Source organism: Xenopus laevis, chromosome 8L, assembly GCF_017654675.1.
Source record: "Xenopus laevis strain J_2021 chromosome 8L, Xenopus_laevis_v10.1, whole genome shotgun sequence".
NCBI classification, from domain to species: Eukaryota; Metazoa; Chordata; class Amphibia; order Anura; family Pipidae; genus Xenopus; species Xenopus laevis.
Window position 1 is genome coordinate 118,049,438 of NC_054385.1, and position 130,815 is coordinate 118,180,252.

Below are 130,815 nucleotides of genomic sequence, written 5' to 3' on the forward strand. Positions count from 1 at the left end.
ATGTCTCAATGTCTTAAATATGTTGATAATGGGTTGAGTGCAGAGGACTCTTGTATTTGTCTATATGTATTTTGTGGTCACACCCTCATTGCACCCCCGCCTAAAGGTTTTAAAAATTAGTGGTGAGCACAACTTTCCCTTGTTTGTTATAGAATATACTGTACATATCTCTTATCTGGTTTTCCCTGATATGTATTATACACAGCATAACAAACCGACTATTATCACAACTTAATATAAAATTATTCATACGTTGAAGCAAGGAGAATTTTGTATAATGATGTTCAATGTATTCTCTTAAGTCTAACAATTTCTTCCACTTGCTCTTGTCACTCACACACTCCAACTGGCCTGGCTTAAACCTGAAACCCAGGGGCACACGGGCAGATTCGGGGAGATTTAGTCGTCTGGCGACCTGACTCCCCCCTGCCTTCCACCTGCTATAACACTGGTGTTTTCTCATTATAGCAGGCAAAAGACAGGGGGAAAGCAGTTCAGGGAGATTGTTGCACCGTAGAAGAGGCGATTAGTCTGCCAGGCGACTAAATCTCCCTGAATCTACCCGTGTGCCCCTGCCCTTAGCTGGCAGATGAGCTATATTTACTCCTGGGAACAGTTCAGATATATAAGTATAGAAACATTAACCCTTCCTGAGATATAACCAAGCTTATTAAAAATCTCCAAACTAAGATGTTACACTTTTCCAGAGAGAGAAAAACACTTTTTGTTTCCTTTATAACTTTGCAGCTCGGATTCCCATTGGCCTGCCCATATGTTTCTGTCGTATTAATTGAATTGCGGTTCCATTGGTTTTATTTAACTCATAACACATAAATCGATGCCACTGCCAGTGCCACCTTTCCTGCACACAAACCATCCAGCAAAAATGAATCATTTCATATTTAAAAATATGAAATGAATTATTTCATATTTTTAAATTATTTATGTCAGGCAGTTTTAGGGAAGCTGAGACTTAATTCAAATCCACCCATGCACATACTGACTTCTGCACTCTCTCTGGAATCAATGGCAGCACAACACGAGTAACATGAGGTTTTATAGATCAGAGGGATTGTGCACCAAATCCGGCACAAAGTGCAGAGCACAGCCAGACCCAGGACGTTAGTCTGCTGTTAAATGATTGAGTTTATGCTTCAACTTGCATTTGTGTTGCAGCAGTGACACTTAGTGGGCAAGTATGATATTTAAGTGTCCTGAGATTTTATTTCTGAAGAGACAGCAACAACTAATTCACATTTTAATCCACAAAAAAGAAACTCACAGACAGGTTTTCACAGACAGTTTTTGAGGAATGTATATCTCCCCAACCCTTGTTCTTTTTTCATGCGAGACAATCACTTCACATTTAAACCAAGGGTTTTCTGAAAATAAATTAGTTATAAATTATTAAGGATACTATTGGGAAATTTAAGAGCAAATAAATTCAAAGGTAAGCATTCTCATCTGTGAAGATTGCTCAAGCAATGTGAGAGTGGATAGACTTGAGACTGCTATACCCTATTATTATTATTATTCTTTTATGTTGTGCCGACATACAGTATGTAGCTCTGTAGTTACTCTATGAAACATAAGAACCATGTTAACTCATAAATGAGCACTGCAACCCTTCAGACCCATTTCTTAGCAGTGTTCTGGCCATATTTGTTATATTCTGATCATGTCCTTTTATGCCCGTCTATGGGGCAGATTCATTAACAGGCAAATTGTCTCCAGCGTCAGCTTCGCACTCACCGCATGACTTCACCAGGCGCAAATATGCTACGAATATGCTAATTCACTAGGTTGCAAAGTTTTGTCCCGGGTTTGCGAACGCTGGTGTTACTTTGGTTGTGCGAGCATTTCATAGCGATGATGCGCTAGCGTTCATTTGTACCTAGCCTAACTTCGCTAGTGATCTTGCGATTAGGTAAATTTGCATAGGAAGATCTAGCTGTTTTATAACACTTTGTCTGGTCTGAGGTGGTGAAAGCAACTCTGGCCAAAGAGCTAACACTCAGTGAAATCCGCATTTTTGTGAATTTGCGGAGTAACGTCCGTTGCCAGAGCGAAAAATCGCCTGCCGATAGAGTGCGAATGAACACTAGTGATGGTCCCGTTCATTTGCAAATTGGCGCCTGTGCCTGTTAGTGAATTAGCGACGTCCCTGCGGGTGGCAACACTGGCGAAAAGTCACTAGCGTTGGCCACTTCACTCTTTATTAAATCTGCCCTTATGAATCTGATTTTGCTCCCAGGTCAGCCCAATACTGTAATTAAAGCAGTGTCAGTCTGCCTTAAGACCATTCAATAATCGAAGTACTGTCTCTTTAAAAAAAACTTCGACTTCAATACTTCACCAAATTAAACCGGCCAAAGTGCTATGTTAGCCTATGGGGACCTTCTAGAGCAGTTTTCTAAGTTTTTTGAAGTCGAAGGAAAATCGTTCGATCGAATGCTGAAATCCGTCAAATCGTTTGAACCAAAGGATTTAATCGTTCGATCAAACGATTTTACTTTGACCGCAGATGGCCAAATTCGATGGAAAAAAACTTTGACTTCGATATTCGAAGTAATTTAATTTGATGGCCGAATTTTGAAGTATTTTCAACTTCGAAATTCGACCCTTGATAAATCTGCCCCCAAAAGTTAATTCAATGGTGAACACCCCCTTTAAAATATCACTCTACCTTGGGACTGTAAAATGCAACCTAGATAAACAGAAATTATCATTTCTTATTTTACACGATGTTGGGGTGTTATGGTGAATTACAGAAAAATATGTAAGTATTTGGATGTGCAATTCATACAAATGGATCACTATCATACAAAATCTGCAAGTAGTCAACAATCATTTGCCCATCTTGCTCAAATTGTCATCTACAGGTATTGGATCCGTTATCTGAAAACCCATTATCCAGACAGCTCCGAATTACAGGAAGGCCATAGACTCCATTTTAATCAAATAATTCCATTTTTTTTAAAAATGATTTCCCTTTTCTCTATAATAATAGAACAGTACAATGTACTTGACCCAACTAAAATATATAACCCATATGTAATAAAAGGACTAAGTCTGCCTAGGAGCAGTAACCCATAGCAACCAATAAAATGTTTGCTTTTAAACAGTAAGTGCTACCTGCTGATTGGTTGCTATGGGTTACTGGTTCTGGTCAAACTCAGTACTTTTTATTACAAAACCCCCCATGAATCCTTATTGGAGGCAAAACAATCCTAGTGAGTTTAATTCATGTCTAAAATATTTTTCAGTAGACATAATGTATGGAAATACAAATTACGGAAGGATCCCTTTTCCGGAAAACCCCATTTCCCATACATGTATTCTCATTTACCAAAGAAAGTAGTGTAATTACAGTAGTGGTTTATGGGGGAACTGTATTTCCTGGTATTCATCTGATTATTTATACTTTCTTTCTGGCAAAAAAAACAGTAGAGCTGTCTTGCTTTATGGCAGTGATTTGTCAGGGGGACCAAGGAGGAAGCTTAGGGGTTAAAGTCCAAGTTTGCAGTACAAATAGGATCAGGCGTAAACGTAGTGAATATCCAGGCAGAAGTCCAAAAGGCAGGCAGATTAATAGCAAGGCCGAGGTTCAAGAAGGGTCAGAAGTCCAGGAATCAATATAAGAAGAATTATAAAGCACACAGGAATGCACCAAACAAATCCTATAATCGGGCATTGAACCTGTGACCTGGAAGAGCTTTTATCTCTGAATTTCGCGCGTGACGTCATTGCACCGGCATCAGGGTGCCGGCGTCAAACCACGTGGGTCCGAAGCCGACGGAGACAGGAGCACCTCAATGTAAGAGGCAGATATAGGGGGTTGATTTATCAGAGAAGAAGCTGGGGAATTTAGAATGATAGAAGCAGATAAAGGAGTCAATCCATTACACTGCTCAAAGCAGTTGAACATGGTCTGGTGAATAGGAATTTTGCCAGATGCGTTTTTATTTACCACCAAAAAAGCTTTCTGCTTCCCCTCATAGAGTCAAATGACAATTGCCTGAAGGTGTCAGCATTTATACAGGCAGAATCATAACTTCATTGTTTACATACTCTTAAAGGAAAACTATACCCCCGAAATAAATTCTTAAACAACAGATGGTTTACATCAAATTAAGTGGCATATTAAAGAATCTTACCAAACTGGTCTATATATTTAAGTAAATATTGGCCTTTTACATCTCTTGCCTTTAACCACCATTTTGTGATGGTCTGTGTGCTGCCTCAGAGATCACCTGACCAGAAATACTACAACTCTAAGGCTAGGGCCACACGGGAAGATTCAGGGAGATTGGCCGCCTGGTGACTAATCGCCGCGTCTTTCAGGCGACTAATCTCCCTGAATGGCTTGCTGGTATCTCGCACCCGCTAGCGCTAAAGTCGCCTGCGCCTATTCACACGCGGCGATACGTTTTTCAAAGTCGCTCGAAATTGCCTCACCGAGAAGTGTGGAAGCAAAAGACACAACTCTGTCTGTTAATTGGCTCATGTGACCTAATATGTATGGTTGGTTTGGTTTGTTTGTGTGCACCGTGAATTGCAAGATCCCAGGGGCGGCCCTTATTTTTTAAAACGGCAGTTTCCTATTTAGGATTACCCAAATGGCACATACAGGTATGGGATCCGTTATCTAGAAACCTGTTATATCAGAAAGCTCCGAATTACGGAAAGGCTGTCTCCCATAGACTCCATTATAATCAAATAAACGAAAGTTTAAAAAATGATTTCCTTTTTCTCTGTAATAATAAAACAGTAGCTTGTACTTGATCCCAACTAAGATATAATTAATCCTTATTGGAAGCAAAACCAGCCTATTGGGTTTATTTAATGTTTACATGATTTTCTAGTTGACTTAAAGACCCAATATCTGGAAAGCTCCAAGCATTCTGGATAACAGGTCCCATACCTGTACTACTAAAAAAAGAAGTATATTATTATGAAAACAGTTTATTTACATGAAGCAGGGTTTTACATATGAACTTTTTTATTCAATATAATTTTATAGACACCTACATTGTTTGGGGGGTATAGTTTTCCTTTAAGAAACTAGCTTTTTTCATTACTAATTAGCCTTTTTCCTTAGTAATTAGTAAAATTATCATCAATTTATGGTGAAGTCAAAGGCCCGGGTTAATGTTAGGGACCCATACATTTTAATACAAAATTGATTTGCCTAAAACTGAACAAATGAATATTTACATTGATTTTGCTATGGGACCTTATAGCGATTAATTCTGCCTGGGATCTGTTAAATGCTTACATTCTTACATTCTTACACCTTTGGTTTGGTTTCGGCCATTATTTGTTAAAAAGTGAAAGATGTTTGTTAATGTTTTGGAATTTAAGACCTATCCATTGTCTCCCTAAAATAGTTTGTTTTATTTCACAGAATATATCTGTTTTCTTTTACAGACCTTTACTGATCTAGCTCAAAGATTTTGTGTTCAGCCTATTCGGAATTGAAACCTCATGAAACATTTAGAGACCATAGTCAATTTATTGACATTTTGAAATAAAGTTATTGAAGTGCGTGGCTATCTGCCCCCAGGAATAAATAATAATATATTTGATGTATTATTGAAATATTTTGAGTGTGCATACATCTCATAGCATTTGAAATTGTTATAGTTATAGTCTACCCATGAATATTAACCCTGGCAAAGAAATGTTATATGCAGATATTTTATATAAGCTTACATTTAGGCAGTTTTAGGTTTCATACCTGTATATTTGGTGGTAACATGCAATTCATATATTTATAGATCCGTTACTTGGAGACCCGTTATCCAGAAAACTCCAAATTACAGAAAGGCCGTCTCCCATCCAAATAATCCACATTTTTAGAAATTATTATTTTTTCTCTGTAATAATAAAACAGTAACTTGTACTTGATCACAACTAAGATATAATTAATCCTTATTGGAAGCAAAACCAGCTGATTGGGTTTAATTAATGTTTACATGATTTTCTAGTAAAATTAAAGTAAGAAGATCCAAATTACAGAAAGGTCTGTTATGCAGAAAACTCCAGGTCCTGGATAACAGGTCCCATACCTGTATTCCCAGCATGCTTGAATCACTTTATTTACTGGCAAAGCAAACATATCTGTACTATATGTAATAAGTTATTTAAATTCTTCTTCTTTTTCAATAGCTCAGGATGGTTATGTTAGTGGTAAGTATTTTCTGCTTCAGTCTTTTACTGTTATATTTTACCTGATATATGTTATAGTATTTAGTTATATTTAGAACTATATATATATATATATATATATATATATATATATATATATATATATATATATAAATATATATATGTATTAGTCCTTAGTTCAACTTAATATTTCATTACAGATTTATACAGATCCAGGACACCATGTAAGGGTGTTAAAATTAATATTATTTCTGCGTATATATATATAGATATGTGTGTATATGTAATTATTTATATATGATTTGTCATGTAAGCAGTTCTGCACATTCCTTGCAATATATTGATAAAATAAGAGAACATCAGGGATTGTGAATAGATCAATATACTGTGTATATATATATATATATATATATATATATATATATATATATATATATATCAACCAAAAAAGTCCAGACAACTTGCTTGTTCATCAAGAAAAAACTTTTATCAAGCAAGTAATAAGTACAACGTTTCGAAGCTCCCGCTTCTTTATCAAGCAATAAAGTATTGCTTGATAAATATAAGATGGCCGGTGGACCCCGGGACGCCCTAACGTGACGACAACTTACTTCCAGGGACGCAGGACGCAGACGCAAGCAAGCACCACGTGGTGCAGTATAACCCCCAACCGGAGTGCAGGCTCTATTAGCCCGCACCTTTGGTTGGGGATAATATTTTTGCCCAAGGATAATATTTTTGCCCAACAGGTGCCCTTTAAGTGCTCAAACAGAGGGAAAGCTATGAGACTGGATGAAGAATATTTTGTATTATAAAAATGTATTTTATATCACCTTGCCGTGCTACAAAGTGCATCTTTCTTTTAAAAGGGTTTAAAAAATGTTGTTGTACTTTTAAAGTTAAGACCATTTATGCATGACACAAAATTAGAAAATAATTATTTTTAAGTCTATTGTTGACTTATTGCATATAGATACTTAATTATTTTTTAGCCTCCCCAAAAAAAAAAATCACCATCCGCCTATGACAGGAACCTATCTTGGCAGTTTGGGTACAGACACCCCACCCCCATTCCCTACTCCCCGGGTGGGGGAATAATATGTTAAAGGTTTAAAAAGTTTGTTAGACAAACGGTTGTTAAATGGTTAAAAATGTTATACATGAATATTACTTTATTATTGTGTTTAAATTGTGTTTAAATAAACAACTGCGGCCATCTCTTTCCAAACCAGTGGTGTGTATGTATTATTTGGGGTAGGAGGATCGTGGTATGGGGGAGGTAGAGGGATAGGTGCGGAATCGACGCTGCACCCGTCAGAACTCTTACACCTGCTTTGTGTATCTTAAGCATATGTGGAGCCCGGAGATTTTTGTTTTTGCTTCTGCACCCCTCTTACTGCGGTGTAAGTTGTAGGTGGAATGAGTTTTAGCCCTTCCCTCTACTGAGAAGTTGCTGACTTCTGCCCCTTGTGTCCCTCTAATCCAGAAAACAAACCAAAATAACTCCTCTTTTCACAAGCTTCATGGAGAAGTTAAAACCTTTTTAGGCAATGTGATTTGTAACATTTCTGTGCAATTATTGTAGATTTACCTGTATGGAGTATATTAAATAATACGGCATACTATTTACTTTCAACCAATTTCATTCTTTTAATTATTTAATGATACAAACCTTTTTGGGGGACTGTTGTATGTAGGATTAGCGCAAAAATATGGTCGCAAAGATGCTTGCAAACGTTAGCACCATTTTTGATGGATTAAAGACCTTACCGATTTACTCACAAAGTTTGCGACCAAATTGCTTTTGGAAACGTTCGCAGTCTATGTAATAACATTTCTCAATCGCAAACCGTTTTTTGCAACAAAGTATTTAACGAAACTCCAGAGCAAGTGTTAAAGGTTCACAATGTGCAACTAAGATTCCAAATTCTTTGCGAATTTAATTACATTCCCCTTTTTGTGGTAAATGCTTTTATAAAGCATAATATGCTGAATAATGACTTCCTGTAACAATTTCATAAAGCTAAAAGCAGCGAGCAGTTACCCTCAGATGTGCAACCTTACACTTTCTTGGTTTGTTTATTGTTCATGTAGGGGCCGATTCACTAACTTCGAGTGAAGGATTCAAAGTAAAAAAACTTTGAAATTCCAAGTGTTTTTTGGGTTACTTCGACCATCGAATGGGCTACTTCGACCTTCGACTACGACTTCGAATCGAAGGATTCGTACTAAAAATCGTTCGACTATTCGATAGTCGAAGTACTGTCTCTTTAAAAAAAACTTCGACCCCCTAGTTCGCCATCTAAAAGCTACCGAACGCAATGTTAGCCTATGGGGAAGGTCCCCATAGGCTTGCCTAACTTTTTTTGATCGAAGGATATTCCTTCGATCGTTGGATTAAAATCCTTTGAATCGTTCGATTCGAAGGATTTTATCGTTCGATCGAAGGAATTATCCTTTGATCGTTCGATCGAACTATCTGCGCTAAACCCTTCGACTTTGATATTCGTAGTCGAAGGATTTTAATTCCTAGTCGAATATCAAGGGTTAATAAACCTTCGATATTCGACCCTTAGTGAATCGGCCCCTTCGTATTGTAGTTACTGGTGCGGACTAGTGATGGTCAAATTTATTCGCCAGGCGCGAATTCGTGGCATTAAAAAAAATGTCGCCGGCATCAAAAACGAAACCCTGCGCAGTTTCACAAATTTTTCGACATTTCGCTGGAAATTCGCTAATTTTTCGGCAAAGTGAAACGGCACAAATTCGCCCATCACTACTGCAGACTACCAGCCTCCTGGTTTCAAGGAAGGGAGCTGTGAGGGGTTGATGTTTGAGGGGGAACCTGTGTATCTCAATGTGGGCGAAGTTGCAACTCCTTTTCATGTCTTGAAAGTAAAGGTCACCACAGAAAAAGATGGAAGACATTGAAAAGTCAGTGCTTAAGAAACAAGCAAGCAAACCACCACCACAGACAGATATGCTCAGAAAAGAACAAACAATAAGGCCAAAACTTACTTCCACTGTCTATATTTAGCCTTAGGGGCAGATTTACTAAGGTTTGACTGGTTAATTCGAATTTCTGAATTTTATTTTTGGTCAAAACTCACAAATTCGAAATTAAAACCACCAACCTTAAATTTAAATTTGAATGTGAGAATGATCACACCTCGACCCTGGAAACAGTTCTAATTCTTCAGCTACAGAATAGAGAGAGAAGGCGCACACCCTTAAGTCGAACTACGGGGTGCTAATCCATAGGTGACTCCCCATAAAGGTCTCCATAGAATTGCAAATATTAAAAGTAATGGATAGCACACCCGATTTGAAAAGCAAAATTAATTTATTACAAAAAGAAGAAAAAAATAAGCAAAAATGATATCCAAGACATAATTAAAAATAAAAAGGTGGGCTCACCTTTTTATTTTTAATTATGTTTTGTATATCATTTTTGCTTATTTTTTTCTTCTTTTTGTAATAAACTAATTCTTCAACTATTCTCTGCCTAAACTGCTGAGTTCATGTAGAAGTCAATGGCAGAAGACCGTTGAACTATTTGAAGATGTTAATAGTAACGATGAGCCACATTTTTGCCAAGTTTTGCTTCAAAAATAACACCCCATAGACACCAATGGGGGGGGGGGAAATGTTGCACGTCAAAAAAAAAATTTGACACACAATGTTGAGGGTTTTTTTTGGAAGAAAACTCGATTTGAATTCAAGTTTTTGGGTCGAGACTATTCCATTGAATTTTAGACTTTTGAATTTTTTCAAAAATGACATCATTATAAATAAAATCATATTTATTACAGTTTTAAAAAATTGCATTACTCTAAGGGGGTTATTTACTAAACTCTGAATACAAAAATCACAAAAAATTTGTGATTTTTTATTTATAAAATCGAACTTTTAAAAAATCACAAATTTTTGGAAATTTATTAAACCCCGAGGATGGAAAAGTCCTAAGACCTGTCGAGGTTGCATATAAGGCAATGGGAGAAGTCCCAATGATTTTTTTGCTGTGCACTGGGTTTCGGGCAATACCGTGAAGTATTCAGAGTTTTCGGGTGAAAATAACAAAAAAAATCGTGAAAATCTTAAAAATTAGGTTAGATTTTTTCCCCCAAAGCAAATTTTCCGGAAAATGTAATAAATAAGTGTAAAAAAAACAAGTGGATTTGATCAGAGTTTGTAGCGTAAAATATTGAGATAAATAACTCCCTAAGATTCGAATTTGATAAATAACCCCCTTAATTTAGCATTTGTATTTTCCTTAAGGCGGTTTAGGATGTATGCCATTGCCATGGTATCCTATGGGATCACCTTAATTTGAATAATGTTTGATAATCCATCTTAAAAAAAGAAGAAAATGTAATTTTACTTGTTTTTGTTTCCCTTTTCCTTTAATTTAATCTGCTCTACGTTGCCTCCCTGCACTTAGTAATAGACTCTGTTTCAACAATTGTATTTTAACCAAGCTACACATTTATTAAATGTTGCAGCTCTGTGATTTGAATGGTGAAACCTAGTTATTATCTTCCTGGACCTGGCTGGAAATTAAATTTCCAGAGTTCGTTCTGTTCTACAAAAAACAAAATCAATGGACAGAAATGAAATTCATTGCAGGAAGACTCAACTGCCTTTTTTTTTTTCTAACTTTGAGTCGGCTCAAGATAATGAAGGGAACCGAGAGAGATTGAGACCCTGAAAGTGGAAGGTATGATGTATTATGGATCTGTATAGAATTTGTACTGAGCTGCGTTTACAAAGCAATGATAACAAGACGGTTTCACAAAATTAGAATGAACTACAAAGCTTTTCTAGCCAATTGGGAAAACACCTAAAAACAGAGTTTGGGGGGGTACAGTGAATTTCCATGGCAGAAAGGTAAAATGATACTCTCTGGTTGCTGCTCCTTTGTCGATACTCTTTGTGATATATCTTGTATGTGATCAAAATAGTCACAATTGTGTTTCGCCTCCCAATTAATTTGAACTCCGTGGAACTCTAAATTCATACGATATGGTCATCCCTTCACCTTCAACAACTTCAACATGTGAGGGCAGATTTATTAAGGGTCGAAGTGAAAATAAATTTTTTGTTCAAAACTCTCAAATTTGAATTGTGAATTATCAACACTTGATTTGAGTTTTAATTTGAATTTGAATTTTGAGATTTATCATACTCTAGCCCTTTAAGAACTCAAATCCGACTTTTCGCCTGCTGAATTACTGTATAAATCAATGGGAGAGGTCGAGGGATCAATTTGGTGATGTTTGCAGCCTTCCTGACAATCAAGTTTTTTTAATTTTAATCTATGATTCAATTCTTCCTAGGAAGACGTGAAGCATAAGATGCTCTACCTATAATCTAGTCTTTGTGATACTCTCGTCTTTGTGATACTCTAATCTTTGTGATACATGTTAAGAAGTTCTAAATGAATGAATTACTAGATTGTATGAACTGAGAATTAATCTGTATGCAAATTCATTGGTGAGTCACAATAATTCACTTCTGGACAAGTGTGCTAAAATGGACACAAACAGTCTGATTATTGATTCCATTCATTAAAGGTACTTTTGTCCAAACATCCTCCATTTCACTTCCATGTAGTTGCCCCAAAGAGCATTTTATCTATCCAGTCTCTTCTGTTGAATCACGTTCAAGGGCCTCTATTGACAACAGGGAATTGTGAAGATACCCCTGCCCGGAATTAATTTTTGGATTCCCACAGCTGTAATTGTTTACTCCCTGCGCTGGAAATAACACAATCCCAACTTGGAACTGTAAGACTAAACTTGCATCCATTTTACTTAGGGATGCACCGAATCCACTTTTTCGGATTCGGTTGAACCCCCGAATCCTTCGAGAAAGATTCGGCCACATACCGAACCGAATCCGAACCCTAATTTGCATATGCAAATCAGTGAGGGGAGGGGAAAAATAGAGCCGTGCATGGCCAAAAATGTTTTACTCCTTGTTTTGTGATGATTCGCACGATTTTAAGGATTCGGTTCGGCCAGGCACAAGGATTCGGCCGAATCCTGCTGAAAATGGCCAAATACCGCACCGAATCCTGGATTTGGTGCATCCCTAGTTTTACTATCACAAGCACACAGAATAGCGTTTGTTTTGATGCATCAGACACAATTACGGTGGACTTTACTCTGTGCATGCCCACAATTATGCTAGCAGTATGGGGAAAACACTGAATTTTGTTTAATAGACATGACAATTTGTACTTTACACTGTACACTGCTTTACACTTGCAGTCAGAAATGATCCTCTGATGCACAACAACACACAATACAATATGTTTGTTTATTAAATGTTAATTTAAAGGAACAGTTGAGTGTAAGACTAAAAACTGGATACATAGAAAGGCTGTGCAAAAAAAAAATGTTTCTAATATAGTTAGTTAGCCAAAAATGTAATGTATAAAGGCTGAAGTCACTGGATGTGGAACAGAACAGAACACTACTTCCTGGGACCCAATGAGGCGTATAGGGGAAGCAGGGCCTGACAGTGATAGGAGAGGGCCACTCCCCGCTCCCCTCCCCCCTTTTTTGTATGGGGTGCTCCGATTGGCTGTTAGGTTCCCGAGGAGGCAGAGCGCACAACATACTCACCAGTCGGCGCCGGGTCGCGAGAGCAGCAGGACGCAGCATGGAGGCGAGCGTGGACCGCGTGGTAAGAGACTTCAGGGAGGCGGCGAAACGTCACGGATCTTCGTGGCTCCAGGACCAGCTCCGGGATCTTCTTCACGGCGTCAAGGAACAGACGGTGAGGAGTCGTCCATCGAGAAGAACTCGTCCGCCGCAGAGGTTGAGTCCAGGATTCCAGCGGGATTCTTCATCGGCTGCTGGTCGTCGCAGAGAACAGTCGCAGGAAAGGAGCGCCACGTCGGGTCCGGTCGGCAGAGGACGAAGACGGCTGTCGATTCAGCAGGAAGAAGAGGAGCAGGCAGACCAGTGCAGGGAAGTATTGCCGGTAAGTCCTGACCACGGGGCCAGCACCACCTCTCCCTTGGGGCCTACCAGCAGCACACCACGGGCGGAAGGGGACCCTCCCGCCCACGCACCTTCCCCCGGGCCCTACATTGCCTCGGGGGGGGGATCAGACGGCACCATGATTTTGCCTGGGGCCGTTACACCCCCCGGGGGCCCACGGAGCAGCAGCATAAGGGGAGGCAGGGAGCCCACGAGCCCCTCCCCTCCCCCAACGTCCCGCGCCATTACCCGCTCCGCTACTGGGGGCACCAATAAGCACGGGCCTCGTTCGCCTGGGCCCAGCGGGTCCCAGGGTCGGCCCCGGAGCATCAGTCCACGGGGGGCGCAAGCAGACAAGGGTTCTGCGCCTCCCCCCACTCCCACCACCATGGCAGTTAGGGCCACTACACGTGGGCCTCATTCACCAGGGGCCATCAGGACACAGGGGCCCAACATTTCTACTTCACGGGGGGGTAGGGGGGCCACAGCCCCCTCACCGCTTCCTACCCAGCATTTGGCCAGCACTAAGGGCCGCAAAGGGCCATCCTCTAATTACAGTCCACGGGTGGGCAAGGGAATGGATGGATCCGTCCCTCCTTCCAGGCGCAATACTAACAAGGCCCCCAATGCCTCCGCAAAGGGTAAGCAGACTGCTTCACGGGTCTCCAAGAAGGGTACCCAGGATCAAATCGGGGGGGTCCATGCCAATTTAGTCACGGCCACGGCGCAGGTGTCGGGCCAGGAGACCCTTAGGCAAGATACGGCCCAAGATGTCAGGCCAGGTACTTCGGCCACCTCTTACACCCAAACCGGCCATCCCCCGAGACGGGCGGCCACCTCCGCTCGGGATACTGGTGGGGATCACAGCAGGAGGGCAGAAGTTGCTAGGCCACGGGATTATGGGAATACCAGACGGCGTAGCAGATCCCCTAGCAGGAGGTCAGGTAGAAGTAGGTGTCAATCCTCAAGGTCTAGGAGTAGGTCTTGCACCCACGACAGATCTCAACAAAGTTACACGGCCCACCATGGGGCCAGATTGGATGAGGGCAGGGCTATCGTGAGCAGAACCCCCCCCAGGGAGAGGGACAGGGGGGGGGGAACACTCTCGCTCTTGCATGTCTTACAGGTATGGTTCCAGTGAATCCGACGGGGACCGGGACATGTCTGGCATGGCAAGGGGCAGACAGCCCACTAGAAGCATTTCCACGGATCGGGGTACGAGATCTCATAGGTGCCGTTCATCTATCAGCCGCAGACGGGTCAGCAGAAGTCGATCCTCGTCTAGGAGATCGATGATATCTAGGAGCCGTTCTACGAGCAGGATCCGAAAGGTTGACAGGAGTCGGCCATCAGGCACCGTTAGGAGAGACGACGCTCGCAAGTCACCCAGCAGACAACATACAGTGGGCAGAAAAACGGCTTCCCACGGGCCAGGAACCGCACAAGGAGTATCCACACCACTGGCAAGTCTGGTGACGGTCCCCGAGGTTTCTACTGCCGCAGGACCAGGAGGTGAGCTACAGGGTTTAATGCAAGGGCAGAATTCTATTTCACTTCTCAATGGTTTGAAGCAGTTCTTAGCAGGCTGGGAGGGCCAGAGGCCCGGCGCAGCGGGGGGGCCATCTCGGGTTTGGGTTGGGGGATCAGGTGCAACATCAGCGGTTACCGAATCGGTGGTGCCACAGATAGTGGCGGAGGTAGGTGACACAGCAGTGGTAAGTCTGGGTAAGGATCAGGCCCCGAGTGAGAAAAGTGAAATCGAAAAGCGGGAATCCGAGAGGGCGGCTTTAAGTGGAGTAACGGAAGCAGCCAGGCAGAATGCCTATGTGTCATTCGCTGGCCCGTTGGGAGTTCATGTGAAGCAGGACGTGAAAGATAAGATTTGGAAGGGCGAGTTTGTGGAATTGTTTTCCCTCCTCCCCCTGGATGAGACAATAGATTTAAAGGAGGATGATAAAAAAGATAGCAAAAAAGAGGAGGAAGAAAAGAAAAAAAAATACTCCAAATTGCCAAAAACCTTTGGTAACTGGTTACGGTCTTTTTGCATTTTGGCCAGTATTATAGGGGAAAAACACCCTGAAAAATGTTCCTCACTTTTTTGCTATGTTGACGGTATTTGGGATGCTTTTAAGGTGTATGGAGGGCTCGCGTGGTGGCGTTACGACGAACAGTTCCGGCAGCGTCTGGCAGCTAACCCTTCCATGCGGTGGGACCAGATGGACATTACCCTCTGGCTCAAACTCATGATGGCTCAGAAAGCTTCCCCCTTTCAACGGGGGGCCGGGGGGACGCAACATTCCGCCTCCTCGGCCCCTATTAAGCCAGGCTACTGCTGGCTGTTTAACGACAGCCACTGTAAGTTCGGCAACTCATGTAAGTACAAACACGAGTGTTCGGGTTGCGGTGGGGCACACTCTTATGTCCGCTGCTTTAAGAAGGGAAAGGGAAACCCCAAAACAAGTGATGCTTCCAAAGGGGAAAACACCGGTGAGGCTAGACGCGATGCGGCCGTGGCTCGCCCGCTACGGTAAACGCAAGGAGGCCACCTTATTGGAACGGGGATTTCGGGACGGGTTTAGGATCCCATTCCGAGAGAAAAGGGGTGAGCTTGTTTTAAGGAATTTGAAGTCAGCACAAGAATTCCCCTCAGTTGTACGGACTAAGTTGTATAAAGAAGTTCAGTTGGGCCGAGTGGCTGGCCCGTTTCCTGACCCCCCCTTTACTAATTTGAGAGTTTCTCCGCTTGGAGTAGTTCCCAAAAAAGACCCCGGCAAATTCAGGTTGATCCACCACTTATCATATCCCAAAGGCGGGTCAGTGAATGATGATATCGACAGGGACTTGTGTTCAGTGTCGTACACTTCCTTTGATCACGCCATTGCGTTAGTTCGGGGGGCAGGACGTGGGGCCCTTATGGCCAGAGCTGACATCGAGGCGGCCTTCCGCCTATTACCCATACACCCTGATTGCCACCACTTATTAGGTTGTTGGTTCGAAGGAGCCTTTTTTGTTGATTTGTGTTTGCCAATGGGGTGCTCTATTTCCTGCGCCTATTTTGAGGCGTTTAGCACGTTTTTAGAATGGGTTGTCCGGAAGCAATCAGGGCTAAACACAGTCGTCCATTATTTAGATGATTTTTTGTGTGTGGGCCCAGCCATGTCTGATAACTGCTTCCACATCCTAAAGACGTTGCAGGAGGTTGCGGAACTTTTTGGGGTACCTTTGGCCCCTGAGAAAACTGAGGGTCCGGCAACCACCATGCAGTTCCTGGGCCTGGAGGTGGATTCGGTGGCTGGGGAATGCCGCCTCCCATTCAGCAAGGTTCAGGACCTCAGAGTCGAGGTCAGTAAGATTAGACTGATTGTTAAGCCCACTTTGCGCCAAATACAGTCGTTGCTCGGGAAGTTAAATTTTGCCTGTCGGGTTATCCCAGTGGGCAGGGTTTTCAGTAGAAGGTTGGCGCAAGCTACGTCAGGCGCTACTGCACCACACCATCACGTGCGGCTTAATAAAGATATACGGGCGGATTTGGAGGTTTGGGACACTTTTTTGAGAGACTTCAATGGTACAGTATTGTTCCAGGCGCTAGGGATGTAGCGAACGTCGGAAAAAAAGTTCGCGAACATATTCGCGAACTTGCGCAAAAATGCGAGCGGTTCGCGAACGGTTCGCGAACCCCATAGACTTCAATGGGAAGGCGAACTTTAACATCTAGAAAAGACATTTCTGGCCAGAAAAATGATTTTAAAGTTGTTTAAAGGGTGCAACGACCTGGACAGTGGCATGCCAGAGGGGGATCAAGGGCAAAAATGTATCTGAAAAATCTGCCTGTGTGTGCTTGGAAGAGATAGTGTAGGGGGAGAGCTGTTAGTGATTTCAGGGACAGATGATAGTAAGTTTGCTGGCTAGTAATCTGCTTGATACTGCTCTGTATTGGAGGGACAGAAGTCTGCAGGGATTTGAGGGACATTTTAGCTTAGGTAGCTTTGCTGGCTAGTAATCTACTGTTCTCTTTAAACAACTGCCATACGTTGACCTTGTAGGCATTGTTTGCCCAGTTTTTTTGGACGCAGCCACTGAAGCACAGTTGCCAGAAAAAATATGCCATATAAATGCTGAAAATAGTAATTTTTCGCCATACGTTGACCTTGTAGACATTGTTTGCCCAGTTTTTTTGGACGCAGCCACTGAAGCACAGTTGCCAGAAAAAATATGCCATATAAATGCTGAAAATAGTCATTTTTTGCCATACGTTGACCTTGTAGGCATTGTTTGCCCAGTTTTTTTGGTCGCAGCCACTGAAGCACAGTTGCCAGAAAAAATATGCCATATAAATGCTGAAAATAGTCATTTTTTGCCATATACGTTGAGTCAACGTATGGCAAAAAATGACTATTTTCAGCATTTATATGGCATATTTTTTCTGGCCTCTGTGCTTCAGTGGCTGCGGCCAAAAAAACTGGGCAAACAATGCCTACAAGGTCAACGTATACACTACTACAGCGGTGGATACGGATTACGTAAAATATATTATGGCTGCTTGAAAAAAGTCACTCCAGTGTTTTTTCTGGAGACGGTAATATTATGGATATTTAGACAGAATGTGAACAAGGTCACACAGCTAGATGGCGGGTTGAAGAAAACAGTGTGCAAATAATGCCTACAAGGTCAACGTATACACTACTACAGCGGTGGATACGGATTACGTAAAATATATGAATGCTGCTTGAAAAAAAGTAACTCAAGTGGTTTTTCTAGAGACGATAATATTATCAATATTTAGACAGAATGTGAACAAGGTCACACAGCTAGATGGAGGGTTGAAGAAAACAGTGTGCAAATAATGCCTACAAGGTCAACGTATACACTACTACAGCGGTGGATACGGATTACGTAAAATATATTATGGCTGCTTGAAAAAAGTCACTCCGGTGTTTTTTCTGGAGACGGTAATATTATGGATATTTAGACAGAATGTGAACAAGGTCACACAGCTAGATGGAGGGTTGAAGAAAACAGTGTGCAAATAATGCCTACAAGGTCAACGTATACACTACTACAGCGGTAGTAAAATAAAAAAAAGTAAAATAAAAAAAAATGAATATTAAAAAAAAAAAATTAAAGTTGGTGCTGCTGAACTACTAGGAGCAGCAGATTAGCACACCAGTCCCACTCCCCAACACTGCTAGACTAATAGCACTGGGCTCTTATAGTAGTAGTAGTAGTAGTAGTAGTAAAACAACAAAAAAATAAATAAAAGCAGTCCTTACAAGGACTACTGTTATTGCAGCAGTCAGCAGATGAGATCAGAAGCAGGACAGCTGCCCACAGCAGCTACATACAGAGCACTGCAGTAGAAGGTAGATTACTAGCCAGCAAAGCTACCTAAGCTTAAATGTCCCTCAAACCCCTGCAGACTTCTGTCCCTCCAATAACAGAGCAGTATCAAAACGATTACTAGCCAGCAAACTTTCAACTGTCCCTGAAATCACTAACAGGCAGCAGCTCTCTCCCTACACTATCTCTTCAGCACACACAGGCAGAGTGAAAAAACGCTGCAGGGCTTCGGTTTTTATAGGGAAGGGGAGTGGTCCAGGGGAGAGCTTCCTGATTGGCTGCCATGTACCTGCTGGTCTGGGGTGAGAGGGCAAAAAAAAGCGCCAACAATGGCGAACCCAAAATGGCGAACGTCGTGCGACGTTCGCGAACTTCCGGCGAGCGCGAACACCCGATGTTCGCGCGAACAAGTTCGCCGGCGAACAGTTCGCAACATCTCTACCAGGCGCCTGAAACCACGGCGCAGGAGCTGCAACTTTTTACCGACGCGGCCGCTAGCGTCGGTTTTGGAGCGTATCTAGCCGGGCAGTGGTGCGCGAGAAGATGGCCCACGGCGTGGTGCGATTCGGACTTGATCCGGAACTTGGCGTTCCTCGAGTTATTCCCGATAGTAGTAGCTTTGTTTGTTTGGGAAGCTGAGTTGCGGGACCGGAGTATTGTTTTCTTTTCGGATAACATGAGTGTCGTTCACGGGATCAACAGTTGGTCAGCATCCTCACCACCGGTCCTTAAGCTGCTTCGGGTTCTGGTGTTGCGTTGTTTGCAGCTGAATATTCGTTGCAGAGCTCATCATGTAGCAGGGGAAAGAAACGTCATTGCTGACGCACTTTCTCGCTTTCAGTGGGAGCGGTTTTGGCAGGCGGCGCCGGACGCGGAAAAGGTGGGCTCACATTTCCCGGATCATCTTTGGGACCTCGGGAACGTAAATTGATGGAGTTGGTTGAGAAGTCGGTGGCACCAACTACTTGGGCAGCGTATAGTAAAGTGTGGGCTGAATGGCAACAGTTGGAAGAATGGTCGGGTGGCTTCAAAGACATTGAGGATAGGAAGGCTGCTCTGATTTGGTACGTGACTTGGTTGGCCGAGACGGGCAAATCTGTGTCAGTAATTGAGAAACGTATGGCGGCTTTGGCATTCCTTTTTAAATTGACAGGATCAGGGGATCCCACCAAAGACTTTCTGATTAGGCAGGCTCTTCGGGGCCTTAAAAAGAATCAGGCTTCCAGGGACTCTAGGCGACCAATTTCCTTTGATTTGCTAGTCCGGCTTCAAGGGGCGTTATCACATTGCTGCACTTCGGTTTTTGAGACATTGCTATTCCAAGCAGCATTTGTACTTGCCTTTTTTGGGGCATTTCGAGTAGGTGAATTGGTCAGCCGCAGCAAGACCTTGCCAGGAGGACTAGGGATAACGGACCTTAGCGTCAGCGATACTTCGGTCCAGGTTCGGCTTCGGAAATCAAAAACGGATGTGTGGGGGAAAGGAGTGGACGTGGTCCTGCATAGAATGGATGGTGGTTTAGCTTGTCCTGTGGGGGGCGTGGCACGGTACCTTAAGGTGCGGCCCAGCATTGGCTCATCTTTGCTCATTCACGAGGATGGATCCCCGCTCACACGATTTCAATTTTTGAGCATTCTACGTAAAGGTTTACAACACATTGGGGTGCAGCCGACCGACTTTGGTACGCATTCCTTCCGTATAGGAGCGGCGACCGAAGCGGCGCGGTTAGGTTTGGGTGATACCATTGTGAAAAGGATCGGGAGATGGGAGTCTAAACGGTTTCGGGGTTATATCCGGCCAGGTTTAGTAGTTAGCTTTAAGACTTAAGTTTCATATTCTATTCTGTAACCGGACAATGCTGACACTACATCCACAATTTCAAAAAAAAAAAAAGTTATGTTGCAGTTATTCACTAATCATCTCACTACGCTCCTATGCATGCCTTGTCGTGTAACGAGGTTAATAAATGTTCTTTGCACTGCGCTCATGTTTTCGTGTGTCTGTTTGGGTTATGTGCATGTATGCTTATTGTGTTTTGTTTTAACAGGTGGTGCAATTTCGGTGTGGTTACTGGGCCATTCCTACATCTCCTGGGCCAGAAGGCGAGCCGCAGTTAAGAAATCTGGTCCGCAGCTGGGCTTTCCCGAAGGCCAGGTGAACGTACACTGGTTTGGTGTTCCAGGTTTGAGGTGGCCAGGAGTCTGGCCCACATTGTTGCGTAATGTACGGTCCGGTCGGCGTCCGGATGTGTTACTGATTCACGCTGGTGGTAATGACATGGGGCTTCGGTCTCAACGGGAGTTGGTTTTGATTATGAAACAGGATTTGGACAAAATTCGACACTTGTTCCCTGATTTGATTCTGGTTTGGTCTGAGATGGTACCGCGTTTAGTTTGGAGATATGCCAGGAATGGGGAACAAATGGACAGGAGTAGGGTCAAGATGAACAAGCTGATGGCCTCATTTGTGCGAAAATTTGGTGGAATTGTCATACGTCATTCCGATCTGGATGATAAAATGCCGGATTGCTACGGTCAGGACGGTGTTCACCTGTCTGAGTTGGGGAATTCCTTTTTCACCTTGGCCCTCATGGAGGGTATTGAACGGGCCCTCGCCCTCTTGAGTGGCGGGTCGTGCCGCGCTTAAGGTGTCAAGCGGCCACGCCAGTGGCGGAGGGTACCTTTACAAGGACCCCCAAGGGGAGTTAAAATGGGGTATCTCACAGTGATTGGATATAGCCTGGTAGGCCTGGGTCCTCATGGGAAAGTTAGGCAGCCCGGTTTAGGGCCCCAGAAATGGAGGAGGAACCAATCTTACCAGTTGAGGCAAAATGGTTTGTTATACAAACTGCTTGTTAAGTTGAATATGTTATACATGTTAATTATGGTATTACTTTGTTAAATAAACAACTGCGGCCATCTCTTTCCAAACCAGTGGTGTGTGTGTTTCATTGGGCAGTGGTTATGGGGTTTTGATCAGAAGGGGAGGGGTACAGACTCGACGCTGCACCTGTCATGGGACCCAATGAGGCGTATAGGGGAAGCAGGGCCTGACAGTGATAGGAGAGGGCCACTCCCCGCTCCCCTCCCCCCTTTTTTGTATGGGGTGCTCCGATTGGCTGTTAGGTTCCCGAGGAGGCAGAGCGCACAAGATACTCACCAGTCGGCGCCAGGTCGCGAGAGCAGCAGGACGCAGCATCCCGCCCCCCCTCCCTGTTGTTACGGGTGTCTGCTGTCGCAGTTGGCGGAGGGTACCTTTACAAGGACCCCCAAGGGGAGTTAAAATGGGGTATCTCACAGCGATTGGATATAGCCTGGTAGGCCTGGGTCCTCATGGGAAAGTTAGGCAGCCCGGTTTAGGGCCCCAGAAATGGAGAATGAACCAATCTTACCAGTTGAGGCAAAATGGTTTGTTATACAAACTGCTTGTTAAGTTGAATATGTTATACATGTTAATTATGGTATTACTTTGTTAAATAAACAACTGCGGCCATCTCTTTCCAAACCAGTGGTGTGTGTGTTTCATTGGGCAGTGGTTATGGGGTTTTGATCAGAAGGGGAGGGGTACAGACTCGACGCTGCACCTGTCATGTTTTTCAGCTCTCTAACTCTGAGTTAGTCAGCGACTTTAAGGGAGGGTCACAATGGACATAACTGTTCAGTGAGTTTGCAATCGATCTTCAGCATTCAGCTCAGATTCAAAAACAACTGTTATGATCCATGCCCCCCCCTCAAGTCACTGATTGGTTACTGCCTGGTAACCAATCGGTGGAAACCAAGAGAGCTGCAAAGCAAGAAGTAGTGTTCTGACTATTATGTTACACACCCAGTCACTCCAGCCTTTATACATACTAACATGGCTAACTAACTTTATTAGAAACATTTTTTTATTTTGCATAGCCTATCTATTTACCCAGTTTTTATTTTTATACTGAACAATTCTTTTAAGGTTTGCTTTCACTGGAACCATAGGCCTTAGCCTAAACCAGGGGTCCCCAACCTTTTTTATTCGTGAGCCACATTTAAATGTAAAAAGAGTTGGAGAGCAACACAAGCATGAGAAAGTCCACGGGGATGTCAAATAAGGCCTTTGATTGGCTGTTTGGTAGCCCCTATATGGACTGACAGCCTACAGGAGAGTCTGTTTGGCAGTACATCTGGTTTTTATACAACCAAAACTTGCCTCCAAGCCTGGAATTCAAAAATAAGCTCCTGCTTTGAGGCCACTGGGAGCAACATCCAAGGGGTTGGAGAGCAACATGTTACTCACGAGCTACTGGTTGGGGACCACTGGCCTAAACCATGGAAACATCAACAGTCCATGACAGTAATCTTTACAGTCCTCCAGCCAATGCTTTTCATCACACGTGGTGATATTAGGCTTGTTTCCTCCATACAATTAGTTCTTGTGCTGATGCAGCTTCCAGAAACAGTTTGGAACTCAGCAGCGAGTCAGCGGAGGACATGTCACTGTAGATGGATTGTTAGGATCTATTTACCCAGTTTTTATTTTTATACTGAACTGTTCCTTTAAAATATATACAGGTATGGGATCTATTATCTTTAAACCTGTTACCCAGAAAGCACCAAATTACGTTGTGAAGGCTATCTTTCATAGAGTTAATCTTAAGATAGTCAATTTCATTAAATAAACCCAAGGTGCCTCATCCTTGGGTTTATTTAATGATTTTTAGCAGACTTGGTGGTCTAAATAATGGAAAGAATGTTTTTTTTCCAGAATGGTGCCAAGCATTCTGGATAATGTATCCTGTATGTTTTCTTTTCGTTTGGCTTTCTCCTTGAGACCTGTGTTGTTAGTCTAAACAGAAGAGGGCACTCCAACACTGACATATAGATTTGGTTACTGCACTGGGTTAGCAGTGGGTATACATAAAAAAACACAGGTTTATACACTGTTTATATCATGATTTGTTCACATTATAGTGACATTTGTAGAGGTAGTATGTTTTTCTCTCAGTGGTCAACCCAAAAATATAAAACACTTTGTGGCAAATTTAGTAAGCGGCGCAAATTCACTAGAGTCCGATTCGCCCACATCGCAACACTTCGCCAGGCCCAAATTTGTCAGGACAACGCTAATTCACTAAAATGCAAAGTTCCGTCTAAGGCGACGAATGCTGGCGAAGTTGCGCTAGCGTTATTTCAGCAAGCAAAGCGAAGTTGGGCTAGCATTGGGTAATTTGCATACGGCGGGAAGTGATAGTACAAAGCACGTATATGTTGCAGCAAATACATTACACTACACAAGCCCAGGGAACCTTAAAAAAATAAAATAAAGTTGTTATAATGCCCTACATATGTGCCCAGTGTATAGTTTATATGCCATATGGTAGGAAATGTAGGGAGTAACCCGGGTACCCGAAAAAAATTTTATGGACTTTTGCAGCCTATAACCCTGAAAAAGGTAAAAGACGCCAGCGTCCTATACACTCCATTGCACTTCACCTGGTCTGAGCTGGTGAAGGCAGGTCTGGCGGAACTGGTAACATTCAGTAAAATTCGCATCTTAGTGAATTTGCGAAGTAACGCTCTTTCGCCAGAGCGAAATTTCATCTGGTGTAAGAGTGCGAAGTAGTGCTAGAGTCTATCTCCTTTGCTAGCGATGTTACGCCAGCGACCATTAGTAAATCGGCGAATTTTCACTAGCGTTAGTCACTTCACCCTTTAGTAAATTTGCCCCTTTGTTTGAGCCATATTGCTCCATATTTATTACGAAAAACAGAAGTATTGCTTTCAAAGGCTAAGGAAGTAAACTAGAAAACAAAAATTTGTTCATCGTTAAATAATGCTACTTGTAATCCTGACTCTGAACTCCAAACAGGACTTCACTTAGTGCATCCTCAACAACCTGTAGGGGGTTATTTACTAAACTCTGAATTTATGTCATTATTTTATTCAAAAAACCATGACCAAACTCCCATGCCAGATTTGACCGTATTTATTAATAAAAAACCTCAAATTAGTCGGAAAAAAACCTATAAAAAGAGCAAAACCCCGAATTGTCCGATTTTTTTCTGACTTTTACCCAGAATTTTCCCCAAAAGGGATTCTGTCATGATTTTTATGATGTCGTTTTTATTTCTAACTTACACTGTTTACACTGCAAATATGTAATAAAAATACCTGGTGGTCTAGTGGTACGGCGGCGTGGACGGCCGCCACGCCGCTGCGCTCCTTCCTCCTCCCGGCGCCATTAGAGTTCTTAGGGCGCGTGCCTCTCAAAGGCGCAGGCGCGATGGCGTGATTGCGCGAAAACGCACGTTCTTGGGCGTGGAACTCTTCCCCAATAAAAAGCCCATTCTGACTGCTGACTGATGCCCGTGATAGAACTTGTTTCTAGTGGTTCCTGAGCCTTGTGCATTCGATCTGTTCTGTATCTTCTCTGTTTGATTACCCGTGTTTGACCCAGCCTGTTCCTGACTATTCTGCATTCTGTATCCTGACCCTTGCCTGCCTACGACAACTCTTCCTGCTTAACCCCTTGATTGACAACCCGGTTTGACCCTTGCCTGCCTGACGATTCTTGATATCTGCCTGCCTCGACTCTGCCTGTCTGACGATTCTCTTGCCTGCTCCATTTGTACCGTGACCTTCAGCCCAATAGACTCTGCTAACAGCCGTGCCCCTTTGCCAGCCAGAACATCTCGCCTTGCACCTCTCGTTAAGTCCAGGTGGCACCCAAGTAAGCTGAGGGCTCCTCCCGAAGCCCAATGGTGGTCACACTACTGGTGAAGCCGAGCCGAGACCAGGGTGCTTGGCACTTGTTCTGGTATTGGGTGCCGGTCGTGACAAAATAATTCACTCTACAATATAAAATGTAATTCCTGAACCAGCAAGTGTATTTTTGTTAGTTGTAATATTGGTGTGTAGGCGCCATCTCAGGTCATTTTTCCTGGCCATGTGCTTTCAGAAAGAGCCAGCACTTTAGGATGGAACTGCTTTCTGGCAGGCTGTTGATTCTCCTGCTAAATGTAACTAAATGTGTCGCAGTGGGACCTGGATTTTACTATTGAGTGCTGTTCTTATTTCTACAAGCCAGCTGTTATCTTGTGTTAGGGAGCTGCTATCTGGTTACCTTCCCATTGTTCTGCTGTTAGGCTGCTAGAGGGGGGAGGGCGAGGGTGATATCACTCCAACTTGCAGTACAGCAGTAAAGAGTGACTGAAGTTTATCAGAACACAAGTCACATGACAGGGGCAGCTGGGAAACTGAGAATATGTCTAGCCCCATGTCAGATTTCAAAATTAAATATAAAAAATCTGTTTGCTCTTTTGAGAAATAGATTTTAGTGCAGAATTATGCTGGAGCAGCACTATTAACTGATGCGTTTTGAAATATAACATTTTTCCCATGACAGTTTAGCTTTAATTTTTAATATTTCGGATTTTCAGGCTAAAAGCGCAAACCATGATAACTTCAAATTGAGATTGGTGCCTCTCCCACTGACTTATACAGGACCTCAACAGGTCTGAGATGGTGGATTTTTGGATTCTGGCTTTTTGCAGAATAATTTGTTTTTTTTCCACTACAAATTCCAGTTTTTGCCTCAAAAAGCCCAACCAGAAAGTTTGGTAAATAACCCCAGTAGTGTTGAGCAATGTGACTAGGAAGGAATTTGAGGAGAGTAACTGCAGTTTTAGAACCATTAAAAATATTGGGTGTGCCATAGTTCTCAATGTCACATTTTCAGGTCTTTAGCAGGTAGAAAATGTGTTCCCTTTATTTTCAAGTTGTGTTACATAGTAAAGTGGAACACAGGTAATCATCTAATGGAATACATATTAGCCAAAGTAAACTTCTAAATACAAACAAATGAGAGAAAATGAAAAGAAGTGAGTGAAGAGTGAATAGCGGACATTCATTGAAAAGGAGGAAGCAATTGAAACATTGAAAAAGAGAATACTTTAAATATCATGGGACTGAAGGACTCATTTATTAAAGGGGTTGTTCACCTTTACATTAACTTTTAGTATGATGTATAGGATGATATGCCGAGACAATTTGCAATTGGTTTTCATTTTTTATTATTTGTGGTTTTTGAGTTGTTTAGTTTTATTCAGCAGCTCTTCAGTTTGCAGTTTCAGCAGTCTGGTTACTCAGGTTCAAATTACCCTAGCAACCATGCATTGATTTGAATAAGAGACTGGAATATGAATATATGATATCCCTGCAGTGAGCACCAACCATTTGGTTTTTTGGTGTGCTACCACCATTAATGTTGGTATGGTCTTAAAGGCGAACTAAACCCCCTTTCTAATAAAAACCCCTACCCCCTACCCTCCATAGTCCCCCTGCCTGCTCCCCCCTGCACAAGTGTTCACACAAGTAAATGCCCCCTAAGCTGGTAATTACCCCTAATTTCAGAGTCAGTGCAGCGGAGCTCACGGGCACCATCTTGCGGCGCTTCGGGACTCTAAAAACCTAACTGCAGCCTTGTAGTACTCTACAGCACCAGCCCCACACTTTGTGATACATTTTGGTTCAAAATTGTTCAAATATAAAGTCATCTGTGTGTGTCATCCAAGAAGATGACAGTTTTGCCTGTCAGCATTTACCTTCCATAGCTCCAACGTCACTTGACAAAATTAAAGGAGAACTAAAGCCTAAAAGAAACATGGCTAGAAATACTGTAATTTACATACTGAACTTGCTCCTCCAAAGGAGGCGCTCAACAGCCCTATAAAAGTAATGATCCAGGTATTTGAAACTGTCCAAACTGGAAGCTCTCCATCTTGGATCTTGTAGGGCCAGCTTCTGACTGTCAGCGAATGCAAAGTGTGATCTGGGCAGCTGTTGAAAAACGAATTTCAGTGGTCGTGGGAAATTAATAAACAGAAAATAATGGTTCATGTGTCCAAAAATCGAATGCTACAGGTCTAATTACAGGTATGGGACCTGTTATCCAGAATGGTCAGGACCTGGGGTTTTCTGGATAAGTGATCTTTCTGTAATTTGGATCTTCATACCTTATTAAATAATGGTACCAGTATGGTTGTAACAGATACAGAAAAGGCAAATGTGTTAAATCAGTTCTTTTCTTCAGTGTATACAATAGAGGAGTCTGGGTTCACAGGCTCACTTTATAACTGCACGAATGGTTCAGCTCAATCTAGTCAGTGGCTGACTCAGGATATGATTCAAAAAGCTTTAATACAAATTAATGTAAACAAGGCTCCAGGGCCTGATGGCATACACCCCCGGGTTCTAAGAGAGCTTAGTTCAGTTTTAGACCAGCCCTTATTTCTGATTTTCTCAGATTCACTGTCATCTGGTATGGTGCCTATGGATTGGAGAAAAGATGATGTTATTCCAATATTTAAAAAGGGATTAAGATCTCAGCCTGGCAGTTATCGGCCAGTAAGCTTGACATCTGTGGTGGGCAAATTATTTGAAGGCTTGTTAAGGGATTACATTCAAAATTTAGTCCTAATGAATGGCATTATGAGCAACAATCAGCATGGCTTTATGAAGGATAGGTCATGTCAGACGAATTTGATTGCTTTTTATGATGTGGTAAGTAAGATTCTGGACAGTGGGGGGGGCAGTAGATGTGATCTATTTGGTATTTGCCAAAGCGTTTGATACTGTGCCCCACAAATGGCTACTTTCTAAACTAAGGTCTGTTGGGCTTAATGAAGTCGTTTGCACGTGGATAGGAAACTGGCTACAGGATCAGGTACAGAGGGTGGTTGTTAATGGGACATTCTCTACTTGGAGTAAGGTTCTTAGTGGTGTCCCCCAGGGCTCAGTATTGGGTCCACTTTTATTTAACTTGTTCATTAATGACTTAGGGGAGGGTGTTGTAAGTAATGTATCAGTGTTTGCAGATGACACAAAATTATCCAGCCCAATTAATTCCATCCAGGATGTGGCACCTGCAACAGGATCTTGACAAACTGGCAATCTGGGCAGCTAAGTGGCAAATGAGATTCAATGTTGATAAATGTAAATCATGCACCTGGGATGTAAAAATATCCACTTATACCCTTAATGGGACTGCACTAGGCAAATCCATTATGGAAAAGGACCTTGGAGTCCTTGTAGATGATAAACTTGGCTGTAGCAAGCAATGCCAGTCAGCAGCATCAAGGGCAAATAAGGTCTTGAGCTGTATTAAAAGGGGCATAGAGTCACGGGAGGAGGGGGTCATTCTTCCACTGTATAGAGCACTTGTAAGGCCCCATCTAGAATATGCCGTACAGTTTTGGTCTCCATCACTCAAACAGGACATTATTGTATTAGAGAGGGTCCAGAGAAGGGCAACTAAGCTGGTAAAAGGTATGAAAAATCTCAGCTATGAGGAAAGACTGGCCAAATTGGGGATGTTCACGCTGGAGAAGAGGCGCTTAAGGGGTGATATGATAACTATGTATAAATATATAAGGGGATCATATAATAATCTCTCTAATGCTTTATTTACCAGTAGGTCTTTCCAGCTGACACAAGGTCACCCATTCCGATTAGAAAGAAAAGAGGTTCCGCCTAAATATTCGGAAGGGGTTTTTTACAGTGAGATCTGTGAAGATGTGGAATTCTCTCCCTGAATCAGTGGTACAGGCTGATACATTAGATAGCTTTAAGAAGGGGTTGGATGGTGTTTAGCAAGTGAGGGAATACAGGGTTATGGAATATAGCTCATAGTACAAGTTGATCCAGGGACTGGTCCGATTTTAGAGTCAGGAAGGAATTTTTCCCCCTCTGAGGCAAATTGGAGAGGCTTCAGATGGGTTTTTTTTTTTTTGCCTTCCTCTGGATCAACTGGCAGATAGATACCGTATATACTCGCGTATAAGCCGAGTTTTTCAGCACCCAAAATGTGCTGAAAAACTCGACCTCGGCTTATACGCGGGTCATACCGTAGCCAATCCCTCACCGGCCGCAGATACGCTCCTTCCGCGGCCCCAACACACCTCCCTCTCCCATAGCGCAGGACTGTCTGTGTGATCGCCGCCCGGAGCAGGTCCAGGAGCTCCGGGCGGCGCGTCCTTCCCTGCCGGCGTTCGCTCTCAAAATGGCGGCGGCCATGACCGCCACGTGGGTAGCGGCCGGCGCCGCTACCCACGTGGCGGCCATGGGCGCCGCCATTTTGAGAGCGAACACCGGCAGGGAAGGACGCGCCGCCCGGAGCTCCTGGACCTGCTCCGGGCGGCGATCGTTACAGTGTTAGAGTTTACAAGGTAATGAATGGAGCCTGTGACATCAGCAATACAGTCACTCTTGTTAAGGCTGCAGAAGATTCTGCATTGTGTCAGTTGTGCGTTGCATGGTGTCGGGCCATCCATTCTTTAATAGCTTAATGAAAAACTCAACATCAGAAAATGTTTATGGATCAGCATGGAACTGATGGAAGGAGCGTATCTGCTCCTGGACCTGCACTGGACCTGCACAGACAGTCCTGCGCTATGGGAGAGGCACAGACAGTCCTGCGCTATGGGAGAGGGAGGTGTGTTGGGGCCGCGGAAGGAGCGTACGGTACGGTACCTTTTTTCTGCTTTCCTAGGTGCAGCACCTCATTGATCTTCTGAGCAGCCATGACAGGTGGGAGGTCACAGGGAAAACAAGTGGCAATTGTCCAGCTAATAGTTCTGACTCTTTTAAATCGTTTTAGATAGATTTCTATGCCATAAAACATGATTACACATTTACACATTCACATTTTGAAATCTGACATGGGGCCCCTAGGCTTATACACGAGTCAATAAATTTTTCCAGTTTTCTTAGGTAAATTAGGTACCTCGGCTTATACACGGGTCGGCTTATACACGAGTATATACGGTAGTTAATAAAAAGAAAAAAAAAGGTTGAACTCGATGGACATGTGTCTTTTTTCAAAGAAAATCATGTAAACATTAAATAAACCCAATAGGCTGGTTTTGCTTCCAATAAGGATTAATTATATCTTAGTTGGGATCAAGTACAATGTACTGTTTTATTATTACAGAGAAAAAGGAAATTGTTTTTTAGAAATTTTGATTATTTGGATAAAATTTAATCCATGAGGAATCAATGGAATTCTGTAATTCAGAGTTTTCTGGATAACGGGTTTCCGGATAATGAATCCCATACCTGTACTAAATTCTTAGCTGCTTGTAATGTGAATCTGAATTAATTAGTAATTAGCCTTGTATTGCGATATTTCTTTTGTAACTTACCACCATCTCATGTACATGAGGTCTGAATATACCGTATGTGATCATAGTGAAAGGTGAAAATTTGTAACAGTTGTAGGAAGGGCTTAATATTCTGCGAATAGCTCAATCAGGCTGGTTGGAAAATGAACCTGATAAACCCATTTATGGCTATTTTATCTGAAACTTCAGCACCCAGGAGAAACCTGCCTCCATTTCTACCTGTTCTTCTTGTATACCTTTGACTCAGGATTTTAATTTGTGCTAATTGATTTTAATTCTACGGTGTTTTACGGTCTGTCATCAAAACGGTTAGCAGGTTTATATGGCAGCTAAGCACAACAATTCAAATTGACGTTTTGTGAAGACAGTCCTGCATGATTCAAGCAATGGGAATGTGTTGTATGTTCTGTATGTAAGGGCGGCGCTGAAGCTGTTTTTTCTTTGCTGCAAATGATATTTACTGACAATACTTTGTTTTTAGTTGTTCTATAACCAGGGTAACATGAAGAAGGTTTTGAGAACATCTATCAGAGCACCCCCTACCTGCCTTTTGCCATTATATTATTGAATGAAAGCTTCCTTTTTAATAGGGATGCACCAAATCTAAGAATTCAGTTCGGGATTGGCCAGGATTCTCCATTTTTCAGCAGGATTCGGATTCAGTCGAATCCTTGTGCCTGGCCGACCCGAATTTGAATCCTTATGCAAATTAGGGGCAAGTAGTGAAATCATGTGACTTTTCGTCACAAAACAAGAAAGTAAAATCTTTTTTCCCATTTTTTTACATTCCTTCCCCTAATATGTAAATTAGGACTCGGTTCGGGATTCGGCCAGGATTCTACCTATTTCAGCAGGATTCGGATTTGGCCCGATCCTTTGGTTAGGGGCAAGAAGTGAAATCATGTGACTTTTTGTCACAAAACAAGAAAGTAAAATCTTTTTCCCCACTTTTTCCGCTAATTTGCATATGCAAATTAGGACAGTTTGGTATTCAGCGCCGGATTTCATTTCTGGGCGCCCCTAGGCCGCGCGGTCCGACCAGACGGCCGCGCGGTCCTAGCGCCCGCCTTCTCAGCGCGCCGGCGCAGCTGGTGTAGTTGAACGGCGGCTGGGCGGCATGCCGCCCCTATTTTTTTAGGCAAATCCAGGCCTGTTGGTATTCGCCCGAATCTTTCACAAAGGATTCAGGGATTCGGCCGAATGCCAAATAATGAATTGTGTGCACTTTAATGCCCACAGATCAAATGCCAGTGGTCTTGCACTTGACAATATGGGGAGGCTCATTTATCAACAGTCTCATTTTAGTGGTTTTAGAGGTTTTTGAAAAAAGAAATTAATTAATTTTCTCTAAAACCACAAATGCCATGTAATGGATAAAAAGATCCAAATATAAAAAGCACAAATGAAAAGAAAAACTGAACCATACACTGAAAAATAGGAAAACCTCAAAAAATTTGGACAATCATTAGCTAAAAGAATTGGAAAAACCTCTAAAAGCCTGAAAGATTATAAAAGGTCCAACAGGATCAAAGCAGTTCCCATTGGCTTCTATGGGGTTGCAACTACTTTTTTACACTTAAAAAATCTTTTTGGAGTTACGAAGAATTTTAAAAAAACACACATTTAGGGGGTTATTTATCAAAGGTCCAGTTTGTGAGGTTTTTTTATATCTCAAATGAACTCACAACTCGAATGTTTTCTGATTTACTGTATGAAAAATCTCGAACGGGAAAAATCCGAATCAGTGAATCCCGGGTAAAAAAACTTGAATCACTTGAATTAATCACATTTTCAAGCAAAACCCACCCGAAAAAAAACCCCGAACATCATGAAGGCTACAAATATCTTCAAATGGATAAAGGGACCTCTACCGTTGACTTCTACATGACCTTGACAGGTTTTAAATGAAGTGTTTTCAGATTCGGGATGTTTCCAGCTTCTGAGAATAATAAATCTTGAAAAATTCTATTTTTTTTTAAATAAAAAACCTTAAAGATACCTTCGAAAACTCGAATTTTTCGGGTAAAATAATACTTGACCTTTATTAAATAACCCCCTTAGAGTAAAAAATACAATTTATGAAAAAAATATAAATTTGAATGTTAGTAAATAAGTCCCTTAGTTTCCATGGATTTTTACAATGCACTACCTTAGGTGGGGTTTATGCCTATGGCCTGAGAATATCATTCATAAAAATCCAGCACCAATGCACCATCTGTCCAGAGAGGTTTTCTGAATAAATGTTTATTCTAGTTAATAAATAACGTATCTGTTTAATAGTATTGTTTTTGCTTTCATCCTCACCGCCTGTTACAGCAGTGCCTTTTAGATAAAATGAACAGAGGTGCACAATATAACACACCTAGTTTTATAATACGCTGACAATACCCTGAAAGTTGGGATGCACCGAATCCAGGAATCTGTTTGGGATTTTTACCAGGATTCGGCCTTTCCCAGCAGGCTTCGGATTCGGCCGAATCCTTGTGTGTGGCCAAACCGAATCGGAATCCTAATTTGCATATGTAAATTAGCTGTGGGAAGGGAAATCACGTGACTTAAGTCTCAAAACAAGGTAAAACATTCTTTTTCCAATTTTTCCAGCCTCTAATATGCATATGCAAATTAGAATTCAGTTCGGTATTCGGCTGAATCTTTCACAAAGGATTCAGGGATTCGGCAGAATCCCAAATAGTGGGTTCGGTGCATCCCTACCTGAAAGCAACAGTTTCAACATTAGGTCCAACAATTTTGTTGACCTTTAAAATGGCATGCTCCCTCTCGCCTAATACGTATGCACATTAAAGGGGTTATTTATCAAAGGTGGAGTTTATGAGGTTTTATATACTTCGAATAAACTCACAACTCGAATGTTTTCTTATTTATGAAAAAACTTGAATGCAAAAAACTTGAATCAGTGCGTTCAGGAGAAACACATGTATGGGACCTGTTATCCAGAATGCTCAGGACCTAGAAAATCTTATAAACAATAAATAGACTAGGCTTTGCTTCAAATAAGGATGAATTCAAATTGTTTCCAGGTCGACATCATATAGCTGGCGATTTCCTTCCTACCTGTCTGAGAACTCTGATTTCCGAACCTACCTCAAGCAACATTGGGCGAATTATCTAGATGATAACATACAACACTGGGACGACCAAAACTTATTATGGGCGGCTTCCAAGCCTGTACTAAGGGGCCACATCACGGCATATATAATAAAACAAAAGAAATGCTTTAAAGACAAATACATGCTTCTGCAAAAGGAGCTTACGCAACACTACACGGCTTTTAAACGTACAAATTCCGAGGCAGATAAAATAAAATACACGGACACAAAGGCTTTGTTTAATACTTTATTACACGATAGTGCACATTACAAAATTTCTCATACGAGGAACAGGTTTTATAGATGGGGAAACAAACCGGGTAGGCTCTTAGCCAGATTGACCAAGCTCAACACTACATCACATTTCATCAAAAAACTAAAAACAGAAAAGGGTTGGGCTCGGGATACTGAAGCCATTATCACAGAACTAGAATCTTATTTTAAACTTTTTTATGAAGAACCCAAGGACCTTCCGGAGGAAGGTCTTTCTTTCCTGCGAGATGCTCAACTATCTAAGCTTTCAGTACAAGATAGGGAGATCCTGGACGCTCCTGTAACAGAACAGGAAATCATGTCAGCAATTAAACATCTAAAAAATGGAAAATCCCCAGGTCCCGATGGCTTAAGCGCCGAATATTACAAAATCCTCCTCCCGGAACTTCTCCCCTTGCTTACCACGCTTTTTAATGATATTCTACTGGGTTTCCCCCTATGGAACGAGGCAAATGAGGCGAGGATCATATTGATCCCAAAAGAGGGAAAGGATCTTACTCTTCCATCTTCATACAGACCCATCTCCCTACTGAACCAAGACCTGAAACTTCTGACTAAAATCATGGCAGACAGGTTACAACTCATCCTCCCACATATACTTACCATCCACCAAGTAGGTTTCCTTAAAGGGCGACACCCGGTCCAAGCTCTCCGAACGACGATAGCTGCCATGTATCACTGTAATCTGGAAAAGAGAAAACATGGTATACTAATTAATCTAGATGCGGATAAAGCCTTTGATAGGATAACACATGCGCATCTTAAAAGATTGCTCAAATTTCAACATTTCGGCATACAAATGCTTAACTTATTTAGAACCTTATATTCACAGTCTTACACTCATGTCATGGCAAATGGTGTGAACTCGCTCAGATTTCCAATACGATGTGGCACCAGACAGGGCTGTCCTCTTTCGCCGCTACTTTTCAACCTAGCTCTAGATCCTTTACTAAGACATCTGCTTAATAGTGACACTTTCCAAGGTATTCAGGTAGGCACACAACGGATAAAGCTGATAGCATATGCGGATGATATTCTCCTCTTTCTAAACAAACCGCCCGTTGAACTACCTGTAATTTTACAAAAGATCAATGCATTCGGTGCTATAGCTGGATTTAAAATCAACCTGGAGAAATCCGAGGCCTTACGCCTACAACACACTACTCCGGCTGATTGGACAAATCCATTTCCATTCCAAAAAGCCAAACGCCACATCAAATTCCTGGGAATCCACCTGAAACAACACCACAAGGACATGTACAAATCTAATATTAGATGTACCATAGACCAGATTGAACGAGACACTCAAAAATGGATGAACATGAATTTAACGTTTTCAGGAAGGATCCATCTAATAAAAATGACTATATTCCCTAAATTACTTTATAAACTGCAGATGCTGCCTTACCGCATCTCCGTGACAGATAACAAGAGACTCCAACACATTTTACGGACTTTTATATGGAATAGGAAACGGCCACAAATAAAATTTACCACACTCCATCACCAGAAACATGAAGGTGGACTCGAATATATTAGAATATAACGATGCGGCTCTCCTTAGATATGCGGGTGACTGGCTCCACCACAGGAATATATACACCACAATATCTCTAGACGCTGCCCTATCAGAAGGGATATCACTTAATTCATTACTACACACGCCACTGCAGGAAATCCCTAAGCAAATGCAGGAACATCCCCTGTTTATCCACACATATAAAACCTGGCATTCTATTCGAAAGAAAGCAAACCTATCCCCTTTCAATTCGATTAACCTCACCTGGCTTGGTAACAAGGGATTCCCCCCGGGCTTGAACAGTCTGATTTTTAAAGCTTGGCAGACAAATGGCTTACAAAATATTAAAGACGTCGTCACCCCTACCTTCACGTTGCAACCTATCTCAACTTTGCTTCGAAACTACCCATTTTTGCAACTCCGTCAGTTTTCACTGACTCAGCTCTTACATTTTGTTGCACAACGACTGACCAAACTAACGGATAGGGACAAAAATAACCTACTTGATTCACTATGGCCAAAACGTGATACTATCAAATCTACTGCACATATTTACAAACAAATTAGGACAACTCTTGATACAGATAATGCCACTATGGCTTTTACGAAATGGAAATCAATTATTCCACAAGCTGAAAATGTGGACATCCTTCGATATCACACTCGCGTGATGAAAATTTTACCTGCTAGCATATACCAGGAAATGTCCATACAACTGCTACACCATACTTACCTGACGCCTTTAAAGAGATTTCACATAGGTACGGCACACTCAGATCACTGCCTAAAATGCGAAACACCCACAGCTGACCTAATACATTGCTTATGGTCATGCCCACTTATACAGCAGTTCTGGAAGGAGGTCGCCAGCTATTGGGAAAACCTGTCTGGTAAAACGCTACCTGTTACTGCCTCATGGGCTATATTTAGCAAATTGCACTCTACCTTACCCATCTCCAAGCCGGAGCGGGCCCTGGCAGAAAGACTGGCGGCGGCAGCCAGGAAATCCATCCTACACACTTGGCTATCTCGAATCCCTCCGCCTTTCTCTCTGGTACGACAAAAACTACACTGTATTTTCCACCTTGATTGGATAGAAACTCTAACACATAAAGAAAAAAACACAGAACTGTTTTTTGACACTTGGATGACTTCCGCCACTCACGAAATCACTTACTATCCAAACCTTTCAAAACACCACGTGGTATGAAAGGGAGCTGTTGCTGGGGACTGATCTTGTCTGTGAGGCGGACCACCTGTTCAGATCTGAGGGAAACTTACAACATTCGACCACAAGGGGACCCCCCAGGAGTCATCATCTTAACCAATTATTTACTACTACTCTGCCGTAATTATAAGCCTCTACTGCTCTACCCTGCCGTCTTCGGATTATCTAACCGTGAGTAGCTTTCAATATCTGCAATTCGGGGAATGCTTACCCAATTCTCTCTTTTACAATCACTTGGCATAACCTTGGATCGTTATTGTTATCTCTGCTTTTTGTTATGGGAATCTGTACTTGACACTGACTGTTTATATTATTTTTCTTTTTTTGTTTATTGCAATTCTATCACAAACTATTTTACATGTTCTTTTTGAAAACTAATAAAAAAACATTTGTGAAAAAAAAAAAATAAGGATGAATTATATCTTAGTTGGGATCAAGTACAAGCTACTGTTTTATTATTACAGAGAAAAGGGAAATCATTTTTAAAGATTTGGATTATTTAGATAAAACAGAGTCTAAGGGAGACAGCCTTTCCGTAATTCAGAGCTTTCTGGATTAAGGGTTTCCGGATAACGAATCCCATACCTGTACCCGGATACGCAAAATTATCAAGTTTGCGGTGAACAAAAACCACTGAAATATACCCTGAACATCGTGAAGGCTACAAACATTTTCAAACGGTTGAAGGGACCTCTGCTATTGACTTCTACATGACCTCGACAGGTTTTAGCTGGAGTATTTTTGGATTCCAGCTACTTCCAGCTTCGGGACATAATGAATCTTGAAAAATTCAAGTTGTTTTTTTTTTACCTGAAAAATTCAAGTTTTTTTTTTTTTATCCCAAAATTTTTTAACTGAAACCACCCTCAAAAACTTGAATTTGTCGGAAAAAAAAAACCAATTCAACCTTTGATAAATAACACCTAAATGTAGCTTAAAGTCCTATGACCAATATAAAAAGTACTCTGCAGCCTTGTGCTTTTATATGGTCCTGGAACTCCTTAGTGACTTCTAATAGCTTTATCAGTTACAATAGGGGGTACATTAATCCCTATAAAAGTATGCATTATGGGGCAGATTTATCATGGGTCGAATTTCGAAGTTAGAAATACTTTGAAATTCGACCATCGAAATAAAATACTTCGAATTCAAACATCGAATTCGAACTTTTTTTCATCGAATTTGGCTATTCTGCGGTCTAAGTAAAATCGAACAATTCGAATGATTTTAGTTTTCAATAATTTTTATTGGAATTTTTCAAAAGACAGCTCACCCAGTTCTGTCTTTTAAAGTGGATGCTTTTAATAATCTCATCAGAAGTATTCTGGAAAAGCATCAAATCTGATGATGATGATCATTATTTAGTGAATATTCAAAAATTTGCATTTTTTTTACTATAAAGTTTTTGGGCATGGTGTGCTTTATACAATGTTGTCTGGGAGTAATGCTTTATAAATATCTGTTTTAGTTAAATGAACAGTAACACCAAAACATTTTTTAAAGGAGAACTAAACCCTAAAAATGAATTGGGCTAAAAATGGCATATTTTACATACTGAACTTATTGCATGAGGCTAAAGTTTCAGCTTGTCAATAGCAGCAATGATCCAGGACTTCAAACTTGTCACAGGGGGTCACGATCTTGGAAAGTGTCTGTGACACTCACATGCTCAGTGGGCTCTGAGCAGCTGTTGATAAGCTAAGCTTAGGGCTCGTCACTAATTATCCAGCAGAAAATGAGCTTCCCCTGTAATATAAGCTGATGCTACAGGTTTGCTGATTATTAAATTCTGATGCTAATTGCACTGGTTTCTGTGCTGTCATGTAGTAATTATCTGTATTAATTACTAATCAGCCTTATATTGTGACATTTCTATTCTATGTGTACTGTATATTGTGAGTGGGTCCCTAAGCTCAGTAAGTGACAGCAGCACAGAGCATGTGCAGTGAATCAGCAGAAAAGAAGATGGGGAGCTACTGGGGCATCTTAGGAGACACAGATCTTTACTGCTAAAGGGCTATGGTTGCCTCGGGCTGGTACAGAAGCACAAAACATAATGTACAACATTTCTACCTACTTCTTTAGTTACACTTTAGTTCCACAGCACAAAACAGAGGTTTCTAATAGAGACGTATCTAATACAATGGTATTTTATATGTTATCTGTTATGTAACCTGTGCCTTTTCTAAATTTTGAAGCTTAAATGGCTGCCCCCATGGCTACACAGCAACTTGTTTATATAAACTATAGTAGTCTTTCTGAAGCAAATGCACCAGTTTTACCAGTGCAGGGCAGCAGTACATTATATTTTTATTACTTTGATACACTTTCAGTTTTTGGTGTTACTGTTCCTTTAAAGGGCTGGTTCACCTTTAAGGTAACTTTTAGTAAGTTATATAATGGACACTTCTATGCAACTTTTCAATTGTTTTTCATTACTTTTTTTTATAATTTAAAATATTTGCCTTTTTTTTTTGCAACTTTCAAATGTGGGTCACTGACCTCATCTAAAAATGAAATCCTCTGTAAGCATACACATTTATACATTTTACTTTTTACTATTCAGGCCCTCTCCTATTCATATTCCAGTCTCTTATTCAAACCAATGCATGGCTGCTAGGGTCATTTAGACCCTAGCAACCAGATTGCTGAAATTGCAAACCGGAGAGCTGCTGAATAAAAGCTAAATAACTCAAAAACCAGAAATAATAAAAAATGAAAACCAATTGCAAACTGTCTCAGAATATCATTCTCTACATCATGCTTAAAGGTAACTCAAAGGTGAACAACCCCTTTAATGATTTCAAGAGCAATTTGAGTACCAGTCTGATTTATATCAGACTCTCAGAGTTTCTTACTATGCAAAAGAAATAGACGCTGATATAAAAACTTGGAGTAAAAAAGAATAAAAAATAGAGGAGGGACCATGCACACAATTTTTTTTCCACCACTGGTGTTTGTGTGTATTTAAGCAATAAGCATCATAGTAAGTCAAACTAGAAGTTCTTTTTTTTTTTTCCAGCACTGCTATTCTTAACAAAACAATACATTGTGTTCTGGCACAAATAAAACCTCAGTGATCACTGAGGAAGGGCCATGAGGTCCCGAAACGTTTGATCGTTTGTTAAGTGTTATGAAGCACCATTGAATAAATTTGGGATCACCCCATTTGCTGCAAGCACATGTATTGGCATTCTTCTTTACTTGGATTTATCCAGCTACTAGCAGCACTGTCTACTCTACTACAGGCACATATAGGTCCAGATTTATTAGGTTGTGTAAAATATCGTCACACGAATACGTTTCCTGCCCACTTTATTTAACCACTGAGCACTATGTGATAGATGCACGTGTTTTTAACTGAATTTGTGTGAAAGGCTACAGAAAAGAGGCTGCTACATTACCCGTGTTGTTAGAGACACTAAAAGGGTCATTTACCATGACCATGGATGTAAATGCTACAGCAAAATCATGTTCATAGTGCTCAATCAAGAATATAGTTAAAGGGCCCTGGTGAAGCCTCGTCTGGAGTATGCAGTGCAGTTTTGGACTCCAGTCCTTAAAGGGGAAGGAAACCTCGTCGGCGCTAACCCCCCTCCCCCCCTCCCGTGTATTGCCCCTCCTCCCCCTGGCCTACCCCTCCCGCTGGGCAAATGCCCCTAACTTGTTACTTACCCTTCTGCGCAGGTCCAGTCCAGGGAGTCACAGGCGACATCTTCTTCCACGCGATATTCTTCCTCCTTTGACCGGCGTTTTGGCGCATGCGCAGTAGGAGCATTGCGCCGGTACGGATCTACTGCGCATGCGCCAAAAGTCACGCGCATGCGCAGTAGATCGTACCGGCGAAATGATCCTACTGCGCATGCGCCGGTCAAAGGAGGAAGAAGATCGCGTGGAAGAAGATGTCGCCTGTGAACTCCCTGGACTGGACCTGCGCAGAAGGGTAAGTAACAAGTTAGGGGCATTTGCCCAGCGGGAGGGGTAGGCCAGGGGAAGGAGGGAGGGGGGGCAATACACGGGAGGGGGGGTGGGGGGTTAGCGCCGAGGAGGTTTCCTTCCCCTTTAAGAGGGATATAAATGAGCTGGAGAGAGTGCAGAGACTAAGTGCAACTAAACTGGTTAGAGGGATGGAAGACTTAAATTATGAGGGTAGACTGTTGTTTTCTCTCGAGAAAAGGCGCTTGCGAGGAGACATGATTACACTTTACAAATATATAATAGGACATTATTGACAAATAGCAGGGGACTTTTTACCCATGGTGTCCTTGTAGATAATAAACTTGTCTGTAGCAAGCAATGCCAGTCAGCAGCATCAAGGGCAAATAAGGTCTTGAGCTGTATTAAAAGGGGCATAGAGTCAAGGGAGAAGGGGGTCATTCTTCCACTGTATAGAGCACTTGTAAGGCCCCATCTAGAATATGCCGTACAGTTTTGGTCTCCATCACTCAAACAGGACATTATTGTATTAGAGAGGGTACAGAGGGCAACTAACCTGGTAAAAGGTATGGAAAATCTTAGCTATGAGGAAAGACTGGCCAAATTGGGGATGTTCACACTGGAGAAGAGGCGCTTAAGGGATGATATGATAACTATGTATAAATATATAAGAGGATCATATAATAATCTCTCTAATGATTTATTTACCATACCCCCCAACTGTCCCGTTTTTCGCGGGACAGTCCCGCTTTTATCCGCCTGTCCCGCTGTCCCGGAATGTGGCCCTTAATGTCCCGCTACTGGGCATGACGATGAGGCGCGCACTGTCTCCTTCCCCGGCTCTCCGCCTGTAAAGTCGCACCAGGACGTTGATCGCGGTCTACCAGTAGATCGCGGTAATGTTTCTGGTAGACCGCGATCCGGGCCCAGGTTCGGCAGTGAGCGAGGGAAGGCGGCCAGTCTGGCTTGGCTTGGAGAGAGAAGGAGCTGCACGGAGAGGAGGGAGGGAGGAAGGAAGGGCGGGGATACTACTCCCTCCCGCCTCCCTGCTTCTGGCTTACTGAAAATCTCGGCACTCGCTCCCTGACGCTCCCCGCCAGGACAAGCCGGTTACCATGGAAACGCATTGTGGCCGTGCTCGACGCGCTCTGTGCGTGCGAGTAACTGTGCAAATAAAAGTGTGTGGGGAATCATACGGCAGTCCTGTAGCACTGCCACTTCATATTCCCTCTCATCACTGCAGCTGTATGAAGGGCGGACATGGCCTCAGATGCGGAATAGGTGCTGGACTCTATTAGTGCTGTCAGTAATGGAATGTTATTTCAGCGATTAGAGGAGTTAATAATTGAAGTTTATTAGAAATACTAACTACTGTAATGTTTTCAGTCCCAATACTTAAAAATGTTCTTGTCTGTGCAGGTTTTACAGTATATTAGTACAGAGTCAGATATGCTTTCAGACAATGCAAGAAGCTATTATATTGTCTAACGCTAACTTTGCTCAAGCCATTTTCTCTTGGAAGGATTAGCAAATCCATTAACTTTCGTCCCCTAGTCTCCTTTATTTTTTTTTTGTAAGAGAGTCTGTCTTTGCCTGCTGCTAAATGCATATTTTAAAAAAGTTAAAAGAAATGTATGTACTATTCCCACACCACCACATGTTGCTATGGCACAGCAAATAGTACTGTTAATGATAATGGGTGGGGAATACAGTAACAGGGGGAAGGTAGTGTGTTCAAACTTTCATAACCTGGCAAATTTTGTAAAATGAACATGGTAATTAGGGGTGTGGCCACAAAAATGGGTGTGGCCAAAAAAATTTGCCGCGCTACGCGCACCACAACTTTTTGTCCCTCTTTTGATTTCCAAAATGTTGGGAGGTATGATTTACCAGTAGGTCTTTCCAGCTGACACAAGGTCACCCATTCCGATTAGAAGAAAAGAGGTTCCTCCTAAATATGTGGAAGGGTTTTTTTTTACAGTGAGAGCTGTGAAGATGTGGAATGGTCTCCCTGAATCAGTGGTACAGGCTGATACATTAGATAGCTTTAAGAAGGGGTTGGATGGTGTTTAGCAAGTGAGGGAATACAGGGTTATGGGAGATAGCGCATAGTACAAGTTGATCCAGGGACTGGTCCGATTGCCATTTTGGAATCAGGAAGGATTTTTCCCCCTCTGAGGCAAATTGGAGAGGCTTCCTCTGGATCAACTGGCAGTTAGGCAGGCTAAAAAAAGTAAAAAGGTTGAACTTGATGAATGTGTCTTTTTTCAACCTAACTTACTATGTTACTATGTATAAAGAGGATCCCCCCCCCCTTCAGATTACTTTAAAATATACAAATAAAAATATACATACATACATGGTATGGAGGGGTGTGTGTATAGATGCTGGGTTTCATTTGAAGGAGTTGAACTTGATGGACTTTGTCTTTTTTCAAACAGATTTAACTATGTAACTATCTTTTCTACAAAAAATGTGCCTTCCTATATTTTTTTTTGCATATTTTTTAAAAAAAAAAATTATTTCTACGTAATTACTAGATCATGTATTTATCCTCCAAAAACCAGCTTCTACTGTGCTATTCATTTCCGCCATGACTTCAGGGCGACTTCGGAAGCATAGAATCCCCTCATAAAAGATGGTTGATTCCCGAAACGCCGGTCTATCTATCATCACATCTCGATGGTTGGGAGGATCTGCAAGTCCAACGGTGTAGCGTTCGCCAATTCCCATTGGTCAAGAACGGCCGTCAAGACAAAATCTCACCTCGGACCAAGCTTGCTTGACGTGCGCGGAGAGGGGGCGGGGAGAATCGCGCTGGAGTGACCTGTGTGACATGAAGAAGTCGATTTGATTGGTAACACGTCCTGCCTGTCAGAAGAACACAGCGAACGAGGTTAGATTGCGCTGATCAAAGCTGATGTGTCCGACTTCAGGAAGTGAAGTTTCTCAGCTGCTCGAGTGAGAGGAAAACAGGTGAGAAAGGTTCGGGGTTTCGTGTTTTTTTACTTATAAATAGATATTTATTTCTGATATATGTTCTGTATTCTCCGGCTTCCTCACTTGCTCGGACTTGACTGAATGCGCTCGGTGTAAATTGTAAATACGCGACTAGATCAACTTCCTTCTGGGTAATTTTTATTTAATGCTACTTTTCTATCTAATACGTGTGGGGATCTGGATATAAGGCACTGAGTGCTGAGTTGTTTGTAATGTTATGTTAATGTTACTCTTAATGTAGGGCTGACCTGGGCCCCTAGTATCTAGTATCTCGGGGGTTCCCCTAGTATCTCAAGGGCCCTTAGTATCTTGTTTCTCAGGGCCCTCCAAGTATCTCGGGGTCTCCCTAGTATCTCAGGGGCCCTTAGTATCTCGGGGGTCCCCCTAGTATCTCAGGGTCTCCCTAGTATCTCAAGGGCCCTTAGTATCTTGTATTTTAGGGCCCCTCGTAGTATCTCAGGGCCCCCCTTAGTATCTCAGGGCCCCCCTTAGTATCCCAGGGCCCCCCTTAGTATCTCAGGGCCCCCCTTAGTATCTCAGGGCCCCCCTTAGTATCTCAGGGCCCCCCTTAGTATCTCAGGGCCCCCCTTAGTATCTCAGGGCCCCCCTTAGTATCTCAGGGCCCCCCTTAGTATCTCAGGGCCCCCCTTAGTATCTCAGGGCCCCCCTTAGTATCTCAGGGCCCCCCTTAGTATCTCAGGGCCCCCCTTAGTATCTCCGGGGCCCTTCATTTCTAGTATCTCATGGTCCCCTTAGTAAGTCAGGGCCCCCTAGTATCTCAGGGTCCCCCTAGTATCTCTGGGGCCTTTAGTTTCTAGTATCTCAGGGGCCCCTTGAGGCAAACAGGGTAACTGTATAACAATTGTAAGATGTTTCTCCTATACCTAGATACCTAACATGGGCAAAATACCTGCTCTGTTTATAGGCTGGGTGTAATATTACACTGCAAAATTGCACCACAGGGGGTTTGCTATATGGACCAGGGACAATACTTGTATGTATGTAACTTTATTTATAATGTGCTACTGGGATATGCAGCACTGTACAAGATAGAATAGTACACACAGGGAAGACATTATAATAAATATACAGAGATTAAGTGATGAGAGACCTTAAGGAGGAGGTCCCTGCTTCAAAGAGCTTACAGTCTAAATGCAGAAAGTCTGGGCATTGGCCCATAACTACCATGACTGGAATAGACTCAATAATGTTCTAATGCTTCAAACATCAGGCTCTGAGTTTCTTTTTGAAGGGAATAAGACTCCCCCACCAGCCTAAGTGTTACCCTGGGCAAATACCCTTCGGCAATTTTCGTGAGTTTCGACTCATGCGCAGTTGTTGCAAAACAGAAAATTGCTCCAACTGCACATGCGCCGCTTCGCAGGTCTCATACCTTAGAGAAAAAGATGGCGCCCGTGAACTCTGATGCATGAATTTGCACTGAGGTGTATTAAAAACGTTGGGTGCATCTGCCCGGGGTAACACTTAGGCTGGGGGAGGGGGGGTCTATGAAGGGTTGGGGTTTTTCAAGTTTAGGGTTGAATTCTCCTTTAAGGTGAGAGCAGTGGATGGTATAAAACGAATGTGACTGAGAGATGCAGAGGAGACAAACGTACAGTAAGACAAGTGAAGAAATGTAGTATTAAGCAGAGGAGTGATGAGTGAAAGGCTATGAATGTTAGCAGATGGATTTTGTGTGCTTTCCTTACCTTAACAGGCAGCCATGGTTGAAATTTTACTTGGGGCTGAACAAGTTCCCTCTTAGCAGGATGATTCTCGCTCGCAGTAGAGTTTAAAGGGGTTATTTACTAAAACAGGAATTTATCTGGTCGGGCTTTTTGGGCCAAAAACGCTATTTTTTTTATGGAAAAACCCTACATTTTTTTGAGATTTAATATATTTGATGCTACAGAAAGCCAAATTGAAAGATGAATCAGCGCTTAACAGCTTGAGGATAGAAATACAAAAACAATATAATATTGTATTCCAGGTTCTATTGCACAACTATTAGAGGGAAGTGCTCTTTTTCCTTCACCTTTGGGTTTATATACCCTTTACCAATTCTTAAACAGTGACACCTTCTAGATTCTGGGTATCCAAAAAACTTGGGGTTTTCTGGCAAAAACCCGAAAAGAATTAAGCAATTCGGGTTTTCACTCGATTTTATTGGTTTTTTTCCTTATGTGTTTTAAATAAAGGAAAGGGACAGGTCAAATTTTTGTAAAAATACATCCGTATCAGACATTCCTAAACTCTGGAATGGGACCAGAGTAGTGGAAAAGGGCTTGGGAGAAGTGGACCCCTAAAAATATGCAAACTGGCAGCATGGGGGCTGATCATAACCAATTTAAAAGGCTGTAAATGGATCTCTCCATAGAAGGGATATCTCCCTAGACTTTCTCTAGTCCTTATAGCGATGGATAGCTATATGTATGTATTTGGCCTTTTAGGATATTTCAGAAGTGCAGTTACTTTTAGTGAAGTATTTCTTTTTGTTCTGCCTCACTATTATTTTCCTCTGCTCACTTGATGTATGCTTTATTCCATGTAAGGATGACCACTTTAATTCGACGTGGTCGACGCGCAGAAGAGGGTCAGGAACGCAGGGCGGATTCAGAAGATTCCATCAAAGATGAGGAAGACTCGGCCGATTCTAAGGAAATTCGCCTGACGCTTATGGAGGAAGTGTTGCTTCTAGGACTCAAAGACAAGGAGGTATGTGCAATGCTATATTCCCCTGATGCTACATAGGATTTAATTGTGGCTCTGAATGATAAGATTGTTCTAGAATAAGGCAGTCTCTTTCATCATCTTCATACATGTGGCTGGAGAATGGGGCACAATACATAATGACTCACTGCTTCAAAAGAGTAGATAGAGGAATGCAGTTTGCATTGTTCCGAAGCTGAGCGGACAAGTCGGTGACAGAGCAGCAAGTTACTCCCGCACACCTATTAACATTTTCCAGACACGTGCATGTCTTGCCCGGTGAGTCTGACCTGCTCAAGGGCGAGGTGAGTCATGACACACAAAGGAAAAGTAGAACAGACAATAGCCAGGATCCTGGCAACAAATGGAAATTCACAGCTGCCTATTGAGTTTCTGATCCACTAAGCATTTATTCACGACTTACTTATGTTTAGTGAGTGTCAGCAATTACACAGCACTGCCGGTATGCTGCTATCAGTTTGAAAGCTGAAACAAACACATGGGGTGAAAATGGCACTCTTGTCTGTATGAACACTGTTTGTTCAGGTGTATGTCTCTGACGGACACATTCATACTCCATGTTTGCTGGTTTTAGGTTATATCCTTTTACAGTAAGCACCTCAAACACTCGTAGGGGGGAGGGCCATAAAGCCTTTAAAGGACAAGGAAAGTTAAACTAAAAAAAGTTGCTAGAAATGTTGTACATTATGTTTTGGGTTTCTGTCCCGGCCCAAGGCAACCACAGCCCTTAAGCAGTAAAGATCTGTGTCTCCAAAGATGCCCCAGTAGCTCCCCATCTTCTTTTCTGCTGATTCACTGCACATGCTCTGTGCTGCTGTCACTTACTGAGCTTAGGGACCCACTCACAATATACAGTACACATAGAATAGAAATGTCACAATATAAGGCTGATTAGTAATTAATACAGATAATTACTACATGGCAGCACAGAAACCAGTGCAATTAGCATCATAATTTAATAATCAGCCCTGTAGCATCAGCTTATATTACAGGCCAACCTAATTTTCTGCTTGATAATTAGTGATGACCCCTAAGCTTGGCTTCTCAACAGCTGCTCAGAGCCCACTGAGCATGTGAGTGTCACAGACACTTTCCAAGATGGTGACCCCCTGTGACAAGTTTGAAGTCCTGGATCATTGCTGCTATTGACAAGCTGGAAATTTAGGCTGGTGCAATAAGTTCAGTATATAAAAAATGGCATTTTTAGCCACATTCATTTATAGGGTTTAGTTCTCCTTGAACAGTTAAAGGTTATTTAAACCCATGTATATATTTTTTTCTAATCAAATAAAATCTAAGGGGGTTATTTATTAAACTACGAATGCCAAAAACCAGAAAAAAAAAATTTTCACTATATAAAAACACACATTTTTTGGGATTTATTATACCCCCATGATGGAAAAAGTCAGAATTCAAAAATTTGGCATCTCAGACCTGCTCAGGTTGCATATAAGTCAATTGGAGAAGTCCCAAAGATATCTTGATCTGCGCTGGGTTTTGTACAATAATCTGAACATTTTGTGGTTTTCGGGCAAAAATCTTTCGATTTTCGGGTGGAAAATCCCAAAAATTTGTACATTTTTCATTTTTTTTCATGATTTTTTCCCAGCAAAGAAAATTTTTTAGGAAAGTGTATTGATAAATAAGGAGAAAAAAACCCGTGAAGGTTTGGTCGGGGAAGTTTTCAGAAAATATTGAGATAAATGTGTGTCTAATTATAAGCAATATACATATTTTCAACTGTCTTTCTGTCTCTGCTCTTCTCTGCTCTGGCAGTTCTGACTTTTGAAACAATGTAACAGAAGCCAGCTTGTGAAGACGCATGCAAGGCTGGCTTCTGCAGCATTGTTTCAAGAAGCAGAACCAGCAGTGCATAAAGAGATAGACAAACTCTGCTTTTAGTTGCGCTTACACATTTTTAATGAAAGTATTGGAAAGTTGCTTAGGATTAAATTTTTCTTAAATAAGACCGTATTTTACATCCCCTTTAATAATTTACACAGTGTGAAAAATATTAAAGGGGTTGTTCACCTTTGAGTTAACTTTTAGTATGATGAATGATAGTCTGAGACAATTTGCAATCGGTTTTCATTTTTTATTATTTGTGGTTTTTGAGTTCATATTTTTATTTAGCTTTTATTCAGCAGCTCTCCAGTTTGCAATTTCAGCAATCTGGTCGCAAGGGTCCAAATGACCCTAGCAACCATGCATTGATTTGAATAAGAGACTGGAATATGAATAGGAGAGGCCTGAATAGAAAGATGAGTAATAAAAAGTATCAATAACAATACATTTGTAGCCTTACAGAGCATTTGTTTTTAGATGGGTCAGTGACCCCCCCCCCCCATTTCAAAGCTGGAAAGAGTCAGAAGAAGAAGAAGGCAAATAATTTAGAAACTATAAATAATGAAACCAATTGAAAATTGGACATTCTATAACATACTAAAAGTTAACTTAAAGGTGAACCACCCCTTTAAGTCACTTTCATTTTGTTATCCTTTTTTAGGGAAGAACAATAGTTTTGACATTCCTGTGATATATTACACTGTTCCTTTGATCTGTCTGCACCTACAGTTTTTATGCTTTCTTTAAAAAAAAAAAAGTTTTTTTTTTTTTTTTTAATAATAGAGAGAACCCGAGCTAAGGGCGTGGGTAGTTGATCTGCTTTCTGACTAGCAACAACAGTCGGCTTGAGACATGTGCATTCCCACTTTACTTTGAGCACAGAGCATCGACTGTATCTTCCAATAGGAGTATATCTGGAGTAGAGATGCACCGAATCCAGGATTCGGTTCAGGTTTCGGGCTTTTGCAGCAGGATTCGGCCGAATCCTTGTGCCTAGCCGAACCAAATCCTAATAATAATGCATTTCCTTTCCTGCCCCTAATTTGCATATACAAATTTGGATTTGGTTCGGTATTCGGCCGAATCTTTCAGCAAGGATTCAGGGATTCGGCCGAATCCCAAATAGTGCAGGGGCTGCGGACGGTCCTGAACTGGGCCGCCAAACAATTAACGTGCTGCGGCAAATTGGACGCCGGCGTGCCGAATTGGATGCCGGTGCACGCAAAGTGGAGGCCCTGAAATAGTGGATTCGGTGCATCCCTAATGTGGAGTAAGCTTGCTGCATTGTACATGCTGGGGGCTTACTAACATTAGTCATGTCTGAAAAACAGCCGTTGAATCTAGATTTTTTTTTTGTGTCCCCACAGTGGGTGCTTATGGGGCTGCACAAAGCACTTCCCCTAATTAGATCCTCTTGGTTCTCTGCAGTCGTATGGGTGCATCATATGAATTCTTCATGGGTGCTGGTTGTTGTAGCACCTATTACTATGGCAGCGCGCATGCACAATATCTCTGCAATAAGAGTAAACAATGTAGTGTACTCTTTAAAACTAGCAGTGATGTTGTATAGTTTTATCTGTACCTTGTGTAGATAAACGGCCTATTCCATGCAGACTGCATTATCTATCAGACATGTCTGTTTCCATGGTACATAACTGCAAAAATTGATAGTTAACATCTAGATTAAGTGGGGTATTTATCAAAGGTTGAATTTTAGATTTATGTGAGCTTTTTTAGACCTTGAATGAACTCACAACTCAAATGGTTTCTCAATTAAGAAAAAACACGAATGGAAAAACTTGAATCAGCGATTGATCAAGTTTTTGGCTGGAAAAAAATAGAATTGATAGCGGTTTCGAATGAAACCCTCAGAAAAAAACTTGAACATCATGCAGGCCTTTAAATTAAATTTTAGTATGATGTAGAGAGTGATATTCTGAGACAATTTGCAATTAGTTTTCAATTTTTGTTATTTGTGGGTTTTGAGTTATTCCGCTTTTTATTCAGCAGCTCTCCAGTTTGCAGTTTCAGCAATTTGGTTGCTAGGGTCCATTCACTGATTGGAATAAGAAACTGGAATATGAATAGGAGAGGCCTAAATAGAAAGATGAGTAATAAAAAGTAACAATACATTTGTAGCCTTACAGAGCATTTGTTTTGTAGATGGGGTCAGTGACCCCCATTTGAAAGTTGTCGGAAGAAGGCAATTAATAGCCACACTTCCCAAATCTTATTGGCCTTCAGACTGAGTTTCACTCCACCACTGCTTCAGGCTAGAGTCCTGCAGCGGGTCGGGTCCCCGCAGGTTACCCGCAAAAAAAGCGGCACCCTGCAGAATAAGGGGAAGACCTATTTTCTGTCCCAGCCCACTTTTGATTGTCACTTCCGGTTTGCAGCACCATCACTTCCTGTTTGATGGTGGTTGTCGGGTTGGGTTGCGGATAAGGCAGTTACGGGTCCGTGTTGGGGTAGCGGATCAAAGTGAGTAAATATGCAGGGTCGGGTCCGGGTCTTAGAAATTGGTTCCACGCAGGACTCCACTTCAGGCACCCCATGGGGGGTTAGAGCCTCGCTTTGGGAGGTTGAAGAGGGCAGTTAAAATTAGTAATTTAACTGAAAGATAATTGTAAATTTTTAAAGCCAAAAGAACAGAATTCTGTAGCAAATGTTTGCTCGGTTGCCATAGGTTACTGCCCAGGTGCAAATTTGCCAATAAACGAACCATAGTGTCTATAGTAGCACCCGATATTTAAACTTTGTTTTCAGAGTCCATTGTTGTTTTGTATGTAACTTTGATTAGTTTCAGGTATGAAATTTTGCTAATTTTTTTGGTTGCTGGTTAGATCAAACCGCAAATACCTTTGCTTGCTTATTGGGAAATGCAGGCAACACGTGTACGTTAGCCAGCAGGACTAAGTCATTTTAAGTAAACTTAGCGATCCAGTGCACCCCCATTCTCCCCACGGATACAATTTTTTTTTTTAGTTGATTTGCAATTTTTGGATGGGGGTGGGCAGCACTTTAAATGTTCATGTTTAATTTTAAATGAATATGCAGTTCATGGTATGAGACTGGAATGAATCCAAAGGACTGCACAGTAAAGCTCCCTTGCTAAGCGATCGTGTAACCCTCACCTTGACTACCAGCTGGGCTGCATGCCACACGGCTTACTCATTCGGCTTACTGACCCTGTCACTTTCTATAACACTCAGGACTTGTTTGTTATGCTGCCCTGTGGTGGAACGCACAAAAAAAAAAGACTGAGCATATGAATTCTGCGTAAAAGTTTAATAAAAACGTAAGTTTCATCTCAGGAAATAAAAGAAAATGAATTGGACGTCGGTACTGTTTTTCGGGGGCCTAGATCAGCTCAACCCAGTTAGGGTGACATTTTGGGGAAAATGTCTTGTCTGTTATCCGAGATAAACCTGAAACCCAAGGTTTGAACTAGGACCGAAATAGATTATTTTTTATCGATGCACCGGATCCAGGATTCGGTTTAGGATTTGGCCAGAATTCAGTCTTTTTCTGCAGGGTTCAGATTCGCCCGAATCCTCATGCCTGGCAAAACCAAATCCTAATTTGCATAAGCAAAATAGGGGCGGAAAGGGAAATTGTGTACATATTTGTCACAAAACAAGGAAGTAAAAATATTTTTGCGTTGTTGCTCGTTCAGTCCACGTCCACTCTTGCAGGTACGAACAGCACAGCCGCCTGCAGTGATGTGTGCACACGCGCGGCTCGTGATGACGTAATTTCGCACGACCGGGAAGATGTTCGTATGGGGCCGGTTCCCTCTACCCTCTCTTCTGAGTCTTCTCGGGGAGCGATTACGAGCAAAGTTGCGGGCCCCATCAGGGATGCAGGGGCACGGGACTCCGGTCAGTAGCGCAGCCATTCTCGTCGATCAGTTCATACTGACTCGAGTATAAGCCGAGGTAGACTTTTTCAGCACATTTTCGGTGCTGAAAAACTCGGCTTATATTCGAGTATATACGATAAATATAATTGTTTTATTTGTGCCTTAATTCCCTCTGTATGTTTGGCAGAAATATGGTTGTGTTGAGTTCTTCTTTACAATAACATAGTGTAGATTACTGCCCAGCTTTATGGAAGTACGATCACCTATCGTTATAGGCCATGATCTATGAGAGGCTAATGGCTGTGATACTGTAGCTATAATTATAACTATAGGTGTATAATTATTCACCAAACCTTTCATTAGAGGCATTTAAAATCTAGACACTAATGACTTCATCACATACGTACATTCAGTACTTTGTTAAAGCTGCTGCACCCCTTCTCTGGTATTTCCTTCCTTCTTCCATCAGACTTTCTCTCTGAAAACAAGTTTTTTTTAGAAAAGCTTAACCTCTCCGTTCACTCCTATGTGACACTGTACAGGTATGGGACCTGTTATCCAGAATGCTCGGGACCTGGGGTTTTCCGGATAACTGATCTTTCTGTAATTTGGATCTTCGTGCCATAAGTTCACTAGAAAATCATATAAACGTTCTATAAACCCAATATTATGGTCTTGCTTCCAATAAGGATTAATTATATCTTAGTTTGGATCAAGTACAAGGTATAGTTTCATTATTACAGGTATGGGACCAGTTATCCAGAATGCTCGGGACCTGGGGTTTTTCAGATAACGGATCTTTCTGTAATTTGGATCTTCGTACCATAAGTCTACTAGGAAATCATATAAACATTAGATAAACCCAATATGATGGTTGTGCTTCCAATAAGGATTAATTATATCTTAGTTTGGATCAAGTACAAGGTATTGTTTCATTATTACAGGTATGGGACCAGTTATCCAGAATGCTCGGGACCTGGGGTTTTCCGGATAACGGATCTTTCTGTAATTTGGATCTTCGTACCATAAGTCTACTAGGAAATCATATAAACATTAGATAAACCCAATATGATGGTTGTGCTTCCAATAAGGATTAATTATATCTTAGTTTGGATCAAGTACAAGGTATTGTTTCATTATTACAGGTATGGGACCAGTTATCCAGAATGCTCGGGACCTGGGGTTTTCCGGATAACGGATCTTTCTGTAATTTGGATCTTCGTACCATAAGTCTACTAGGAAATCATATAAACATTAGATAAACCCAATATGATGGTTGTGCTTCCAATAAGGATTAATTATATCTTAGTTTGGATCAAGTACAAGGTATTGTTTCATTATTACAGGTATGGGACCAGTTATCCAGAATGCTCGGGACCTGGGGTTTTCCGGATAACGGATCTTTCTGTAATTTGGATCTTCGTACCATAAGTCTACTAGGAAATCATATAAACATTAGATAAACCCAATATGATGGTTGTGCTTCCAATAAGGATTAATTATATCTTAGTTGGGATCAAGTACAAGCTACTGTTTTATTACAAAGCACAGGGAAATCATTTTTAAAAATGTGGATAAAATACAGTCCATGGGAGATGGCCTTTCCGTAATTTGTAGCTTTCTGGATAACAGGCTTCCAGATAACAGATCCCATACCTGTATAAGCTTCTGTCACCTGCTCAGTACAATATTCAATGCCACATCTCTCACTTTCCTGACTCTCGTTCTTGACATCCCTTTGTCTCATAACCTTAGTGTAAGCTCTAATAAGCAGGGCCCTTCCTGCCTACAGTATCTATATTTGAGTTTATATGTATGTTCTGTGTATGTAGCCTTTTGTTGTATATGCTGCTGCTTTACTAATGCATGTTGACAAAAGTAAAGGCGGGAATATTTATTGCACCTATTGCTCTTCTTTGTCCAGTAACAGTGATGTTTTGCCACCTTAAACAACTTACTAATGGCCTTTTTGGCTGTCTGGGGTGCATTTATATGCAATATAGCAGTTCAGGATTGTGTTCATGCACGATATAGTAAAAACCTCAACCTTTACTATACTGCGCATGCTCTAGGTCCTGCATTTAAATGCAGAGATGTTATTATTTTCTGTTCTTTGGTTCTGAATTAAAAAAAAAAAAAAAAGTGTAAGGTCTCCTCCAGTAGTGAGGTTGAGAAAACCTCAAACTGCCTTTCCCCCTCCATTTATAGACCCACTTCGCTGGCCAATGACATCCAAAAAGAGGCGGGGCATGCGCTAAGTCTATAAAACAGGAAGCCGGCAGTCTAAGGTTGGGGCAGGGAGAATAGGCAGAAGCGATCAACCCGAACCCGCTGTGATCCGCAAGAGGAGCAATGTGGTCGCCCTGAATCTACCCGACCTGCGGGTATCGGGTCGGCCCGCACATCACTATCCTCCAGGTTTTTGAATCTTCTCTAATCACCTGGCTTGCAACATTGTTTTAGGAGTGCAGAAAATGTAAACCGTTAAAAGTTTTTATTTAAAATAACAATTATATTTACAAATAACTTTATTGAAAATCTTTACTTGAGGTATATTGGAAAGTTGCTTAGACTTATAAGAAACTGTTATAGGCCTGTGGCAAACACTCCAATTTCTCCTCCAAATTAAAGGAGCCCTTCTCTGGTGTAGATATTCAAGCGGCGTAAAATGATCTTCTCCACTGTGCAGAAATGGCATTGGCCCATCATGATGCTCACAGGGCAGATTTCTGAAATTGCATACTTTGATGTTTCCCCACTGACCTCTATAATTGTCCTGTGCAAAGAGCTAATATTCACTGCTGGTTTTCAGTGCCACCTGACAACATTAAAGGGATACTGGCATGGGAAAATGCATTAGTTAATAGTGTTGTTCCAGCAGACTTCTGCACTGAAAACCATTTTTCTAAAGAGCAAACCGATTTTTCAATATTTAATTTTTAAATCTGACATGGGGCTAGACATATTGTCAGTTTAGCAGCTCCCCCAGTCATGTGACTTGTGCTCTGATAAACTTCAGTCACTCTTTACTACTGTAGTGCAAGTTGTAGTGATATCACCCTTTCCCCCCCAGCAGCCCAACAGCAGAACAATAGGAAGGGAACAGCTCCCTGGTAGAAAGAGCAGCACTCAATAGTAAAAATCCATGTCCCACTGCGACCCCTTTCATTAACATTGAGTAGGAGAAACCATAGCTTATCTGAAAGCGGTTCCATAGTGCAGCACATGACCAGGCAAAATGACTTGAGATGCACCTACACACCAATATTACCACTAGAAAATGTATACTTGTTGGTTCAGCAATAACATTTTACATGGTAGAGTGAATTATTTGCAGTGTCATTTAGAAATAATAACTACCTTTAACAGCGGTGAACTGTCTGAGAACTGCAGTACTGGCCGGCAAATGTGGCCACGTGGTCACGTACCTGATGTAAAGCTGTCATTGTGCCTGCATATGTGTGATGGTGCCGGAAGTGTTGAGCTAATATTTACATTGCAGATAGCGGTGATGCAATCCATTCAGCTATTTCAGGATTTATTACTGTATAACTTGGTGGGTGTTTCCATCAAAAGCAAGATGCACGTGGAAGCTCTGTCTCCTAGGCATTGATGCAGAAGGATTGTTGTGGGGGCAATAGGCTTATAAATACCTACTTTTTTGCATTGTGAGGAAGACTACATGGGTTATAAATGCCTAGAGATTTCAAGTGCTGTGATAAATATGACAATGTGAAAATGGACACTAATTAAAGGTGTGTGGACAGCTACATGTTGTTGATAGATCCCCCTTTAAGAGAAGTTGGGCTTAGGGCCAAGCTGTTAAGAACATTATGATATTGTGGAATGACAAGTTATTTTTTTTGGTTACATAGCAGGGACAAAATACCTTTCCTAGATTCTCTGATTTCTGGGTCCTTACTGGTCTCTCTTGGGATCAGTCTTTACTGGATCTGTTTGTTGTTTAGTGGTTCTTCCAGGCAGAGTCTTTGCTCATCATGCTTTCCAAGTACAGCCAGGGACAAGTTTCCCAAGGTTTATGTAGAAACACTTAAACAATTGACTTTTCTCTGCTAGCTTCTTCTTGAAACTTCATCTAGTATATACTTTAACTGACCACTATACCAAGCCGCTGCATATACTCTGGTAAATGGTATAGTGGTCCGTCCCCTCTCCCTACTTCCCCTTGCATAGTTCATTAGGTCTGAACATTTTGCTAAAACTTTTTCCACCTAACAGTGCAGAGAAAGCACAGTGGAACTTGTGGGCACCATCTTCCGGATCTTCTGTTTTTTTTCGGGTCCTCTCTGATTTCTTTGGGTCCTCTTTGGCAATTTTCCGGCACTTTTGGCACATGCACAGTTGGTACACTATGGAAGACTGCTCCAACTTCGCATGCACCAGTACGGTGCTCTATTACAGATGAAGACTCTCGATCCGGAGAGTCTCCACTGCGCTTACTCTGCACTGTTAAGTGGGAACAATTTCAGGGATTTTCAGACCTATTGAACTATGCAAAAGGAGGGAGAAGGGACTATCTTGCTTACTAGGTAGAGGCTTTTTATAATTCAGAGGTTGAGTTCTTCTTTAAAGGAGAATGTATATGTTCACGGGCTCCATCTTCTTTCTTCTGTCTTTTTCAGAAGTTTCGGCACATGCGCAGTTGGAGTAAATTTCCGGTCTGGAACCACTCTGCATGCACCGAAAGTCACGAAGATTTAAACACTGATTGGTACAGAGTATGTAGTACTAGCAAGATATATCACTAGCTATTATGTATTTGTTTAGCTGGCATCTTAAATGGAAGATTAGCCTCCAACATGAAGCGGAAGAAGACGTATTCTTTTAGGGCAGTTGGAACTGAAAGAAAAGGTTTACTCCTAAATACATTTCTGGAAAGAAGTAGGCAGAAAGGGAGAATGAAGGGAAGGTACATAAGAAGCCGTTCCCTTGACACATACTGTATATATAATTATTGTCTTTCTGCTTTAAACACGGCTTGGTAAATAAGGAAGCGGCACAAAGGCAAACAATATTAGTGCATTCGTTTATGATCGAAACTGTAGCTCATTTCTTTCTGCCAGTTTGGCCAGGTACTCCCATCTACTCCCATGCTTACTTAAATTAAATCTATTGTGATCAGACATGATCCTTCTCTAATGCTCATAGATGCATGACTGGGTGTAAAATGAGCATTGTTGATGGCCACATATGGGTTGAATGCCCACTGGGGAAAAACAGGCACACACAAAGCAGTGTGAGCCACCACAGAAGCTGGAGTTTTCCGTTTTCTAACCACTTTCATTTAAGTATTTTGCTCAGAGCTCTTTCTTATCGTATCAGCATTGTGCCTAGGGTATAACTAGCTTTGTTGGTACTAAGAACATTCTGGAGCACAGTTCCCGGACCTGCAACCCGCATACTTACCTGCTTGGACCCGCTACCCGACCCCGCAAGTTCCTTATCCGCAACCCGATCCGTCACCCGCTGACCATCAAGAAAAAGGAAGTGCTGTCGTTGTAAACTGGAAGTGACATCATTGGAAGTAGGCATGATCAGAAAAAAAGGAGTAAAATTCGCTACTGGGAAGACCCGTGACCCGAACCGCGACCCGCAAACCCAAAGAACCACCGCCGTAACTTTTTTTTCCTGAGTATTGAAAAGATATAAGCACAGGAGTCCGTTTTACATTTTAAACCTCTTTATTTCACAAATAATAACATTCATAGAGGAGAACATTTTGATGTAAAATCAAGGAAAACATTACTTAAAATCTGGACAATGAATCCATTTAAATGCATTATAAATAAAAAATGTAAAATGCGTAAATGTAAAACCATCCAGGTACTTCAAATCTAGTTTTTCACTGTATACGTATGTATGTGTGTGCTAGGTTTTGCATTCATAAGGAAGTGTCTGCTATAATGCCACCTCCCTCTAGATCCTGTTGGTCTCAGCTCAGAATATGACACCTGGCCGCCTTTCAGTTTTCCGTTTTAATGTTTAACCAGTGACTACCCTTCAGTTCCTGGAAAAAAATAGGATCTGCCGAGAGACAAACTTTAAAGTTCAAGGAATTCTTTCACATCCATATACATTAGATAAGCGTGCATGCAAAATAACTAATTATAATATTTATGTTTTTGTCATTAATATCTATGTATTAACCAGCTGCCTTTTAATAGTGCTGGCCATTTTAAATTTTCTAACAGATCCAAACCAAAATCAAGCTTTGGACACCAGCTGTAAGATTAATGGATTAGAAATCATACAGGGATGAGTGACTCAAGAGATAAAGATATTCAGAGCACAGGAGGACCGGTTTAATCACAGTAATGATAGTTGTGAAATTGGGAGCTGGCTTGTAAAAATAGTGTATGCCAATCCACCCTGGCATGGCAAGCACAGACATACTTTATAAAATGATCTAGCCCATTTGATTTTGGAATCCATGAATACTGATGAGCAATCCACCAGCCTTGTTTATACTGTCTAGTCGGTGGGAGTGTTGGCTGTTTGGTCCTTTATTCAATGTCTGAGCTCATATTCTACCCATGCCAACTGTTGTGCTGCCTGACACTGTGAGTGTTTTGAAGGAACTCTTTTTTTAATTCAACAAAATGTTGCCACTGTAAGCCCCTTAAAGGAAAAACGATACCCCCTGAACAATGTAGGTCTCCATAAAAAGATATTACATGAAACCGCTCATATGTCAAACCCTGCTTCATGTAAATAAACCATTTTTATAATAATATAAGTTTTTAGTAGTATGTGCCATTGGGTAATCATAAATAGAAAATTGCCATTTTAAAAAATAAGGGCCGCCCCCTGGGATCCTATGATTCATGGGTGCACACAAACAAACCATACATGTTAGGTTACATGAGCCAATTAACAGACAGAGTTGTGTCTTTTGCTTCCACACTTCATCCTGTTACAGTTAGAGCTGCAGTATTTCTGGTCAGGTGATCTCTGAGGCAGCACACAGACCATCACAAAATGTTGGCTCAAGGCAAGAGATGTAAAAGGGAAATATTTACTTAAATATATATTCCAGTTTGGTAAGATTCTTTAATATGCCACTTAAATTGATCTTTTGCTTAAATATTCATTTTGGGGATAAAGTCTTCCTTTAAGGATGAGAGTCAGTACATGATTGGACCAAAGTTGGGGGTGGTATCTGGTGCAGGAGGGTGTTTTGTTTATTGTGGTTGGTGTCTTAACAGATTCCCCTGTTGAACATTTAGAAGATGGCGCATTTGAAACTGTCTTCTTGGTCTGGTCCAAATCACCATCCAGCCACAAAATGATATGGTCAGCAATTCTGATTTGCTTTGAAATGTGACAAAGCTACAAATCACCCTTGTGACTACCCTCCACCCCCAATGATAATTCTCTAACGGCGTTGGGTCACATGTTGTTGCATTATAGCTCCCAGCATTCCTTTCACAGCAAGGTGGAGGGGGATGCTGGGAGTTGTAGTCCTATAGCAGGACACCTGTAGCTGGATTTAGAAGAAAAATCTAAGCGTGGGTTGCAGTCAAGCCCAGCAGTCTTGTGACTAAAAAGGGAAAGGGTTAGCGCTGGTAGAATGTCACCATCCAGGCTTGTTTTGTGGCACTCCTCAAAGATATATTTATTGTTCTGTCTGGTTAATATGTCACTGTGTGTCATAGACTTTAACCCATAAAAAGCAAATAGCAGGTTGTTAATAGTTAAGATAATAGTTAAGACAAGTCTGTTACCAGCTCATTTCTCCGGGAGTTTAGTTTTCCAGAGTGGCCATTTTTCTTTTGTATCGTGTAATGATCTCCTACTCCACTGCCATCATCTTTCATGGTTTATATAGGGAATCATGGTACCATTGTTGATAAATAATAGGAAAAATACTGTTATACATTTAATGTAGGTCTTGCATTACAACAGGGAGTTGTATATTTTAGTAGTTCGTGTAGGTCTTGGCTTATGGGGTAGATTTATCAAAGAGTGAAGTTTGAGATCTCCACAGTCCGCAGAGAGATATACCGCCTCTCTCCATTCATTTCTATGGGATTTTTAATGGCCTATTTATCAAACGGGGAACTTTCTCTATCACCCTTTGATAAATCCGCCTTTAAAAAATCCCATAGAAATGAATGGAGAGAGGCGGTATTTCTCTCTGCGGACTGTGGATATCTCTTACTTCACTCTTTGATAAATCTGTGTGCATAGACATTGACATTTTAAGTATTAGACAGCATCATTCTGGTTGTAGAATGGTTCGGAGGAAGTAGTTCATGTAGATAGATGTTGGGAGTTTTATTCGATGGAATCAACGTCTCACTAGTGGTGATTGGTGGATTGCATTGGATGGAATGACAGGTTGAAATGGTCATGATCTCAGGCACTTCTTCATTGGCTGAAAAATGAGGGAGAATAGGTTCAGTGAGCTGTAGGTCTTAGGAGCTTAGTTGGGGTAATTTTGTTAGACTTTGGAAGTTGATTGGGTCATTCTGCAATGTGTAAAGGACCAAAATCCCTTCCCAACTGAGCATGGCTAGTTCGGGTATCCCGGGTTATACATTTATTAGGGTTGTACATTAATATCAGCTCCATTTATTGAGCATGATGCCATGTATGGGAGCATTCAACTGACCAAGATTGGTATAATGATAATGATCAGAGTTTGTATTAGTGGAGGATCAGTTGAGTAACCGGTTTCTATGAGCCCACGGGACTTTTTTTTTTTTTTTGTCACGCTGGACATGCTATCACGTCCCATCCAGAGCTTTCATTCCTATACATATCGCTCAACCAGTTCCACTAGCCCAACCAGTCCCACTGGCTGCAACAGGAAACACAGGGAGAGCATATATCTATATAAATAGCACATATTTGCAGTCTATTATCATTAAACCCTTCCCTCATGCAATTGTTAAAGGGCAAGACACATTTACAGCTCATTTGAATAGTTTATTGCCTGCATGTATGTATAGAAAATGGAGATATTCGATATTCAAATAATTAGAATGGCTGAAGCAATGACCCAAAGGCTTACCATTTTTAGAAGGTGTGCCTTTCTATTAGTGTTCATATTCATCTACTTTCCACACTCCTGGCTGACAATACAGTTATGGATTGCATACGCTATGGATGTTGATTCTATCCATTTAGCAGGATAGATATATATATATATATATATATATATATATATATATATATTATATATATATATATATATATATATATATATATATATATATATATATATATATATATATATATATATATATATATATATATATATATATATATATATATATATATATATATATATATGTAACTTAAGCTGGTCATACATTATATGAGTCGCTCGATTGAACAAGGCAGCCAGATGAGTGGTTCTTTCACAGATATGCTCACCTCGAGGTGGGACGTATAGCCCTGATCATCATAACTGCTGCTATAACCGTGGTCAGATCAAGGACTGCATCAACATGATGATCCAACGGGAAATCAAACCTGCCCCATTGAATATCTGGCCAGATTTTCGGGTAGATATCGGTCAGGTGGGACCATCTTAAGGGCTTCATACATGGGCAGATAGGCTTGGTCTGAAGGGCCTGGGTCGGACACTTAAAGGAGAACTAAAGCTTAACAAAGAAGTCAGCTAGAAATGTTGTACATTATGTTTTCTGCTTCTGTACCAGCCCAAGGCAACCACAGCCTGATTAGTAATTAATACAGATAATTACTACATGGCAGCACAGAAACCAGTGCAATTAGCATCAGAATTTAATAATCAGCCCTGTAGCATCAGCTTATATTACAGACCAACCTAATTTTTTCCTTGATAATTTGACCCCCTGTGATAAGTTTGAAGTCCAGGATCATTGCTGCTACTTATTGCACGAGGCTAAAGTTTCAGCTTGTCAATAGCAGCAATGATCCAGGACTTCAAACTTGTCACAGGGGGTCACCATCTTGGAAAGTGTCTGTGACACTCACATGCTCAGTGGGCTCTGAGCAGCTGTTGAGACGCTAAGCTTAGGGCTCGTCACTAATTATCCAGCAGAAAATGATCTGTAATATAAGCTGATGCTACAGGGCTGATTATTAAATTCTGATGCTAATTGCACTGGTTTCTGTGCTGCCATGTAGTAATTATCTGTATTAATTACTAATCAGCTTTATATTGTGACATTTCTATTCTATGTGTACTGTATATTGTGAGTGGTCAATAAGCTCAGTAAGTGACAGCAGAGCATGTGCAGTGAATCAGCAGAAAAGAAGATGGGGAGCTACTGGGGCATCTTTGGAGACACAGATCTTTACTGCTAAAGGGCTGTGGTTGCCTTGGGCTGGGACGGAAACCCAAAACATAATGTACAACATTTCTAGCTACTGCTTTAATTTTAACTTTCCTTGTCCTTTAATGAAGGTTTCAGAGCTTGTGTTTGTTTTGGCATCTTTTCATATTCAGAGGGACAAGTAACATTTGTGTGGTAGAACTGGTAATATGTGTGTGGAGTTTACTGGAAACACATTATTTTGCACCCAACGCCCCAGTTGCAAGGCCACACTACACAATTTAAACTCTTTGTCTGTGAGTAGGTTATTTAGAAAAGTGTTCTTTCACTCGAGTACTAACAACTAAAAAATGCTGGCTTTCCCTCCATTTCTGATATCTGCTATTATGGCCCTCTACTCCAGCCCGACGGCGCAGGTTAATATTCATGGTTTTCTGTCAAATCCCTTCTCCTTATCTAATGGTACCAGGCAAGGGTGCCCCCTTTCACCACTGATATACATCCTGAGCATTGAACCTTTGGCCCAGTTAATAAAGAGCTCACAGCGGATTAGAGGGTTGTCACTGGGGCCCCAGGAACACAAAATTCTACTGTTTGCTGATGATATAGCCTTAACGATCACTAACCCCGTCATTGCTTTACAGGAACTGTTTGACTTGATTGGAAAATTTGGTGACTTATCCCACTACAAATTGAACATTGCTAAAACTCAAGCTTTACCGATATGTATGCCTATTGTTGTGGTGGACTTGTTGAGACGCAAATATAGCCTTGATTGGCAGGACACGGCCATTACTTACCTGGGGACAAAAATTACAGCGGATCCCACTCAACTGTACCAGCAGAACTTTGCCCCATTGCTCACAGATACTCAAACCACCCTCCAAACGTGGAAGACCACGTATGTGTCGTGGCTTGGCAGAATTAATGCAGTGAAGATGCTTATTCTACCGCGCATTCTGTATAAGTTTAGGGCACTGCCAATACCCCTTTGCACTCCCTTTTTCCACCAACTCCAGCGGATCTTAAACTTGTTCATCTGGAATTATAAAAGGCCGCGGCTTTCACAAAAAGTGATGCAAGCATCAAAACGGAAAGCTGGCCTGGCCTGCCCTAATGTCCTCACGTACTACAGAGCCATTATTTTAGATCAACTGGCCGATTGGCACTTACCCTCAGGGACGAAACAATGGGTTGACATGGAGAATTGGATATATAAACAGGAATTTGGACATACTGGGCTATCCCACATTTGGACTATGGGAAGACATCACCGCTCAGCAATGGAACATTTGCCGTTGTCGATCACAGCAACTCTTCTCGCTTGGTATGTTGCTAGACCCAATCGTAACTTAACTATCCCACTGTGCAGCCTTGTGCCACTTCACATCTTGGCGGAGTCGGTTCAAGACTTAAATCTCGGACATTGGCTAGACATGGGCATCACGAAAGTGGGTGACCTTTACGACTGTGATGGTTTCCTAACATTCTCTAAGCTCCAAAAGGCTTATGGTCTCTTAGATGTACAATTGTACACATACCTACGTATACGACACTATTTCCAGGCGCATCAATGGTTGGGGAAGCACCGGCCCACCCGGTTTGAGTCTAAATGTTGGACGCCTATATATAAAAATAAAGGCACCTCTATTATATACGATTTATTGCTACAGCATCGTGTGGATGAGGCCCCTGCCGCTCTTGTACAGTGGCAATCGGATTTACAAATACCGTTATCGGTGGACACTTGGAATCGGCTTTTTCGGCAAACCTCTAAGTTTTCGAAAGCACTTAACCACCATGAACTAACATTTAAGATTATGTATAGATGGTATATGACCCCGGATAAGATACAGAGAGCTTTTCCTAATTCATCCAACTTATGCTGGAGATGCCATAGTGCTGTGGGGACAATGTTACATGTTTGGTGGGCCTGCCCACTGGCGCAAAACTACTGGTCCGCCATCCGGGACTATATCCGTCAGCATACGGGCATACTCACCCCGTTTCAACCTGCTCTGTTCTTATTGGGCCTGGGAATTCCCAAGGTGGACCGAAGGGCCAAGAAATGGCTTATCCAAGCACTCCTAGCTAGCAGGAGCCTTTTAGCACGATATTGGAAACAATCTGCCCTGCCTTCCATCCACGAAATATCTAAGGAGGTTGAACGCATCCAATTATACGAGCGAGTATTCTGTTTTTGCCAACAAAAGTCGTTCTGAAATGGATCCAAGGAGATCTGAAACTATCCCCTATGGGTTTTGCTCTACGCTGTGATAATATTGTGGCCATGAGACTCTGTAGGAATATCTTTATGATGTATATGAGGTTCCCAACTGCATTTTTCTTGTATGACTTACTGTGCTTCTGTGTGGCGGCCAGATCTCCTTCCCTCCCTCCCCCCCCCTTTCTTCTCCTTCTCCTTCTCTCTGAAAAATTGGTTGTATGACTGATCAAAAATTGTTAATAAAAAAAAAAAAAAAAAAAAAATGCTGGCTTTTAGAATAGATAATCTTAAAAGGCTGGTTAACTTTCAGTATGTTAGTCGCTAATTTTAAGCAACTTTGCAATTGCCCTTAGTTTTTACTTTTTATAGTTTCTGAATGATATACCTTTTTCTTCTTCTTTTTTTTTTTTTTTATAATCTCTTTTATTTTTCAAAATTAGATACATTGACAGAGAATAATGTAAATATCATTTTCAGTACAGAACATTTCAACTGGTTCACATCAGTACAGCTTCATTCAGTATAACATACATCAAAAGCATTGTTTTACTCAAGGTTGTAGAAATACATTCCATGGGGCCCAAATTTGTGTATGTTTCTCTACCCTGTCTTCTAATAAAGCCGTTAAATACAACAGATTCTGTGTTTGGGTAATTCTTGCAATTACGGCATGAACATCTATAGTGTGTTGCAGCCAGTGTTTCGCTAAATTGGTTCGTGCGGCAACTAAGATTTGTCCCATCAAGGTATTCTGGAGCTTCGTGAGGGCTTTGGATGGGCAAGCTAAAAGAGTCGTAGTGGCCTCAGGGACTATATGCGTATGAAATACTCGCTCAAGTAGGCTAAAAACTTCTGCCCAATATTGCTTTGCCACAGGACATGTCCACTAGATATGCAGATAATCCCCAACTGCTGTACAACCCCTGAAGCAAGAATCGGGAGTGGAAGGATCAAAGCGATGTTTCCTTGCCGGTGTGAGGTGCCAACGCATCAGTACTTTATATGTAAATTCTTTAATGGCAGTATTAGGGGATATCTTGGAAACAGTATCCCAAATTAGTGACCATTCATGCTGAGATATAGAACGCCCCAAATCTTTCTCCCAATCTAGCATATATTTAAGGGGCTTTTCCACATCCGTGGAGACTAAATATTTATATAGTAAAGAAATAGTACCTTGCATTTTCCCAGCTCGTTGAGAGCAGGTTTCTAACAGAGTTGGAGGTCTAGACTTGAAGGAGGGGTCAACAGAGCGAATGAAGTGCAGTAACTGAGAATATCTATAAGTTTCGCTCTCTGGCATAGATTTTACAAACTGTAAATACTGAAATGATTTAACACCCATAGTCAGTAACATATCTTGTATTCTATTGATGCCATTTGCTTTCCACCATTGAAATGCCGGAGTAGCATAGCCGGGGAGAAAGAGCGGGTTATTGTGTAATGGAGTGAGAATACTATGAGATCCGGCCGGTTGAAATTTCCCTCGGTTGTCATGCCATGTGCAAATGGTGTGTTTCAGAACAGAGCTAATCACGGGGACAGACTTAATGTGTGTTTTATCCGCCCACAGATAAAATGACAGGTCCGTGGGATGTGCTAAAAGTGTCTCTAACTGGACCCATCTATTCTCATAAGGCGGTAGATGCCATTGTGTGGTCTGGGAGATCCTCGCAGCCTTATAGTACAACAATAAATTAGGTAAACCCAGACCCCCTTGTAATGGAGGCCTGTGCATAGTTCTCTTATTTATACGTGGTGGTTTATGGGCCCAAATGAATCTGTTAATTTTAGTTTGAAGGTAATTAATATCTTTTATCTTAATCGTCACCGGCAACGTACGAAACCGATACAAAATTCTAGGTACTAAGGTCATTTTTACTGAGTGGATTCTCCCAAACCACGATATAGCGTACCTGGACCATTCTTCAAGGTCCTTGATATACCTTTTTCTTCTAACTCTTTCCAGCTTTCAAATCGGGGTCACTGACCCCATCTAAAAAAAAAAAAAAAAAAACGCTCTGTAAGGCTATACAAATGTATTGTTATAGTTACGTTTCTATGTAGGCCTCTCCTATTTATATTCCACTCATTCAAATCAGTGCATGGTTGCTAGGATAATTTAGACCCTAGCAACCAAAATGGAGAGCTGTTGAATACAAAGCTGAATAATTCAAAAACCACTAACAATAAAAAATTAAACCATATTACAAATTGTCTCCAAATATCACTCTACAACATACTAAAAGAAAATTTTAAGAAAAAATTAAGTCTAATTGAAAAAGTTACTGCGAATTAGCCAACATACTGTTAACGTCAAACTGAACCCCTTTAAAGGATAAGTAAACCTTAAAAATAAGTGAATGTAAAACTGATGAGGGGGCTAGTCTAAGCACGTTTGCATTGTGCATTCATTATTTATTTATTTTTTAATTTCAAAATATTAAAGGTTAAATGTACTGTTAACGTTAATTAATTTTGCTACAACAGCGCCACCTGCTGGTCATTTTCCCACCAGTCTGACCACCAAGTAGTCAAGGAAATTGTCAGGAGAAAGAAAGAGGCTGCTCTGATGTTCTTCTGCTTAGGAAAGGTTTCTAATGTTTTTCCTACGCAGAAGAAAATCGGAGCAGCCTCTTTCTTTCTCCTGGAAACTTCCTTGACTACTTGGTGGTCAGACTGGTTGGAAAATGACCAGCAGGTGGCGCTGTTCTAACAATTCATTCATATTAACAGTATATGTACCCTTTAATATCTTGTAATTAAAAAAAAAATAAATAAATAACGAATGTACATTTGCAAAGGTGCTTAGAATAGCCCCCTCATCAATTTTACATTCACTTATTTTTGAAATTTACTAATCCTTAAGGCTATATTCTATGTAGGGTTTTTTTTATTTTTTTTATTTGTAGGTGTTACTGTCCCTTTAGGCTGGTCACACATGGGCTGATACCCTGAAGTTATCACTGATCTGCCAAAAAACACTTACATATCCCTCTATATATAAAGGCGGGTTTTGTCTGAACCTGGACAAATACGCTGGTATTTTTATAGTCGAGGTTGCCATTTTGCAAGTAAATGATATTGCATTAACGGAGAACTAAATCCTAAAAATGACATGCCTTTAAAAGAGAACTAAAACCTAAAATGATTATGGCTAGGAATGCTGCATAGTGAAACCTCAATTGTATATCTAATTTTACACAATTGTTTTTGTGATCCCACCAATATATAATGTAATGTGTTTCCCAGATTTTACACCATTTTTAATGGTCCCCTCAAAAAACATAAAATGATTTCTACTGTATTTTATATACTCAACTGTACCAGCCCAGAGGTTCATCAGCCCTATAAGAGTAATGGTCAGTGTCTTAAAATTTGTCCATAGAAGCTCCCCATGTTGTTGAGCCGTATTTTAGAGTGTCAGTGGCACTGCACGTGCTCATTGTGCTCTGGGCTGCTGCTGAGAAGCTAAGCTTAAAGGGGAGGTTCACCTTTAAGTTAACTTTTAGTATGTTATAGACTGGCTAATTTATTTTTTTTATAGTTTTTTGAATTATTTGCAGTTTTCTTCTGACTTTCTAGCTTTCAAATTGTGATGACTGGACCCTTCTTATAAGGCTACAAATGTATTGTTTAGGGTTGCACCGAATCCAGGATTCGGGATTTTTTCAGCAGGATTAGGATTCTGCCAAACCAAAGCTGAATCCTAATTTGCATATGGAAATTGCATGACTTTTTGTCACAAAACAAGGAAGTAAAAAAAATGTTTTCCCCTTCCCACCCCTAATTTGCGTATGCAAATTAGAGTTCTGTATTTGGCCGAATCTTTCACAAAGGATTCGGGGGTTCGGCTGAATGCAAAATAGTGGATTCGGTGCATCCCTAGTATTGTTATTGCTACTTTGTATTACTGATCTTTCTATTCAGGCCTCTCCTATTCATATTCCAGTGTCTTATTCAAATCAATGCATGGTTGCTAGGGTCATTTGGACCCTAGCAACCAGACAGCTGAAATTGCAAACTGGAGAGCAGCTGAATAAAAAGCTAAATAACTCAAAAACCACAAATAATAAAAAAAACATTTGCAAATGGTCTCAGAATATCACTCTCCACATCATACTAAAAGTTATGGTTGGGCGGGTTCCGACTCGCTATGACTTTAAATAGAATACTGCATTTGCTTGAACCCGCCAGAGTTACACCCTGAGTGACTGGTTCTGTTTGCTCACTGTATTCCTGCCATATCCGGGACACAATGGAATAGGAGGGGAAGGAGCCTGGATTAAAGGAGCAGTTTATAATTTAGTAATTAACATGATTCTATTTACACAGCAGCACCTTTGCCTTTTAACAGCGGGACTTTACAGTACAGGTATGGGACCTGTTATCCACAATGCTCAGGACCTGAGGTTTTCCGGACTAGAAAATGATTTAAACATTAAATAAACCCAATAGGCTGGATTTGCTTCCAATAAGGATTAATTATTAAAGTTGGGATCAAGTACAAGCTACAGTTTTATTATTATAGAAAAAAAGGAAATAAAATCTTGGATAAAATGGAGTCCAGGGCGACTTCCTGTAATTCAGAGCTTTCTGCATAACTGGTTTCTGGATAATGGATCCCATGCCTGTACTGTTATATTATTACAGAGAAAAAGGAAAAAAAAATTAAAAATGTGGAATATTCGCATAAAATTCTGAGCTTTCTGGATAACTGGTTTCCGGATAACGTGTCCCATACCTGTATATGCCGGCCCTTGTATTGTTATAGGTTACCTTTTTTCCCAGAAAGGATAGGACCTAGCCAACCCCACTTGCCCAACAATGCTCGGATGTACTCTGTATAATTTCCAGGCTTGGACCTTGACTCCTCTTTGCTGATCTGCCCTGGATCCTTTGTGGCTACTCCATTCTCATGCACTGTATAGTAACACTGGAAATTGTACTATTTCACCATGATTAGAAATTATATTCACTGCCCCCAGTGAAATGCACTTTCTTTGTCATTTAAAGGAGAACTAAACCTTAAAAATGAATGTGGCTAAAAATGCCATGCTTGTCAATAGCAGCAATGATCCAGGACTTCAAACTTGTCACAGGGGGTCACCATCTTGGAAAGTGTCTGTGACACTCACATGCTCAGTGGGCTCTGAGCAGCTGTTGAGAAGCTAAGCTTAGGGCTCGTCACAGAAAATGAGGTTGGTCTGTAATATAAGCTGATGCTACAGGTTTGCTGATTATTAAATTCTGATGCTAATTGCACTGGTTTCTGTGCTGCCATGTAGTAATTATCTGTATTAATTACTAATCAGCCTTATATTGTGACATTTCTATTCTATGTGTACTGTATATTGTGAGTGGGTCCCTAAGCTCAGTAAGTGACAGCAGCACAGAGCATGTGCAGTGAATCAGCAGAAAAGAAGATGGGGAGCTACTGGGGCATCTTTGGAGACACAGATCTTTACTGCTAAAGGGCTGTGGTTGCCTTGGGCTGGTACAGAAGCACAAAACATAATGTACAACATTTCTAGATACTTCTTTAGTTTATCTTTCCTTGTCCTTTAATCCCATAGTCTTATGTGTCTGTGACTCGGAAATCCAACATAATTCTGTGGACAAGTAATCTCATTTAATGGTCGGCTAAGGCTCAACCTAATGTGTGTGTTCAAGGTGGTTTACTGGATTAGGGCTTGTTATCATGTTGCTATGGGATGCTGGGGTGCAGCCATTCCCCCCCCCCATCAAAAGTGTTGTGTGAATGAGCATGAGGGGTTCTCTCTTGCTCTTCCAACAGGACAATTATAAATGGCCCATTTCTTCTCCTCAATGTGGTCACCCATCTCCGCTATGCCATCCTGGGGCGTGCCCACTTCATGCGCCCACATTGAAACCTCAATTTTAAGTAGCCTGATTTTAACACTTCCCGCATTTTACATTTTTTATTTGTGGTCTCGACAATTTATAATGCATTTCAATCTGTGCATTTCCCTGATTTTAAAGGAAAACTTTAACCCCAAAAAGAGTATTTAAGCAACAGATAGTTTGTCTTATATAAAATAATCTTAACAAACTGATAGATCTATCTCATCTAGAAGAAAAGTACGGTGGCCATGGAGTTCAATGAGCTGCATTCGGATGCTGCACTTGAGAGCTCAGTAGCCTTGTTTGTCTTTTAAAGGGCATGTAAAGTCAAAAAAATTAAATCCAATTTTTACTTTCTTTAATGAAAAAGAAACCTATCTCCAATATACTTTAATTAAAAAATGTGTACCATTTTTATGAGAAACCTGACTGTATGCAGTGAAATTCCCCTTCATTTACTGTTGTCGATAGGAATTGTCAGACGGTCCCTAACTGCTCTGCAGGGAAACAATCATACTTATGAACAGCAGGGGGAGCCCCCGCCTTACTTCCCAGCCATGCAGAACTCAAGCAGCTTTGTTTGTTTCCCTGTAGAGCAGTCGGCGACTGTGTAGAGATTTGTATTGAATTTTTTTTTACCTTTACATCCTCTTTACTGTTTCCAACTCCAGCTGCAGGAGACAAAGCTCATGGAGCCAGATTTAAACAGATAAACTGGGATTCTATTTGGAGGATTATTTTGCTGCAGCCACTGGTTCTGCAGAGTTGGAGAAAGTTTGTATTAAACAATACAAAAACTATAAAATCCACATTAGATTACATGACAACACAGGACCCAGTGCAGTCTGTATATTCTGATTATTAATCAGTCTTGCTGTATCGGCTTCTGGCAGATATTATTTGACGTGTGCGTTTTTGATAATTTATGATGATCCCTAAGCAGCCCAGACCACACTGAGCATGTGCACAGTCTTGGTCTTGCAAAGATGTTTAACAAAGTTACAAGATGGTGACCCCCTGTGGCCAACTTTGAAAGCATAAATCATTTGTTTGATTAGGCTTGTGGTGCAGTAAGTTCATGTTTATGTTTAGTATACAAAATACAGCATTTCTAGCCTTGTTCTATTTTACACTTTAGTTCCCCTTTAAGGAACAGTTCAGTGTGAAAATAAAAACTGGGTAAATAGATAGGCTGTGCAAAATAAAATAAAAAATACTAATATAGTTAGTTAGCCGAAAATGTAATATATAAAGGCTGGAGTGACTGGATGTGTAACATAATAGCCAGAACACTACTTCCTGCTTTTCAGCTCTCTAACTCTGAGTTAAGGTGGCCATACACGGATAGATCCGCTCGTTTGGCGATGTCGCCAAACGAGCGGATCTCCCTCCGATATGCCCACCTTGAGGTGGGCAATATCGGGCTGATCCGATCGTGGGCCCTAGGGCCCAACGATCGGATCCTAGCGTTCGCCAAACGGGCGGTCGGATCGCGGGACTGCATCAACGAACAGATGCGGCCGCGATCCGACGGGATTTTTAATCCCATCCGATCGAGATCTGCCCGACTTTCGGCCAGATCTCGATCGGGGAAGCCCGTCGGGGGCCCCCATACACGGGCCAATAAGCTGCCGACTCGGTCTGTCGGCAGCTTTTATCGGCCCGTGTATGGCCACCTTTAGTCAGTGACTATAAGGGGGGCCACATGGGACATAATTGTTCAGTGAGTTTGCTATTGATCCTCCACATTCAGCTCAGATTTAAAATCAACAGTTATGACCCATGGTCCCCCCCCCCTCAAATCTCTGATTGGTTACTGCCTGGTAACCAATCATTGGAAACCAAGAGAGCTGAAAAGCAGAAAGTAGTGTTCTGGCTATTATGTTACACATCCAGTCACTCCAGCCTTTATACATTACATTTTTAGCTAACTAACTATATTAGATACATTATTTATTTTGCACAGCCTATCTATTTACACAGTTTTTATTTTTACACTGAACAATTCCTTTAATGTGTAACCAAGTATTTTGTTCCTTTCTCTATTTCCTGCAATGGGGTTTCCTTGTCTTTGTCTGATTGCTCGCTGCAGCCATAGTGTGACAGTAGATAAATGTAAGGTGTGGCAAGGGAAAGCTATAACCTATATGGAACCAAGCTCTTTATGCCACCTGCATGCAATAGAGAAGCAATCGTGCCATGTAATTGGGAGCCATAACTGATAAGCCATTGATGTAATGTTTCTTTGTGACGCAGGGTTACACATCCTTCTGGAACGATTGCATCTCGTCGGGCCTACGTGGAGGAATCCTGATCGAGCTTTTCCTGAGGGGCCGGGTGGTCTTAGAGCCAGCGACCATACGGAAGAAACGGCTGACTGACAAGAAGGTGTGATTCTAAACCGATAATAATGATAAAAATGGATCTCAAACCCAGTGTTCCCCAGTTCTAAACCGGACATGGGGAGGTTACGGGAGGCAAGGTGTGCGTGTGAGCGAGTGAGAGGGTTCTTTTTGATACGCCATGTTTAGTTTTGCTTCGTTTTCTTAGCCACGGTCACTTTAATAATGATTTATTTGTAGTCAATCCAGGGCAGTGTTTAATATTTCACCATTGTGTTTGTCCACTCTGGGGCACTGCTCTAGTGAGCTCTACACCTTGTATGCTGCCTTGTGAATACTAGGGTTCGGGTTTCGGCCTTTTTCAGCAGGATTCGGATTCGCCCGAATCCTTCTGCACGGCCAAACCGAATCAGAGTCCTAATTTGCATATGCAAATTAGGGGCGTGGAGGGTAATCACGTGACTTTTTGTCACAAAAAAAAAAAAGTAACAACATTTTTCCCCTTCCCACCCCTAATTTGCATATGCAAATTCGGATTTGGTTCGGTATTCGCCTGCATCTTCCACAAAGGATTCGGGGGTTCGGCCAAATCCAAAATAGTGGATTTGGTGCATCCCTAGTGCATACTGTACCTCTTTCTGTCTAATTCATCTGCAAGGTATCCCAGTTCACAAGATGGCAGCATGCTGGAATAGTTCACTGGTCCAATGTGTGTTTTTTTTTTTTTTTAAAGAAGATATTCGGAATTCTAATCTCCATGGGGCGCCTTACAAATCCTCAACCCTCAGGTCTGGAATGCCAGAATCCACAGATATTTCAAAGTAAACCCCTTTTTAAAGGGCTGGTTCAGCTTTAAGTTAACTTTTAGTATGTCCTAGAATGCCCAGTACTAAGCAACTTTTCAGTTGGTTATTTTTTTTTATAGTTTATTTGCTGCCTTCTGACTCTTTTCAGCTTTCAGATGGGGGTCACTGACCCCATCTAAACAACAAATGCTCTCTAAGGCTACAAATGAATTGTTATTGCTACTTTGTATTATTCGTTTTTTCTATTCAGTCCTCTCTTATTCATATTTCAGTCTTTTATGCAAGTCGGTGCATGGTTGCTAGGGTAATTTGGAACCTAGAAGAAGATGAAACTGCAAACTAAAGAGCTGCTGAATAAAAAGCTAAATAACTCAAAAACCACAAATAATAAAAAATTTAAACCAATGGAAAATTGTCTCAGAATATACCTCTCTACATCATACTTAAAGTTAATTTCAGCGATCTGGTTGCTTGGGTCCAAATTACCTTCGCAGCCGTGCAGTGATTTGAATGAGAGGCTGAAATATGAATAGGAGAGGCCTGAATAGAAAGAGAAGCAGCAATTAGTAGCCCTTACAGAGCATTCGTATTTTAGATGGGGTCAGTGACCCCCATTTGAAAGCTGGGAAAAGTCAGAAGATAAAGGCAAATAATTCAAAAACTATAATAAAAAAAAAAAACCTATTTTGCTTAGAATTGTCCATTCTATAAAATACTAATAGTTAACTTAAAGGTGTACCACCCCTTTAAGCTTACTTCCATCTGTAACATGCTAAAGAGTCTAAATGAATGATAGCCTAGTGCCCTGTAGATAAAATGGAACATCTTTCCCAGGATTCCCAGTGTCTGAGCAGACAAAACTCCCTTTAATCTTCAACCCCTAGAGAGCACTCGGAAAAGCAGGACAGAGTTTTCCCATTCCCTCCGTGCAAGTCAGACCTACTGATTCAGCACAAAAGGAAATCCACGAGAATCGTTTCACCGTGTTGAACTGTAGTCGCCCACTTCCTACTCGTAGGCCACTAAATGCCCTACAAGCTGTCCTGGCAGTGAAAGGGTTCATGGGAAACTAGTGTAACCACTAAGTGTAGTCTTTACTAACCCACACCTGCTGGCCATGTTTATTTCCCCTGTTCCAAGGCAACCTAAAAACAGTGCAGTATTGTAAAAAATACATTTTTCGGCACATGATCCAACTCCGAATTGGTGTAATCCCATGGCCTTTACTTAAGCAAGGTGTGTGGTGTGCAGGGGATCTTTTAAATCCAGTAGCAAATAACAAACAATTAGCCAGCACGGTTAGCTTCCCAGACCACTTAGTCACCTTAATGCAGCGCAGTTCTTAATATAGCCCTCATCAATTATTAAGCATAATAACACTAATTAAAAAGGAACAAGTGCTGAGAATTAGCCATTGCAGCTGCTGTATGTGCCCCAGAATTACATTCATTAACAATCTGATCATTTGGCTCACTATATAACTATTGCTATTGGCCCCCTGGGGCATACCACCCACTCCTTGAAGGGGATGTAAAGGCAAAAAAAATAAAATCCCATTTTTTACTTTCTTAAAGGGGACCCATCACCCAAAAAAAATATTCAAAATCCTATTTTATTACATTAGTCAAGCAAAATTAAATTTAATTACACTGTATAAATTATTTGAATCTTGCTTCCTTCAGTTTGCAATTTCAAAATTATAACTAGAGGGCAGCAGCCATTTTGTGGACACTGTTATTAAGGCAAGCGTTGCATCATGTCAGAATCTTGTTTGTGCACCAGAATGGGGGACCCCATGTCCTTCCCCATGCCCTGGCTACACAATTAAATGGTAAAGAGAACGGGGGAATATGTTGAGAGCAGTGACATCTAGGAAGTGCTGAATGGAAAGTGAAAGTAATTGTCTGCCCCGCCTCTATGCCCATGGCATAGAGGAGTGGCAGACAATATTTGATTGACAGCTGAGATTTTTAAATGATTTTACAACAGCTATGAATGCTTTAATCAAAAATAGAAATTGGATTTCATGTTTAATTTGAAAAGGACTTTTCTTATACAGATTTTTGTGTCTGGGTGACAGGTCCACTTTAAATGAAAAAAATTGGAAATATCTCCAATATACTTTAATTTAAAAATGTGTACCGTTTTTATAAGAAACCTGATTGTATGCAGTGAAATTCCCCCTTCATTTTATTGGCTCTGATTGCCGAGGATAGGAAACTTCAGACGGTCCCTAACTGCTCTGCAGGGAAACAATCATACTTTCAAGCGACAAGGGGGAGCTCCTCACCTTACTTCCCAGACCTCGAGCAGCTTTGTTTGTTTCCCTGTGAAGCAGCCGGCGACTGTGTAGAGATTTATATCCATAGACCCAGTGTAGTCTGTATATTCTGATTATTAATCAGTCCTGCTGTATCGGCTTCTATGGCAGATATTATTTGACTTGTGCTGTTTTGATAATTTATGACAATCTCTAAAATTAATCTCCCAACTGAAGCCCAGACCACGCTGAGCATGATTCAATGTGTAATAGTTTATCTCAGATCGACTGATCAGAAAGCCAAGATCTAGTTTCAATGGTCTTTGCAGCAATGGTGTTTTGCAAGGATTATAGCAGAATGTTTGTTTCGCTGCATGCTCCACCTAGTGGCAATATGCAGAATCTATTAGAAATACTCATAAGTAATGTGCTATGCTAGTACAGTATAGGGGGTTATTTATTAAAGTCCGGATGACAAAAACTCGAAAAATTCAAATTTGCTTTTACTATAAAATCCAATTTTTTTGTGGGGAAAAAAAACACTAGAATTTTCAGATATTTATTATACCTCGAGAAAAAGTCAGAATCCGAAAATACTCCATCTCTAAGCTGTCGGGTCTTGTAGAAGTCAATGGCAAAGCTAGAAATGTTGTAAATTATGTTTTGTGCCCAAGGCAACCACAGCCCTTTAGCAGTAAAGATCTGTGTCCCAAAGATGCCCCAGTAGCTCCCCATCTTCTTTTCTGCTGATTCACTGCACATGCTCTGTGCTGCTGTCACTTACTGAGCTTAGGGACACACTCACAATAAATATATATATATATATATATATATATATATATTTATATTTATATTTATATATATATATATATATATATATATATATATATATATATATATATATATATATATATATATATATATATATATATATGTGTATGAACTATGGAGCTGCCTATAATTTTTTTAAGATGCCAGAAAAATATAAATGTACATGTTATAGAATTCTATAGAAAGAACCAACATGTGTCTTTCTGTGAAGTCTAATATATTGAGTTCAAGCCACAGTTATACCTATAATGTCTGAGTACTGAATGGACTTCTTCTCACCATATCATCATAACTGGGTTTTGTATTGGGTCGGAGTTGCTACAGCTTTGCTCCGACCATCTCATTGTCACAGGCACTGTTGAAAGCGCACGTTCTTCTTATGTTTCCATAAGCAGTAGGTCAGAATTATCGAAGAATAATCTATTGGGTTAATTCTCTGTGTCTTTTGCCCAAGACTAGACCCAACAATTCCCTTTCTGCATGTTTTTGAGCTGTGAGTTGCTGAGCCAGTGTCAAGGAAGAGAGGGTTGAGCAAAGAGGATGTCCACCCTCCAGGCCTTCAGCTTTTGTTGAGCTACATCTCCAGCCTTTAAGTACTGAAAGAGCTGCAAGACGTAGTCCATTGTTTTGGGTACATGGCATCACCATTCCCAACTTGTAACTTGCTGACTCTTTGAATTTCTCAGGTGCTGCTGAAGTCCGATAAACTCACGGGAGATGTTCTGTTGGATGAGACCATAAAGCATATGAAGGCAACGGAACCCGCAGAAACCGTGCAGAGCTGGATCGAGTTACTCACAGGTGAGGATGAGCATCTGTCGAGCCGCGTCATACTATATTTGTGTGAATTTACTCTCATTGTCTGCCTAGGGAGGCCCACTGTAAATCGAAAACATTGCTTACTGTATTTTTAGCCTATACTGCTGATATCTCCTATTGGTCACATGAGCTGCAACCCACAAGTTTCCCCATGTTGCATGGCTTCTACCTTTTCCAGATATGTATTATCTACAACTTGCAGTGTAGCAATAATAGAGTAATAATAGCTCCATAATAATAACTCTAAAATAATAAGTGACTGAAGTTTATCAGAGCACACGTCACATGACCTGAGGGCACCTGGGAAACTGACAATATGCATAGCCCCATGTCAGATTTAAAAATTAGATATAAAAAAATCTTTTTTGCTCTTTCAAAAAAACATTTCAGTGCAGAATTTTGCTGGAGCAGCACTATTAACTGATGCATTTTGGGGGGAAAAAAACAAGTTTTCTCGCAACAGTATTTAAAGTATTGGCATGACGTTACACACTCCGTTATTTACACTTCTTTTTTTCCCCCAGGTGAAACATGGAACCCCTTTAAGCTGCAGTACCAGCTGCGTAATGTCCGGGAACGCATAGCCAAGAACCTTGTGGAGAAGGGGATCCTCACCACAGAAAAGCAGAACTTCCTTCTGTTTGACATGACCACCCACCCTGTCACCAACACCACAGAGAAGCAACGGTTGGTAAAAAAGCTTCAAGAAAGCCTGCTAGAGAAATGGGTCAACGACCCCCACCGAATGGACAAACGGACCCTGGCCCTGCTGGTGCTAGCGCACTCATCTGATGTTCTGGAGAATGCCTTCTCTTCCCTCTCCGATGAGAAATATGACATGGCCATGATCCGGTCCAAAGAACTTTTGGACCTGGAACCAGATACAGAAGGAACGAAACCCAACGCCTGCGAGATGATCTGGGCTGTGCTCTCTGCATTTAACAAATCCTAAACGGCAAAGGCAGGAGAAGACCTTGGCTTCACAGGACGGAAGGTGAACTGTGAAGGACATTTTGTTGGGGTGGGAAGAAGACTGAGGTCAAGGACTGCTTTTTAGCAACATTTCTGGGAAATTGCAGCTTCTGGCTCTTTGGCCTCTGACGTTTTGATTTTCCTGAGCCTCCGCTACCAAATCCTTTTTAAAATTATCCAGTGCGTCTAAAATGCAAATCTTTATAAAGTCTGAGCTGCGCTCCAAAAAAGCAGTGGAGTGGGACCATGAGGAGTCCATGGAGGAGATACTCTTGTAAAGTGCTATATTAGTGGAAACAAACTCAGCCTTGGGGCCTTACAGATCCTTCCTAGTGCAGTTGTCCAGAATCTCCATCTTTCACAGCCATCCCCACATCATCTACCCATAATGCTCCTTGGGCCCAAGCGCATTCCTTATTTCTCCAAATCGGACCTGCAGGTGGTACGAAGTATCTGCAAACTTGAGATTCGTCATTATTAATCCGAGCTGTCCTGTTAACGTTCTGTTGTTTAGGGCTGTAGGAAAAAGTGGCGCAGAGAATGCGCCACTTTTTTTTTTTATGTTCGTCTCTTCTTAATTTAACCTTCTCTTTGTCAGCAACGATGGAACAAAGTCGGTGATTTCAATGTTCGCAAGGTTTTGTCGTGTAATTTTAAAGGGTAACAAAAGGTGGATTCTGTTTCACTGCGCAGAACGGATCGGTGGGCGGAAATATGTGAAGTACGCGATGAATGATGGGGTGAAGATTTGTTTTGTTAGGGGTGCTTAACTAGAGTGGCACAACCTGAGGGTATCTCAGCAGGCCCTGGGTGTCCATATGTACTGAAAGAGAGATTGTGCCACTGTTGCATGGCTGGACGAGAAGACAGTTGCTTGTCGTAAGCATCTTCTTAAGTTTACCTTTAATTTAATGCTTAAAGGGGCACTATCATTATATTTCCCTTTATAAGCAGGTCCGGCTTTCATAAATATGTCTCCGTTCGCTTGTTTGGGCCTGGTGGTTGTCTCTCTCCCACTCGCTGCTATCCATTAATTTCATTCATTCCACGTCGTCCAACGGCGTAAACAATGGAAACCTTGAGGGCTGCTTTCACGCTCCGTTATCGAGACAGCGCCAGCCATGGCTAACCGTAATAAAATACAGGCGGAAAAGGAGACCCCCAGTGCTAATCTGCTCAATGTCCCAGATTTCGAGGCACAAATGAAATTTGATTAATTTGGTAGTGTCCCTTTAAGTTTGAGATTAATCTTCAATACTGTTATGGGATGCACAAAACCATAGAAATGAAGCTGTATCCAATGATATCCACACCAAAAGCCATATGTACATCCCAAGCCGACACATCGCCCCCCCCCCCAGATTGGGACTGATCAAAGCCTGGTAGAAAAAGGGGTTCAGACGCAGGAGACCTTGTATATTTTATCCATCGTCTAAGCCTTGTCCTCAAACCATTGTATCACTGTTGATTCTATAAATATATATAAATATATAAATAAGTTACTTTTTCATTAGCTGGTATATTCTTTTACTCTGATTGTGACTATTACAGACCGATTGAACTCCAAACCGTACATTACATTAGAATGAGCTCCTCGTACTTAAAGGTATATTACCCTCCGGGTTCCCCCGAGGTTTCGTTGATTTAGCTTGGAAATCGTTACCGTCGAAATCCATCTCGTGTAGGACCAAAGCGTAATCTAATGGCAACAATCTCTTTCATGGATTTTAGTCTTCGGATGATGCGTCTTTCCAATAAAAACTTTTGTTTGGTATTTTAAACCGGTTTCATGTTTTTTCATTCACGTCGCCAAAGGGGGGGGATTTCTCAGCAGGAAAGTCGTATACAATGTGGAGTTGACATTACAATTAGGAGCTCAGGTCTGGGGTTAGGTTCCAACCTAGTCCTGATTTGCCAGGAATTTTTGGGTTTCATTAATAAATGATTGCAGTTCTTTATGCAGTTGCTTCTCCCTCCACTAGATGTCAGCAGTGCATCTCTCTTGGATACTGGTTGTATAGAGGTTGTTACCTCTCTATTCAACTGAAGAAAAACGGCCTCTGTGTCAGTCACAGCATCGAACAAAACCCGGGATTCTGGTTCCATGGCATGTTTGATACACAGTATGTCGCTGCTTGTGCTGCTCTCATCGTGTAGGGGGAGAAGTTTTCCTGTTGTAGTTTCCACTTCCTGCTGTGATAGAGGCAATGGAATGTAGGCAGTGAAGGGTGCAGCGTGAAAGTGCTTCCCCCCTGCTTGTTTAATAATATCTCAAGGAATAGTGTCCCTACTGACCGTCTTTGTTATGAACCCAAGTAGTTAGATTTTCCTTTAAATGGGTAGTTTCCCCTTTACATTCAATTTTAGGATATAAAGTATGAACCAGTTCCATATAAATAGCTTTTCAATTGACCGATTAATCAAAATGCAGATAATGACTATTCTGCCCAGTTAGGGCCGTTTGGATAATAGAAGAATAACAACAAACGGTATTTTATTCTACGTGGTGTCGGGTTGGGTGGCAGGGATAATAAATAAAGCAATAGATCAGCACATTTACTGATCATGTGTATGATATTGGATTTTGCTTATTAGCTGGGGAATCGGCCTGAGTGATTAGGAAATGAATTTGCTTTGTGGTTTTGCCCTAAACAGTCCTGGCCCTGGTGCAGCCTCATCCTCCTATTAATATCCAATACCCACTCCATCATATCCATGGGCTAAAGGGAAATAATCCCATTCATTTGTGTTCAGCCTTCCATGCCTGCTTGTGGGCTCATAATGTAAATCCAGACTCTTTCACCCTGGAATTACGTTTTAGTATAATGTATCTATGGATATTCCAAGACTAGCTGCAGTTGCTCAGGCCTGGTTGCTAGGGATAGTGGAACCCCAGCAGCCAGATACCGGTTTAGGTTCTAGACCAAAATAAAACTGGTAATGATTCATCCCCCCAAAAGACCAGTTTGTTTCAGAATACCCTTCATTAATCCACATCATCCTAGCAATCCTCTAGTAAATACTAAGGTTAAAGGGGAAATGCATTGTAGACATTTAGTATATTTTAGATGGCAGCAATCTAGGCAACTTTGCATTTGGTCTTCGTTTCTTTTTTTCTTATTTTATAGTTACTTTTTGTGGGGTTTTTTTACCCCTCTAACAATCACCGGAAAACTTTACATCCATAGCCCATTTTTGTGACTTTTAGCTGCAGATTGTTCTGAAATGTCTAGGTTTTCTCAGACATGGATTTAACAGATGTTAGAGCCCTGGGTGTTTCTGCCCAGTCCCACCCCAAACCCACGTCCTTCACCTGAAACAGGCCTTTCTTTTATCTTTGAGCTCCAGGCAAACACCTACTTTATGTAAATCTACCACTGGGTATGAGATGTACCATTGGGATGAGAATCAGAAGGGGCTGATTTTTTGTAGCTGGAGCCCCTAACAATATAGAAACAATTAGGCACAAGCCAATGCAATCAGTGGACAAGACCCCTGTGTTTATTTAGTCAAACAAATAGTTAGTTTCAGGGGCGTTTGCATTGCCTTGAGTGCTGGTGCCTAGTTGTTTCTAAGTACAGAGGGCCCAGTTGGGCTCTAATAAGCAATTTCAATATTTATTGGCATTTTGGAAGTTTTGGAGTCTCAAAATGCATTTTCTGTGCAACCCAATTTCTCCAAGCCAATGTCACACCTGTACTTGTCTGAGAATGTATTGTGATCACATCCCATCACTCCCATTCACTCGAAAACACTCATTTCAGGCTCAGAACTTCCATGTGTATCTTATTCAAGCGCGTGGACGGCTAAAATATGCCAGCTGAAAACCAACTTGTATGACATAATGTTGGCCCAAGAGCTTGCAATCTACAGAAGGCGTCTTCTTATAGACAACAGTACAGTTAAACGCTAGCTGCGGATTGGTTGCTCTCAGTTACTAGAAGGGGAATAAATGTACCTATTACATTAAATACATAGTTAAATTGGGTTGAAAAAAAGTCCATCAAGTTCAACCCCTCCAAATGAAAACCCAGCATCTATACACAAACCACTCCACACCCCTGTTTCAATGACGCCCGGAACATAACCAACTGCTTAAATCACTCATGCCAGTTTTATTGTGCGCAACCATGTAAGATAGGGATAAGCAAATCTGAATTTGTGTCAAGGCCTAACGGCTCTAGTAGGTTGGAGTTGGGACCAAGGAGGAAGCTGAAGTGCAGACAGACAGGAAATAGTCTAATATGAGGTGCACAAAGGGTTAAGCAGATTAAGGTCAATATCCAGGCAAAATTTAAGGGCAGGCAGCAATCGGTATAGTTAGAAGTTAAAGCAGAAAGGTCAGGAACCAGAAATCAGTCTAACAGTAATTATAAAGCACCCAGGATGAACCTATATTCGGGCATTGAACCCAGGTCCTTGGCGTTATTTCAAATTTGGCGCCAAACCCAGCACAATGACATCACATGCTGGTGCAATGATATCACTATGCATAGTTACATAGTTAAATTGGGTTGAAAAAAGACAAAGTCCATCAAGTTCAACCCCTCCAAATGAAAACCCAGCATCCATACACACACCCCTTCATACTATTTTTTATACCCATATCTATAATAATTATAGAGCTTAGTATCACAATAGCTTTTGATATTATGTCTGTCCAAGAAATCATCCAAGCCATTCTTATAGTCATTAACTGAATCAGCATCACAACATCACCCGGCAGTGCATTCCACAACCTCACTGTCCTGACTGTGAAGAACCCCCTACGTTGCTTCAAATGAAAGTTCTTTTCTTCTAGTCTAAAGGGGAGGCCTCTGGTACGGTGATCCACTTTATGGGTAAAAAGGTCCCCTGCCATTTGTCTATAATGTCCTCTAATGTACTTGTAAAGTGTAATCATGTCCCCTCACAAGCACCTTTTTTCCAGAGAAAACAACCCCAACCTTGACAGTCTACCCTCATAATTTAAGTCTTCCCTCCCTCTAACCAGTTTAGTTGCACTTAGTCTCTGCACTCTCTCCAGCTCATTTATATCCCTCTTAAGGACTGGAGTCCAAAACTGAACTGCATACTCCAGATGAGGCCTCCCCAGGGACCTATAAAGAGACAGAATTATGTTTTCATCCCTTGAGTTAATGCCCTTTTTTATGCAAGACAGAACTTTATTTGCTTTAGTAGCCACAGAATGACACTGCCCAGAATTAGACAACGTGTTATCTACAAAGACCCCTAGATCCTTTTCATTTAAGGAAACTCCCAACACACTGCCATTTAGTGTATAACTTGCATTTATATCATTTATGATATATATGCATCATAAGTGCATAACCTGCATTTATCAACATTGAACCTCATCTTCCAGTTTGCTGCCCAGTTTCACAACTAAGACAAATCACTGTGCAAAGTGGCAGCATCCTGCATGGAACCTATAGTTCTGCACAATTTAGTATCATCTGCAAAAATAGAAACAGTACTTTTAAATGCCCACCTCCAGGTCATTAAAAGGGAACTAAAGTCTAAAATAGAATAAGGCTAGAAATGCTGTATTTTGTATACTAAACATAAACATTAACTTACTGCACGAGAAGCCCAATTAAACAAATGATTTATGTTTTCAAAGTTGGCTGCAGGGGGTCATAGTGTAACTTTTGTTAAACATCTTTGCAAGACCAAGACTGTGCACATGCTCAGTGAGGTACAAGGTACATCAGCCCTTTGTTGCTGAAGTTACTGTCCCCAATGACACTAGACATTTCATTTCCTTCGGCCCACTGGTTGCTGATCACATAAAATGGAAAGGACTACACCTCTAGTCCAACCCAATCCTTACCCAACGTGATTGCTCTATCAGTACCATTCACAAAGACTGGAAAGGTTAGGTTTTTCTTTAATGTTTTTGAAAGAGCAATGTATGTACTGGTTCTATGTCCAACTATCTTCTGACGGAGGCTTTCAGTGTGGCGGTCAATACAGAATCTGACTTTCAAAGTGTCTCCAAAGTTCCACCTAGAAAATAATAGCCTCCACCACTTAGAAGACAGTAAATCAATGCTGGTGCATTTTTGACATGCGTTATTGCAGACGCGCATAGTAAATGTAGTGTAAATAATAATGCACAATGTATGTTCTGGCGCCAGGGTATTTCATCTAAAAAATACAACATGGGGCACTTTATAAAAAAGGCCAGGCCATTAGGTGTATATTTTTTGGTGTCTTGATTGGATTATAAACCCAAAGAATTGGGTGTAACCATTGAGAAAGCAACTGGGGTGTATAGTCTTCCAAGGCATATGTGGGTCCCTTTAAGATGGCAGGAACTCTTGATACTTGATACTGGGTTGGTTTTAGAGGGTGAACCCCACTGCCAAATATTAAAGACATAGGGGCTTCACTTCTACAGTTCTCATCAATCAGGTTGGAGGGCCAAAAAGGAACAATAAAAAGATGGACATACTGTATTCGTCCTATATTAGTCAAGGTTCATCCAGTGTATGGCCACCTTAACAGTCTTCAGATGTTTTATATATATATATGATATATATATCAGGATTGTCACCCCTACAGCTTGAGGGCTACGGGTTGGACATGTCTTAAATCGATTTTTCCCCTCAGATTTGGTCCGTAACCTTCTCCAACCACCTCGTTAATTTATTTTATAAATTTTGATCCCTCCATAACATGGCCCCTGAAATATGATAGGAAAAGTATATTTTTCCCTCTTTAGTAATGCTTTTTTTTAAAAAAAAAAAAAATGAACAACATACAGCATTTTCTACAAAAAGTAAAAAAAAGAACAAAAGAAAAAAAATCTAGAATTACACCGGCATAAGAGGGAGAACGAGGGAGCAGGGAATGGGAGGTATTGATTGGTGTCTGTCAGGTACTGTAGAACAATGGAGCAGATTCATGTCTGGGCACTGCACCAACGCACAGATCAATGGGGACATCGATGCTGCAGGAAGGATATGCTCTGCATCCATAGCAACCGCACAGGGAAAGGCAATGCTGGGCCCGGGCCTCCGTTCTCATCGCTAGACATCCAGTGACCCAAATCTCTGTCAAATGGGCTCCCTGTGGGGCACTTCTGTAGACTGTTCTCTAAAAGAGGGAAAAAATATGTTACATATAGGTTATGATATGGTACCCTTTTGAAACTGAACCTTCCCGTTATTAGAATCCCCACTCCTTTGACTGTGTTGTATGTTCACAGTTAAAGATAATCACTGGGGTGTCTGACTTTATAAACATGGCATCTCTCTGCTCAGACAAACCAGCCATGTTGTACTTTGCTAGGTCTGAAGACTCAATGGAATGCTGTAGAAAAGTAACAAAAAAAGGTCCAAAAATATACACTTGAAAAAAGTCAACTTATCAAGTACCGACCTAACCTAGGTCACAACCAAAGGTATCATCAAGATTGTAACAATAACCACCCCCATGCAAAATTTCATGTAGGTTTCCCTACATGAAACACTTGGGTTACCATTGAAACCCCCCTTGAATTTAATTGGTTTTCTGATTGTGTTGAAGGATCTATTGATACTCATGGAGACCACCTTAGGTCCCTGGGACAGATGTGATCACATCCCCTGTAGAAAACCCCTGGGCTGTAAAAGAGATACACAATTATAATGGATATCTCCAAAAGATAGAATAGGGTTGTGTACTTGTATGTATCAACCATAGTGTGGATTATTCCATATTCCTATAACTCTGCAGATGTAGTGGTGGCTTCCAGAACATCGTTTCCCTGTTTGCTATGTCTTATTGGTAGGCAAGACTAGCTTGATAGATTCCATGGAAGATCTTTTTATAGAGTGTTCTTAACATAGGAGATCAATTAGGACCATTATAGGTGGCTTCTCATCAAGGTTGGAGGAGGACCTACAATACAGTGCTCCATACCAAGTATGGATGCCAAAAAGCATTACAGAACACAAAGCAGCTGCGTAGACCTGGAGAAAACCTACACTGCTCAGTTGCTGCCACATATTTAAGATAGCAAATTCCTAGAAGATAGACATTCTTGGGAACAAAAGCCCAAGGCTAAAGATCTTTCTCCCCAGGACACTGACATGATGATGCCTTATACTTCTATCTGTCTAGTGTACTCCCTGTGTTTGATTAAGATCCTTTACGATCTCTGGCTGCAAATTATATCAAACATCTGATGAATTGATATTTTGCTCATTATTTTATCATTATTATCCCAGGATTGGCAGGAAGCTGATAAACACCAATCACGATTTACTGCTTGGACAGCAGGCAAAGTGCCATCAAATCCGCAGTACAAGCACAGATCCTGTTGAGAGCTTCCCAGCCTTGACAGACTACCCCCAAATACATTATAAAATCAGCATTGCAATAGAAATAGAAGAGGAAATTTTTGCATTCTAAAATTGTTCTTAAAGTGATACTATTTATAGTTTGACATCAGCACTGGAAATCTGACATAATGGTTCCCAATAAGTTGAGAAGAAAGAGGAGACAAGAAAGGAAAGAAAGAAGCTTGGCAAATACCTAACAGTTTAGCTTTTTTCTGTTCTCCCGTGTGTAGGATCAGGCCGTTAAGCTCTCTTCAGCAGGAGGAACTGTTGTGCTGAGGCAGAGCTGGGCCCTGCCAACAGACAATGCAACACAAAGCCACCCCCAACTCAAAGAAAGTTTTGGAGAGCGTGGTGTTGCCTTGATGTTTTTCAACATGCCTCCCAACTCAAAGAGATGTCTTGGAGAACATGGTGGTTCATTTCTGCTTCCCAGCACTGTCCTCCAATTCAAAGAAACGTCTTGGAGAACATGGTGGTGCATTGCTGCTTTCCAACACTGTCCCCCAACTCAAAGTAAAGAAACGTCTTGGAGAACATGGTGGTGCTTTGCTGCTTTCCAACACTTTCCCCAACTCGAAAAGAAACACCTTGAAGAACATTGTGGTGCATTGCTGATTTCCAACTCTGTCCCCCAACTCAAAGAAAAGAAACATCTTGGAGAACACGGTGGTGCATTGCTGCTTTTCAACACTTTCCCCAACTCATAAAAATGTTTTTGAGAACATAGAGGTGCTTTGCTGCTTTTCAGCTCTTTCCCCCAACTCAAAGAAACACCTTGGAGATCATGGTGGTGCATTGCTGATTTCCAACTCTGTCCCCCAACTCAAAGACAAGAAACATCTTGGAGAACATGGTGGTGCATTGCTGATTTCCAACTCTGTCCCCCAACTCATAGAAATGTCTTGGAGAATGTGGAGGTGCTTTGCTGCTTTTCAGCTATTTTCCCCAACTCAAAGAAACATCTTGGAGATCATGTTCATCCAATGTACATTTAAATTTTTCAAGCTAAAAATAGAGGCAAGCCAACATCTTTATCCATGCAATTGTATAACTACATATTTTTTTATTGATTTTACAAATCACATATCTCATAAATTCCGAGTAAATTTTATATTTTTAGCAACTCAAGAATAGGATTTATGGGCAGGCAACACCGGATTATAAAGTGATAAAGATTTGGGAATTCTTCAGCTTTTAGAAGGTTTCACCTTGGAGGTCAACCTTTAAAAACTAGTATGAGTAGCTTGTGGTTTCTGGACAAACTAATAGATTAGTAAAATATTCATGAAACTGTACAGACATTGGTTATTCAGGCTGGACGGTGAGTGGTCTCAGAGCTTACATTCACATGATTAATTGGGCCAGCACTGATTTCCTCTTGCTCGCTTGTAGAGAAGCTTACTTATGGAATTCCAGGAAGCCACGGGGGCTCATCTTTCCCTCACTTCCAGGAATCCCATGCGTTTTTTCAAAGTCTCCCTAGAGAAGTAGGTTCCACTGGCCCAAAAGCTTTTAATGGTGTTACGGTAATCTTGCTTCTGTGCAACATCTGATACCTGCTGAAATGCATATGCCTCATGTTGAGAAATGTCCAGTGAAAGCTATAATTAATATCAGAGGATCAGGAGATCTATTTTCTTACGCATGCAACCATTCCAAAACAATGACAATCAAAGGAACCCATTGGCGCGATTGCTAAGGGGATATTTTGTAACTGTTGTTTTGTAAATAGTAGAGTTTTTGTGATGATGTCCATGAACAGAGATGAACATTATCTGTCCTTCAAATGAGGAGAAATGTTATAGCTAAGCTGTGTGTCCACCATATTTTTCCCCTGAAATCTACATGGCCATAAAATAATTACTAGGCATTGTAAGTGCAGCAAATTAGGCTACTTAAAATGGAACGTGTAATTCCTGGAGGACATAAAATAGGAGAGGGCCATGTGGGTACAATACACGGTTCCAAGGGACACAGGCCTATGATTAATTGTCCCTTGGAAACACAAAACGCGTAAGGCTTTTTTGTTTTATATTAATGATGTAAAATACATTTCAATGTTTTTTAAAAATTCCTTTTTGGCTCATGTGTACTACTAATTGGTGCCAGCCTGCAAGTATAGAATTTGGTGTAAAATCCCATTGCTGATGAACTGGGGTATATGTACTTGGACCCACCATTGTATGCAGTAAACCTAAACTGATGTCCACTATATTGATTACTTCAGTTCTCTGATGTTTCAATACAAGGTAACCTTGTTTAGCGTTGTAGTGAATAAAACCCACCAATCTTCCATAGTCGATAGCCCTGTCTTAACAAATGCAGAAACAACAACAGCACAACATGTGGTCAACATCTTTTGCCGTGTTTTCGGGGAGGTCCATGCCACGGTTTTTAAAAAAGCTGCCCGCTGATTAAATACGCTAGCGGCATGTCCCATTGCCTAAGTTTTAAACCACTAAACATATTTACGCGTCGGTCTAGTTTTTTTTCAAAACCGCAGTGCGAACTGCAACGAAAACTCTGCGAAAATATGCATGTGTGTCCGGAGCCTTAGCGCCATTGAGTTATATACAGGGGCGGAACTATAGAGGAAGCAGACCCTGCAGTTGCACGATGCCCAAATAATGAGCAATTTCAATATCTACTGGTAGAACAGGACAGCCTCTGAATATGTTTGGGGCCCTAAAATTAATTTGCTGTGGAGCCCAGTAACATCTAGTTACACCACTGGTCATATAAGTGCTCCAGTACGATGCAGCAATATAGAAGCTTTGGTACTCCAGCCTTTGCAACATGACCCTGCTAGTTGTAGTTTTAGTTCCACAAAAGTCTTAGGGTGGCCATAGACGCAGAGATCCGCTTGTTTGGCGATGTCACCAAACAAGCGGTTCTCTCCCCGATATGCCCACATTAAAGTGGGTGATATCAGGCTGAGACGATCGTGGGCCCTAGGGCCCAACGATCGGATCACAATGCATCCGAACCGGTGATCAGATCGGGGAACCGCATACATGCATAGGTGCGGCCGCCATCCGACAGGATTTTTTAACCTGCCCGATCGAAATCTTCCCGACTTTCAGCCAAATATCGATCGGGGGAAGCCCATCGGATGGCCCCACACACGGGCCAATAAGCTACTGACTCGGTCTGTCGGCAGCTTTTATCGGCCTGTGTATGGAGGCCTTTAGGGCTGAAGGTTCCATACTCCAGGTAGGAAGCTTATGTGGTTCACTGGCCCATAAAAAAGCAACAAATGGAAACCCTATAATGTAAAATATTCCATGTCATATGTATGCCCATACAGTTATGGCTTTATATGATTTTTGCATAGCAGTCACGGAAAAAGTCTAAATCATAAGTGACAGAAGATTATGATGGATCTCACTACGAAATCCACATCTTGCATGTGCTATAAAATGGGATTTGGGCTCCAATTCCGACTATTGACATTAGTATGTTCTTTGTGTATTTATGTTTTTTTTTTTCAAGGTGCTCCAGTTTGAATCTTAACGACATGAACCTGTGCGTGTGTCTCCATGGACCATATGCCAGATGGGAAGAATAATGATTTATATTAAGTGTTGTCCAACCAGTGACCCGTCACTTAATCTGAATGGTCAATGGTCAGAATCAGTTTCCACTAGGCCCATAACTACCACTAAAAACATTCATATTCTTAAGCTGCTATGGTTGTCTTTTAGCTCTACTGGGGTCCCTTAGAACTTGGGCAGGACCCAAAAAGTCCTTTTGCATAAACCAGCTTTGGAATTAATTGTCTATCCAGACCCTCCCCTTTCTGGAAAGTTCCATGTACTGCTTTATTTACCACCAGGGCAGAGGTGATGATCTTCAGTAAAGCCAGCCATATGGAAGCTCCTGCTTATACGGAATATGCAGAGAGGGCGTGTTCTTGCTTCTCCGTTTACAGGAAATTAAAAGGAAAATAAACACTCCATGACTTTGTTATGCAGATATATTTTCCCAATTCAGCGGATGCATTTCATCAACGTAATGGAGTGATGAAAATTTCATGATTTACATAGAGAATTTAGTTGCTTTCAGCTCTTGCGCTGGACATGTTAATGTGACGGCTCAGGAAATTACTCAGTAATACAGCTGACTCTGCTGGCTGGGGAAGGGTTAAGGGCCTAGACACAGCAGAGCGGTTTTCCAGGAGAATCGATTTCCCGCCTCAGTCTCCAGTGAATCCCTTTAGTTCCAATCAATTCCAAGAGCTGGTAAAATTCACATGGGCTCCTACAGAACAGACACTCCGAGCATTATGTCTTATACATAGCCTTGTGTAGCCAAGTTACTCCTTCAGGTCGGCCAAAATTCACCAGTGGCCCCTTGGACATTATTCCCAAGATGTCCTCTAGGTTGCATTGCTTCTTTGTCCTCTTCTGAGCACAGAAATATTATCCTTATGCTGGAACAATAAAGGACTCAATTGAATAGTTGAAATCATTTATATTAGCACTCAGTTAGGACCTAGTGCACCCCAAGTCTCCCAGGCTTTCCATAACCCAAATGGAACAGATCATGGCTGCTTTCTTGAAAATGATCTATAGCTCCACCTTGCAGAGGGGGTTTATGGGCCCAGTGCCCTCTACATACTCAAGTTGCCAGACAAGTCTGTTGTAGGGAACAAAAAAAATTAATACCCTCATCCACTAATTAAGTTCCAGTTCTACCACCTATGCCCTAGGATAGAGTCCTGCACGAAACCAATTTATTAAAATCGACCCGCAACCCACATACTTACCCGCTTGGACCCCCAAGTACCTTATCTGCAACCGATCCGCTGACCATCAAGAAACAGGAAGTGCTGTCATTATAAACCGGAAGTGACATCATTAGAAGTAGGCATGGTCAGAAAAAAGGAGTAAAACAGGAAGTGAAGTCATTGTAAACCGGACATGACATCATTAGAAGTAGGCATGATCAGAAAAAAGGAGTAAAACAGGAAGTGAAGTCATTATAAACCGGAAGTGACATCATTAGAAGTAGGCATGATCAGAAAAAAAGGAGTAAAACAGGAAGTGAAGTCATTGTAAACCGGAAGTGACATTATTAGAAGTAGACATGATTAGAAAAGAAGGTGTAAAACTCACTGAGGCTCATTTATCAACACTGGGCAAATTTGCCCATGGGCAGTTACCTATAGCAACCAATCAGTGATTAGCTTTTTAAAGTCAGCTGCAAGTAGAACAATGAATGCAGCAATTTGATTGGTTGCCATGGGTAACTGCCCATCGGCAAATTTGCCCAGTGTTGATAAATGACCCCCACTATTGGGAAGACCCGCAGCGCGACCGGAGAACTGCCGACCCGTGTCTATACCCACTCCCGAAACTTTTACCTGCAACCCGCAGGGTACCGCAGGTTTTTGCACTGCAGGACTCTACCCTGAGGGAGGGGATCTTGAGAGCAGTTCCTTTATTTATTTTATATAATATGATTGAGCATATGAGTTTTCTTCTCTTTCTAGACTTTATTCTAGCAGGAGGTTGAGGTATACAGGAGTCCAAGAGCAAGCCCCAAGGTAACCATTTGTTAGTGAAGCCAGGGTGCTGAGCCCCCTCAACAAAGATTAGATAATGACAGTCTAGCTCCTGTGATATACCAAAGGTGTAGGATAGTCAGAGTTAGTGTGCAAGAGGAGTCCTGTGCTCCACAAACAAGCAGTGGAGTTACTATTTCCCCACGGTGATACCTACCTAGTGTTGAGACCACATTCTGGAAAGGGGCTTTTGTTATATTCAACCCTGAGATTCTTCTCCTGGAGGAGATCCATTACATTGAGGTGTTCCTACACAATAGCACTAAAACCCATTCATGCTGGGTACATGAGTACATCTATTGCCTATCTGTATTGTGCAAAGTACATATTCTGGTCAAGAAACCTTCAGTTTACAGTTTAGAACCACTGGCAGCCATTTCTTTCAGTCTGAAGTTACTGTTCAGCAACAACACCGTTCCTCCAGACAATTCGTGGGGTTATCTATCAACGTTCATATTTTTCTTTTTGATACGTATTAAGTAAACATTACTCAAATGTACAACTTCGGCATCTAAATGCTTGAGTGGTCATGTAAAAGTCAATGGGAGCTGTGCTAGCCAAAATTATAAACTATTTATTCAATTTGAGTTTTTCAAAAAAAAATTTTGAGCTTGTTAACTCAGTTAAAAACATGCGAATAACATACGAAATTGAGGTACTTGAGTTTTTTCCAAAAAGGGTTTGTTCACCTTTATTGTTAGTATGATGTAGAGAGTGATATTCTGAGACAATTTGCAACTGGTTTTCATTTTTTATTATTTGTGGTTTTACAGTTATTTAGATTTTTATTCAGCAGCTCTCTAGTTTGCAATTTCAGAAATCTGGTGGCTAGGGTCCAAATTACCCTAGCAACCATGCAATGATTAGAATAAGAGACTGGAATATGAAGTGGGACTGAATAGAAAGATGAGTCATAAAAAGTAACAATAAATTATAATAAATTTGTAGCCTTACAGAAAATTTGTTTTTAGATGGGGTCGATGACCCGTATTTGAAAGCTGGGAAGAGTGAGAAGAAGAAGGCAAATACCTTAAAAGCTATAAAAAAAAGAAATAAATTAGAATTTGCCATTCTATAACATACTAAAATAGAACATAAAGGTGAACCACCCCTTTAATCCCATTTTTTTGTATGCAGATTTTTTAGTTAATAAGGTACTATTCATGTTTTTGTAAACTGTGAGTTTAGAAAAGTTTAAGTACAAAAAAAAATTAAACAAACCTTAATTTTGATAAATAGGGCTCTTTGCAATGTAACAAAACGTGTTATGCAGCTTTGGTTTTGAAAGGAAATCATTCGCCCCCCCCCCACCTTAAAAATCTTTGGTTGATATGGTCACCAGCTTCCAATTTGATCAAGAATGATTGAATCGGTAACCTGTTATCCAGAATGCATACCTCCCAACATTTTTACAATTTTACAAATATTGGTTATTGAAAATTTGAACACATTTCTGGGAGTTTTAAAGTTAGGCTAGATGTGTTATTACAGTTTTGCTAATGAAGGTGCGTTGCCCTTTAAGCTGCAAGTCACCGTTTCCCCAAGAGACCTGCTTATCTTAAATTGTTACAATTGTTTCTTTGCTTATTTTAATTAGTTACAAATGTATCTTAGTGCAGATGCCACCTGTTCTGGGCTCTCTGCCAAAAGCCTCTTATTTAATTAAGTTTTAGAAACTTTGTATCTTGTTCTGGCTGTTCAGTGCAGGAGATCAAAGGAAAGTCGTGACATTTCACTAACAATCCGGGACTGCGGATTGAGCTGTCAAAATCGGGACTGTCCTGAGAAAAACAGGACAGTTGGGATGTATGAGAATGTTCGGCTCCTGGGAAGGCCATCTCCATACCTGACAACTGTCCTATTTCGCCATTATATGCCCTACCCCCCTGCAAGAGGTAAGTAGAGTCTCACTAGGTGACCGGAGAGTCGGGGAGCACTTATGCCAACATATATGCAGGGCTTGGGGTGGCTCTGCCGCTGTGTCACTGAATGTTTAGGGGGTTATGTATTGCTGCAGAACTACTGCATTATATGAATTTTTAGAAAAAAAACTTTTTCTAGCAGATTTAAGGTACAGGTATGGAACCTTTTATGCAGAATGCTCACAACCTGGGTTTTTCCGGGTAAGGGATATTTCTGCAATTAGGCCCTCTATGCTTTAGGTCTACTAAGGAATTATTTAACCAAATAGGATTGTTCTTCTTCCAATAAGGATTAATTATATCTTAGTTGGGATCAAGTACACGGCACTGTTTTATTTGAACAGAGAAAAATGAAATAGTTTTTTGAACGATTCCTCTAATTTGGAGCTTTGTGGATAACGGGTTTCCATATAACGACTCCCATACCTGTATTCTGATGTACGTTATGGAAAGAATCCTCCTGGCTCTGGGAAACCCCAGTCCCAAGCATTGTGGATAACAGGCGCACTAACAAAGTTGATAATAGGGGTGTAACTAAAAAGGAACAGCCCCTGTGGTTAAAGGGGGGCCCAGGAGTATAGGGGGCTCCTTGAGGCGCTAATTAATGAGCTATTTCAATATGTATTGGTAAAATTAATTTGCTGTGGGGCCCAGTAACATCTAGTTAACATCTAGTTACACCACTGGTTGCTAAATTCACCTCAGCACTCGGCTAGTTACCAGGGGCAGCAAAGTAACTTAAATGAAAAAAGAAACCTCAAATAAACTTTAATTAAAAAATGTGTACCGTTTTTTAAGAAACCTGGCTGTATACAGTGAAATTCTCCCTTCACTTACTTGCTCTGACTGCAGTTGATAAGAATTGTGAGACGGTCCCTAACTGCTCTGCAGGGAAACAATCATACTTATGAACAGCAGGGGGAGCCCCCGCCTTACTTCCCAGCCATGTAGAACTCAAGCATCTTTGTTTGTTTCCCTGTAGAGCAGTCAGCGACTGTGTAGTATTGGATTTTATTTTGGCTTTGCATCCCCTTTACTGTTTCCAACTCCATTTGCAGGGACAAAGATCATGGAGCCAGATTTAGACAGATAAACTGGGATTCTATTTGGAGGATTATTTTGCTGCAGCCACTGGTTCTGCAGAGTTGGTGAAAGTTTGTATTAAACAATACAAAAACTATAAAATCCACATTAGATTACATGACAACACAGGACCCAGTACAGTCTGTATATTCTGATTATTAGTCAGTCTTGTGCTGTTTTGATAATTTATGACGATCCCTAAGCAGCCCAGACCACACTGAGCATGTGCACAGTCTTGTCTTGCAAAGATGTATAACAAAGTTACAAGATGGTGACCCCCTGTGGCCAACTTTGAAAGCATAAATCATTTGTTTGATTAGGCTTGTGGTGCAGTACGTTCATGTTTATGTTTAGTATACAAAATACAGCATTTCTAGCCTTATTCTATTTTAGACTTTACTTCTGGTTTTCAAATCAGAATTTCAGCTCTTCTAGTGTAGAGAGCGCAATTGAACTCTCTGTGCCTGGACCCCTCCCCCGACTTTGTGAACTGGACTCTCTCCGGCGCAAAAAGTTGAGCGCATGGCTCCTGCCATGAGGAAAGGAGCCGCCTCTTGTAACTTTTGAGAGCCGAACTTCTGGGCGGCCGCAGCCCCAGGCGGAGGGGCCACAACAGCAAGCTGCCTGAGGCGGCGGAGGGGCCAGGATCGCACCTGCTGGATAATTGATCCCATTCTTATATGTGCCATTTGATAATCCCACAGTAAAACAGTTCTCAGGATTGACATGCAAAATAGGCCCTGGCATTTCAAATACACAGGGGCCCAAACAGTCCCCCACAAGCCCAATAAACACTGACTGTCAATGGCATTTTACAGCAGCCAATCAATGGGCAGAGCTGAGTCTTCTACTGCTACACTTCCTGTTACAGTCAAAACCTATTTTTCCTGTCAGATGCACCACATAGAGCATCACAAAATGGCGGCTAGGATAGGATATCTAAAATCTTAATAGGTCAGTTGTGAGGGGATAACAGTGCTTCCCAAACTATCTGGCTGCCCCACTGGGGGGCCTTGGGAGGATAAGGAGTACTGCTGCATGACAGACAATAGTACTGTAGAGAGTGACCAGATATCCCTGTGGAATAGGGGCCCAGACTTCAGAAAACCAAATATAGGGGTTCTTGGCGGCCATGTTGTGTTGCCAGCGGAGGCGCTCAGGACGTGGTACCATAAAAATAAGATGCAATTTGCAAAGTATAAAGGGGTTAAGGCCCTGGATGAATTATCCTCGTAGTTTCCATGGTAACGCCTGATGTATTGGCCTATTGATCAGGGAATGGATATATTGAGGCCTGAGATCTTGCCGAGCCCAAGTTATGCTTCGTACGGCACATTTTTCTTTTGACCGTAGGCCGAAATCAATAGCAGACATTGCTTCCCACCCCCGTCCCTATCTCCCCCTGTCGCACACGCCATGCTCCTTCATGATACCAAAGGGGGCGACAGTGACTAGAGAGAGAAAGCCATTTTTATTTATTTTCAGTTATATCAGTATTTGTTTTGTTTCCTTCTACAGAATCCTGAACTTATATGCGTCTCAGCGGTATTAACAAGGTAAGGAGAAAGTCTCAGCAAGGGATCCTGGGAAAAATTCCACTGTCATATAAAGCATAAATCTAAAAATATACATACTCCCGGCTTTTAATCCAATTTCATAATCAACCTCACAACTCCCAGCATCTCCCAACAACCTGGATGTTCTAGAAGTGTCCCTGATTGATCACATGATCTGGAAACCTTAAGTTATAAAAAAAAAAAAAAGGACAATTGGGGTTAATATACTGACAAAGGGAACATTTGCCCTAGTGCCGTAACCCATAGTAATCAATCATAGATTTTATTTCATGGCCCTACCTGCAGTAGACAGATCAAAGCCGACTGCTGATTGGTTCTTATGGGTTACTGCTCAGGGGCCAGTTTGCCCGGTGTTGGTAAATGAGTCTGTAATGTGCTCAGTGTGCAGATACAGGTCTTATCCTTGGCTTGCTACATTTATATACTACACTAAAGTCGGGCATACATGTACCAGTAAAATACTAACAATAAAAGTGCTTCGAAAATCCACATTTTTCTGGAGTCACCGTAATTGAGTCCTCCCTTACCAAGTTACACTCACAGTCACTCGCCGTCCGTAATTTGCACCCAAATCTCAGTCCTTGCCGCTCTGAAATACACTGAAAATGCAGTCAAATCCTTAGAAACAGCCGAACCACGGAATATGGTGGCCTACATGGAATGAAGGTTTGGCCGTGGGGTGATTTGGATTTGGGGTGGAACAGGTTTGGCCAAGACACTTATGAAGTAATGCAAAGTGCGGATTCAGTGACATTGTGGTTTTGCTCAATGAAGAAAGAGAGTATTGCAGATTTGTGCCACATAGATGAAAAGGGCTGGGCAGGTGCCTTCTTATTTAGCCAGCCTATAAGTGGGTTAGGGTGGCCATACACGGTAGCATCCGCTTGTTTGGGGGCCTCGCCAAAAGAGCAGATCTTTCCCCCATATGCCCACTAACGGCAGGGTGATATCGGGTCAATTCGAATGTTCGGCCCTAGGGCTGAACGATTGGATTACAATGAAGAGAATGGGCACTGACGGGTTGTAGGGCCGCATCAATTAGCCGGTGAGGTCCTTGATCACAGGAAAAATCAAACCTGCCCAACTGATATCTGCCTGATTTTTGGCCTGATATCGATAGAATGTCATTTGTAAGGTTAAAAAGAAAAAAAAGCACAGCAGTATTTATACTGACATTCGAAGGGCACATTTACTAAGCTCGAGTGAAGGATTCGAAGAAAAAAAACTTCGAATTTCGAAGTATTTTTTGGGTACTTCGACCATCGAATAGGTTACTATGACCTTTGACTACGACTCTGACTCGAACGTTTCGAACTAAAAATCGTTCGACTATTCGAACATTCGATAATCGAAGTACTGTCTCTTTAAAAAATACTTCGACTACATACTTCGGCAGTTTAAACCTACCGAGGTACAATGTCAGCCTATGGGGACCTTCCCCATACGTTTTCTAAGGTTTTTTTGATCTAAGTAAAAACCTTCGATCGATCGATTAAAATCCTTCGAATCGTTCGATTAAAGGGTTTCATCGTTTGATTGAACGATTTTTCCTTTGAACGATCGATTGTAGGATTTGCGGTAAATCCTTCTAATTCGATTTTCGAATTCGTAGGGTTTTACTTCGAGGGTTTATTAACCCTCGATATTCGACCCTTAGTAAATGTGCCCCTCGGTGTCTGTTGTTTACCCTGTCCTGTGTGTGTGTGTGGGGGGGGGGTGCATTTAAATGTCATTTTAATGTTTGGTACAAACACACAGTCCCCCCTGTGGCTCTTTTATGCTGTAATTAGACTGCAGGCTATGGGGGTATTCTAATAAGGTGCAAAGTTTACTCCTGTTTTAGTAACCCACAGCATTTACAGGTTTTTGTTTTAAAACAAACATCTGATTAGTTCCTAGCCGTGGGCAAATTGCACCTCTCAGAACCCACATTTTAGGGAATAAAGAAGTTAATGGCACATTAATACTGTGTATTTAGCAAGCAGTACAATACGAGAGTGCAGCTTACTCCATTCATGAAGTTCCTAATGTAACACTTCCCCTTTAATACAGTGGCATTTGTTTTAAATGCAGAATATTATCATTAAAAGTAGATACACCCGTCATTTCCAAGGAAATTCTTAGGTGACTTCATCTTGTATTCTGGGCCCCATTCTAATTGGTTAAGAAACACTACTATACAGTGCAAGGATGTGGGGTCGGGAAGCATTTCCTACATTTACAGCTGCCATATTGCTTCTTTTATGGACAGATACAGTGCGTGCTCCTGTGCTTATAAACACACACTCGGCTACTACTGGTATAGTATTGTGGAGAATATGAAACATTGCATAGTGGTGTGCACCTTCAGCCTTCAAACACGACTCATGAATAGCTCATCATTGTCACTTTTGTCCTGGGAGGGTTTTAACCTTTCTCCTTAGTAGGTCAAACATTCAACGATTGTCCCAGTGTGTCCCAAGCGATTGCCCATTCTCTCCCTTTCTATTGTCCCTTCTCTCTTGTAATAGGACACGTGGCACACATTGTCTCTAGAGCCACAAGGGAGCGGGGGCTCCTGATTTCAAACAAGGGGCACGTGGTGACAGCAGCTGTTAGGCATGTGCCCTACACTCACATCCCAGTGGGCGAGGGCCGGCACACTTCTGTCCGGCTATCAGCATGGAGCAGCTGCATTCTGGTGCACTGACCCGCTGACCTCCCTTTCTGCTCCCACATTCCTTTTCCCTGGGGTTGCCAAGCACTCGCCATCTCTACGGCTGCTTCTAGTTAGCGGGGACCAACTGAAATTGTGCTGCTGCTCCAGCCTGGGAAAATTGAGGGGGACATTCACAAAAGTGGATGTAGCCCATTTTTGGAGTAAAAGTGGTGGTAAACTGGTGTAAAATACGTATTCACATACAGACTTTCGCTTAAATTCCAACTCAACCACCACTTTTCACTTTTTAGTGAAAGAAAGACAGTTAACAGACACTTTTATGAATTTGCCTTTCAAACGACACTTTAAGCGACATTTTCCTCCTGACATTTTAAAACTGGAGTAAAGGTTAGTGGGGAGAATTGACAAATGTGATGATATTGAGACAAGACAACATAAAAGTGAAGATAAAAATGGCGGATTTCCCACCGAATTCACAAACCGCTATCTCCACTTTTGCAAACTTGTCTTTTAAACAGACACTTCAGATTTTGTCAACATTTTAACAACTTTTTTCCTGAATTTGTCTAAACCAGTCAGTCAGACATCAAATTGGAATTTCCGAGGGATGGGGTTCATTTTACCTAGGAAAATTAATACATAATACATCATTTTTTTCAGGATAACCTGGGCTTTCTAAATCTGTTTACATGTGTGTGTGTAATTCCACTTCAGTAACAAGATTCAAGGGTCTGAATACAAAAATGCTATTTTACATAATATAGGGATTTGTATCAGAAATATGTTTTATCTTAGGTTAAAGTGTCTGTCAAAGTGCTGCCAAAACTAAAAAAAAATGCCTGGGAAGCTTTACTTTTCCTTGAGATAATATATTCACTGAAATTGCTAATATTGCCTCATTTATTAAGATAAAACTAGTAAAATAATGTTGAAAACTTTTAACATATCAAATTGTAGAAAACACGATTTTTTTTACTTGTTTTGTTAATCAGACTTTTACATCTATAGGGTTAGACAGAAACTTGTGCTCTGACTATAAAATGCTGATCTCTATTAATCCTATTATTAATTCCTATTAATATGATAATAATTCCAGAATGGGGCACCTACAAGAGGTGTGAAATGAAGATTGGGAGAGCCAAAGCAAAGTTATAAGCCTCATTAATAGTGATGGGCAAATCAATTCGTCAGACACAAATTCGTGACGAATTTCTGCATTTTGCACAAGCAAATTAATTCCCAAAACTGTGGCGACAATTCGCCGGCAAAAAATCTGTCACATATAAAAAATTAATTGTCGCTCATCCAAATTGTTGCTCGCTTCAAAATTGACGTGCATCAAAATTTCTGCAATTGGTTTGAAGGATAACAGTCAAACTTTTTTTGATTCAAGGTAAGATGGTGTCAGGGAAATGAGATACAGGAGTGTAAGGGAAACAGCCATTCCATCATTTGGAGCTTTCTGGATAATGGGTTTTCGGGATAATGGATCCCATTCTATAGCGAGGCAATATGGTGTCATGGGAATGGGCTGTAAGGATAGGATATAGGATTTTATGCATAGCAAGATGGTATCAGGAGAAGGGTTTGGAACTGTGGCATTGTGTGGAGCGATGTTTGGGGATCAGACCCAATCCCAGTCACTAGGGCTTGTAGAGAGAGAGAGAGGGGGCCCGGTAAGATCCCATGTCCCTGACCCCCCTCAATCAATGTTGGGCCAAACGAGGGGGAGCCAGTTGTTACAGATGGGTGATCATTATCCAGAATCCCAAACTTGCCATGTGCATGCTCTGAAAGGTATAATGGTGTTAGAAGAATATGGAGCGGCTGTAACTGTAGGACAGTATGTAAGGAGGCAAGCTGCGAATTGTATATAGTAAGTCAGGATGGTAACACCAAAAATCCAGTAATGCACCTCATTTTAATGACTACTTTGTAGCAATTCATTTCCCATCATATATAGTCACCCTAAACTGTACGGGTATGTTTAGGGTATGTTTATCCTTGGCTGAAGATTAGTTCACAAACTGAATCCAGAGCCTAATTTGCATATGGAAATATAAGCGAATGTGACATTTCCCCGAAGGTTCTGTGTATAAATGGCAATTGCCTGCACGCTGCTGTGTACGAAAGTGTAAAGGGGAAGCGCTCCCCATGGTACAATTTCTAGTGAGTGAGTGCAAGGCTCATCCATCTTATACTCTGTCATCTTATACACAACTGTAACTGAGAGTGTCACCTGAATGGCATCATTCCCACCCTTTATCATGGTCATGGTGGGCCTGTCTGCTTTAGCAAGTCACATGGTATATATCAGTAATGTGCAGGTCCCCCAACTTAGTGGCTACAAGTGGATCTAGGAGTAGGCAGTAGAGGCACATGCCTAGAGCAGACAGTGGGGGTCCTGGCACTTACCTCTTTTGTCACCCTTAGTCTGTGCTCTTCTTCCCACTACTGCCCACTACTACTCTCACCGCTCACCGACAAACCCCTCCAACCTCTCTAGTCAAGATGTGCATGCCAGCAGCGGGCACGGGGGGGAGAGAAGGGGCACGGTGGCTGGCTGGGTGGTCTGGGGTGGCCGGTTTGACCAGGTAGATAGATAGATAGATAGATAGATAGATAGATAGATAGATAGATAGATAGATAGATAGATAGATAGATAGATAGACAGACAGACAGACAGACAGACAGACAGATAGTGGTGGAGAGATAGATAGATAGATAGATAGATAGATAGATAGATAGATAGATAGATAGATAGATAGATAGATAGATAGATAGATAGATAGATAGATAGATAGATAATGGATGGATGAATAAGTAGTAAATGATGGATGATTGATCTGATTTATATATACAGTATGTATATATATAACAGATAGATAGATAGAATAGACAGATATAGGTGCAGCTAACTGGATTGATAAGGAGATAGATGGACAGATATATCATTGACAGACTGACACAGATATTGATGTGGACAGATAGCTACATAGATAGATGGGGCAGGAACAGGCTGCTTATAATGAATAGACCCTAATTAATAAAATAATTGATAGATCAATACATTGTAGATAAAATGAGTGAATGGGTGATTACTAGTTATGAAAACAGACAAATAGATACATTCAGAAAGAAGTGCTGCTGGCAAAACCCAGATCCCCAAAGTGGAATAAAAGTGCACTGAGTGAGAGATCTGCTTTATTTAGGTAGGTGGGCCCCTCACAATGGTGCTCCAGGAGCAGCACAGGCCACACACAGCAGGCAGTGAGGAAGTGAGTGGAGTGGCTTGTGCCTGGCAGATGGCAATTACTGTAGCCCCTCAGCAGACCCCTGGGGCTTTCTCTGTTCCATGGACGCTGGGCAACACCTGGCAGAGAGAGGTAGAGATCTGTGAGCCGGACACTGGCCATGTACCTCTGTTTTATACAATGTGGGGCCGTTTTTTTCTCTCTAGTCAGTAGGGTCAGTGGCAGAAGGTGCCTGGTGACCTTTCTCCTTTGTCTTTTTATGTAGGTCATCTGTCTTTATCTCAATCAATAGGCAGCAGTCTGTTATTTAACTCTTTACTGTCCATGACCGCGAGAGCAATTGCTTCCTCCCTGACCCCCGCCCTACTGGAACAGCTTTTAAGAGCAAAAAAAAACCCCCAGTATATAAACAAATATATTGTATTTATATATATATCTACCAATAAATATATATTCTCTCCTAAAAATGATCAATAAAATATACACAGTTTCTTCTGCATAAAGAATCTCAGCAGAGTTGTGATAATAATTATTAATGATATTAATGATAATAATAATATTAATAATTGCACTGAATAAAACAGCAACCTATGTTGGTGGTAGTTTCATGGGAAATGGTGGCACGTAATCCATTCACCTTTGCATAAGGGATCAGTAAAATGGCAGCAGTGTAGGAGCTCATGCACAAAACTGATACAAATGAAAGGGAGCTGCCATACTGCTTTCCTCGCAGAAGCACAAATGGAACACCGACCCTGGTGAGCACGTGTAGATTTTACAGCTATATTACTATTTTTGGAAAAGCAGCAATGTTTATGCTTAATGCAAGTATACAGTTAAACCATCTGTGACACAGTGAGCTATGCTGCAATATTTTGCCGTCCCTCTAAAAGAAGATAACATTTATAAATAAGGTAAGTTGCTCTTTAAGGGCCAGGTTTAAAGACTGATTTCATTCCAGTTTTATGGACATGGTTCTAATGATCAATACTTAGCAACTGCAGGGGTTTTATGGGCTCCCAAGTCTTGTCCAGTGATAGATTAGCACTTTTGCATCTATGAAGGTCTCTGTTAATGATGCAGTGGGGATATAATCATTAGGGTGACTGGTAAAACCAGCATGAGAAAGGTATGAGCAAGGTGAGAGGGTTTACTTAAAGGGAATTAGAGTAAAGTACATGGCCTTGTACAGCATGAGTGATAACCCTGTATAACTCAGCCTGCAGCCTTGTGCCTTTATATGGTCACAGAACAACCCCTCAGTGACTTCTCATATCCTTATCATTTACAGTAGGGGGTACATTATCCCTTATACTGAGTGATACTCAGAGTTCCCTGTATAACTCAGCCTGCAGCCTTGTGCCTTTATATGGTCACAGAACAACCCCTCAGTGACTTCTAATATCCTTATCATTTACAGTAGGGGGTACATTATCCCTTAAAATAATACTTGACAGTGTTCTGTATAACTCAGCCTGCAGCCTTGTACCTTTATATGGTCACAGAACCCCTCAATGACTTCTAAAATCCTTATCATTTACAGTAGGGGGTACATTATCCCTTATAATACATGAGTGATACTCAGAGTTCCCTGTATAACTCAGTCTGTAGCCTTGTGTCTTTATATGGTCACAGAACCCCCTCAGTGACCTCTAATATCCTTATCATTTACAGTAGGGGGTACATTATCCCTTATAATACATGAGTGATACTCAGAGTTCCCTGTATAACTCAGCCTGCAGCCTTGTGCCTTTATGGTCACAGAACCCCTCAATGACTTCTAAAATCCTTATCATTTACAGTAGGGGGTACATTATCCCTTATAATACATGAGTGATACTCAGAGTTCCCTGTATAACTCAGCCTGCAGCCTTGTGCCTTTATATGGTCACAGAACCCCTCAATGACTTCTAAAATCCTTATCAATTACAGTAGGGGGTACATTATCCCTTATAATACATGAGTGATACTCAGAGTTCCCTGTATAACTCAGCCTTCAGCTTTGTGCCTTTATATGGTCACAGAACCCCTCAATGACTTCTAATATCCTCATTATTTACAGTAGGGGGTACATTATCCCTTATAATACATGAGTGATACTCAGAGTTCCCTGTATATCTCAGCCTGCAGCCTTGTGCCTTTATATGGTCACAGATCCCTTCAATGACTTCTAATATCCTTATCATTTACAGTAGGGGGTACATTATCCCTTATAATACATGAGTGATACTCAGAGTTCCCTGTATAACTCAGCCTGCAGCCTTGTGCCTTTATATGGTCACAGACCCCCTCAGTGACTTCTAATATCCTTATCATTTACAGTAGGGGGTACATTATCCCTTATAATGCATGAGTGATACTGGGAGTTCCCTGTATAACTCAGCCTGCAGCCTTGTGCCTTTATATGGTCATAGAACCCCTCAGTGACTTCTAATATCCTTATCATTTACAGTAGGGGGTACATTATTCCTTATAATACATGAGTGATACTCAGAGTTCCCTGTATAACTCAGCCTGAAACCTGCCTGAATATTTTGGGGGTATAGGAGGAAACTCACACAGACCCGGGAAGGACATACAAACTCTCTGCAGACAGTGCCAGGCCTGAAGGCCGTTTCTCTGTGTTTATACATACACGCTGCTTCATTTGAATTGATTTAGAAGATATATTTGCAAACATTACTCTCAGCCTCTCTTTCATTAGGGAAAATAATAGCGCAGGAGTCCTCTCTTCTCTTAGTTCCAAGCCAGAAGGAGTGAAGGGACATTGGCGCTTGTGTGGATGAAATAGACGGCTCTCTTCAAGCCCTCAGGCTGCACAATGCAGACACCCGTCCTATTCTTCACACCTAAAGAGCACCATTAGTAGAGATGTCAGCTCTTTCAAAGGCCCCATCAAGTGCGCTTGGGTTACACTCCACTTCGCTTCTTTCGGGCACAGGCAGTGACACTTGAGTCCATAGCGGCCCTTACACTCCTCTTCCACACGCGAGTACAAAAGCCAATGATGAGTTGAAAGGGCACATGTCTTGGGAGGACAATGAACCTTTTTTACAAAAGCAAAGGCTACGGCTCCATTGTTACCTTCTTCAGGACGCCATGCCTTACAAGATCATGCTAATGGCCAAAAAGCCCCCTTTGGTTTTTCCCCCCCCCTGTTTGCTCTTTTAGCTTCTAAGGGTTGAATATTGAGTCATTTTTTTTCAAGTGCCTCAAAGTAGAATATCCATGTCATCTCCTGCACCTTTTATCCGGGGAACTTCAAACCTCAGAGCTCCCAACACAGCTTGTAGTGTCTTGTGAAGTGGCTATTAGTCTATCTAACATATCCTTACTTTAATCTTAAGAGCAACATCAGCATCCTTAAATATGCCATTACACTGACATGTTTTCCACGTGCCCGTCAACGCTTTTGTGACTAAGTGGATATTATGTGGATCTCCATTGCTGACCCACAAGCCTATTAAGTGCTTAATGCCATCCCTGTAATAGATCTATTTAACGATGTTGTAGCCATTTTGAGATGTTCAGGAGACATTACAAAGACCTTGAAATAAAGAAAATCTCTGGGGGTGGCTTCACACACTCGCTGGAACGTTCACATTGGGAACAACTTGGCAGGCAGCACAGGGGATAGTTTTAGCTCACTATAGTCACGATATGTTGGGGAGGTCTATTTGTTAGAGCTTGAAGGTTTTAGAGGTTTTTGAAACTACAATTAAACTAATTTCCATGAATGTCAGTCATTTACCAAAATATCCAAACTGAAAAAAAGCACAAATGGGTAAAAAGGGGCGGAATAGTCACGAAAAACCACAACTTTTTTGACTATGACTTTTTTGTATTGTCGCACAAAAGCCAGCGTCAAAAACACCCAAAACCCTCAAAAACCACGAAGCAATGAAAGATCTGACAGTTGTAAAAGGGACATCTGCCGTTGACAGGTTTTAATGGAGTATTTTCAGATTCAGAAATCTTGCATGATAAATTCTGCAAAAGTCTCAAAAAAAAAAAACCTGACCCGCAAAACTGTTAATTTAGTGAATCGGCCCCTTAGCATTGGGGTGCTATAAGCATGCATGACATTATAACAAACAGAAACACTGCATAATACTAAATATAACCTACCGACAGACAACAGAGTAACTTATCAAGCTTGTGTATTTCTACCTATGTAACTAGTTGATGGCAGAAAAGTATTGCAGAAAGCTCATTGCCCATTTCTAAGTGTGAATTTTCTCCTCCTTTAACCAAAGTTCACCTTAATTCGCCTGGCATATTTTCACAACACATTTTATATTTTCAAAAAAAAAATCCAAGAAAAATATGGTGAATTTTCTCCTGGCATAAATTTTCTAGGAAAATTTACCCATACAGTTTCTCCATACAGGTTTCTCTAGCTTTATAATGGTAGTTTGCCAGCCTGAACCTTGTGAAATTTCTCTTCTAGAGAATTTTTTTCGTGCTCTTAGCAAATTGGAGAATATTCACTGGAGAAATTGAACCTGGAGAAGAGATGTAAATTCACTCCAGTGATAAGAGAATTTTCACCCGCTGCTAAGTTAATTCTCCAAATGGTTTTGTATTCTCCTTTTAGTAAATTGGCGATTTTGAAGAAAATCTTCATTTTTGGTAAAGCTACTCCAAATTTTCACTTAGTAAACATGCCCCTGGGAGTGCTAGAAGGGATCTATGGGGTAATGCGGTGGGGCTTAATGGAGACTTTGCTCAATTATTTTGGTTGGGATGAAGTAAGTGTATTCTATGAAAAGCCATTCTTGTTGGGTGTGTTGAGCAAATGATTGAAACAAAAAGGCAAATTATCGGAGTTCAGAGACCTGCCGCTACCCCCTTGAATAGAACGTTGTCTGCATTTAGCCCATTCCTGCTCTTGCACTTCAATGCGGGGAGCCCTAAAGTCTTATAGTGATTTGGAAACATGTGGAAGATCCAGGGTGCAGGTTGGGGCTTTGGGCTGGTGATGGGGTTTTAGGTTGAGGGCACATTTCCCTGCAGTTCTAATGGGTCTGACACAGTGTTCTACACTTAAAGGAAAACTATACCCCCAAAACAATGTAGGTCTCTATAAAAAGATATTGCATAAAACAGCTCATGTGTAAAACTCTGCTTAATATAAATAGCCAATTTTCATAATAATATACTTTTTTAGTATTATGTGCCATTGGATAATCATAAATAGAAAATTGCCATTTTAAAAAATAAGGGCCGCCCCCTGAGATCATAAGATTCCCGGTGCATACAAACAAACCAAACACGTTAGGTCACATGAGCCAATTAACAGACAGAGTTGTTTATTTTGCTTCCACACTTCTTCCTGTTACAGTTAGGGGCCGATTTATCAAGGGTCGAATTTCGAGGGTTAATAAACCCTCGAATTCGACCCTCAAAGTAAAATCCTCGAAGTAAAATCCTTCTAATTCGAATATCGATTGAATAAAAATCGATCGATCGAACGATTTTTATTCGATCAAAAAAACCTTAGAGAAGTGCTGGGGAAAGTCCCCATAGGCTAACATTGAACCTCGGTAGGTTTAAAGTGGCGAAGTATGTAGTCGAAAGTACTTTTTAAAGAGACAGTACTTTGACTATCGAATGGTCGAATAGTCGAACGATTTTTAGTTCAATCGTTCGAGGTCGTAGTAGCCTATTCGATGGTCGAAGTAGCCAAAAAATACTTCAAAGTTTTTTTCATTCGAATCCTTCACTCGAGCTTAATAAATGTGCCCCTTAGAGTTGTAGTATTTCTGGTCAGGTAATCTCTGAGGCAGCACACAGACCATCATAGGAGCTCAAGATAAGAAATGTAAAAGGGCAATATTTACTTAAATATATATATATATATACCAGTTTGGTAAGATTCTTTAATATGTCGCTTAATATAATATAAGCTTAATATGATATAATCTTTCATTAGTCCTTCATTGACATCAAGTCCTGAAGGAAGCTCATGGGTTGGGGCTACAGACGTGTAGATCCACTGAACTGACCCAGTCACGTCTGTAGGTGGGAGTCCCATCAGTGCTGACTGTATTTTTCTATAGACCACGAGTATTTAAGGATATCCAGCCAAGTTCAACCAAGGGAAGCCTAAACTCTGGGTTCAGTGGTCCCACAGAAAGGTGCTGAGATAGTCTGCAGAAAGGACCATTGGGGGATGTAATACCAGTCGCTTACACAAAAATCATATGTAATTCATTCGCCATGCGAATAAATGTTCGCAAAGTGATACAATTTGCCCCTCATGCAAGCTAGCGATTGCACATTTTATAGTCTGAGAGTGCACAATGTAGGTAATTACATATCGCAATTGCAAACTGTTTTTTGCGGCACAAGATTTAACCAAACTCTAGAGCAATTGCTAAAGGTTTGCAATGAGCAATTAAACAATCACAATGCAATAAAAGCCTAATGAAGAATATTACATTGAGACATGGACATTTTTATTGGCAAAGTTTTGCTCTTTGCGAATTTTATTAAATTCCCCCCCCCCCATGTGTTTTGTACTTTGCACTGGTGCATCTAATGGCACACATTCCAAATGCAGCACATTGTGTATGCAGCTCCTTAGCATTGGGAAATGAGCCCTAAAGGCAGAGCCAGATAATCTTTCCAGGGTACATCATGGATTTGCCAATCATTTGTACACTAGAAGGGCAGAGTTGTGATATAAAGCGAGCAGCGAGACCGATAAGAGTGATAGTTTGCTTCCGCAGTGCATTCACGGGAGAGAGGAAGGTCAAGAAGCATAAAGCAGATTAGAACGATAGGAGTGAAGTGGAGAGTTGATTCCAAGAACATCATCTGTGACTCTGAGCCTTCAGGGCAGGAATCTCCTTCCATTCGTGTTATCAGCTCTTATCTACTTATCTGAAATGAATTGTCTTTACTGACCCCCATGAAAGCTTGTGTCCTTAGCAGTGGCAGTGCCCTGGGCCAAACAGCATGTGGGGGGTCACTCTATTCATAATCCCACCTCTAGGTCTCCAGTCCTTATTCAACTGCTGCTCTCAGTATATCCCGACAGCTGCTGGGAGTTGTATTTTGGTGACTGCCCTGATAACTGTGTTTCAGTGGATGCTGGGAGTTGTTGTACAATAGTTATAAGGTTGCATGCAGGTTGCACCTCCCTGATATCTATTCTGAATTATATATACATATTGTTGCATGGGATGTCATTTTCTGCTCCCCCCCCAGCGGCCCTTCTAATAACGTGGGTCCCAGATAAGGGATAGTCTCAAAATATAAAAAGGACAAAGGGCAGTAACCCCTCATGTGCTGCATTGCTCTCTGGTGCCACAATGGCTGATGGGTAGATTGGATGCAGAGGAACAGGTTGTCCCTGGAGGGAACAGATGAAATAATTTAATGGACCTCTGATTTTTTTTTTTGGTAGCTAAATACTTTTTCCCATTTTCTTTCAGCATGGACAATGACCAGTGTCCTCCTCAGCCCCTCCCCCAAGGTCAGCCTTCTGCCCTCCACCCTAATTACCATGCCCAATTTCTCCCGGCCAAAGGAGTGTAACAGCTGGGCGCAGGTGGACAGAGCAGCCTGTGACCCCTCGGGGAGAACTATAAGCTGACACATGGTCCAGCTCTCAGACTCATATACACACCAAAGCCAGTCATATGCACAAGAATGGTGGGGGACCTATAACCCCATCCAAATGTCCTTGCCTAAGAAAAGAAGCAGAAGAAAGTAGCCAGAGGGGAGGGGGAAGGAGCCAGCACTCAGGGAGAGCTTACTGGAAGCTGAGCTGTAATGGGCAAGTGTGCGGGGAGAGCAGCGGTCACAGAGAGCAAGAGGTGCAACACAATACAAGCAGGGGAATGGAAAGGGGCTCACTTGGGAAATACCAAATATACTGTATATATATATATATATATATCCACTTGTCATTGTAAGTTACCTAATTTTGGCAGTACAATTGGGGGAGGTGGTGCCTATAGTAGCAGTGCAACAATAGTCTCTTGGAAGGGAGTGTGGCTGTGGGATAGCAGGTATAGTAGGGAGAGATGGTGCCTATAGTAACAGTGGATAATAGTCTCTGGGAAGGGAGTGTGACTGTGGGATAGCAGGTATAGTAGGGAGAGATGGTGCCTATAGTAACAGTGGATAATAGACTCTGGGAAGGGAGTGTGACTGTGGGATAGCAGGTATAGTAGGGAGAGATGGTGTCTATAGTAACAGTGGATAATAGTCTCTGGGAAGGGAGTGTGACTGTGGGATAGCAGGTATAGTAGGTAGAGATGGTGCCTATAGTAACAGTGGGATAATAGTCTCTGGGAAGGGAGTGTGACTGTGGGATAGCAGGTATAGTAGGGAGAGATGGTGTCTATAGTAACAGTGGATAATAGTCTCTGGGAAGGGAGTGTGACTGTGGGATAGCAGATATAGTAGGGAGAGATGGTGTCTATAGTAACAGTGGGATAATAGTCTCTGGGAAGGGAGTGTGACTGTGGATAGCAGGTATAGTAGGGAGAGATGGTGTCTATAGTAACAATGGGATAATAGTCTCTGGGAAGGGAGTGTGACTGTGGGATAGCAGGTATAGTAGGGAGAGATGGTGCCTATAGTAACAGTGGGATTATATTATCTGGGAAGGGAGTGTGACTGTGGGATAGCAGGTATAGTAGGGAGAGATGGTGCCTATAGTAACAGTGGGATAATAGTCTCTGGGAAGGGAGTGTGACTGTGGGATAGCAGGTATAGTAGGGAGAGATGGTGTCTATAGTAACAGTGGATAATAGTCTCTGGGAAGGGAGTGTAACTGTGAGATAGCAGGTATAGTAGGATGAGATGGTGCCTATAGTAACAGTGGATAATAGTCTCTGGGAAGGGAGTATGACTGTGGGATAGCAGGTATAGTAGGAAGAGATGGTGCCTATAGTAACAGTGGGATAATAGTCTCTGGGAAGGGAGTGTGACTGTGGGATAGCAGGTATAGTAGGGAGAGATGGTGTCTATAGTAACAGTGGATAATAGTCTCTGGGAAGGGAGTGTGACTGTGGGATAACAGGTATAGTAGGGAGAGATGGTGCCTATAGTACATACAGTATGGTAATATAACTAAATACAAGCTTACCCACTGCCTGCCTGTGCTCTGCAGGTAAATTGCACATTGAGCAGAGGGGGTCACCAGGTTCATAACGGCCATCAAATTCTCTGTCATCGTTAGCCAATAGCCATCTAAGATGAAATGTGAGCAGTATTTTCGAATCCTCACTTACTAATGAAATCACTCATAAACTGTGTGTTCGACACCTGCATAAAAGCTCACAACTCAAGCTTAACAACTGCTGAGTGCGGTGTTTTCTGCCCAGAGTAGCATTTTTTCAGACAGTACATTATGTTGGCCTTGGGTGTCGGTAACATACGTCTCATGTCAAGGCGCTGATGACCCTTTCAGGGCTTTTTTCCTGCGTGTAAGGAGCTCTGCACTCCAGCCTGATGGATTCCCATGTTTCTGTCATGTCAACTTTATGCCCTTTGAAGAGTGATGGGGATTGATTGGGTTTAAGTGCAGATCCGGGAAGCTGAAGGTGTGGGTCCATTTATTAGGGCTTTTAACCCCATAAGTGCTAGGGCCACGCTAATTCCTAATTTTGAAGCACAGAAAGGTCAGTGTTTATGAATAGGATTATATTCCTCTGGCAGAGAATGATGAAAAAATATTATGACTTCCATAGAGAAACACACAGCATATTATGGAAATATACAATAATCATCTGCTGACTCTCCATTCCCAAAATCATCTTGATCTGGACCCATTGTAGGAACCTGTACCTATACCATACCCTCCTACCCCATCTCCTGTCCCATCTTGGTTACCTACTTCTGAAATATATGCTATCTAGTGATGAGCGAATTTATTCGCCAGCCATGGATATGCGGTGAAATTCTGAATTTCGCCACCTGCAAATTCTTTCGCAAAACACTGAAAAAAACACCCATAAGAAAAAACGCCCATTGTCTTTAATGCATTTGTACAAAAAAGTCTCCATAAGAAAAAACACCTATTTACTTTACTGCATTAGGACAAAAAAGTCGCCATAAGAAAAAACGCCCATTGACTTTAATGCATTAGGACAAAAAAAGTCGCCATAAGAAAAAACACCAATTGACTAATGCATTTGGACAAAAAAGTCTTCATAAGAAAAACCTCCAGTGACTTTAATGCATTATGACAAAAAAAGTCGCCATAAGAAAAAACGCGCATTGGCTTTAATGCATTTGGACTAAAAAGTCGCCATAATAAAAAATGCCCATTGACTTTAATGCATTTGGACTAAAAAGTCGCCATAAGAAAAAATGCCCATTGACTCTAATGCATTAGGACAAAAAAAGTCGCCATAAGAAAAAACGTCCCATGCATTTTGAGAAAAAAAAATTGTTGTGTACGTAAAAAAGTTCCGCCCATTGACTTCAATGTGTTTCGCAAATTTTTCCAGTTTTGTGATTTTTTCAGCGAAGCAAAACAGGATTCACTCATCACTAATGATATCTCCTGCTCAGGAGGGTTCTCAAGCAATCCCGGGTGTTCTGTTTTTTTGGGGCTCTAGTTTAAGGCTTCCTTTGGGGCGCAACATATGTTGGGTCCAAGGACGTATATGATAATGTGTCATCAAAGTAACTGTAATATCAATAATAGCACAGCAAACAAATAAAGAGTGATAGATGTGATTGTCTAGTAAAGCAAACAGGGGTTCTCAAATGTTACCCAAACTGTTTTTTTCAACAGGGTCCCCCTGCCACTGCTCCAGGCCTATCTAGGGGGGCACCCCTATAGTCTGGGAAGTACTGCTCTACAGGGTTCCATGTTTGTATGGTTATTGGCTTGTAAGTGGGTGCAAAGGGTCACACTTATAGCAGATGTCCCTACTTTGGTAAAGTTTTTGAGGACAAAATCCTGCCGTAAAGGCTTTAATTCCCATATGTAGTCCTCCTTCTGGTAAGCTATTGTAGATAGTAACTATTTATAAGAATTTACTAATACTGTTTCCAAGCCAGCAATCTTTGAGCTCATACTTGTGTCTATGCTTTCATTTTCTCTGGGCACTTGTACAATCCTTAATCCACTAATATATTTTGAGAGTTTTGAAAACCATTCACCCCATCCCTTTATTCCTGCAAGCTGTGACCATTTCAGCCTTTCAGAAAAGATTTACTATGTCTGCCCTGCACCATTTGAGTGGCCTCCTTTGTATTGTCTCTTTGTGTAGCTCAAATGGAGCCAAATGGAGACATGGCTTCCCAGTCTAAACACTGATGAAGTCTAACAAGAAACCCCTAAATGGCAATCAAACCTTTTTTCTTTTTTGTTATTTCCTCACCATTTATATCCTAATATCTTCTCCCTACACATTATGGTATCCTCTCACTATGCATTCTCCTGTCAAATCCCTGTACATTCTAATATCCCCGTCATATCTTCTCTACTCTTCCTATACCTCCTAACATCCTCTACCTGTTTGTCCTAAAATCCTTTGCCTATACAGTATATTCTCCCCCTGTATATCCTTGCACCCTCTCCCTATACATCCTAATATGTTCTACCTCTATGTCCTTGTATTCTTTGCCTATATATTCTATTGTCCTCTATTATATTTGCGAATCACTTCTACCAGTATATCCTAATATCCTCTCCTTGTAAATTATAGTATTCTCCAAGTATATCCGAGCATTTATTCTATCCACCCTATTCATCATGGCATCCTCTCCCAATAAATCCTAATGTCCTCTACCTGTATGTCCTAGTCTATATATTCTACTGTCCTCTACTATATTCCTAACCTTTTCTATCTGTATATCATAATATAATATCTGTGTAAATTATATTATTCTCTCCCTGTATATCCTATATATGTCCTCTCCCTATGCATCCTAATATGTTCCTCTTATTCTTTGCCTCTATAACCTGTTGTCCTCTACTATATTTCCTAATCACTTCTATCAGTATACCCTAATATCCTCTGCTTGTAAATTATATTATTCTCTCCCAGTATATCCGAGCATCCTCTCCTGATGCATCATGGCATCCTCTCCCTGTACATCCCAATGTTCTCTACCCTCTTTATATCCTAGTGTCCTCTCACTTTACATCATGGTATCCTCTCCTTATACATTAGATCATAAACCTCCCCTATACATCCTAATGTCCTCTACCTGTATGTCCTAGTATTATACTTTTGCCCTCTACTATACATCCTAATGTCTTATCCCTGTATATCCTAATATTGTCTTCTGTTCAGTTCTAGTATCTACTCTCTTTATACCTTAGTGTCCTCTCACTTTACATCATGGTATCCTCTCCTTATACTGTATATTATATCACCTCCCCTGTACATTATAGTATCCTTTCCTATAAATTGTCTTATTCCTTTTAAATTCCTCTAATTGTATGTCCTAGTATCCTCTGCCCATACATTTTAGTATCATGACCCTATACTCCCTGGTACAGTCTCCTAATATTCTTGTATTGTATCCTTTCCCTTCATACCTTAAGTCTACCAGAAAATCCTTTAAACCTTAAATAAACCCAATAGGCTGGTTTTGCTTCCAATAAGGATTAATTATATCTTAATTTAGTTTAGTACAAGATATTTTTTTATTATTAAAGAGAAAAAGAAAAGCATTTAAAAAAAAATTGGATTATTTTTATAAATTGGAGTCTGTGGGAGATGGCCCTTTTGTAATTCAGAGCTTTCTGGATAACAGGTTTCCGGATAACAGTAAGGTACCAGGTATGATGTTTGAATCAATTCATAATATTAATGACTGGACAATGATATTATCAGCAGAGACAACAGACTGAGCATTAGCTGTAGGTCTAGGTGTGTATTAGAGAGCCCGGGGGGCAGTGATGGTGGGCAATTTCTACATTTTATTGTGGGGTTCTGTAATTTGTGACTGTGCCACTGATTATATGAGAAAGTCATCATGGTTTTATGGCAGCCAGAACCTTTATAAATATGTTCATTGGAGTGACTATTGGCAGTAGGAGTTTGCTAAGCAGTTGATAAGCTCTTGCTGTATAAATTAAGGAGCATATTGCTAGATAAAATCACTTATTCTCAGTGGCAGAAACATGGCTTCCTGACAGAGGCTGAGGAGTGGTTGTTAATGGAAATGATTAGAGATGGACAAGGAAAGTGATAAGAGTTAGAACTGGGTGTCTGAGGCCATTTTGGGCTGACAAAGATCTCTGGAGATGAGAAGATTTGTTGGGAATGTCCTGATTTAGATCTATGAACAGAATAAAGTGTTTAGGGGATGACTGGTGTGACCAGCTGGGTGTCAACTGTTGTTCCTGCTCATTTACTGAACGTATTTATTCCATTTACCCTAGTGGCATAATCACAGCCACCATTAGAGCCCAGGGCCTATATTTCAATGTAAGGAACCAGGCGTGGTCCATCTATGATCCTCAAGATCTCAATAAAACGCAAAGGATTTAGCGCATATCCTATCGTGAGTGCCATCTGACTTTTTTTGTTTCATGCCGATTACTGTTACTCTTAGCAGCAGAGTTTCCAGATTGAGCACCACTTTGAATCTTACACAGAACTTTGGACTCAAAGTATGATAAGGTTCACAAGGGTCAGATACTTTTGCTTGCAGCTCCATCTTTTCTCTCATTCTCCAAAGCTGTCTCTTATGCCCTGACTGTAGACTGGGGACCCCCAAACAGGGACTCGCAAGCAGCATGCTCACAAAACCCTTGGTGACCAAGCTTGAAGGCAAGTGTTGGCTGCTGTTCTCATATGTTCTACCAAATAACTAGGGCTGGATTTACATAGTGGGCGCCCCTAGGCCCACTGCTGTTCATCGCCCCTGTCCCCTGCCATTTATTCGTGCAAATTTTCATCATCTGGACTGGAGCAATGGGGATAGGCGCATGGGAATGTAAAAAATTATTGTATCTCCAGCGCATCTCCAGTGTTTTTGAACCAACGGGGGTGTGGTTGGGCAGCATGTCGCCCCCCTAAAATTCTGTCGCCCTAGGCCCGGGCCTAGGTGGCCTTTCCACAAATCCGAGCCTGCAAATAACCAATCACAGCCCTTCTTTGCTACCCCCAGAAATGTAGACAATGCTCACCTCTCACACACACACACAGGCAATGGTGTGTTCCATAGAGCTAGGCATTAGTGAATGCTGAAACACACAGCAAAAAAACAAGGGCTATCCGGCACTTAGAGGAATCCACAGGGCCAAAACTAAAAGTTAAAAAGTCTTTATTAGTCATAGTTAAAAGTATAAGTGCATCTCCATAGGCCCTACGCTTTTCGCACCTGCAAGGTACTTAATCATGGGCTGGAGCCCTTATTTGCTACCCCCCAGAAATGTAGACAATGCTCACCTCTCACACACACCCACAATGGTATGTTCCATAGAGCTAGACATTAGCGAAGGCTGCCTACAGACCAAATGGATTATGCTGGAGAATGTGGATATTTATTTTCAATATTATTATCTGAATTGTACCCCTTGTCTATATGATCTTCTAGATACTCCTGGAGTCTTATCACGAAGGTCAAGTAGAGTGGGACTGGGGGGTTGCTGTCTTTGTTAGAACTATGGATCAATGACTGATACAGCAATGTCTTCTTGTATCTCTAACCAGATAAGGGGGGCCTGACCAACCTCTGGGGGGTGGGTTAAAATGTCCAACAGCCACTGCTCTAAACAATTAGGGATCAGGGTGTGCTCTAGGGCTCCCCAGGGGCTGGAACTTGTAGTCCCTATTGATTTAACATCCATATAATTTTTATGCAAAGGCTAACATACAACAATGGGATTCAAATGCTTTAATCATCAGTGGGAGTTGGAAACCAATTTCCTTTGCTGGCCTCACTTCCTGTCTATGGGGGGACGCGTCCTCCTCTGTATAACGCCGAAATGAACATGACTAATGCATGACTAATATTGTTTCCCCCAGCAGTTTGCACACATAGGCTGGTAAATAATCAATAACCCTATGCAAAACGTTTCTTGTGAATTATAGCAGCCTGGTGCCTTCTCTTACAGGAACGAGGGTTCATTGGAATGAAACGGTCGCACCTTAAACCTGTTTCCTTCGTTTGATCTGACCGCGCGGACTAAAATGGGGGCCCTGGCTGGAGGCGTAAGTAGCATAACCCTAATTCTTTCTTAATAATGTCCAATTCGTCAACCTCATTGGCAAAGACTGCTGGAGAAACCGGTCAATAGAGGGTTACATCCAAACCCCCCCTCCTTTTTTTTATATAATTTGAATAATCAATAGCCTTATCCCAGGAGCGGTCATGTCACAGGGAGTTGCTAGGAAACAACAGCATCCAAGATGGAGTCGGCCCTGCCAAATGGTCTCCAGCCTGGACCATTACAGGGCAAGGGCAGAAGGTCACTGAGAGCCTCTAACAGGATCTATGTTCCATGGACAGACCCTGTGCCAGAAATCCTTTAAAACATTCAAGCATTTCATATGGGCCCCCCTTAGAACAGAGCTCGTAAATTCCTGGCAGCAGCAGACGGGTTAACGTCCAATCGTGCTTTTTATATCAGGCAATGAATTTTTTTTTCTTCCACTGATAATATATGATACATAGTACCAATAATAGTCCATTTCTGCAGCATAATTCTCACTCAGCGACTGAAAATTACCTCTAATGTAACACTGTTAATCTACATAAAGATGGATGTGTGGGATAAATCAAGATTAACATGCAGCCAGCGCAGCCTTGTAAATCCTGGGGAAGGAGCAGGCAGGGAGGATCAGGGTTTTGGTGCAGGGCTGTATTAAACACACAAATTATTGGGGCTCATTTATAAACACTGGGCAAATTAACCCCTGGGCAGTATCCCGTAGCAACCAATCAGTGATTAGCTTTTTTCAGCCAGCTGCAGGTTGAACGCTGAAAGCAATCATCTAATTGGTTTCCATTGGGTTACTGCCCAGGTGCAAATTTGCCAAGTGTTTATAAATAACACCCATTGACCTAATAGGGTCCGAAAATAAAATGGAGAGGTTTGAAGGAGTTAAGGGGGACTAACAGGTTCCTGATTTTAGTACCATATTGGCCTGTGTATGGGGCTCTCCTGCATGACTGATATCTGGATGAAAATTGGTCAGATATCTAATTATATGATCATTGGCTGGAGGCCAACTGATATTATCATCCCTATCTACATACGGTGGCCATATCTGGTAAAGACCCACTGTTTTGGTCAGAGCCAGGCCAGGCAATCTAGGCAACCTGGCCGGTCCCGGCGCCGGCAGAGAGAGCACATGCATGTACTGGCGCTCGCTTGTGCATACGTGGAATTGGCGCTCGCGTGCATGCGCAAAACGGTGGGCGCACATACACAGAAGCGCAATTACACTGAAAAATAGCAGCAGCAGTCGGGGAGAGAGGGGACCGGACATGGGGTAGACGACCCCTCAGCTTTGCACCCTAGATACGTGCCTATTCTGCCTACCCCTAATTCTGGCCCTGCTTTTGGTAGGTCTTACAGTCTATGCCCACATCTAAAGGGAAACTATTGCTCTCTTTGGGGGTTATGTAATAAAAGGCACACGTTTGCCCAGGAGCAGTAACCCATAGCAACCAATCAGAAGGGAATTTACTGGTCACCTGTTTAATAGCAAAGACCCTATTGTTTGCTATGGGTTACTGCTCCTGGGCAAACTTAGTGCCTTTTATTACATATGGGGGTTTGTATCTAACAGTGTAAACAATGGTATCCCTCTTGCAGGGATTCCCCCTTGCTTCTATAAAGGGTTCCATCCAACTGTATATGAGACATGGCCGAACTCTATGTGATGTCACTATATACTTGGCTGGGAAAGTTCCAATCATTCAGCCCACTGGGGAAACAATATTGACCCTAAATGTAAGATCTATAGTAGATACTTGCTTAGGTGTTAGTGTAAAGCTAGAGATACAGAAACTAGGGATGCACCTAATCCAGGATTCAGTTCGGGATTCGGACAGGATTTGGCCTTTTTCAGCAGGATTCGGCCGAATCCTTCTGCTCGGCCGAACCAAATCCAAATCCTAATTTGCATATGGAGGGAAATCACATGACTTTTTGTCACAAAACAAGGAAGTAAAAAATGTTTTCCCCTTCCCACCCTTAGTTTGCATATGCAAATTAGGATGTGGTTCGGTATTTGGCCAAATCTTTTGCAAAGGATTTGGGGGTTTGGCCGAATCCAAAAGGTGCATCCCTAAAAGAAACCTATCCCTTTGGGATTTGTGACCATAAATGCTGTGTGGAGGCTTAGATGATTACACAAACTTGCATACCCCCCAGGGATATAATATAAGGATATTCAGATTTCTGATCTGAACTGCAACACCCAGATTCCTCTGTTGCTCAGGGGTAGGTGGTTGAAACAAGAGACAGCAGCTATTATAACCTTCCAGCAATGTATAAGAAGAAGTAATATAACCCTATTGAAAACGATAAAGGATATTAGAGATGACTTCTGTGTTTTGTGACTTTTGTATCTGTAAAGTGAATTCTTCTTCCAGTTTCCAGTAAGGATTACTGTATCTGATGCAGTGTATTTAATGCAATAGAAGTGGCCTTGGGGGGTATTATGGTTAATGTTCTGAAGTCAGAATACCAGTTTTAATTATATACAATACTCTATATATTGATTATTACATAGTAATTAGGAGTGCCCATCAAAAAAATAAAGCTCTGCCACACTGAATAGATTGTTACAGACCTACATACTGTACCTCCCAAAATTTTTGAAATAGAAAGAGGGATAAATATATTTGGCGCGGAAGTTTTTCTGACCACGCCCATTTTTTTGCCACACCCCCTAATTACCATGTTCATTTTACAAAATTTGGCAGATTATGAAAGTTTGAACACATTTCTGTGGTTTTTAATGTGTTATTACAGTTTTGCTAATGAAGGTGAATTGCCCTTTAAGCTGCAAGTTTAAGTTTTCCCCAAGAGACCTGCTTATCTTAAATAGTTACAATTGTTTCTTTGCTTATCTTAAATTGTTACAAAAGTATCTAAGTGCACCTGGCACATACTCTGGGCTCTTTGCCAAAAGCCAATTAAGTCAGAAATGTTTTATCTTTTTCTGGCTGTTCAGGGCAGGAGATCAAAGAGAAAGTGGGGACATTTCAGTAACAAGCCTGGAATGCAGGTTGAGCTGTCAAAATCCTCTAAAAACGGGACAGTTGGGAGGTATGGACCTATCTTTGAGATATATATATATATATATATATATATATATATATATATATATATATATATATATATATATATGCTTGCTATAGCACAGGCAGTAAAACAGTTGGTCCATCCTGGTGATGGTGTATACCTTACTAACAGTACACACTACAAGATTATGTGCAATATTTTTGGGGTGCTGGGGCGACAGATAGAGGTGGGTGCAGGCCTGCAGGGCTTCTTTTCTTAGTGGTCAGTATAGGGTCAGTACCACTTATAACTCGGCAGCACATCAGGCACTTTCCTGATATACCCAGAATGCACCCGCCATTTATCATCTTCCATACCTGCGATGCTTGTGACAACCCCTAGGAACAGCAGGACAGGCTAGAGTAGAGTCCTGCAGCGATTCGAGTAAAAAAAAAGAGGGCACCCTGTGAAATGAGGGGAGGATTTTCAGGTGCGGGTATAGATGTGGATCTGGGGGTCGCGGGTCGGGTTGCGGGATCTAAATTTCTTATCTCATGTGCTATTGTCTATATTTTACTCCTTTTAAAGTTTTACAAAACTTGTTTTAATGATGCCACTTCCGGTTTGCAGCAACATCACTTCCTGTTTGATGGTGGTCGGCGGTTTGCGGGTCGGGTTTCGGATAAGGCTCTTGCGTGTCCGGGTAGCGAATCAAAGTGGATAAATATGCGAGTTGCAGTTCGGGGCGGGTCTTAGAAATTGGTTTCTGCGCAGGACTCTAGGCTAGAGTACAGTCCTCCTTGGTTCTTGCTTATACCCTATGCCCTATACCCAGCACTTCAACAACACAATGACATGCACAGGCTAAACACAGACATCAGGTTTACACTGCCTTATTTTATTTTGTACCTCCTATTGCTAAATTATATTGGGTGGGAGTGTTAGAGTAAGTAGCATTTTTTCCTGCTCCAAACAGCTCTCTCATTTCGGTCACAGACAGACAGCAGGTGCCGTCTTCTTTTTAGGGGAGAGTCTTCTCTTCTCCATTAAGTAGATACTAACACGTTACACATTTAAAAAGCCCAACTGCAGCACTGAGCTGTTTGCAGCAGGGGAAAACAATTTAGATCTCACACACTTGTTTGTGAAAGAGATTTATTAAACATCCAGGGTAGGGGGCAAATTCACTAAGCCGCGAAGTGCCGAACGCTAGCGTTAATTCGCTAGCGTTTGGCATTTTCGCTACTGCGCAAATTCACTAACGAACGCTGGCGTAGTTTCGCTAGTGTTACTTCGCAACCTTACGCCAGGCGAATTTTCGCTAGCGACGAAACTACGCAAATTCACTAACTTGCGCAGTGTACTGAACGCTACCTTTTACGCTAGACTTCCTTCGCCACATCAGACCTGGCGAAGCGCAATAGAGTAGATAGGGATTGTTTAAAAAAAAGTCAATTTTTTTTCTAAGTCCCAAAAACGCTGGCGTGTTTTCTACATGATGGCTGATAGGCTGAAAAAGATCGAAAATTTTTTGGGGCTCCCCTTCCTCCCCCCTACATTTCCTGACTCATGGCAACTTACCTAGACAGTGGGCACATGTGTAGGGCAAAATAAAATTTTTATTTGCTGATTTGAAGGTTTTCTAGGCATTTGTAGTGCTGATACGTATTCCTCCATTGAAATTTGAATTTCGCGCCGTATGCAAATTAGCCTTCGCTAGCGTAACTTCGCTTTATATAGCGAATCAACGCTAGCGCAACTTCGCAACCTTACGCTACCCCTGTGCGCAACTTCGGATTTTAGTGAATTTGCGGAGCCGTGGCGAAACTACGCCTGGCGAAGTGCGGCGAAGTTGCACCTGGCGCAACTTCGCATCTTAGTGAATTTGCCCCTAGGACTGGTGCATTTGGGGCCCATCGGGTTCCTAACCTCAGGGGCCTGGTGCACATGCACAAAAACTGGCGTGGACTGCCCATGTGCAAAAACCCGGCGCAGTGTGTGCATGCGCATGGAGCGCAGCACGCATATTTTTTTTTCGGTTCGCCTGTTAGGGGCGCAGATCTGGGCCGGCAGGGGCCAACCGGGTTTTTTCCCAGTGTCTTGCTAGCCCAGTCTGACTCTGTAAACATCCACTTAAGGTGGGGGGTTCTGTTTATTGTTATGATCCCTTTAAGCTTTAGTTCTCCTTTACGACTTACATCCTTTGTATGTTTAGGCAATGGCACAGGCCTGTTGCTGCTCCTGCTCCCTGCCATTGACTAGAATGACAATCGTCTGTCATCACCTTAAACAAACATTGTCAGCTGAAATCCCCCTGCAGTTGGTTGCCAGTCGCTCCATAAGTGATAATGTTAAGTTATAAGTGATTATAGGCAGAAAATCACAGCCCCCCCCCCACACTAGGAGTGGTTTTAGCTGCCCCTGAGCCACCATCTTTCAGCTACAATAACTATAGCATATTAAATGGGTTACATTGCGGCCGCTGGTACCCGTGTGCATTCCAATAATTCCTACTGCAGAGAGTTGAAACCCCCGAGATATTTATAGTCTCCCTTCATATATTTTAATGCAGTTAAGTGGTTAGGGCTTGCCATGCCGAGGTTCCCTCCATGCGGTTGGCACACTTGAGTATATTATAGCCTTATTATATGACGGAATAGTTCACAGGCAGTAATTTAGGGGGGCAGTTGTGCAGCAGTGAAGCAGTTATTTAGAGTAAGAAGATGAGACTTTTGAGGCAGGGGGATAAATTATTAAATGTGCTGTTGTACAGTCACTGGGCATGTCACAAGCATGTAATTGGGCTTCTACATCTCAATGTAGTTTCCTCCATCCCACTGGCATCCATCTGCTGTACTGCAAATCCAACCGTCAATCAAAGTCCAATATGGCTTCCCCCACTTTAAATACATTTTTAGTATGTTATAGAACGGCCAATTCTAAGCAACTTTTCAATAGCTCTCCGTATAGTTTCTTAATTATTTGCCTTTTTCTTCTGATTCTGATTCAAATGGGGGTCATCAACCCCATCCAAAAAACAAATGCTCTATCAGGCTACAATTTAAATGTTATTGCTACTTTTTATTACTCATCTTTCTATTCAGGCCTCTCCTCTTCATATTCCAGTCTCTTATTCAAATCAATGCATGGTTGCTAGGGGAATTTGGACCCTAGCAACTAGATTTATGAAGCTGTAAACTGGAGAGCTGCTGAATAAAAAGCTAAATAACTCAAAGAACACAAATAATAAAAAATGAAAACCAATTGCAAATTGTCTCAGAATATCACTCTCTACATCATACTAACAGTTAAAGGTTCACCTTTACGGTAACTTTTAGTATGTTACATAATGGCCAATTCCAAGCAACTTTTCAATTGGTCTTCCTTATTTATTTTTTATAGTTTTATAGTTATTTGCCTTTTTCTTTTGACTCTTTGCGGCTTTCAAATGGGTGTCGCTGACCCCTTCTAAAAAGCAAATGCTCTGTAAGGCTACAAATGTGTTGTTATTATTACTTTTATTACTCATCTTTCTATTCAGGCTTCTCCTATTCATATTCCTGTTTCTTATTCAGATCAATGCATGGTTGCTAGGGTAAAATGGACCCTAGCAACCAGACTGCAGAAATGGCAAACCGGAGAGCTGCTGAATAAAAAGCTAAATAACTAAAAAAAACACAAATAATAAAAAATGAAAACCAATTGCAAATTGTCTGAGAATATCACTCTCTACATCATACTAACACATGATGGGAAGACAAATTCTCATCTATTTAGCCTTATGCACAACAAATGATAGCACGTGAGCATTAATAGCCTCTTGACATACAGTAAAACGAGGGGGGTCCTGGAAGTAAAAAGTGGGTGCGTTTACATTCCGGAGGCACAGTAGCATTATGGGTCGCTCTGCTTATGCTTAACATGAGCTTTCCAGCTTGAGGTTAATAGCCCATTGGAACATATTCTCGTCTGGTAGAGGAATAATTAAATTGGGCCAAATTAACCCATTTCACCAAGGCATCTCGTTTGTTTTCATTAGAGGGAGTGGGGCGGCCTGGCATGTGTTTCTTGGGAGAAAGGAAGGCCTTATTGTTTCTGCTTTCCTTATACTAGTTATTGATTAGGATCTTTTCTCATTAACATGTTGATTAACCCAGTAAGAGAGACAGAGGGATGCAGCCGAGGGAGGGATAGTTATTTCCCAAGCAGAAGAACCGTTATTTTTATCTTTATATTGTCACTACTTTGGGGCTAAAGTGACTAAAGGAAGTAAAGGGAGGATTGGCCGGACGGAAGGTGGTGATGCACCAAGGGGTGACAGTCAAGGAACGTTCTGCTGGATGATGGGACAGGATCTGTACTTAAAGGAACAGTTCAGTGTAAAAATAAAAACTGGGTAAATGGATAGGCTGTGCAAAATAAAAAATGTTTCTAATATAGTTAGTTAGGCAAAAATGTAATGTATAAAGGCTGGAGTGACTGGATGTGTAACATAATATCCAGAACACTACTTCCTGCTTTTTTAGCTCTCTAACTCTGAGTTAGTCAGCGACTTAAAGGGGGACCAGGTGGGACATAACTGTTCAGCGAGTTTGCAATTGATCCTCAGCATTCAGCTCAGATACAAAAGCAACAGTTATAGCCCATGTGGCCTCAAGTCTCTGATTGGTTACTGTTTGGTAACCAATCAGAGAAACCAAGACAGCTGCCAAGCAGGAAGTAGTGTTCTGTTCTGTTAGACACCCAGTCACTCCAGTCTCAACTATATGAGAAACATTTTTTATTTTGCACAGCCTATCTATTTACCCAGTTTTTATTTTTACCCTGAACAGTTCCTTTAACATCAATGAGATGTGTGAACTGGGGTACGTGATCAGTTTCAGAGGGGTCGAGAGCGAGCTTTTTGCAACACAGAGGCAGTATAGGAAAAGGTGCTTCCATATACAGCACTTTAACAAAAGGAGAAGCCTGAATAACTGAAATTGTATTTTATATACTGTACCAGCCCAGCAGCCCTATAGGAGGAATGATCCAGGCCACCTCCCTATCTCCGAATGCAAAAATGACGAAAAATTTGTGTGTTTTTTTTTTTTATAAAATAGGACTTTTAAAAAATCAAGAATTTTTTGGAATTTATTAAACCCCGAGGATGGAAAAGTCAGAATCAGAAAATCCGGCATCTCAGACTGTCGAAGTTGCATGTAAGTCAATGGGAGACGTCCCAATGATTTCTGGATGTGCACTGGGTTTCGTGCAATACCCCGAAGTTTTCTGAGTTTTCAGGTGAAAATTCAGAAAAAAACGTGAAATTCGTGTGAAAAATCCGTAAAATCGTGAAAATCTGATTTTTCACAGCAAAGCAAATTTTCGGGAAAATGTAATAATAAATAAGTGTAAAAAACCCAAGCAGATTTGATCAGAGTTTGTAGCAGAAAATATTGAGATAAATTCAGACTGATTAACTCCCAAAGGGGCCGATTCACTTACTTCGAGTGAAGGATTCGAAGTAAAAAAACTTCGAATTTCGAAGTGTTTTTTGGGCTACTTCCACCATCGAATGGGCTACTACGACTTCGACTACGACTTCGAATCGAACTATTCGAACTAAAAATCGTTCAACCATTCGACCATTCGATAGTCGAAGTACTGTCTCTTTAAGAAAAAACTTCGACCCCCTAGTTCGCCATCTAAAAGCTACCGAACTCAATGTTAGCCTATGGGGAAGGTCCCCATAGGCTTTCCTAAGTTTTTTTGATCAAAGGATATTCCTTCGATCGTTGGATTAAAATCCTTCGAATCGTTAGATTCAAAGGATTTTATCGTTCGATCGAAGAATTAATCCTTCGATCGTTCGATTGCACTATTTGCGCTAAAATCCTTCGACTTCGATATTCGAAGTCGAAGGATTTTAATTCCCAGTCGAATATCTAGGGTTAATTAACCCTCGATATTCGACCCTTTGTGAATCGGCCCCTTAATGTTTACATGATTTTTCTAGTAGACTAAGGGTACGAAGATCCAAATTACAGGCAGATCCGTTATCCGGAAAACCCCAGGTCGCGAGCATTGTGGATAACAGGTCTCATAAATGTATATGGTTTCAATTGGAGTCCATGGAAAACGTATTGATATATATGTATTGGTAAATTTTTTAATAATTTTCTTTTTACAGATAATTCCAGTTTATTATGGACATTTGCTGAATGCAGGACCCGGTTGAAAGAGTTTGCCAAATTACAGATATGCCCCATCCAGGGACAGCTGCAGTGAATCTGCATAGGGTTAGCTGATTCCAATGGCAATGATGAGCCTGGAAAGCAGGGAGTATAAAGTGATTAACATGTGGGGAATAATGTTCCCCTGTTGTCAAATATAAGGATATTTTGAGGAGTTCCATGACCGAAAAGGTCCTTTGTGTCTCCTACTTATTCACTTCCATGCACAATTAACCCTTTTGTATAATAACCGATAAAACATCCCTACCGCAAAATATATTATAATAAATCAGAATTCAGAGGCCTGTATAAAGCGCTTGGACCCTAATCGAACTCATTTATATCATCCTAGATTTTATTATGTACAACGCTGTGGTCATTATAGAATTCCAATGTGTTACTAAATGTGTTAAATCTTCTACTTTGCCTCCCCCAGACCCCCATTACTTACCTGCGTCAGACTCCTCTTCAATAGAATTGATGGACCAGGCGAGACAAAGACCTCATAAGCTGGAGACACTATTAAAATCTGTGTTACAGGCTGAAGATGTATAATAATGATAATGGTGGGACACAGGTAAGTAACGGGGGGCTGTCAAGGGATGCATCCTGCTGGGGCCATATTATACATTCAGTGCAGGTAAGGGATTCATTTTACAGAAACCCATTATTCAGAAAGCTCTGAATTATGGGAAGACCATCTCCCACAGACTCTATTTTATCCAAATACTTTTAAAAAATAATTTCCTCTTTCTCTATAATAATAAAAGAACTAGGGATGCACCGAATCCAGGATTCGGTTCGGGAGATGGCCAGGATTCGGACTTTTTCAGCAGGATTCGGATTCAGCCGAATCCTTCTGCCCGGCCGAACCGAATCCAAGTCCTAATTTGCATATGTAAATTAGGGGTGGGTAGGGAAATCATGTGATTTTTGTCACAAAACAAGGAAGTAAAAAAATGGTTTTCTCTTCCCACCCCTAATTTGCATATGCAAATTAGGACTTGGTTCGGTATTCGGCCGAATCTTTTGCAAAGGATTTGGGGGTTCGTCCGAATCCAAAATAGTGGATTCAGTGCATCCGTAAAAAGAACACCTTGTACTTGATCCTAACTAAGATATAATTAATCCTCACTGGATCCAAAACAATCCTTATTTAACGTTTAAATTATTTTTTTAGTAGACTTGAAGTATGATGATCCAAATTACAGAAGGATCCCTTATCTGGAAAACCCCAGGTCACCAGGATTCTGCACAAAAGATCCCATACCTGTATATCAAACCAAGGAAATAGTTCCTCATTAACAGCAAATGTATTAATAACAATAGGTTATGATATCAAATCATCCTTTGCCCTGTAGTTTATTAATATATCTGAGGAATTGAAAGAATTCATAGTGATGATGGTTTGGGATTATATCTAGAATTTTTACAAGGTGACAGGATTTAAAAAAAAAAATAGAGCAGAATAGAGACCTCACTTGTAAAATCTAATCCGCTCAATACAATTTACGGCAGTGGCCGGTGCTTTTGCTACACTCAGTTGCCTCCCTTGGGTCCAATATTAGATGCATATATGTCACTAGATATAAATATATATATACATGTAAAGTGCCAATAAAAATCTATCTATATATGTATAGAGCTTATTGATTTCAGTATTTTACTAGTGACACACTCATGGACAAGGAGAGGTGTGCATTTAAATATATGTATATTGTGCACATATATAAATTTATACAGGTATGGGATCCGTTACCCGGAGACTCGTTATCCAGAAAGCTTCAAATTACAGAAAGGCCGTCTCCCATAAACTCCATTTTATCCAAATATTTAAGAATAATTTCCCTTTTCTCTGTAATAATAAAACAGTAGCTTGCACTTGATCCCAACTAAGATATAATTAATCCTTATTGGAAGCAAAACCAGCCTATTGGGTTTATTTAATGTTTACATGATTTTCTAGTAGACAAAGTATGAAGATCCAAATTATGGAAAGATCCATTATCCGGAAAACCCCAGGTCCTGAGCATTCTGCATTACAGTTCCCATACCTGTATATTAGCAACTTATTTCATCAAGCTCAGAAGACTATTGCAGTTCTATACAGTACATCATTAGGAATATAAGGGGTTTATTTATCAAAATAACATGCCTGGCACTTGGGGCACTTACTCATAGGCCAATGAGCATATGAGTAAGTGCCCCCAACAGGCATGAAACGCGTCAGGTTTCTGTCTAACATTTCCTAATAAATATTTTGTATTTTTTTAATTCATTGGCCATTTATTTTTTGGAGGCACTCATAATTATTGGAATGTTATTGTGGACTCGCACCCTGGGACTGGGGTGAACTGTGAGTATGCCCTCCTGTGAACATTAATTATTTTTTGCTTTCATTTTCTATCATACTTTTTCCTGGTAGGACCGTTATTTTGGCTTTGTGCCTCATTCAACTGTTTGTGGTTATTTATCAAAGTCCGAATTTATCTCAATATTTTCTGCTACAAACTCCGATCAAATCCGCTCATATTTTTTCGTACGGTTTTCACGATTTTCTCGGAATTTTCACACGAAAACTCAGAAACCCAGCGCACATCAAAAATCATTGGGACTTCTCCCATTGACTTATATGTCTGAGATGCTGCATTTTCAGATTCTGACTTTTCCATCCTCGGGGTTTAATAAATTCCCGTAAAATTAGTGAATTTCAAAAAATGTCTGCTTTTATAACCAAAAAATCATGAATTTTTCGTGATTTTTGATTTTCATTCGGAGTTTAATAAATAATAGGGATGCACCGAATCCAGGATTCGTTTTCAGGATTCGGCCAGGATTCGGGCTTTTTCAGCAGGATTCAGATTAGGCTGAATCCTTCTGCCCAGCCGAACCGAATCCTAATTTGCATATGCAAATTAGGGGCAGGGAGGGAAATCGTGTGACTTTTTGTCACAAAAGAAGGAAGTAAAAAATGTTTTCCCATTCCCACCCCTAATTAGCATATGCAAATTAGGGTTCAGATTCGGTTCGGTTATTGGCCGAATCTTTCACGAAGGATTCGGGGGTTCAGCCGAATCCAAAATAGTTGATTCGGTGCATCCCTAGTAAATAACCCCCTAAGCGTTAGACAGTTGAAAGCACCATTGCCAATGAGGGGTTAAAGAGCACAATTAACCCCTATCCATGCCAGGAGGAGGGTGCAGGCAGAGAGCAGTGAGCAGAGGCGAGTCTCCTTGCACCAATATCTTACTGCAGGGTGTTAGCATGTATAGATCCAAACCGATCAATAAGCAGCCAGTGGATCAATACACATCTTGGAAAAGCCAACTCCAACACCCTTTGCACAGTCATAGATTTCTAGCAGCCCTGCACACAATCTAGCTGCTGTATGGGGCTGCTTTTACCTGCCAGCAAACAAAAATCCTCTTATATTTCTATTTAATATGGAGCAGTAGGGGGATAGGGAGGAAGTAACAAA

At 41.3% G+C, this 130,815-nt stretch overlaps 1 protein-coding gene across 5 annotated transcripts; it reads left to right on the top strand.

Moving 5' to 3' along the window:
• Nucleotides 1-43,158: 43,158 nt before the first annotated feature.
• Nucleotides 43,159-80,340, top strand: golph3l.L (golgi phosphoprotein 3-like L homeolog). 5 transcript variants are annotated; one of them, NM_001097097.1, is given in 5 exon segments: nucleotides 43,604-43,687; nucleotides 46,264-46,426; nucleotides 72,786-72,917; nucleotides 77,455-77,569; nucleotides 78,112-80,340. In NM_001097097.1, coding segments are annotated over 4 exon segments (837 nt in total). In that variant the 5' UTR covers nucleotides 43,604-43,687; nucleotide 46,264; the 3' UTR covers nucleotides 78,540-80,340.
• The last annotated feature ends 50,475 nt before the right edge of the window (nucleotides 80,341-130,815 follow it).

Coding starts and splice junctions, on each gene's coding strand:
- golph3l.L (XM_041571840.1), top strand. CDS start 46,265: ATGACCACTTTAATTCGACGTGGTCGACGCGCAGAAGAGGGTCAGGAA. Junction 46,427..63,081: donor TAGGACTCAAAGACAAGGAG/GTATGTGCAATG, acceptor ATTGCTTTACAG/GAACTGTTTGACTTGATTGG.